General features: G+C 34.4%; 4 protein-coding genes and 1 long non-coding RNA gene across 5 annotated transcripts; 4 read left to right on the top strand and 1 right to left on the bottom strand.

Moving 5' to 3' along the window:
- Positions 1 to 36,627: 36,627 nt before the first annotated feature.
- On the bottom strand, positions 36,628 to 45,485 carry LOC128239351 (charged multivesicular body protein 1b-like). Its single transcript, XM_052955970.1, has 7 exons — positions 45,328 to 45,485; positions 43,993 to 44,090; positions 42,859 to 43,005; positions 42,489 to 42,557; positions 39,935 to 40,086; positions 39,388 to 39,466; positions 36,628 to 38,358 (listed from the first exon to the last, which is right to left on the bottom strand). Exons 1-7 carry the CDS (start codon positions 45,353 to 45,355, stop codon positions 38,317 to 38,319), a joined length of 615 nt encoding a protein of 204 aa, XP_052811930.1. The 5' UTR covers positions 45,356 to 45,485; the 3' UTR covers positions 36,628 to 38,316.
- An 11,638-nt stretch (positions 45,486 to 57,123) lies between these two features.
- On the top strand, positions 57,124 to 59,009 carry LOC128236807 (uncharacterized). The gene is made up of 3 exons (XR_008261438.1): positions 57,124 to 57,236; positions 57,762 to 57,827; positions 58,907 to 59,009. It is a non-coding gene; the product is annotated as an uncharacterized LOC128236807 (long non-coding RNA).
- A 15,676-nt stretch (positions 59,010 to 74,685) lies between these two features.
- LOC128238887 (uncharacterized) lies at positions 74,686 to 79,674 on the top strand. Its single transcript, XM_052955194.1, has 5 exons — positions 74,686 to 74,840; positions 75,378 to 75,443; positions 76,523 to 76,744; positions 77,572 to 77,820; positions 78,330 to 79,674. Exons 1-5 carry the CDS (start codon positions 74,838 to 74,840, stop codon positions 78,432 to 78,434), a joined length of 645 nt encoding a protein of 214 aa, XP_052811154.1. The 5' UTR covers positions 74,686 to 74,837; the 3' UTR covers positions 78,435 to 79,674.
- A 5,887-nt stretch (positions 79,675 to 85,561) lies between these two features.
- Positions 85,562 to 104,343, top strand: LOC128236663 (coiled-coil alpha-helical rod protein 1-like). Its single transcript, XM_052951674.1, has 21 exons — positions 85,562 to 85,640; positions 89,257 to 89,386; positions 89,913 to 89,967; positions 90,369 to 90,554; positions 91,242 to 91,316; positions 92,397 to 92,584; positions 93,326 to 93,461; positions 94,019 to 94,126; positions 94,920 to 94,969; positions 95,476 to 95,563; positions 96,361 to 96,471; positions 96,829 to 96,935; positions 97,496 to 97,608; positions 98,503 to 98,611; positions 99,276 to 99,400; positions 99,566 to 99,636; positions 100,571 to 100,688; positions 101,867 to 101,968; positions 102,305 to 102,456; positions 103,281 to 103,482; positions 103,886 to 104,343. Exons 1-21 carry the CDS (start codon positions 85,589 to 85,591, stop codon positions 103,990 to 103,992), a joined length of 2,385 nt encoding a protein of 794 aa, XP_052807634.1. The 5' UTR covers positions 85,562 to 85,588; the 3' UTR covers positions 103,993 to 104,343.
- A 1,106-nt stretch (positions 104,344 to 105,449) lies between these two features.
- LOC128238122 (zinc finger C3H1 domain-containing protein-like) lies at positions 105,450 to 143,291 on the top strand. Its single transcript, XM_052953694.1, has 36 exons — positions 105,450 to 105,754; positions 108,025 to 108,122; positions 108,709 to 108,820; positions 109,454 to 109,509; positions 109,999 to 110,335; positions 110,707 to 111,062; positions 111,650 to 111,731; positions 112,767 to 112,834; positions 113,946 to 114,839; positions 115,981 to 116,109; positions 116,646 to 116,789; positions 117,407 to 117,510; positions 117,838 to 118,012; positions 118,608 to 118,817; positions 119,718 to 120,335; positions 122,466 to 122,564; positions 123,397 to 123,503; positions 125,243 to 125,374; positions 125,800 to 125,921; positions 126,583 to 126,684; positions 127,132 to 127,245; positions 127,834 to 128,011; positions 128,589 to 128,775; positions 130,316 to 130,507; positions 131,897 to 132,061; positions 132,626 to 132,807; positions 134,483 to 134,603; positions 135,045 to 135,122; positions 136,177 to 136,268; positions 136,386 to 136,496; positions 137,148 to 137,252; positions 137,671 to 137,937; positions 139,139 to 139,240; positions 141,270 to 141,309; positions 142,327 to 142,389; positions 143,146 to 143,291. Exons 1-36 carry the CDS (start codon positions 105,505 to 105,507, stop codon positions 143,272 to 143,274), a joined length of 6,321 nt encoding a protein of 2,106 aa, XP_052809654.1. The 5' UTR covers positions 105,450 to 105,504; the 3' UTR covers positions 143,275 to 143,291.
- The last annotated feature ends 888 nt before the right edge of the window (positions 143,292 to 144,179 follow it).

Raw genomic sequence — 144,179 nt, 5'->3', positions numbered from 1 at the left:
GGTGACATCTGAACTGTTGCCTGAAGCCGATAGGCTGAATGTCATACCCGACACCAAACTACCATGAACTATCGGTAAGTCTTATTACTTCGTAAAAAGTTTATCAAAACAAAAAAGGAGATAACTGTTTTACAAGCTGATCAAATTCTTATTAAAGAAGTGTTAACAAAAAAAAACATAAATGAGATGCTGTTATAAAATAAGATTCGGAAGGTCCAATGACGTGTTAGGGCAAGAGGAAAATGGCTCATACTGTTGATTTAGGAAGAGTCCAATTCAAGCCAAATTAATCATTTTTATGTAAAGCAAAATGTTACTTATTTGTATTTATATACTGAATCATGTACCGGTAATAAAACAAAAATCATGCAAGTATTTTTGACCAGGTGGGGAATGACTTGACTAGTTATAATACAAGAGCTGTCACAGAGACAGCGCGCTCGACTATTCTGCCCCTTTTCAGTGTATGGATTGAAAAGTTTTGGCGAAACATGCATGGATCACTGTAAGATTAGATTTCAGTGCAATACATGATGTGCTGAGATATTTACATAAATTGAATTGGAAAATATTTGAGGTGGTAAGCACACTTTAACGTAAATTCTAAGTCGAAAAAGGGGCATAATTCTGTCAAAATGCTTGATACAGTGACCTCCTCCTGTGTACAGGTTGGGGGCATGATGGTGAACAAGCGTGCGAAGTTTCAAAGCCAGATGTCAATGGACTTTGAAAATATTTGAGGTGGTATGCACACTTTAACGTAAATTCTAAGTAGAAAAAGGGGCATAATTTTATCAAAATGCTTGATAGAGTTACCTCCTCCTGTGTACAGGTTAGGGGCATGATGTTGAACAAGCATGCAAAGTTTCAAAGCCAGATGTCAATGGACTTTGAAAATATTTGAGGTGGTACGCTAACTTTAACATAAATTCTAAGTAGAAAAAAGGGCATAATTTTTTCAAAATGCTTGATAGAGTTAATGGACTTTGAAAATATTTGAGGTGGTATGCAAACTTTAACGTAAATTTTTAGTTGAAAAAGGGGCATAATTTGTCAAAATGCTTGATAGAGATACCTCCTCCTGTGTACAGGTTTGGGGCATGATGTTGAACAAGCATGCAAAGTTTCAAAGCCAGATGTCAATGGACTTTGAAAATATTTGAGGTGGTACGCTAACTTTAATGTAAATTCTAAGTAGAAAAAAGGGCATAATTTTTTCAAAATGCTTGATAGAGTTAATGGACTTTGAAAATATTTGAGGTGGTACGCAAACTTTAACATAAGTGGTTACGCCAACGCCTATGCTCGATGACTAGGATAGCTCTCCTTATTCTTCGAATAGTCGAGCTTAAAATGATGTTAAACAGAGTATATTCATTTAACATTCTTGGGAAATTGAAGTCTAATATTGAATGCTTATAAATGTAAGCTTAAAGAAATGGTGATATGACATATTGTATGTGTTCATACCTTCAAGTACAAGATGGTGTTACTTTGAGATGTTTTTCAATAGCTTGAAAAACAGCTGTATAAGGTATTGTTTCCGATGGAAGAGCTCAACTGGTTTTCAGGCATCATGCAGCTACAAGTTGGAAAATGTTATGGCCACACCTTGATGAGCTGGTCACAGTCGCAGCCACTTCTCCTAATATCTCAGCATTTCATTTTCCATCTGAAATCGTAGGAGGGTTTGGCTATTTTGTTCATTTCAAGAATTAAACTAACACAAAAAATACTTAAAACACAGTTACAGTTCTTGCATAATTCCTCTGACAACATGTCAACAAAATTGTATTCAAATAATTTCAACAGTATTTAAGTTATGGCCAAGGTTAGTTTTCTACAAGACACTAACAACAACAACAACACCAAGGCTAAAACAAAAGTAAATACTTTTCAAAATCTTAAGCTAAAGTCTTTTAGGGAATTATTCAGTAAGTATTACTATTAACCTACTATGGACTGAAGTGCCCCAGTGCAGACCCAGGTGGAACTTTGTATTTCCTGCTATCATTGCATTTGGAACTTCTCGGCCATTTTCAAATAACCATGATGTTTGCCAGTACATCTGTAGAAGTAGTTCGTAAACAATTTAGATAATAGTTTAAATGGATTGTAATGTTTTAATGTGTATTTTGTACATCTACTTTGTTTTAATTGATTGAAGTGCATTATTGCATACAAAAATAATGATACCCATAAGAAATGTCATAAAATTTAACTGCTAAATTGAAAATTTAAATTACTGTGCAATCTTATTGCAGCGTAGTTAAATGTAAAGATATCTGACCTTGTAAACCGTCCATAAATATCTGAGGTTGTTTTCGATGGAAAATGGCCAAGGAGCTCCCAATGGCTATCCTAGATATCTCAATCCGCATATGTAGTCCTACAACAGATACATGTGCATGTAAATTAAAAAAATGATAATAAAATGCTACTACATTAACATAATGACATTGACCTATGTTACTGTACTGTGAATAAAATGTTTTTACTTTAACATTACGACATACATCTATTGAACTGTACTGTGTAGCAATTGATAAATTAATTTCTTGACTCATTTCTTCCAGTCTCTTTTAGATAGAAATGTTTTGAATTTACCAGTATGTGCCAGGGTGACTTATCTGTACATTTATAGACCGCATAGAACTAGTAGATTTAACTTTTGGATACCTGTATGGAATTTAGATGAAGGAATGCTCAATTTAAACCTGTCATTCTTCTCCAAAGAGAACATACCAAAGAATGATATGATTTTTATTTTGCTGGCATAATGATCGAAACAATTTTTCATGGTACTTGAAGTAGTAACGCACCAATCTCACAGCTGTCTCTGCTCAGGACCTTCCCCGGCAACTCTGTCACATCCAACAAATAAAACACCTGCTCTCCTGTAACATTTAGTATACATCTGTATTTCATACCGGTTGGGATTTTTTCAATAGAATTGCATGATTTCAACATAAAATATGTATTACACAATGTGTTTTCCACTTCTTTATAACACCGTAGTCTAGTGCGCACCCACAAATCCACCTCTGCCATACTATGGGAAAGAAGTGGGTCACATATAGTCCTATTTAACCTCTTTTATAAAGAAAATTATTGTAATTTCTATTTTAAAGATACTTAAAGGGCATAAAATTAAACACAGTACATGTACTATGTTAGTTGCTTTATCTGTGGGATTGCATCACTTCTCATTGCTTGTGTTAAGACATATGGACTTATATATGAGAGCAACTTAAAGTGTTACAACCCCAAAGACCAACCGGCTAACATAATATTCACCATGTATACATGTACTTCATCTCAATCTAGGAACAACAGGAATTAAGTAAAAAAAATACACAAAGTAAATGAAAAAGTTGGAAAAAATCACGGTGGGGTCAGCCATAATGCAGCCAGCGGGTGCAGACAGACCTCAAAACTGACCTTGATAAACTAACATAAACAATGCTGTTATTTTTCAAGAGTTGTCATCATAAAAATTGTCCCCAAAACAGCTGCCTTCACTTCAAATATCAGTTTGAATTTGTGTAACACCTCTTTTTTAGCTTCATTGCGTTTCTGTGTACTTAATTTACTGTGATTAATAAAATGTTATCTTGAGTGCACAACGTATGTGCTTTGTAATTATGGATGGATGGAGGCGAAGACGAGGATGCGAACATACGAAGGCCAAGATCATCATACCCTAATCATATAACCTGGGTTTTTTCCGAAGCATGATTAAAAAGAACAATTGGCCATGAGTTTTTGTACACTACTCTAGTCCAAGATAACCCTGCCAACAACATGCATCATTAGGCCTTATACAATAAAGTCCAGATTTGGCCAAAGGTTTTGGACATGAAAACCTTGCTGATGGAAGGCACCACTTGGCTCATTTTTATAAACGGTGCATGGCCCAAAAATACATGGTGCAGACTTTTACATATGGCGCAGTGCTGATTAAAAAAAAACTTCACGGCAAAGTCATTAAGACAAATAATGCAAAGTTTGTTATATGTGGCCAGTTTTAGAGATAATAATCAAAGAAAACATGTTTTTTTCATGTCTTTATATATTTTGTAGTTATATAATTATATCAAACACAAAATAACATAATCTAAGTGGTGACAAATTTCTAGTAATATCATGATGGTACTTTCATTGATTTTAACAATGTTACCATTGCAATACTTTCATTGATATTAACAATGACAATAAAATGCAATACATTATGCAACACATCAGGGATCAAACTAGAGGTCTTAAAAAACTACTTAACAAAAATAAAGGCATTAAAAAATACTTGAATTACAAACATGATTGCACCAATTTCTCGAAACTTCTTAAGTCCCTTATAACAGGACTAAGCTAAGCTCATTATTTTTGTTTTTCAATAATTTGCATTATATTTACTTCTTTTGAGTATTGTTATACTTTATATAGGAATTGTCAATTACAATAAACCATTTTTCATGTATCAAAATCCAATTAAAGTATGCATTTTGGCTAACTGAAATAAGCTACTTAAAGGGACTGTACTCCATATGATAAAACAGCGGGGAAAAAAAAGAAATTTTTCAAAACTGACATAAACTTGGTATCAATGTGTACAATGCATTGGAAATTACCAACTGAAGTTAATAGTTCGAACCCGGTCTCCGCCTCGAATTTTTTTTTACATTTTGGTTATTTTATTTTCAATTTTGATATCAAAGAGTAAAACATTTAATTAAATAATTGTCCTGAGATTCGTTACAGAAAAAAACTTTTTGGTGTACAGTCCCTTTAAGTATGTTATGATTAAGAATTTCGAGAAATTGGGACTAGCTAGGCATTAAAAAATCTACTCAAATGACTCAAGTATAGGCACTCTAAAATCTACTCAAATGACAAAGGTAATGGCATTTAAAAAACACTCAAATTACATTTTTTTCACCAAAGTAAAATAACAATACACTTAACACCTTTCCCGATTACCGTACTCAGTTCTCAATTTTCAACCATTTTAAAGACAAATATAGAAAATCAAATTAATTAAATGATAAAGATGGTAATTTTATTTCACTGATAAATCTCTTTCAACTATAGGAAAGCTTATAATAAACAAAAGATACAAAATTACAGTAAATAATAATTTTGATAAAGAAAACAAACTCAGGAAATGTTACCATGACAAAACTAAATACACATTTAAAAACATTATATGTTTTGTTTTGACATTGCAGTTCAGCCTTCTTATAAACCTGGTCAAACATTGGATTTCAAATTGATGATTCAGGCAGACATTAAAAGTTAACAGAAATTACTTAAAAGTGACACTCTTAATCAAATTCAAATCATACACATGAATAACCTATGTAAATTTTGAGTGATTAACTACTTTATACTACATAATGCATTTATGAAAAATATTAATTACTGATAACATGATTATGACCATGTATTAATAGCTGAAAAAGAAAAGCAAAAATATTAAATTACTGGTGAGTGCTAAAAGATTGTGATCTACTATCCACTGTAATGTATAAATCATGTTTTCTGCACGTTTCCTTAAAATTTCACTGTGTATCCTTCATAAGAACTATTGTTTTTGACATGTTTTTGTCCTTTATGGACTATATAAAAACATTTGTATTAATTGTGGTACATCTTATTTGGGAGTAAGAGAGCATCTTTAAAGTAAAGCTATCAAGGGAATTTTGTAAAAAGTTCACAGGCGAATAATACAATGAATGTCAATTGTTGGTTACAATAGACAACCTTCAATAGAGAACACATATTATACATGTAGTTGAAAACATATTTCACCCTACCATACATCAGTTGTATGATAAATATATCAAAACAAATTGTAAGAAGAAAAGGTTACAGTGTGTTCATTGCTTTGGTTGAGATGGTCTAGGGTAGCATTTGTCTCTTATAATGTCAATTCTGAAGTATTTCCTTATCTTCTCATGTAAATATCACTGTTGTTCAAGATCCAGCCCTTGGTGCAGGTTTCGCATGGGAGTTTAGCAATGAAGCATTAGTTGTACTCCACAGCATCTGATTCAGCAATCTCTCTGCACTGCACAAATCTGGGTCCATCTGCTGAAATTATGGATTGATAAAACATATTTAAAACCGAAAAAATCCACCAAAAAAAAACAAAAGCTATTGTTCAGTATACAGTAATTTCATGTTTATTTGGATAACAGTCAAAACTGTTGTCCCGAGGTGAAGGGGGTGACATCTGAACTGTTGCCTGAAGCCGATAGGCTGAATGTCATACCCGACACCAAACTACCATGAACTATCGGTAAGTCTTATTACTTCGTAAAAAGTTTATCAAAACAAAAAAGGAGATAACTGTTTTACAAGCTGATCAAATTCTTATTAAAGAAGTGTTAACAAAAAAAAACATAAATGAGATGCTGTTATAAAATAAGATTCGGAAGGTCCAATGACGTGTTAGGGCAAGAGGAAAATGGCTCATACTGTTGATTTAGGAAGAGTCCAATTCAAGCCAAATTAATCATTTTTATGTAAAGCAAAATGTTACTTATTTGTATTTATACACTGAATCATGTACCGGTAATAAAACAAAAATCATGCAAGTATTTTTGACCAGGTGGGGAATGACTTGACTAGTTATAATACAAGAGCTGTCACAGAGACAGCGCGCTCGACTATTCTGCCCCTTTTCAGTGTATGGATTGAAAAGTTTTGGCGAAACATGCATGGATCACTGTAAGATTAGATTTCAGTGCAATACATAATGTGCTGAGATATTTACATAAATTGAATTGGAAAATATTTGAGGTGGTAAGCACACTTTAACGTAAATTCTAAGTCGAAAAAGGGGCATAATTCTGTCAAAATGCTTGATACAGTGACCTCCTCCTGTGTACAGGTTGGGGGCATGATGGTGAACAAGCGTGCGAAGTTTCAAAGCCAGATGTCAATGGACTTTGAAAATATTTGAGGTGGTATGCACACTTTAACGTAAATTCTAAGTAGAAAAAGGGGCATAATTTTATCAAAATGCTTGATAGAGTTACCTCCTCCTGTGTACAGGTTAGGGGCATGATGTTGAACAAGCATGCAAAGTTTCAAAGCCAGATGTCAATGGACTTTGAAAATATTTGAGGTGGTACGCTAACTTTAACATAAATTCTAAGTAGAAAAAAGGGCATAATTTTTTCAAAATGCTTGATAGAGTTAATGGACTTTGAAAATATTTGAGGTGGTATGCAAACTTTAACGTAAATTTTTAGTTGAAAAAGGGGCATAATTTGTCAAAATGCTTGATAGAGATACCTCCTCCTGTGTACAGGTTTGGGGCATGATGTTGAACAAGCATGCAAAGTTTCAAAGCCAGATGTCAATGGACTTTGAAAATATTTGAGGTGGTACGCTAACTTTAATGTAAATTCTAAGTAGAAAAAAGGGCATAATTTTTTCAAAATGCTTGATAGAGTTAATGGACTTTGAAAATATTTGAGGTGGTACGCAAACTTTAACATAAGTGGTTACGCCAACGCCTATGCTCGATGACTAGGATAGCTCTCCTTATTCTTCGAATAGTCGAGCTTAAAATGATGTTAAACAGAGTATATTCATTTAACATTCTTGGGAAATTGAAGTCTAATATTGAATGCTTATAAATGTAAGCTTAAAGAAATGGTGATATGACATATTGTATGTGTTCATACCTTCAAGTACAAGATGGTGTTACTTTGAGATGTTTTTCAATAGCTTGAAAAACAGCTGTATAAGGTATTGTTTCCGATGGAAGAGCTCAACTGGTTTTCAGGCATCATGCAGCTACAAGTTGGAAAATGTTATGGCCACACCTTGATGAGCTGGTCACAGTCGCAGCCACTTCTCCTAATATCTCAGCATTTCATTTTCCATCTGAAATCGTAGGAGGGTTTGGCTATTTTGTTCATTTCAAGAATTAAACTAACACAAAAAATACTTAAAACACAGTTACAGTTCTTGCATAATTCCTCTGACAACATGTCAACAAAATTGTATTCAAATAATTTCAACAGTATTTAAGTTATGGCCAAGGTTAGTTTTCTACAAGACACTAACAACAACAACAACACCAAGGCTAAAACAAAAGTAAATACTTTTCAAAATCTTAAGCTAAAGTCTTTTAGGGAATTATTCAGTAAGTATTACTATTAACCTACTATGGACTGCAGTGCCCCAGTGCAGACCCAGGTGGAACTTTGTATTTCCTGCTATCATTGCATTTGGAACTTCTCGGCCATTTTCAAATAACCATGATGTTTGCCAGTACATCTGTAGAAGTAGTTCGTAAACAATTTAGATAATAGTTTAAATGGATTGTAATGTTTTAATGTGTATTTTGTACATCTACTTTGTTTTAATTGATTGAAGTGCATTATTGCATACAAAAATAATGATACCCATAAGAAATGTCATAAAATTTAACTGCTAAATTGAAAATTTAAATTACTGTGCAATCTTATTGCAGCGTAGTTAAATGTAAAGATATCTGACCTTGTAAACCGTCCATAAATATCTGAGGTTGTTTTCGATGGAAAATGGCCAAGGAGCTCCCAATGGCTATCCTAGATATCTCAATCCGCATATGTAGTCCTACAACAGATACATGTGCATGTAAATTAAAAAAATGATAATAAAATGCTACTACATTAACATAATGACATTGACCTATGGTACTGACTGTGAATAAAATGTAAGTACTTTAACATTACAACATTCATCTATTGAACTGTACTGTGTAGCAAAAGATAAATTAATTTCTTGACTCATTTCTTCCAGGCTCTTGTAAATAGAAATGTTTTGAATTTTCCAGTATTTGCCAGGGTGACTTATCTGTACATTTATAGACAGCATAGAACTAGTAGACTTAACTTTTGGATACATGTATGCAATTTAGATGAAGGAATGCTTAATTTAAACCTGTCATTCTTCTCCAAAGAGAACATACCAAAGAATGATATGATTTTTATTTTGCTTGCGTAATGATCGAAACAATCATTCATGGTACTTGAAGTAATAACGCACCATTAGCTCACAGCTGTCTGTGCTCAAGACCTTCCCTCGGCAACTCTGTCACATCCAACAAATAAAACACCTGCATTCCTGTAACATTTAGTATACATCTATATTTCATACCTGTTAAAAAAAATCAATAGAATTGCATGATTTCAACATAAAATATGTATTACACAATGTGTTTTCCAATTCCCTATAACACCGTAGTCTAATGCGCACCCACAAATCCACCTCTGCAATAATATGGGAAAGAAGTAGGACACATATAGTCCTATCTAACCTCTTTTATAAAGAAAATTATTGTAATTTCTATTCGAAAGATATTTAAAAGGCATGAAATTAAAATTAGTTGCTTTATCTGTGGGATTGCATCACTTCTCATTGCTTGTGTTAAGACATATGGACTTATATATGAGAGCAACTTAAAGTGTTACAACCCCAAAGACCAACCGGCTAACATAATATTCACCATGTATACATGTATTTCATCTCAATCTAGGAACAACAGGAATTAAGTAAAAAAAATACACAAAGTAAATGAAAAAGTTGGAAAAAATGTCTATTTACACAGTTGAATAATACATGAACACAGTTTTTAAGATCTACAATGTGTACCTGAGCCTTATGCACATACTCCGAAGGCAGCCAATTTCCAGGCAGCACATTTCTGTGGAGTATCGAAAATATTTGGACCAGTCTGCTGGGCATGATGGGGGAGAAGAGCTGCTGGGTCAAGTCCCCAACTGTAATGGAGTGTGTGGAATTCAAAAATGCATTATGCATTAAAAATTTACATATTCCATATTCATACAACAGATGATGCATTCTGATATTCTTAAAAAAATATATCAGTTTAAGGCAACGGTTGAGATCAGACATAAAACATAACACAGAAAACGGTAGACCATCATCATCATTATCATCATCATCACCATCATCACCAGGCATTGCCACATATGATGTTTTTTTCAAAGAGGTACTGTTACAGACCTAAAAATCAAATCTTACTAGGCGAGTTGTCCATCAGTCTGGTTCCTTCTCTCGGATAAGCTGGTCCACATACCGCTCCTCCATCTTTTCCCTCCAGGTTTCACAAGCTCGTGGCGTAGATGACTCCCGGTTGTATTGCTGTGCGAAAAACATTTGTATGATTGGTATGGTGAGTGGTTGTGGTATAGTCTTTAATACAATGGAACATATTTACTGAACAGTGCCATGTCCCCAATACAATATCAAAATGATTGTAATTCACATGCAGGACAACTAGAGATTTCCATTAATTTGGGTAAATACAGAGCAAAAGTTTTCTATGAAAATATTATGTAAGTATCATCATTAACCTACTTTTCCATAGACAGAAGTGCTAATGTTCATCAGCCGGTTCCACCTCTTGGATGACCTTGTCCACTTCCTGCTCCTCCAGCAGTAAATTCTAAATGTTGGATGATTATAAATTTTGTAAAAATAAGATGAAAAAATCAGATTGTTAAAATTTGACTTTAATGCATGATTTCTAAAAACATTCACATTTACTTTTGTAAAATATCAAGTATTCCATCCGAAACTGTAAGAACAAAATATTTGAGAAATACAAATGACTAGTCATACACTAAAAGTGATATCTGCCGTTCCTCATATATGTACCTGGAACGCTTCCACGAGGTTGTCCTCAATAATCACAGGCAATTGATGGAACAACATCTCTACCAAGTCCGCTTCCGTCACACATCCAATATCTGCACAAGGAAATGGGATATATGAACAACTGTTTATAACTTCAATATTTGTCATAAAGAGTGCAATGCAAGCAATAAACAAACTATTGGGAATGTACTGCATCTTCAATTAATATTCTTTGTTTTTCGTTCCAAAGGCCCTTTTGAGGGCTCTCCTGGTTTCAAATTTGGATAAAATTAGTTTGTCAAGACTAAAGAATCAACAGAAGGCTACCAGTCAAATAAAAATAAAAGTTTTTTTCAAATGGCTAAAGACTCTCTGGCGCGAGACTATAAACACTTTTGCTATCGATACTTCGTCAGGCATGGTCATTTGTAACAATCAAAGCTACCACCAGACATACCAGTTTTCTTGGTTTTCTCTAAATCAGTGTATGGCTCGGAGCCCATAGATGGGTTATCTGGACTTGCATCCAGCAGATTCAGCCAGTGTTGACTTTTCTGAAAATCATGAAATGGAGATGCACATAAAAATGAAACAATACAATTACATGTCAGTGACCAAAGGGTGAAATCTAAATACCTGAACTATTGAGCATTTAATAGTAAAGACTGAACAAGTCCTGCCTTAAGTTAAAGTTTGACAGCCTAAGCAATTCTAGAATGAGGACACAACAGGAACCTCTTTACAAAAAATTACCAACACACACAAGTTAAAACACACACCATATTTTCAATCCATAGTTCAAGGGCAGCACCACAAGCACTGCAACATATGAAAACAAAAACATGATCATAAACAACACCCACCACCAACAAGACATAGTGATAAATAAACAACAGTTAGAAAACAAAATGTTGTGTTCTTGTTTACATAATAACCCAAGCATATTATGTAAACATAAACACAACCATAAACAACACCCATCACCAACAAGACATGATTATAAATAAACAACAGTTAGAAAACAAAAGGTCGTGTTCATGTTTACATAATAACCCAAGCATATTATGTAAACATAAACACAACCATTAACAACACCCATCACCAACTAGACATGATTATAAATAAACAACAGTTAGAAAACAAAAGGTTGTGTTCTTGTTTACATAATAACCCAAGCATATTATGTAAACATAAACACAACCATAAACAACACCCATCACCAACTAGACATGATTATAAATAAACAACAGTTAGAAAACAAAAGGTTGTGTTCTTGTTTACATAATAACCCAAGCATATTATGTAAACATAAACACAACCATAAACAACACCCATCACCAACTAGACATGATTATAAATAAACAACAGTTAGAAAACAAAAGGTTGTGTTCTTGTTTACATAATAACCCAAGCATATTATGTAAACAAAAACAAAACCATAAACAACACCCATAACCAACAAGACATAATTATAAATAAAGAACAGTTAGAAAACAAAAGGTTGTGTTCTTGTTTACATAATATGCTTTGGTTCTTGTTTACATAATACCCCAAGCAAATTATGTAAACATAAACACAACCATTAACATATTACATAAATAAAAACAAAACTAAGCAACAGCAAACCAATACAGGCACATTCTGTCAACATAAAAATACATGGTTATAGGTGAACAACACTAAGTAACAACATCACAGCCAAGGCACATTCTGTAAACATAACAATACATGGTTATAGGTGAACAACACTAAGTAACAACATCACAGCCAAGGCACATTCTGTAAACATAACAATACATGGTTATAAGTGAACAACACAAAGTAACAACATCACAGCCAAGGCACATTCTGTAAACATAACAATACATGGCTATAAGTGAACAACACAAAGTAACAACATCACAGCCAAGGCACATTCTGTAAACATAACAATACATGGCTATAAGTGAACAACACTAAGTAAAAACATCACAGCCAAGGCACATTCTGTCAACATAACAATACATGGCTATAAGTGAACAACACAAAGTAACAACATCACAGCCAAGGCACATTCTGTCAACATAACAATACATGGCTATAAGTGAACAACACAAAGTAACAACATCACAGCCAAGGCACATTCTGTCAACATAACAATACATGGCTATAAGTGAACAACACTAAGTAAAAACATCACAGCCAAGGCACATTCTGTCAACATAACAATACATGGCTATAAGTGAACAACACTAAGTAAAAACATCACAGCCAAGGCACATTCTGTAAACATAACAATACATGGTTATAAGTGAACAACACTAAGTAAAAACATCACAGCCAAGGCACATTCTGTAAACATAACAATACATGGTTATAGGTGAACAACACTAAGTAAAAACATCACAGCCAAGGCACATTCTGTAAACATAACAATACATGGTTATAAGTGAACAACACTAAGTAAAAACATCACAGCCAAGGCACATTCTGTAAACATAACAATACATGGTTATAAGTGAACAACACTAAGTAAAAACATCACAGCCAAGGCACATTCTGTAAACATAACAATACATGGTTATAGGTGAACAACACTAAGTAAAAACATCACAGCCAAGGCACATTCTGTAAACATAACAATACATGGCTATAAGTGAACAACACTAAGTAACAACATCACAGCCAAGGCACATTCTGTAAACATAACAATACATGGTTATAAGTGAACAACACTAAGTAAAAACATCACAGCCAAGGCACATTCTGTAAACATAACAATACATGGTTATAGGTGAACAACACTAAGTAAAAACATCACAGCCAAGGCACATTCTGTAAACATAACAATACATGGCTATAAGTGAACAACACTAAGTAACAACATCACAGCCAAGGCACATTCTGTAAACATAACAATACATGGTTATAAGTGAACAACACTAAGTAAAAACATCACAGCCAAGGCACATTCTGTCAACATAACAATACATGGCTATAAGTGAACAACACTAAGTAACAACATCACAGCCAAGGCACATTCTGTAAACATAACAATACATGGTTATAAGTGAACAACACTAAGTAAAAACATCACAGCCAAGGCACATTCTGTAAACATAACAATACATGGTTATAAGTGAACAACACTAAGTAACAACATCACAGCCAAGGCACATTCTGTAAACATAACAATACATGGTTATAGGTGAACAACACTAAGTAACAACATCACAGCCAAGGCACATTCTGTAAACATAACAATACATGGTTATAGGTGAACAACACTAAGTAACAACATCACAGCCAAGGCACATTCTGTAAACATAACAATACATGGTTATAGGTGAACAACACTAAGTAACAACATCACAGCCAAGGCACATTCTGTAAACATAACAATACATGGTTATAGGTGAACAACACTAAGTAACAACATCACAGCCAAGGCACATTCTGTAAACATAACAATACATGGTTATAAGTGAACAACACTAAGTAAAAACATCACAGCCAAGGCACATTCTGTAAACATAACAATACATGGTTATAAGTGAACAACACAAAGTAACAACATCACAGCCAAGGCACATTCTATAAACATAAAAATACATGGTTATAAGTGAACAACACTAAGTAAAAACATCACAGCCAAGGCACATTCTGTAAACATAACAATACATGGTTATAAGTGAACAACACTAAGTAAAAACATCACAGCCAAGGCACATTCTGTAAACATAACAATACATGGTTATAAGTGAACAACACTAAGTAAAAACATCACAGCCAAGGCACATTCTGTAAACATAACAATACATGGTTATAAGTGAACAACACTAAGTAAAAACAGCACAGCCAAGGCACATTCTGTAAACATAACAATACATGGTTATAAGTGAACAACACTAAGTAAAAACATCACAGCCAAGGCACATTCTGTAAACATAACAATACATGGTTATAAGTGAACAACACTAAGTAAAAACATCACAGCCAAGGCACATTCTGTAAACATAACAATACATGGTTATAAGTGAACAACACTAAGTAAAAACATCACAGCCAAGGCACATTCTGTAAACATAACAATACATGGTTATAAGTGAACAACACTAAGTAAAAACATCACAGCCAAGGCACATTCTGTAAACATAACAATACATGGTTATAAGTGAACAACACTAAGTAAAAACATCACAGCCAAGGCACATTCTGTAAACATAACAATACATGGTTATAAGTGAACAACACTAAGTAAAAACATCACAGCCAAGGCACATTCTGTAAACATAACAAAACATGGCTATAAGTGAACAACACAAAGTAACAACATCACAGCCAAGGCACATTCTGTAAACATAACAATACATGGTTATAAGTGAACAACACTAAGTAAAAACATCACAGCCAAGGCACATTCTGTAAACATAACAATACATGGTTATAAGTGAACAACACTAAGTAAAAACATCACAGCCAAGGCACATTCTGTAAACATAACAATACATGGTTATAGGTGAACAACACTAAGTAACAACATCACAGCCAAGGCACATTCTGTAAACATAACAATACATGGTTATAAGTGAACAACACTAAGTAAAAACATCACAGCCAAGGCACATTCTGTAAACATAACAATACATGGTTATAAGTGAACAACACTAAGTAACAACATCACAGCCAAGGCACATTCTGTAAACATAACAATACATGGTTATAGGTGAACAACACTAAGTAACAACATCACAGCCAAGGCACATTCTGTAAACATAACAATACATGGTTATAGGTGAACAACACTAAACGATAAAACCCCAGCCAAGGCACATTCTGTCAACAAAAAAACAATACATGGTTATAAGTGCACAAAACTAAGTAACAACATCCCAGCCAAAGCACATTTTGTAAACAAAACAATACATGGTTAAAAGTGAAAAACACTAATCTATAAACCCCGTCCCTGAAGCACATTCTGTAAACATAACAATACATGGTTATAAGTGAACAACACTAAACAATAAAACCCCGGCCCAGGCACATTCTGTAAACATAACAATACATGGATATAAGTGAAAAATACTAAGTAAAAACACCCTGGCCAAGGCACATTCTGTAAACATAACAATACATGGTTAAAAGTGAATAACACTAAACAATAAAACCCGGGCAAAGGCACATTCTGTAAACATGACATTACATGGTTAAAAGTAAACAACACTAAATAATAAAACCGTGGCACAAGCACATTCTGTAAACATAACAATACATGGTTACAAGTGAACAACATAAAACAATAAAACCCCAGCCCAGGCACATTCTGTAAACATAACAATACATGAACATAAGTGAACAATACTAAGTTAAAACACCCTGGCCCAGGCATTCTGTAAACATAACAATATGTGGATATAAGTAAACAATACTAAGGAACAATACCACCAACAGGCACATTCAGAAAACATAATAATACAAAATAAAAAGTGAACAACACTAAACAATAAAACTCCGCTTAGGCACATGCTGTAAACATAACATTACATGATTAAAAGTGAACAACACTAAATGATAAAACCCAAGCCCAGGCACATTCTGTAAACATAACAATACAAAGGTTAAAAGTGAAAAACACTAAACTACAGAACCCCATCCCAAGCACATTCTGTAAACATTACAATACATGGATATAAGTGAACAACACTAAATAATAAAAACCCCGTCCAAGACACAATCTGTATACATAAAAATACATGGATATAAGTGAACAATACTAAGTAACAACACCCTGATACAGGCACATTCTGTAAACATAACAATACATGGTTAAAAGTGAAAAACATTAAACTATAAAACCAGGTCCCAAGCACATTCTGTAAACATTACAATACATGGATATAAGTGAACAACACTAAATAAAAAAACAGTCCCAGGAACATTCTGTAAACATAACAATACAAAGGTTAAAAGTGAAAAACACTAAACTATAGAACCCCGTCCCAAGCACATTCTGTAAACATTACAATACATGGATATAAGTGAACAACAATAAATAATAAAACCCTGTAGCTGGAACATTCTTTAAACATAACAATACGAAGGTTAAAAGTGAAAAACACTAAACAATAGAACCCAGTCCCAAGCACATTCTGTATACATAAAAATACATGGATATAAGTGAACAACACTAAATAATAAAACCCTGTCGCTGGAACATTCTATAAACATAACTAAGCCGTCCCAGGAACATTCTGTAAACATAACAATACATGGATATAAGTGAACAATACTAAGTAAAAACATCCCAGCCCAGGTACATTCTGTAAACATAACAATACATGGTTATAAGTAAAAACATTAAACAATAAAACCCCAGCCCAGGCACATTCTATAAACATAACAATACATGGATATAAGTGAACAATACTAAGTTAAAACACCCCAGCCCAGGCACATTCTGTAAACATAACAATACATGGATAAAAGTAAACAACACTAAATAATAAAACCCTGGCACAGGCACATACTGTAAACATTACAATACATGGATATAAGTACACAATACTAAGTTAAAACACCACGGTCCAGGCACATTCTGTAAACATAACAATACATGGTTACAAGTGAATAACACTAAACAATAAAACCCGGGCAAAGGCACATTCTGTTAACATAACAATACATGGTTATATGTGAACAACACTAAATAATAAAACCCTGTCGCTGGAACATTCTGTAAACATAACAATACATGGTTATAAGTGAACAACATTAAACAATAAAACCCCGTCCCAGGCACATTCTGTAAACATAACAATACATGGATATAAGTGAACAACTCAATAAAAAAACAGTCCCAGGAACATTCTGTAAACATAACAATACATGGATATAAGTGAACAATACTAAGTAAAAACATCCCAGCCTAGGCATATTCTGTGAATAACACTTAACAATAAAACCCGGGCAAAGGAGCATTCTGTAAACATAACAATAGATGGTTAAAAGTGAACAACACTAAATAATAAACCCTGTCCTAGGCACATTCTGTAAACATTACAATATATGGATATAAGTGAACAACACTAAATATTAAAACCTGTCGCTGGAACATTCTGTTAACATAACAATACATGGATATAAGTGAACAATACTAAGTAAAAACACCCCGGCCCAGGCACATTCTGTAAACATAACAATACATGGATATAAGTGAACAACACTAAATAATAAAACCCCAGCCCAGGCACATTCTGTAAACATAACAATACATGGATATAAGTGAAAATTTCTAAGTAAAAACACCCCTGCCAAGGCACATTCTGTAAACATAACAATACATGGTTATAAGTGAACAACATTAAACAATAAAACCCCATCCCAGGCACATTCTGTAAACATAACAATACATGGTTATAAGTAAACAACATTAAACAATAAAACCCCGGCCCAGGCACATTCTGTAAACATAACAATACATGGTTAAAAGTGAACAACACTAAATAATAAAAGCCATGCCCAGGCACATTCTGTAAACATAACAATACATGGATATTAGTGAACAATACTAAGTAAAAACACCCCGCCAAGGAACATTCTGTAAACATAACAATACATGGCCAAAGTAAACAACACTAAACAATAAAACCCCGGCACAGGAACATTCTGTAAACATAACAATACATGGATATAAGTGAACAATACTATGTTAAAACACCCCGGCCCAGGCACATTCTGTAAACATAACAATACATGGTTACAAGTGAACAACACTAAATAATAAAACCCCCTCCTAGGCACATTCTGTAAACATAACAATACATGGCCAAAGTAAACAACACTAAACAATAAAACCCGGACACAGGCACATTCTGTAAACATAACAATACATGGATATAAGTGAACAATACTAAGTAATAAAACCCCCTCCTAGGCACATTCTGTAAACATAACAATACATGGATATAAGTGAACAACATGAAATAAAAAAACATAATAATACATGGTTATAAGTAAACAACACTTAATAATAAAACCCTGGCACAGGCACATTCTATAAACATATTACATGGTTACAAGTGAACAACACTAAATAATAAAACCCCGGCCCAGGCACATTCTGTAAACATAACAATAGATGGTTATAAGTGAACAACACTAAATAATAAAACCCCAGCCCAGGCACATTCTGTAAACATAACAATACATGGATATAAGTGAACAACATGAAATAAAAAAACATAATAATACATGGTTATAAGTAAACAACACTTAATAATAAAACCCTGGCACAGGCACATTCTGTAAACATAATACATGGTTACAAGTGAACAACACTAAATAATAAAACCCCGGCCCAGGCACATTCTGTAAACATAACAATACATGGATATAAGTGAACAATACTAAGTTAAAACACCCCGGCCCAGGCACATTCTGTAAACATAACAATACATGGTTACAAGTGAACAACACTAAACAATAAAACCATGGCCAAGGCACATTCTGTAAACATAACAATACATGGTTATAAGTGAACAACATTAAACAATAAAACCCCAGCCCAGGCACATTCTGTAAACATAACAATACATGGATATAAGTGAACAATACTGAGTTAAAACACCCCGGCAAAGGCACATTCTGTAAACATAACAATACATGGTTACAAGTGAACAACACTAAACAATAAAACCCCGGCCAAGGCACATTCTGTAAACAAAACAATACATGGTTATATAACAACACTATATAATAAAACCCCGGCCGAGGCACATTCTGTAAACATAACAATACATGGTTAAAAGTGAACAACACTAAATAAAAACAACCCGTCCCAGTTACATTCTGTAAACATAACAATACATGGATATAAGTAAAAACAACCCCGGCCCAGGCACATTCTGTAAACATAACAATACATGGATATAAGTGAACAATACTAAGTTAAAACACCCCAGCCCAGGCACATTCTGTAAACATAACAATACATGGATATAAGTAAACAACACTAAATAATAAAACCCTGGCACAGGCACATTCTATAAACATAACAATACATGGATATAAGTGAACAACACTAAATAATAAAACCCCGTCGCTGGAACATTCTGTTAACATGACATTACATGGCTAAAAGTAGTAAACAACACTTAATAATAAAACCCTGGCACTGGCACATTCTGTAAACATAACAATACATGGATATAAGTGAACAACACTAAATAATAAAACCCCGTCGCTGGAACATCCTGTAAACATAACAATACATGGTTAAAAGTGAACAACACTAAATACTAAAACCCCGGCACAGGCACATTCTGTAATCATTACAATACATGGATAAAAGTAAACAACACTAAATAATAAAACCCCCGACACAGGCATATTCTGTAAACATAACAATAGATGGTTAAAAGTGAACAACACTAAATAATAAACCCTGTCCTAGGCACATTCTGTAAACATAACAATACATGGATATAAGTGAACAACATTAAGCAATAAAACCCCAGCCCAGGCACATTCTGTAAACATAACAATACATGGATATAAGTGAACAATACTAAGTAAAAACACCCCGGCCCAGGCACATTCTGTAAACATAACAATACATGGATATAAGTGAACAATACTAAGTTAAAACAACCCGGCCCAGGCACATTCTGTAAACATAACAATACATGGATATAAGTGAACAATACTAAGTTAAAACAACCCGGCCCAGGCACATTCTGTAAACATAACAATACATGGATATAAGTGAACAACATTAAATAAAAAAAAAACGTCCAAGGCACATTCTGTAAACATAACAATACATGGTTATAAGTGAACAACATTAAACACTAAAACCCCATCCCAGGCACATTCTGTAAACATAACAATACATGGATATAAGTGAACAATACTAAGTTAAAACACCCCAGCCCAGGCACATTCTGTAAACATAACAATACATGGATATAAGTAAACAACACTAAACAATAAAACCCCGACCCAGGCACATTCTGTAAACATAACAATACATTGATATAAGTGAATAATACTAAGTAAAAACAACCTGGCCCAGGCACATTCTGTAAACATAACAATACATGGATATAAGTAAACAATACTAAGTAAAAACAACCCGGCCCAGGCACATTCTGTAAACATAACAATACATGGATATAAGTGAACAATACTAAGTTAAAACAACCCGGCCCAGGCACATTCTGTAAACATAACAATACATGGATATAAGTGAACAACACTAAGTTAAAATAACCCGGCCCAGGCACATTCTGTAAACATAACAATACATGGATATAAGTGAACAATACTAAGTTAAAACAACCCGGCCCAGGCACATTCTGTAAACATAACAATACATGGTTATATAGCAACACTATATAATAAAACCCCGGCCCAGGCACATTCTGTAAACATAACAATACATGGTTAAAAGTGAACAAAAGTAAACAATAAAACCCCAGCCCAGGCACATTCTATAAACATAACAATACATGGATATAAGTGAACAATATTAAGTTAAAACACCCCAGCCCAGGCACATTCTGTAAACATAACAATACATGGATAAAAGTAAACAACACTAAATAATAAAACCACGGCACAGGCACATTCTGTAAACATAACAATAGATGGCTGAAAATGAACAACACTAAATAATAAAACCCTGTTCTAGGCACATTCTGTAAACATAACAATACATGGATTTAAGTGAACAACACTAAATAATGTAACCCTGTCGCTGGAACATTCTGTAAACATAAAAATACATGGATATAAGTGAAAAATACTAAGTAAAAACATCCCAGCCCAGGTACATTCTGTAAACATAACAATACATGGTTATAAGTAAAAACATTAAACAGTAAAACCCCAGCCCGGGCACATTCTATAAACATAACAAATCACGGATATAAGTAAACAATACTAAGTAAAAACACCCCAGCCCAGGCAAGTTCTGTTAACATAACAAAATATGGATAAAAGTAAACAACACTAAATAATAAAACCGCGACACAGGCATATTCTGTAAACATAACAAAAGATGGTTAAAAGTGAACAACACTAAATAATAAAACCCCGTCTTAGGCTAATTCTGTAAACATAATTATACATGGTTATAAGTAAACAACACTAAATAATAAAACCCTGGCACAGGCACATTCTATAAACATAACAATACATGGATATAAGTGAACAATACTAAGTTTAAACATCCCAGCCCAGACACATTCTGTACACATAACAATACATGGTAAAAGTGAACAATACTAAGTTAAAAAAAAACCCGGCCCAGGCACATTCTGTAAATATTACAATACATGGATATAAGTGAACAACACTAAATAATAAAACCCCGGCACAGGCACATTCTGTAAACATAACAATACATGGATAAAAGTGAACAACACTAAATAATAAAACCCCAGCCCAGGCACATTCTGTAAACATAACAATACATGGATATAAGTGAACAATACTAAGTAAAAACACCCCGGCCAAGGCACATTCTGTAAACATAACAATACATGGTTATAAGTGAACAACATTAAACACTTAAACCCCATCCCAGGCACATTCTGTAAACATAACAATACATGGTTCTAAAGTGTACAACACTAAATAATAAAAGCCCGGCCCAGGCACATTCTGTAAACATAACAATACATGGTTATAAGTGAACAACACTAAATAATAAAACCCCAGCCCAGGCACATTCTGTAAACATAACAATACATGGATATAAGTGAACAATACTAAGTAAAAACATCCCAGCCCAGGAACATTCTGTAAACATAACAATACATGGATATAAGTGAACAATACTAAGTAAAAACACCCCGGCCCAGGCACATTCTATAAACATAACAATACATGGTTATAAGTAAACAACACTAAACAATAAAAGCCCGGCCCAGGCACATTCTGTAAACATAACAATACATGGTTCTAAAGTGTACAACACTAAATAATAAAACCCCAGCCCAGGCACATTCTGTAAACATAAAAAAACATGGTTATAAGTAAACAACATTAAACAATAAAAGCCCGGCCCAGGCACATTCTGTAAACATAACAATACATGGATATAAGTGAACAACACTAAATAATAAAACCCCAGCCCAGGCACATTCTGTAAACATAACAATACATGGATATAAGTGAACAATACTAAGTAAAAACACCCCGGCCAAGGCATATTCTGTAAACATAAAAATACATGGTTATAAGTGAACAACATTAAACACTAAAACCCCATCCCAGGCACATTCTGTAAACATAACAATACATGGATATAAGTGAACAATACTAAGTAAAAACACCCCGGCCCAGGCACATTCTGTAAACATAACAATACATGGTTATAAGTAAACAACATTAAACAATAAAAGCCCGGCCCAGGCACATTCTGTAAACATAACAATACATGGATATAAGTGAACAATACTAAGTAAAAACACCCCAGCCCAGGCACATTCTGTAAACATAACAATACATGGATATAAGTGAACAATACTAAGTAAAAACACCCCGGCCCAGGCACATTCTGTAAACATAACAATACATGGTTCTAAAGTGTACAACACTAAATAATAAAAGCCCGGCCCAGGCACATTCTGTAAACATAACAATACATGGATATAAGTGAACAATTCTATGTTAAAACACCCCGGCCCAGGCACATTCTGTAAACATAACAATAGATGGTTATAAGTGAACAACACTAAATAATAAAACCCCGGCACAGGCACATTCTGTAAACATAACAATACATGGATAAAAGTGAACAATTCTATGTTAAAACCCCCCGGCCCAGGCTAATTCTGTAAACATAACAATAGATGGTTATAAGTGAACAACACTAAATAATAAAACCCTGGCCCAGGCATATTCTGTAAACATAACAATAGATGGTTAAAAGTGAACAACACTAAATAATAAACCCCCCTCCTAGGCACATTCTGTAAACATAACAATACATGGATATAAGTGAACAACATAAAATAAAAAATAAAACAGCCAAGGCTCATTCTGTAAAAATAACAATACATGGTTAAAACTGATAATAAAACCCCGTCCCAGGCACATTCTGTAAACATAACAATACATGGATATAAGTGAAAAATACTAAGTAAAAACACCCCGGCCCAGGCACATTCTGTAAACATAACAATACATGGTTATAAGTGAACAACATTAAACAATAAAACCCCATCCCAGGCACATTCTGTAAACATAACAATACATGGATATAAGTGAACAATACTAAGTAAAAACACCCCGGCCAAGGCACATTCTGTAAACATAACAATACATGGTTACTAGTGAACAACACTAAACAATAAAACCCCAGCCCAGGCACATTCTGTAAACATAACAATACATGGTTATATGTGAACAACACTAAATAAGAAAACCCTGTCGCTGGAACATTCTGTAAACATAACAATACATGGATATAAGTGAACAATACTAAGTAAAAACACCCCGGCCAAGGCACATTCTGTAAACATAACAATACATGGTTATAAGTGAACAACATTAAACAATAAAACCCCATCCCAGGCACATTCTGTAAACATAACAATACATGGATATAAGTGAACAATACTAAGTAAAAACACCCCGGCCCAGGCACATTCTGTAAACATAACAATACATGGTTATAAGTGAACAACACTAAATAATAAAACCCTGGCACAGGCACATTCTGTAAACATAACAATACATGGTTATAAGTAAACAACACTAAATAATAAAACCCTGGCACAGCCACATTCTGTAAACATAACAATACATGGATATAAGTGAACAATACTAAGTTTAAACATCCCAGCCCAGACACATTCTGTAAACATAACAATACATGATTATAAGTGAACAACATTAAACACTAAAACCCCAGCCCAGGCACATTCTGTAAACATAACAATACATGGATATAAGTGAACAATACTAAGTTAAAACACCCCGGCCCAGGCACATTCTGTAAACATAACAATACATGGTTATAAGTAAACAACACTAAATAATAAAACCCTGGCACAGGCACATTCTGTAAACATAACAATACATGGTTATATGTGAACAACACTAAATAAGAAAACCCTGTCGCTGGAACATTCTGTAAACATAACAATACATGGATATAAGTGAACAACACTAAATAATAAAACCCCGGCACAGGCACATTCTGTAAACATAACAATACATGGTTAAAAGTGAACAACACTAAATAATAAAACCCCAGCCCAGGCACATTCTGTAAACATAACAATACATGGATATAAGTGAACAACATTAAACAATAAAACCCCGGCACAGGCACATTCTGTAAACATAACAATAGATGGTTAAAAGTGAACAATACTAAATAATAAAACCCCAGCCCAGGCACATTCTGTAAACATAACAATACATGGATATAAGTGAACAATACTAAGTTAAAACACCCCGGCCAAGGCACATTCTGTAAACATAACAATACATGGATATAAGTGAACAATACTAAGTTAAAACACCCCGGCCCAGGCACATTCTGTAAACATAACAATACATGGTTATAAGTAAACAACACTAAACAATAAAACCCTGGCACAGGCACATTCTGTAAACATAACAATACTTAGTTAAAAGTGAACAACACTAAATAATAAAACCCCGTCCCAGGCACATTCTGTAAACATAACAATACATGGATAAAAGCGCTCACTATTCACTATGTAAATTTAAAACCTCTAATACATCAAGTTGATTGTCAGTATTAGTATTACAATTCATATTATAATTCACATAACACAAGTATTATGTTCCTATTTGCACTTTATAATGGGGTTTTACCTCAATTAGCAAATTAATCGAAAACTTCCATTTCATTGATATGCAACAGTTTTTTCAAACTTCCAACATCCAATTCAAACAGACACTATTAAAACTGCCAGCTGCAATCACTAAATTACTTTCTAAACCTTTTATACATCAAGTTTTTTTGTTGACTACAACTGGTACCACAATTAAATTTAATTGATGTAAATTCCAGACCTCTAAAACATCAAGTTGTTTGTCAGTATAAGTTATTCAATCTATAATACAGATAACACAAGTAATATGTTCCTTTTTGCACTCAATAATGGTGTTTTAACTCAGTTGGCAAAAGTAATCAATAATTTCCACTTCATTGATATATACCATAACAGTTTTTTCAAACTTCCAACTCCCAATATAAGCAGAAACTGTTAAAACTGCCGTCCGCAATCACTAAATCACTATGTTAATTCCAAACCTCTTATAAATGAAGTTCTTTGTCAGTATTTTAGTACCACAATTCAATTTAAAATACACATATCATAAATATTATGTTCCTATTTGCACTCAATAATGGGGTTTTAACTCAATTAGCAAAAAAAAATCAACAACTTCCATTTCATTGATATACAACAGTTTTTTCAAACTTCCAACATCCAATAAAAGCAGAAACTATTAAAACTGCTGTCAGCAATCACTTAATTCCCAACCTCTTATACATCAAGTTGTTTGCCAGTATAAGTACCACAATTCAATTTATAATACACAGCACACTGATTATATTGTTCCCAATCATACTCAATTCTCAATCATGGGTTTTTAACCCAAATAAGCAAAAGGAATCAACAACTTCCACTTCATTGATACAATAACATTTTTTTTCAAACTTTAAACTCCCATTATAAGCAGAAACTATTAAAACTTCCATCCACAATCACTACATCACTATGTCAATTCCAAACCTGACTTATACATCAAGTTGTTTGTCAGTATAAGTACCACAATTTAATTTATTAAACTACAATTTTATAACACAAGTATTATGTTCCTATTTTTACTAAATAATGGGTTTTAACTCATTTAGCAATAGTAATCAACAACTTCCATCTAATTGATATAAAACAGTTTTGTCCAACTCCCAATATAAGCAGAAACTATTAGAACTGCTGTCCACAATCACTAAATCACTATGTAAATTCAAAACCTGATTTATACATCAAGTTGTTTGTCAGTATAAGTACCACAATTGAATAAATAATAGACATTAAACAAGTATTATGTTCCTATTTGTACTAAATAATGGGGTTTTAACTCATTTAGCAATAGTAATCAACAACTTCCATCTAATTGATATAAAACAGTTTTTTCCAACTCCCAATATAAGCAGAAACTGTTAAAACTGCCGTCTGCAATCACTAAATCACTATGTAAATTCCAAACCTCTTATACATGAAGTTGTTTGTCAGTATTCTCAAGTACCACAATTCAATTTATAATACACATAACACAAATATTATGTTCCTATTTGTTCACAATAATGGGGTTTTACCTCAATTAGCAAAATAATCAACAACTTCCATTTCATTGATACCGAACAGTTTTTAAAACTTCCAACTCCCAATATAAGTAGAAACTGTTAAAACTGCCGTCTGCAATCACTAAATCACTATGTAAATTCCAAACCTTTTATACATCAAGTTTTTTATTAGTAAAAGTAGCACAATTCAATTTACAATACACATAACACAAGTATTATGTTCCTTCTTGTACACACTAATGGGGTTTTAACTCAATAAGCAAAAGTAATCGACAACTTCCACTTCATTGATATATAGCAGTTTTTTCCAACTTCCAACTCCCAATATAAGCAGAAACTGTTAAAACTGCCGTCTGCAATCACTCCAAACCTCTTATACATCAAGTTGTTTGTAAGTATTATTAAGTATCACAATTCAATTTATAATACACCTAACACAAGTATTATGTTCCTTTTTGTACTCAATAATGAGGTTTTAACTCAATTAGCAAAAAGTTATCAATAATTTCCACTTTATTGTTATATTCTGTAACAGTTTTTTCAAACTTCCAGCTCTCAATATAAGCAGAAACTGTTAAACCTGCTGTCCGCAATCACTAAATCACTATGTAAATTCAAAACCTCTTATACATCAAGTTGTCTGCCAGTATATTAAATACCACAATGCAATTCATAATACACAGCACATTGAGTATACTGTTCTCAATAATGGGTTTTTAACTCAATCAACAAAAGTAATCAACAACTTTCACCTAATTGATATATACCGTAACAGTTTTTTCCAACTTCCAATTCCCATTATAAGCAGAAACTATTAAAACTGCCGTCCGCAATCACTAAATCACTATGTAAATTCCAAACCTGACTTATACATCAAGTTGTTTGTCAGTATTCTAGTACCACAATTCAATTTATAATACAGATAACACAAGTATTATGTTCCTTTTTGTACTCAATAATGGGGTTTTAACTCATTTAGCAAAAGTCATCAACAACTTCCACTTTATTGATACATAACAGTTTTTTCAAACTTCAAACTGCCAATACAAGCAGAAACTATTAAAACTGCTGTTGGCAATCACTAAATCACTATGTTAAAATTCTAAACCTGACTTATACATTAAGTTGTTTGTCAGTATATTTTAGTACCACAATTCAATTTATAATACACATAACACAAGTATTATGATCCTATTTATACTCAATAATGAGGTTTTAACTCATTTAGCAAAAGTCATCAACAACTTCCACCTAATTGACACATAACAGTTTTTTTTTATGTTCCTATTTGTACTCAATAATGGGGTTTTAACTAAAATAGCAAAAAAATCAACAACTTCCATTTCATTGATATGCAACAGTTTTTTCAAACTTCCAACATCCAATACAAGCAGGAACTATTAAAACTGCCACCCGCAATCACTAAATCACTATATGTATATGAATTCCAAACCTCTTATACATCATTTTTTTGGTCAGTATAAGTACCACAATTCAATTTATAATACACATTACACAAGTATTCCTATTTGTACTCAATAATGGGGTTTTAACTCAATTAGCAAAAGTAATCATCAACAATTGTGACTTCATTGACAAATGTATATAATTACAATAAAGTATAATATGGAGTTATCTAACCTCATTGTGTGATGGGCCTGAACAACTGTGTGAAGTATTCAGTGATTTAAATAAAGGGTATTGGAGTAATAAGTTAAAATCCCAACTTGTCCTTAAACTTTAACTGGACGCCAACACAGACGCTGGGGCAAGTAGTATAGCCCTCCTTCTTTAAATAGTTGAGCTAAAATGTAATTAACAACAACTTTGATTTCATTAATACAAAATAGTTTTTTTTCAAACTCCGTCATCTGGATAAAATCAGAAACTATTAAAACTGCAAATTCCCATCATAAAATAAGTTGCAGGTCTGAGCTTTTCTAAATATTTTAAAATTCAAAATATAAACATAAATGTTTTAGGCCTTTGCAATCATCAATTGCAAATAAAATATTGTCAAAAAAATCCTTGAAATTACATGTATACAAAGCAGAGTCGTATAATGCACCAGTCAATTGTAACCACAGCCCCCCAGGTCCGGGGAATAGCAGGGACTTTGACTTTCGGTCCAGCCAACCCCGGGTAAATTCCAAACCTGCGGGGACGAACAGATGGTAAAATCCCTGCCAAATGCCCCTGCACCCCAGGGACCCTAGGTAAGGCCAATTCCCCACTATATTTTTCGCGAAGACAAACCACCGCATTCACCCGGCACTGCGGGGTCACCTGAAAGGTGAAAACACAGCCCATTTCCCTGGTATACCCCCGGACCTGGGGGGGGGGGGGGGCTTGGTTACAATGGACTGGTGCATAATAGTGCAGAAAGAGAATAGTGCAGAAAGAGAATAGTGCAAGAAAAACACTTGGTGTTTCAAATACAGAGACGCCTTATTTTGGATTTATGTAAAATGGCGACTGACAAAACTCATTAACAAAAAGTTTAAAAGTACAAGAAAATGGATAAAATCAAAATTTCAATCCAAGCCCAATCAACAACCCCCATGGATTGTTTTATTTGAAAATGAACAAGCCATTAAATCTGCACTCTCACAGATTTACCGTTTTGTCAACTTGTTATTTTTTTGTCTTAGAATGAGCCATTTTTGCGTAAATATCTGCAAACCATTGTTATAAGACTGCTGAGAAAAGATCAGATCCTAGATTTTCATATTTCCGTTCGAAAATTAAATGTTTTATGGCTAAAAGCGTTTCTAGCGGTTTGAGAAAAATGCATAAAACATTATTTTTTTACTTATTTACAACAAAAATGACACCACAAAATATGTTACAAATATCACTCTGATAATGGTCCTTTATGTTTGTATACCAATATATAATTTTCTATGTGAACTTACCGGTTTATCTTTGTGTTCTTGCTTATTATTTGTGTGTGTCTTTTTCCCCCAGACTGAGTTACAACTTCTAAGGGGCATAACTGTTAAAGGCTACAGTACACTTACTTCGTGAGTACTGTACTGTATATATAGTTTACATTTGAAAATGGCAAATAGACTGCTCCACTACCCGGAAGTCAAGTAAGTTTATATACTTCTACCAGTGAAAAAAACAACAACATGTAATTGTAAATTTTTTCCTTTTTATGGACGATATCCTGAAATTCTGTAATGAATATCTCACCGTCGTCCGTGTACAAATGATAGAAAACTGCAGTTATCTAAAAACTCAAATTGAAAAACTAGCAAAGCTAAAATAACAAAAAAGGTAACTACAATTTCTTAATGAGTAACAAACAAACAAAGGGTATTTCTGCTCACGTATCCGTTGAAAATGTACTCGCACCTGTATCTCTCCGGCATGGTTACCATGGTAATCCGTCGGTCGAACGTCCGCACAACGAGCCCGGGTTCGAATCTAGTGATCACTTTAATTGCGATATGGTCAAAATGGCAGTCTCTGTATAGCATAACCAACAGGATAGTTATAACAAATGGAACTTTCCACCAACTTAAAATCCATTTTCATTTGCCAAGTCCTTACACAATAAGTCACTGTGTTTTTCTCAGTTTCTGTCACAAATGCATATAAACCCAAAGTCTTGCGAGTGAGTCTCTAATGGTATCCACTTTGGCATCGACACCATGACAACACAAGGTGCATACGTCCGTACAACGATCCCGGGTGTGAACCTGGTGCTGACTGGTTAAAGCAAATAAAATGTCCCACCACTTCAACATCGAAAACTAAAGTGAGCCTATCAGAGTACCTACACCAGTACAAAACACATACATATGTGAATATAGGTCTTCCTGAAATGTTTATTACACGTATTATTAAATAAATAGTCATATTCGTCTTTCTGAAAAAATCCTGCATATCTCAAATAAGATCAACATTCATGTACAAATGATAAAACAAAACTGCATGTACTTCAAGAACAAAATTGACACAAGGAAATAAAATAAATTTTAAAGATGACTGCAATTTCTGAATCGCAATCAATTATAAAAGGCTGTTTACTCACATATCTGTTGAAGACTGTTTATCTATAACACGCAAGAACATTTCACTGGACGCCAGACGTCACTGTGTTTACTCTGCTACCGTCAACGTGTCCCTTGTGCAGAAATACCTAGCTCTTCTGAAAAAGATAAATGATGACAATACTACTTAGTAATTTAAACCAGACCTTCAACATTACAATATACCACAGATTATACTCATGAACATGTATGTTTAAACTAAAATCTGCTAAATGCACATAAGATTCACATCAATGCGATTAAAAATAATGGCATAAATGAATAAAAAACAAACACTGACTTTCTGACGATTGAATAAAGCAAGTAAGATAGTCTTTAATCTGAACACTTGCTTTCAATTTAAATTTTCCCCTCTAAAAATGACCGAACACCTTGAAACACGTGACTGATTTAAAGCTCGCGAAAGTAATTATAAGATTACCAGGTAACCTTACCAAAAGAAACAAATTAGAACAGAACAGAACAGAACTCCCTTCTACACAAAAATATACACCAATCCGCCAGCGTTTTAATGCAATGCATGATCATTTGATTGACTAAGTAAAATAGTGAATAGAACCCTTGATCAACTTTCAAAGGGTCATTTTTCACGCAACGAATGAACATTGAATAATTAACGGCCGGGGTCAGTTCTACACAACGACGAATTTCTAATTGGCCATCTAGTTTTTATCATATTTAAGGAAACGCATTCGGATAAAATACAAATAACCAAATATATATATAAGGTTAATACGATGTATTCATAATACGTAAAACAAAACGTCATTGAAATATGATCTAGGGAACAGGGAGAGAGGGTTAACATTGACACTCTTAAAACAAAAACTGAAAAATCAAATCACGTCGTATTTGATTTTGTTTTAATAATTTGTATGCCCATTGCTATGCCGATTACAGCGTGGCACATTGTCCTCATTGCTATAATGTATCTGTGAAGATACTGTTCGGAATGGCTGCCCAAATCTGATGAATAACACGCGCGAGCACTCTGAGATTTGGTTGCATCGACTGGCCACGCACCTTGCGCTTCAAAAGGTCCCACACGTGCTCGATCGAATTCAAATCTGGACTTTTTGCAGGCCATTGGAGTGGTTGCACGTTGTTTGCTACAAGCATAACTTGTGTGCTTTCAACCGCGTTATCCTGTGCCAACATCATACCGCGATTGGCACAGATATGAGGTCGAAGAACCGGCCGAATGACGTCATTCTGATACCCCATCGCGTTCATGTTGCCTTGAATGGGTACAATTTGAGTTTTCAATCCAATCAGTTTCAACTCGTGGAATTGTTTACGACTGTCTTTACGTAAATAAGAATCACGTACAGATTGATATAAACAAACATGTTTCTGTCAATATTTTGCACTAAATAACAAAATATAACACATATTGCAACTTTTATAACGACATACCTGTCTGGTGGAGATGCCGGCACGAACCATTCCGGCGGCTTGCGCGCGTTCTGCAATGCTCATTCTCGCCATATTTAATGTTTTTCATAAAAGACGATCCACGGAGAATTCATTCCCACCATATTCGAAAACTACCATGCCATGCACGAGAAACTCGTATACAAGTCTATTTTCGCACATACCGTTCCGCATGTATGATTTTATACATGAGTACGTGTTTTCTTTGAGTAAATCGATAGATTGGTGTGTACAATACAAAAATTACCAAACATTAGGTTTATTGATGAAAAATGTCACATAGCATCATATTTTATATGGTGGCCAATTAGAAATTCGTCGAAGTGCATTCGTTAAATACTGACCCTTCAACACGTTGAACACGCGTTAACATAAACACACACTTAGATATGATGCATTGTGTAGTGTGTTTGAAGCTCTCTTTCTATTGACGTTTTGACAAAAGAGTTGCACTATAATTATAAATGAAAACATTGAATCGTTTCAATAATCTCATGAATATGTCAAGGGTTGTTATAGTTCACACTTTTTAAACCTTTTGTAAAAGACGGTTCTATACAGTTAAACCCCTCCCAAGGTGGCTTGGCTATCTTCGCTTCTTCTTAAGTTGTTCAGAACCGGGGTTGATATTTCTCTATTTAAAATATTAAAATCGATATTGAAAATAGTTTCAGTTGTGTCAAAACCAACGGATTTTCGTCTGAATTTTTCCCGATCATACAAGGCACTCGCCAAGGCCAATGCTGTAGTCCGCAATTTTATACCCTCGTTTTTAATGATTTACTACATAAGATTGACGCCTGCAACAGCAGCTTTAAGATACATAACATGGTGTGCGCATGCCCTACGTCAGCTGACGATATGGTCATTATTTCTAATGTATAAAGGGGTCTCGACGAACTTTTAGATGTCTGTTTTCACCATGCCGGAAAGGAAAGATATTATTATAATCCATCAAAATGTAAAGTTTTAGTATTTAATGGAAATAAAAAGAGCCCTAGCTAGGACATGGAAACTTGGCGATTCACTTCTTCACTTTTTAATATATTTTTTTATCCGGAATCCGATTCATATCACCAGTGAACCTTGGAATACTTTGTAATAAACAATTAAATATCAAGGAAATCATTACAGAAAGCTGCCATAAGCTTCGACAAACGTTCTTTCAGTGTGACAAACTGCGGAATCGGTAAAAACGGACGAAACCCAATCACCTGAAAACGCATTTACGAAACGAAAGTTCTCTCAGCCGCTCTATACGGGAGCGAACTCTGGAGCGGTGTCACTTCGAACCAGTTGCTCCCCTTGGAACGAATACACCGGCAATGCATTAAGTGGATCCATTAAGAGCACACACTTTGTACTCAGTTGTCTTGAAATCCAACCAATTCAAAATATCATTGATTCGAAAAAAACAGCATTCTTATGTCAATTATGTCACGCTGATCCAAATATGAAATTTAAAAATGTTTTTGTCAACAGACTTTTATCGTTTATATCACAAACTATAAAAGCTCAGGGATTAATCCCGGATATATATATTTTTTAGTATTCTAGTCGGTAAATACGAACTTACCTCATACTTAACAAAATTTTCTAAGTCTTCCGTGTTTCCAAACAAATTCGTTGCTATCATTGTGATGCAACAACTAATGAAATTAAATTTTGTTCTGCATAAGGTGTTCTTTTGTCCATAATGAAATGAAATGAACGATGCCGGCTATGGTCCAAACTTATAAACCTCTTAGTTGAAGAACAATTTAGACGCTGGATTTTATTAAATCTGAACCATCAACTTGTTGATATGTTAAGAGGATTTACCGATCTCGACATCACTGACGAATGTCGATTCCAGTGCTTTTATTGTTGTGTCAAATTTTGCAAGAAATATAAATTGACAATAAATGCCATTGTAACCACAGCACAATGTTTTTGTTTGCATTGATGTTATTTTATATGTCTATATTTTGTATTGTATTGTATATATTTGTGTATGAGTATAAGTTACATAAGCTCTACTTCTCCTCACATTTTGGAGGATAAACAGAATAAACTAAACTAAACTAACGCACACGCACACACACATGAACCTACGTATACGCTCAAACACACGTACACAAAGTTTATCTTCGATCATGACTTTTTCTCAAACGGTCATTTATTACTCTATCACTCGACCAATGTGCGTTCAAACTATACAAATCAGTCAGGTTGTCTAAGTGTATGGCATGTACATGTTCTTATATCAGAAACTCTAAAGAGCAATAGACAAATGCCCAAAATCATAAAAAAAGGCAACACCGATCCCAGGGACCACAGTATATGCCAGACAGGGCCCTGTACTCGTGGCCGCATTCCGAGACCACGGAAGACGGAAGCCGGTGCGGCCAGAGAGGTCAACGGTAAGCCAGATGTGGTCCGGTATTACAATACACACATGGGCGGCGTAGATCAGGGTGACATGCTCATGAGTTTTTACAACGCTGGACGAAAAACAATTATATATTAAATATTTCACCTTTAAACATCACCAATGATTCCGTAAACAACGTTGTTAACTTAACGTTGTTAAGGGCTGCACTCCGTATGCTAATATAGCGGGAAAAAGAAAGAAAATTATCGAACACTGACATAAACTTGGTATCGATATGTACAATGCATTGAACTTACTAACTGAAGTACCACATAGTTTACAATTTATTTATTTTCGCATTTTTTTCGTGTTTTTTTTTTCCATTTAAAAAGATTACTAGGTATGTCTACCTAGTAGAATTCATTCCTTATGCGTGATTGGCTAGTCGATGTCATCATGTGATATTACCAAGTAGTGTGAATAGCTTAAATCCAATCGTTTAGGATAAGCTTTTGTTCTGACCCGATTTTTTTTACAGTTTGGTATATTTTTACAATTATGATATCAAAGAGTAAAACATTTTATTAAATAATTGTCCTGAGATTCGTTACCGAATTTTTTTATTGCCAATCTGGCGTATAGTCCCTTTAAGTTCTGAACGATGGGCCCTAGCTATTGGGTAGCCAAATTAGTTATTTTTCAATACAACAAATTCAGAGCAATACATGTACACACGATCTCGAACTAGACGCCAAATGGCGGCATGTCGAGCCCGTTCAAAGAGTCTTTGACACATACTGAATGCTCTACCATGCAATTTTAACACAGAATAATGCACCAGTCATTTGTAACCACGCCCCCCCCCCCCAGGTCCGGGGAATTGCGGGGACTTTGACTTTCGGTCCAACCAAGCCCGGCCAAAATCTCCACCCTGCGGGGACGATCTGCTGGCAAAACCCCCGCCATATGCCCCCGTACCCAAGGGACCCTAGATAATGTCAATTTCCCGCTATATTTGGCGTGAAGACAAAACCACCGCAGTCACCGGCACTGCGGGGCCACCTGGAAGGTAAAAACACGGCCCATTTCCCCGGCTATCCACGGTATACCCCCGGACCTGGGGGCGGGGGGAGGGGCGTGGTTACAATTGACTGGTGCATAACATTGAGTTAAAAAATACGTGTATATGCGAAACTACGCCTCAGCATGTTGAACCTGCATGGAAAGTGTGTGTTTTTAAAAAAACAACCTATAATGCATGGTAAAGATACAGCCCGAACAGGGCTCAGTTCCAGACCAGCCCTATCAACAGTACTTATTTTGACGATAATTACTTCTGGGTGGAACAGACCTGCGTCTTGTGCGTGGCACGCTGCATCCCCATGGTGAACTTTCATGTCATTTTCTTTTGAAAAATCCAATAATGCATGGTCAAGATACAGCCCAGACAAATTCAGTCCGGACGGACGCACTCACTCACGCACGCACGCACGCACGCACACACGCACGCACATACACAGAACCGCCATTGAGACAACAGTTAAGCTCACTGCACTTGGGTTTCACATTTAAATGAAAGCTTACATGCATAAATAGAAAGTCAAGTCAGAACATCATTTTGAAAATAGTATGCGATGTTTTCATGATGCTGTAACTGACAGTTTTGAAATTATTGCGAAACTTTATGTGGCTTGACATGTTTGGGTACTATTATATATTTTTCATGACAATTAATCTATAAAGCTGAGGTTTGCTCATTTGGAAATAATTCAGTAAATATAAAATTACAACATATCATCATTTATTCATTACTTTCAGATACAAAAAATCATATAAACCAGTTTCACTATTCACAAGTTACAACAAAACAATATATCAACAATCACATATTGAAAGTTATTCAAGAGAAGTCAAGAATTATGGACAATGTACACATATATCATTTATAAGTATCACTACTAATTATTGTACAATTGTATCAACATTTTGATATTGACTATGTACCTAGGTATTCCAAGACCAACATGTATATTTTGTACAAAAAGACCACCTTAAAATCTGACAAAAATTCACACAATTAATGCACAGGTCAACATGTACACAAAGTCATCATCTTATTTTTGTTCAAATACAAAAAGCATTGGCTGGTCCTTTAAAATAGAACTGAATCATATTTGAAACCTAATTATTGCATAATGATAATAAAGATCAATAATTTTTAAGTGTTGTACAATATATTATTAAAAATAAATCAGTTTCATATGCTGGTAATCTTGTTACAAACTAGTCTCTGGTCGGCATTTTCCGAAACACACGACTGACTTGCTTCCCTTGGTATCGCTATCCGCACTGTAGTTGCTTCCCTTGGTATTGCATGTTGTTGCCATGTTTGAATGATGCATGAACATGAACATATAATTAAACTTAACCAATTATTTTTAGTAATTTTTGCAACTTCTTTAATGGCAATGATTCTATTCTATATGGCCTTAGCCAAATCAAATGATGACATTGTCAATTAACTTTTTAATGGCATTTAAAGGCAGCCAAGCTCATTTATAAAGATATAAAAGAATTTAATAAAGCAAATAGATAATGACAGAAAAAGCATATATTGGCATAATTCCCTCAAAATAATAAGTAAAGAAATGGCGGGTCAATTTCTGGCTAGAATCAAAATGATCTTTTTTTTAGATATATTTGGTACTATTTTTTTACGGTTTATGTAGAATTTCCATTCTAAAATTAGAACTGGGCATATAGAGTTAGACTTTTCACAAGAGGTGTTTCCTTTTTGTTGTCATTTTGCAACTTTAGCACTGATAATGTTATCAAATCCAAATGATGAGCAATGTATAATTTACTTTTATATGCTTGGCTGCCTTTAAACCATATTTTTCATAACATGAATATATTAGAAACAATATTGCATTCATTTATACCAGTATAACGGCTTTGGTATTAGAATAGCATTACAGTTTGATAGATAAAAAAGTCAATGATATAATTCAAATATTGTTAAAAAACATATACTAGACTCTTAACAGTATATGAAGAATTGATACCACACTATTAATGGTATTCTTACCATAATAGTAGTAACTAAATTGTTAATGCATTGTATGTACAATATCTATATATTCCAGAGTGAAAATTTCCACTTCTATAAGAGTATAGAAAAATCATTCACTGATAAAAACTGTGATCGAACTTAGCACAAGTCCTGCAAATTTTGGCAGAGCTTGTTCAAGTCCTGATTTTTACATAGCACGGTTAGTTTCATTTTTTATGCCAAGAAGTAAAGTATGATTTTGGGATGGTCCATCAAAAAGACGATTTCGGTGACTGTAGTAGGTTTAAATGCTAGGTTTAAAGAGTAAGTTTGATGCGACACAATTTGTTTTGTTTTTCTGATCTACAGTGCTCTTGCACATATTGAAATCTCGACACTGATTGTCCCATTTGTTCATGAATCACATCTGTCGAAGCTTGGCCAATCTCTGTGACAACTCATCCTGAGAAAAGAAAATCATACAGTGGTTATGAATTAATATAGAGGATAATTGTTTGTTTCTAAAGATCGTAATATATTTCACAGAGTTAGCACCAAAATTTGTATTTCCCCAAAATTGACTTTCGATGTTCATGAGGTGAAATATATTGCTATCTTACACTGAAACGAAAAATTATCTTTTTATTATAAGCATAAAATTGGAAATAAAATTCATTTAGAAAAACATGCCACACTATATGTGCACGTAACGTCATTTCGGAAATAAATTTGTTGAAATTGTGTCCTTGCCTTGTTCATGCTGATGTTTGATTTATAACTGAGAGCAGGCTTAAATTTCAAAACAGTGAAAAATATCAAATTAACTTTTTTATGTTTGAAACAGTGAAATATCAATTTTATTTCACTGATAAATCTGTATAAACTACCGAAAAACACATATTAAATGTATTTCCTTTTATGCTCATTGGAAAAATATCATGTAATCCTTGCTTATAATTTCATTGCTTTTAGAAATTTCAGTTCCTGTGTTGCTTAATAAAAGCGTTCTTTACGATTTAGGGTTGAAAATTTGGAAATGACATCATCACAATGACTTTATGAGGTTATATATTTCTCATGCATTTTTTAAATACATACAAAAAAAATATTTTTAAATTTTAGAATAAAAAAAAGATCTTTTTCTTTAATCGGCATAGGATCAAAATTTATTTCTGACACTTGTGGTCTTAAGATATTAAGATACTTTTCACCCGTCTGTGCCACAAGTTATTGCTTTCTTTGATCAATTAGTGAAGTAAATATCGATCTAAAAGCAAAAAAAATTACAAAATTCTAAATACAGTCGAAACCCATTGGCTTAATACCCCAGGCACTGGCCAGAAAATTTCAATCCTCGTGAATATCGAGCCAGGTGGGAATATTAAAAAACTGTAAAACAATTCGATCCTTTACATTCAGTTTGAGCCAATGAGGAAATCGAGCCAAGCGATATCGAGGCAACAGGGCTCGACTGAATCCATCATATATTTACCTGTTCCCCTGATGCAGCCGCTGTGGACTGGCCAACAGTAGATGGCTCGGCAGATGGCAGATCCATGTTCAGCTCCAAACTGGAATAGCAAAACAAGTTATTTGAATATTTGTGTTTAGTAGTAAATGTTCTGCAACAATATTTAACACAAAATAAATGGTTAATACCATTTTTGTTCACGTACAGTCAGCTGTATTTTGTATTTTATATACTCATGAGAAATACACACAAGTCTTTTTAAAAATAAATATGTCTATACAAGTTTCACTGCAAAATAAAAATAAGGTAGATACAGATGTACATGTCGTGTTTTTTATTTCTCTAGGTACATTTATAAGACTTTTCTAACAGGACATTGAAAATTTATCCCAAAAGGAGAAAATATTAATACTCGAAAATATCTGTCTGCTGGCAATATTAATGGGGGGTAAGGTGCAAAAATCTACTAAAGGACAGAGACCTGACACAAACATTTTTTGTGACGCCTTAAGTTAATACGAAATAAGATAACCATCAAGAAATTCGGCAATGTATTTAATTTACTTACCCAGCCTCATCTGCAACTTCCTGCATGAGGCTGTCGACTTGACCTTGTGGTGTGGACAGCGTGGATGAGTTACACATTGTGTTCTCCATGACTTGTGACTGAACATCAAGGTTCTCAAATTGTGTCTCAAACCGGTCCATAAGTTGAGAGACCTGAAAAAAATATACATGTAAAGTTTTAATGTTTTAATTGTGAAAAAAATTGAGCAATTTATCAACTAAGAGACCTGAAAAAATATACATGTAAAGTTTTACTGTTATACTTGTGAAAAAATTGAGCAATTTATCAACTAAGAGACCTGAAAAAATATACATGTAAAGTTTTAATGTTATAATTGTGAAAAAAATTGAGCAATTTATCAACTAAGAGACCTGAAAAAATATACATGTAAAGTTTTAATGTTATAATTGTGAAAAAAATTGAGCAATTTATCAACTAAGAGACCTGAAAAAATATACATGTAAAGTTTTAATGTTATAATTGTGAAAAAAATTGAGCAATTTATCAACTAAGAGACCTGAAAAATATACATGTAAAGTTTTAATGTTATAATTGTGAAAAAAAATGAGCAATTTATCAACTAAGAGACCTGAAAAAATATACATGTAAAGTTTTACTGTTATACTTGTGAAAAAAATTGAGCAATTTATCAACTAAGAGACCTGAAAAAATATACATGTAAAGTTTTACTGTTATACTTGTGAAAAAAATTGAGCAATTTATCAACTAAGAGACCTGAAAAAATATACATGTAAAGTTTTAATGTTATAATTGTGAAAAAATTGAGCAATTTATCAACTAAGAGACCTGAAAAAATATACATGTAAAGTTTTACTGTTATACTTGTGAAAAAAATTGAGCAATTTATCAACTAAGAGACCTGAAAAATATACATGTAAAGTTTTACTGTTATACTTGTGAAAAAAATTGAGCAATTTATCAACTAAGAGACCTGAAAAAATATACATGTAAAGTTTTAATGTTATAATTGTGAAAAAAATGAGTAATTTATCAACTAAGAGACCTGAAAAAATATACATGTAAAGTTTTAATGTTATAATTGTGAAAAAATTGAGCAATTTATCAACTAAGAGACCTGAAAAAATATACATGTAAATTTTTAATGTTATAATTGTGAAAAAATTGAGCAATTTATCAACTAAGAGACCTGAAAAAATATACATGTAAAGTTTTAATGTTATACTTGTGAAAAAATTGAACAATTTATCAACTAAGAGACCTGAAAAAATATACATGTAAAGTTTTAATGTTATAATTGTGAAAAAATTGAACAATTTATCAACTAAGAGACCTGAAAAAATATACATGTAAAGTTTTAATGTTATAATTGTGAAAAAATTGAGCAATTTATCAACTAAGAGACCTGAAAAAATATACATGTAAAGTTTTAATGTTATAATTGTGAAAAAATTGAGCAATTTATCAACTAAGAGACCTGAAAAAATATACATGTAAAGTTTTACTGTTATACTTGTGAAAAAAATTGAGCAATTTATCAACTAAGAGACCTGAAAAAATATACATGTAAAGTTTTACTGTTATACTTGTGAAAAAATTGAGCAATTTATCAACTAAGAGACCTGAAAAAATATACATGTAAAGTTTTAATGTTATACTTGTGAAAAAATTGAACAATTTATCAACTAAGAGACCTGAAAAAATATACATGTAAAGTTTTAATGTTATACTTGTGAAAAAATTGAACAATTTATCAACTAAGAGACCTGAAAAAATATACATGTAAAGTTTTAATGTTATAACTGTGAAAAAATTGAGCAATTTATCAACTAAGAGACCTGAAAAAATATACATGTAAAGTTTTAATGTTATAATTGTGAAAAAATTGAGCAATTTATCAACTAAGAGACCTGAAAAAATATACATGTAAAGTTTTAATGTTATTATTGTGAAAAAACTTTGAGCAATTTATCAACTAAGAGACCTGAAAAAATATACTGTGAAGTAATCATCCTCATACAGGTGAAAAATTGTGACAAAAATTAGCAGTTTTTCAGATTAGAGGCTGACAAAATATACAATGAAGTAATCAGCTTTGTACAGGTAAAATGTTATAATTTTGAAGAAATTCTTGAGCAATATTTCATATGAGTAAATAATTTTGTTTGTAGAACTAAATGCTATTTAGATCAAGGCTAGAATTAAAGCTAGCATTTTTTACATTGAAAATCATTTTCTATAAAAAATTGTATTTATTGTGAACTCCACAATTCTGATTTCAACTTATGTTTTTTTTAAAAATCTCAAACACCGTACGTCCCAAAATCCCAAGGCATCTGCTTTAGAGTAAAAACGTAACAGAACTAATATCGCAATTAAACTAGGGTGCCATATAAGCCGTTTTAGGTATATTTTAAAAATTGACAAGCTTCTATGTGCCCTATTGGGGAAAAATGCTATGCCCTTTTTCAGTCCTGGAGGGAACTCTTATTAGGCTAGCATTAAACTGGCTAGCATTAAATTGTAAACTTGCTAGCATTAAACTGGCTAGCATTTAACTATCATAAAGGAATACCTTTTCAAGATTCATGGATTTCATTGCAGACTCCATAGATTTCACAACTCCTGCCATGGATCCTGTCACCTGAAACACAAAGAAGACAACAAGGTTAAGTTTATTTTGATATTGAGAAATAGTCTCACATCATTATAAACAACCCAACATACATGTTATATATGTAAAAAACATGGGATTGGAAAACAAGCGTCATAGATATATATGAATTCCTTTCCTGAGAGAGATTAACATGTTACTTAAAATTTAATTGCATGACATAATGATTGCATGATTCAATTAAAGTAAATAGACGTGAAAACTATTTTCAAAAAAGTATGCAGAGAGCTAGTATATACATTAATGTGTGTATAAAACATTATTTGTGTACCTGTTTCATGGTGAGGGCTGATTGCACTCTTGCACTGACTGCATCTATTCTTGCGCTCATGCGACGATAGTTCAGGGCCTGGTTTTTCTGTCGGATGGAGTTCTCTGCATGAATCTTAGCACCTTCCAGGTTACCTTTTTGAATAGCCTGTAAAATGGTTAATCATAACTACAATCAAATATCACAATCTTTTACTACCATACAATTATTACAGTAATCAAAACAGTGAAAATATTTACAACACATGTTAGGGTTATGGCCAGGTTTTAGACAGGACAGGGTACTGCAGAAGAGGGAGAGGATCCTAAGAATGAAAAGGGGACATTTTGTCACACAGTGAAGAACTACCTTAGGGACTGTGTTACATTGATGTTATACTGGCAAATGTGTGTATGTATTAATTATCTTGTGATAAGTTTAAATCAAAACAATAGCAATATTTGACAGTATTTTGTATTTAAATATCTGAAGGCAGAAGACTACCAATGCTATTATACCCATGACCAGAAAAGTGACCATGCTGGTCTCTATTAGAGCAGAAGGGTGTTACCAAAAAAAAACAGGGTGCACCAGGGTGATCAAATAAATCAAGCATATATGTATTTTCAAATCAATAAAATAACATATGGATTACATTCACTGTTTAAAATTTTGGCCCATTCTGCTATCCAAACAAAATGTAAGTACCGACTTACTATGTGCAAAATATTGACGATGTCACTTTCAAAATGACATTATGTCACCAATAAATTTGGCATGCTTTTCAGATAACAAACAGTAAATGTCATTTCAAATGAGTTAAAACATAGAAAAGTCATCGAAATTAAAACTTTTGATGAACAATCCAAATTCTTATACTTTTGCTTGGCATCAAATTTTTTAACAAGCCCTGCTATATAAAATTTGAATTTGAGCAAGCCCGGAAGACATTTTACAAGTGCAGGGCTTGCAGGCTTGTGTTAATTTTGACCACTGATAGAATAGAAATGCTCTGTTTCGAGTGAGAAATCAATTTTGTTTCATCTTTTGGCTGCACCACTCATGAAAATATCAATTTTGGTGTTCACAAGATGCCATAAAATTAATATCTCACTGAAAAACAATTTTTTTTTATACATATTCTATTTACCTTACCTTTTTTAACTTGACCTTTTCTTCTTTTTCTGACTTTTCTGATTTCTTGGCATTGCGCTCCAAATCTTTCGCAGCAAATTTCAAGTTGAACAAATGTTCTGATCACATGTTAAGGTACATTTTGCAGAATAATTAAATATCATTTATTAATTAAATCAAATACCATTTATAAATTATTGTGTATGTCTTAATATTTACATAATGATTCAATCAATTAACATATTGTTCCTTTAATTGTTGCATGTGAAATAGTTGAAAGGTGTCAGGTTAGCATAGATGTTAGCATTATCGTTTTTCACCAAGGCAAACCGGGTGTGATTTCTGGCCTCGGCAAGTGTGAGTGTGGCTGGTGGTCAACAAGTTGAACAAGTGTTTTTGCAAGTGTTTTTTCTCAAACTTCCCCCCTCCCCCCCAGCAACACAGAAATCTCATTCACACTCAACATCGTGCCAACAAGTGTGACTCAGAATAATTTCATATAGCTTTCTTCACAATTATTGTATATTAGATAAAGTATAAGTAAAGAGCTAATAATCCAAGACTACTAACTAACCCTGACCCTATCTGGTTATCTGGCTAGCACACTCGCTTCTCACCAAGGCGACCTGGGTTCGATTCCCGACCTGGGCTCCTGTGAGTTTGGTTAGTGGTCAAACATAGATCTGAATAAATGTGTATATTGAGTGTGTATACATGTACCTAGATCTACTTTGGCTTGTACATTTTGTTATTTATTAGTTTATTAGCAAGGCTTAGCATATTCCTGGAATAGGTCAACAACCGTACTTTGTCTGATAATAGAAATACAACAAAGATACACTGAAAATCTTACTTGCAAAGTTTTGAATTTTTTTTCCAATCTTTACAATGCCAAAGGCTGTTGAATGTAGAGTCAAGAAGTATACGTACCTTTCCTACACTCTTACAACTTTCTAACACTTAACCACAGTTTTGCCAGAACAAATCGTGAAATAAGTACAACCATCTTTAAAGAAGGGATTAGGAAAGGCAGATCCGTGATTGCCAAGGTATTTGTGTCATCTTAAAAGAGGAGTTTATTGTCAATGTACAGTAAATATATAAGGTGTGATAAACCAAACACTTTTTAAAACTGACCTCCAATAACTTGACTTTCATTTCTAGAACTGGAAACAAAATAATAGTCAAAATGAGATCATAGAAAAGCATACAACCAAGCCATAATTGGCTAGCATTTCACAACACTACTTCCTGAGTTCCTCTAGCCAAGTTCCTTTCACTTCTAAAATCAAATTGATCAAGCCTTTTTAACGAATTAAAAAACATTTTTGGAAGCGTAACACATTGAAAGGATACTTTCCATGTTGCCTCCGCCGGAAAACATCTTTATTTCTTGTGAATTGAGTGGGAAAATAGAAAATAAATATATACAAAGTATGACTGTTCCTCAAATGATTTTGACAGATGCGCTGAACGTCATCAATTTATGTGTATTTACAAAAGTCTGAATGTTCGAACCGCTTGATAGGTTGCGGTCAACAGTTATGAACACTCACCTAACAAACGTTCAATAAGTTAAAGTAAGTGTTAAGCCGGGGCAAAATCATTACCAGGGACCTATTATGGTTTATAAGTCCGTGTTATTTGGCGACAAACATTTTTTTTTTCAAATATGTTATGTTCAAATGATTGAGAACCATCTATCATTCCTTGGTGATAATCTGTACTAACCGACAAAGGTACGAGTCAGTATTCAATCCAGGACACTCAATTTGGCCTTTGCCAAATATAAGACAGGTAGGAACATCCAGGTTTAAAAGAAAACTAAACTTTGCAATTACGACATGCTTTCACGTCTTTATATCCTTACCGCTAGCGGATCCATGAAGGCCGGGTTCCATACGGTTCGCACCGAACTCAAAATTGTCCAAGAGAAATTAAATGTTATTATGTTGCGAACTGTTAGCATATAATAAAGCAGAATGTACCATTGTTTAAGACTAAATTAGCCAATATTTTCTTCGGAGAAAGTCACCATAAACCTTCAATGCAACGGTTAATTAGAGCTTATTATAGTATATGTATTCTTATCGGATGTTAGGCCGGAGGGGTAGCACGTGCAAAGGCGCCCTCCATTCGAACGTAAACTCCTACAGAAGACATTGTATACGCTTAAGAATGTCATTGAATGTCTATTTCTTGATAACTCGAGGATTTGTCATTGAAAATATGTATACATTTTGTTCAAACTTCAAATGTTGATCGTCTAGTACTTGCATAACTCTCTAGAGCTTATTGTTGTAATAATGTAAAAAGATACCATATATTCGTTTATCAATTCAGCCATCCGTTTGCATCACTACTATGAACCAATGATTTCGCTATCATGTACGTTCATTATTACTAAATACCCAGAGTGTGTATACCACGCAATAAATTGCGTCATATATGTTTCTTCGGAGGGCAACATTATGCTTCGAGGAAAGACTTTGAACAAAGATAAATTCACGTTTTTTTCACCATTTTAAATAAAACATACTGCCCGAAGCCCCCTTTTATGAACCAGCTAGTACAATATTCGGCTTAATCCTTATTTAGTATATCCTTTAATCTTGTCATACAATAATGCCGCTGTGTACCCATCTAGTGCCGGCGTTCGCGCGTTGTGCGAAGATACAGACGGTGTAATTACTAGTTCTGTGCGTTACGTAGTATAGCGCAGAACTTTTGTCTTAACATTTTGGCGTGCAAATATTAGTGCGCGGTTTAATCGGGTGTAAAAGTCAGGTGACCAATGGCTATTGGTTGGCGGTTTTTCAAGCAACTTACTAAATAATCTTTTATTTTGACCACCCAAGTAGGTTTTGAAGATATAACAGTTTTGTCCTCTCTTAGCTTCTTTTGAGTTTCACTATTTTTATGAAATCGGTAAAGGATTCACACAATTTCTTTATCAAATAACCTCATACTTTTAAGGTGATGATGTATCGTTTACATTTCATTAAATCAACCCTACAGAAATGTTAAGATGTGTTCGATCTTATTGTAATGAAAACGTGAATGTTTTTTATTATTTATTTTTGAAAGAATTAACAAATAAATCACAATATATACAACGCATTTGGCACAAACGACCTGATTTATGAATTGTAAAAACATAAAATGTATAAACATATAAAACAGGTGTATATCAAAACACAGCTATTTGATTGAAAACAAAAAGCATATCTCCTGACTTCTGGTTATATTATGGTTATCTGTACCAATTCTCATTTGAATATCCTTAATGTTTTTGAGTATGTAAGCTTAAACAAGATAATAACATATATGTATGAAAATGAGTAAATTATAAATCACAATTTGGTCTTGTTAAATTTTAAAATATTGTATTAATGGAATGAAGTAGCTATACATTGACTAAGGTTACACAAAAATAAGTAAAATATAAATCACAGTGTACGATAGCATAAGGCTTTATATCTCTGATATGAAGTTAAAAAAAATCAAAAGTATATACATAACATGAAAATAAGAAAAATATAAATCACAGTGTACAATAGCATTAGGCTTTATCTCCCTGATATGAAGTTAAAAAAAATCAACATGAAAATAAGTAAAGTATAAATCACAATGTACAATAGCATTAGGCTTTATCTCCCTGATATGAAGTAAACAACAAAAAATAAAAAGTATATGGGGAATATCTCTGTGGAGGTTTCCCTCGTCTTCCCGATCTTCTCAAAGCTTGGGCTGAGGGAGGTGGTGGAGGCGGTGGTGGAGTAGCTGAGGGAGGTGATGGAGAAGGTGGTGACGGTAGTGGTTGTGCAGGTACAGAAAACGTTATCATATTGATAACAACACACTTGCATCTATAATAAAAGTCACCCGTATACAATTATTTGGATACGTATGAGGTGTCAGTTTGGGTCAAAGTCCTCAATAGTTAGATCTATGCTAGAGAACACAAAGTGTTCTTTGTTTCTTTTGAGTAGCGTAATGTAAAGAGAAATATCAATAGAGCGGAGGTAAACTGTACCCAAAATTCTCTCATAGCGTTATTATTGGCTAATAAGGTATTAAGAACAAAGCATCGTGATGACAGCTCCAGCCATCATCCCACCCTACACAGTCCATAGGTCAAAATGATCGCCCCCTTGCTGATGCTTTTCAACAATCCTATAAATTCCCTCATCTCTTCACATCATCATTCATTTTTGTCAAAATGGCACCAGTTCGTCAAGAAAACAAATTTATGATGAATGTGGGACAGGGGAAGAAAATGGCGGCTACCTCCTTTAGGGGGGTAACCTATGTTCATATTAGTGATACTCGTAAAAATAAATCTGTGTCCTTAGCTCTTCATGAGCTAAGGAAAATGGTGGATGCTTTTGCATCCGTAGAGGAATTTGACAAGGAGATGCATCCGGTAAGTTTTTATTACATTTCTTTTCATATACTTTAATTATTTAAGGTATTCTATTGAACAACCTAATGTCTACTTGAAAGAGATGAACTTAGAGCTCACTTATGATGCTTGTTTATCAGAAATATTTTACTTGGTATCTTTTCTGCAATTATTCATTTATTTTATTTCTGTATATTACCACACACACCATCACACCATCACACTAAGAACATATATGTATATATTGCAGTCACCTGCTCCCACGTATGAGGATATTTCCCCGGCAAAGGGGGTAAGATTTCTTATCATAACCATGTTGTTGTTGTTTTTTGTGGCAACCCCTACTGTAAATGATCATGAGTCTGTTTAATAGGTTACTGTATCGAATGTATTGGCATATCATCAATTTAATTGATGTTTGAAGGATAAACGATTTCTCGCAATTGAGTACAATTTACTAAACTGTCAAATATTATTCTCCTTTTTTTATACTCCAAGTCAGGTGGGGGTGCCTCCCTCAAGCCAGGTGGTAGGAGCGTCCGCTTCAAACCAGGTGGGGATGCCTCCTCCAAGCCAGGTGGTAGGAGCGTCCGCTTCAAACCAGGTGGGGGTGCCTCCTCCAAGCCTGGTGGGGATGTCTCCCTCAAACCAGGTGGTGAAGGCGTCCGCCTCAAGTCAGATGGTGTCCCCTCCAGAGATGGTACGTAATTATCCATTTGTTCCTTTTTTAATTGAAGTTTACAATTACTTTATCTAGCACATTTATGATATGAACATCACTATATAGACTGTTGTTTTTTTGTTTTGTTTTCTGATTACATTAAACATCACCTGCTTTGCAGCGAACAATCAACCTGGAGTCTGAGGAGATACAATTCGTGGCTGTAAGTGTCTTTAATAGATATATTTTTTTATTTTAATGTACAGCATGATATATTGTTAGTCTTTTTATAAATTTTTATCTCACTTTACAACACCAATAAACAACCTCATTAATTTATTTTATTTATTATTATTATTAATTTTTTTTTGGCAGGTTGAGGACATGTCTGACGAGCTATTTTATACCATTCCGGTATGTTGTATCAATAACTAAAATATCAGACAAGATTTCAATATTTATTTTCTTATAAGTACAATACAACGCAAATGCAAATAAAGTTGATTATAATTGAATTCAAACAATTTGTTTAACATACCCGGTAGATCTTACATTTTTATTTTTATTTTTTTATTTATTTTAGGTTACATTTCAACAGTAGAGCAGTAGATAACATCACACGAAATTACATGAAATTAGATGTAATTTGGTATAAAACATAGAAATTATATGTCTTGTATCTTATAATGTCCATAAGCATATGATTTAATTCCATCTTCTAATAAAAATCTCTTGTCATCAAAACTGGATAATCGTACTTTGCTGATTGTTTCCAGATAAATTTTATGGAACTATGACTTCTTAATGAATGCATTGTTGAGTGCATTTGAGAATTATTAAATAATACATGTTTATAATCATTAAGAGTCAATGATTTTTTAACAACCGCTTTTGATAATCCTTTTGCTCTTTTCTCGTCTATATCATCACACTTAAATGCATACATTTTCGATCGCAAACCGCAATATTCACTAATACATTTCTCATTTGTTTCACTTTTCATTTTTCCCATTACTTTTTTGTTGAAGTCACTATATGAAAAATGATCTTTAGGGAAATCTGATGTGTCAAACAAATGTGAATAGGCCATTATGTCTTGGAAAATGTCCGGTGTTGTACATGATACTAAAAATGAATCTGTGTCCGTTAATTCTAGCTCAACGTTGCTACCATACACATTTTTCAAATGATTATAATAAAAATCGTACATGGTATATTTTGACAAATCAATTAAGGATACTCCAACAAAAATTGGTTTATTTAATTTATTTTTTTGCGACTTAATATAACACCAACAAGGTCTTCAGAAAAAAACCGGTGCATCTTATAAGTGGGTTTGGATGACACCTTCTGTAGTCGTTTTTCTGTATGAACAAGTTCTACGGACCGATGCTTCCGAAGATTTTCCATGGTCAGACATGTCCTCAACCTGCCAAAAAAAATAAATAATAATAATAAATAAAATAAATTAATGAGGTTGTTTATTGGTGTTGTAAAGTGAGATAAAAATTATAAAAAGACTAACAATATATCATGCTGTACATTAAAATAAAAATATATCTATTAAAGACACTTACAGCCACGAATTGTATCTCCTCAGACTCCAGGTTGATTGTTCGCTGCAAAGCAGGTGATGTTTAATGTAATCAGAAAACAAAACAAAAAACAACAGTCTATATAGTGATGTTCATATCATAAATGTGCTAGATAAAGTAATTGTAATTAAAAAAGAAACAAATGGATAATTACGTACCATCTCTGGAGGGGACACCATCTGACTTGAGGCGGACGCCTTCACCACCTGGTTTGAGGGAGACATCCTCACCAGGCTTGGAGAAGGCACCCCCACCTGGTTTGAAGCGGACGCTCCTACCACCTGGCTTGGAGGAGGCATCCCCACCTGGTTTGAAGCGGACGCTCCTACCACCTGGCTTGAGGGAGGCACCCCACCTGACTTGGAGTATAAAAAAGGAGAATAATATTTGACAGTTTAGTAAATTGTACTCAATTGAGAGAAATCGTTTATCCTTCAAACATCAATTAAATTGATGATATGCCAATACATTCGATACAGTAACCTATTAAACAGACTCATGATCATTCACAGTAGGGGTTGCCACAAAAAACAACAACAACATGGTTATGATAAGAAATCTTACCCCCTTTGCCGGGGAAATATCCTCATACGTGGGAGCAGGTGACTGCAATATATACATATATATTCATAGTGTGATGGTGTGATGGTGTGTGTGGTAATATACAGAAATAAAATAAATGAATAATTGCAGAAAAGATACCAAGTAAAATATTTCTGATAAACAAGCATCATAAGTGAGCTCTAAGTTCATCTCTATCAAGTAGACATTAGGTTGTTCAATAGAATACCTTAAATAATTAAAGTATATGAAAAGAAATGTAAAAAAAACTTACCGGATGCATCTCCTTGTCAAATTCCTCTACGGATGCAAAAGCATCCACCATTTCCCTTAGCTCATGAAGAGCTAAGGACACAGATTTATTTTTACGAGCATCACTAATATGAACATAGGTTACCCCCCTAAAGGAGGTAGCCGCCATTTTCTTCCCCTGTCCCACATTCATCATTAATTTGTTTTCTTGACGAACTGGTGCCATTTTGACAAAAATGAATGATGATGTGAAGAGATGAGGGTATTTATAGGATTGTTGAAAAGCATCAGCAAGGGGGTGATCATTTTGACCTATGGACTGTGTAGGGTGGGATGATGGCTGGAGCTGTCATCACGATGCTTTGTTCTTAATACCTTATTAGCCAATAATAACGCTATGAGAGAATTTTGGGTACAGTTTACCTCCGCTCTATTGATATTTCTCTTTACATTACGCTACTCAAAAGAAACAAAGAACACTTTGTGTTCTCTAGCATAGATCTAACTATTGAGGACTTTGACCCAAACTGACACCTCATACGTATCCAAATAATTGTATACGGGTGACTTTTATTATAGATGCAAGTGTGTTGTTATCAATATGATAACGTTTTCTGTACCTGCACAACCACTACCGTCACCACCTTCTCCATCACCTCCCTCAGCTACTCCACCACCGCCTCCACCACCTCCCTCAGCCCAAGCTTTGAGAAGATCGGGAAGACGAGGGAAACCTCCACAGAGATATTCCCCATATACTTTTTATTTTTTGTTGTTTACTTCATATCAGGGAGACAAAGCCTAATGCTATTGTACATTGTGATTTATACTTTACTTATTTTCATGTTGATTTTGTTTTCTTAACTTCATATCAGAGAGATAAAGCCTAATGCTATTGTACACTGTGATTTATATTTTTCTTATTTTCATGTTATGTATATACTTTTGATTTTTTTTTAACTTCATATCAGGGATATAAAGCTTTATGCTATTGTACACTGTGATTTATATTTTACTTATTTGTGTGTAACCTTAGTCAATGTATAGCTACTTCATTCCATTAATACAATATTTTAAAATTTAACAAGACCAAATTGTGATTTATAATTTACTCATTTTCATACATATATGTTATTATCTTGTTTAAGCTTACATACTCAAAAACTTTAAGGATATTCAAATGAAAATTGGTACAGATAACCATAATATAACCAGAAGTCAGGAGATATGCTTTTTGTTTTCAATCAAATAGCTGTGTTTTGATATACACCTGTTTTATATGTTTATACATTTTATGTTTTTACAATTCATAAATCAGGTCGTTTGTGCCAAATGCGTTGTATATATTGTGATTTATTTGTTAATTCTTTCAAAAATAAATAATAAAAAACATTCACGTTTTCATTACAATAAGATCGAACACATCTTAACATTTCTGTAGGGTTGATTTAATGAAATGTAAACGATACATCATCACCTTAAAAGTATGAGGTTATTTGATAAAGAAATTGTGTGAATCCTTTACCGATTTCATAAAAATAGTGAAACTCAAAAGAAGCTAAGAGAGGACAAAACTGTTATATCTTCAAAACCTACTTGGGTGGTCTTCAAAACCTACTTGGGTGGTCAAAATAAAAGATTATTTAGTAAGTTGTTTGAAAAACGTTCATGTCATTGTAAGGTTCAACGAAGGTGTCCATAATGATAAACAGAGTCCAGTGAATCGAGCGCTGGCATTTGACAATGGTTTAATAAGTGATTTATTGTGATAGCTCACCACAATGTAAGAGCTTTAGTCACCCTGAATGATAAACTAGATATATGATAACGACAATCTCGTCTTTTGAGCTGTCAGCAGCTCATTTAACTGTCTTCACTTTTAAGTTATTACAATGGGTACGTTGGAGAGTAATTGGGTGGCTATTAGATATGGTGTTGTTGTACGAATTGACACTAAACGGTCAGGCTTTAGTCTTTAAATTCCCTGAAATCACTTTCGATAACGCGATGGCTGGGTTCTGAAGAACTTTTGTTTGTCAATGACCTGTGATCTTACATATAAAAGAATCCGAAGTTTGATCACTTATAAAAATGGTGGAGGTTATAATAAGTCCATCGTCTGATGAGGGAAAACAATAACCATTAAATAGATCCTAGGTCGATGACCCTATGTTAAAAACTTTGGAAGCGTTGTCCTTTGACATACAATACACTGATCTGATTAGTGTGACAATGCTGTTGTTTATATCCCTTCTATTGAAATGAACACTGTCAATCAATGGAGACCCAGTTAAACAATGACCCTTTGTCTTGGATTTCGAACAATGGTTAAACATTACCGCTAAGAGCGGGAAATCGCTAAATATGGCCGCTTACGCGCGATAAACCGTCAAATATGCCGCTAACGCGGGAAATCGCCAAACATGGCCGCTAACGCGGGAAATTGCCAAACATGGCCGCAAGAGTCCCATTTTACCCTACTTCTATTGTTGGGGCGAAGTTTATCTCTGGTTTTTAATCTGACCCATGATATCTTTTCATATAGTTTGTTGTTTAACAGAATGCTACAATTGAAAACAAATATTTCGTAGAAAACGGTTTTGATCAGATGTATATTATTGTAACGATGATGTACGTACTTTACCAGTGAACTGCTCACGCTGTTTCAAGCAATAAATCGCATGTCCTGCCCCGGCAAAGGTGTTTGTTATTTGTAAAAGAAGTGTTCAGACAATATAGGTCATATTCTAAGTAATAGTTAGATAGGGTTTCAACTTTTAAAATCCGCCTATGATATGTATATACTCCTAGCGTAAGGTTTTGCGTTGACAATGTATCAGCCAATAAGGTTGTATTCTAAGTCAGCTAGATGACCTGAAGTTATATATAGTCCCAATGATTAAGAATTTAATAAATGTCATCTAACTATTAAAATATATTTTCAAATGAAGTTTAAGGTAGTCTTATTTGCTTTACATACATGTATATCTACATGTATAACACATCCCCGATAATTGCTTTAAATATAATACAGTATCATCAAGTCATTTGTTGGTGGTTGAGGTCACGTTTTTTTTCCGAATAATAAACCAAATATTTACAAATAAATATTTAAGACTCAGGCCCCAATTTCTCGAAACTTCTTAAGTCCCTTATATCAAGATTAAGCTAAACCCACTATTTTTGTTGTTCTATAATACGCGTTATATTTACTTCTTTAAAAGTTTTTATAAATTATATCAGAAAAATCTGTATGCTAATTAGAAGACACCATTTTTATTTATCAAAAACCATTATTAGTATTTATTTAGGCTAATTGAAATAAGCGACTTAAGCCTGTTTAGCTTAAGAAGTTTCGAGACATTGGGGCCAGGCGCGTAGCAAACTAGGGCCAATTTGGGATTAAGCAGATCGAAATAAGTTCATTGGCGGACAGCATATTATCCCCCTCACCCCCTACCCCCTTTCGGTTTTCATTTTAAATTTGGGGTTTTTGTGTAACAAAAACTTAAACCTGTCAAAATTTTATTACACAGCTGCGTATTTGCGTACACACAGCTACCCTCCTGTAAGTGGCCTAAAAGCTGAGTATGAGTGTAATATTTCAATGGCAATGCTAAAAATACATATCCTTCGTAAACTTCTTTAACAGGGTTTCCGATATTTTAAATTAAGGAAAACTTTCTCAAAATTTGTTAATGGTCATTATAATCTCATATCAAAGTACAATAGTAGTCTTAAATCGCTCATTGCTGATAGTATTGCTCATCCCGATTTTTATGGTGATGTTTTAAAGAAAATTCGTAAAATTAAAATGTTTCCAGGTAGTTCGGCAGATAGACTTAATGAATTACTTGGATTTTATTTAAACCGTGGATAAAAAGGCAATATTTTGAAGAGCACTTGCCTTCTTGGTTTTAAAGATGAATACCTGAAACAAAATATTGGGTTGAATATAGCTAAAGAACGTCAGCGAACACGTTATATATTACCTTTTTGGATGTGTTCGCTGAAGAGAACGCCGTATCCAAACCCTACCAGAATTCGTGACATTTTTATGTCACGCTGTTATTTCACTTGTATGCATTGTACAGACAAAATAACTGTATCCTCAGGTAAATGAAGTAAAATGTAGTTCACAAACACATTTTCAAAACCAAAAAACGCTTTAAAGATAGTTGATTTAGCATTTTAATAAATCCTATTACAAGCATTCCTAATCTAGGTCATAGTTGTGTTCAAATTTAATCACGTGACACCAAGATTTTTAGAATATACCCATGTGACCTAGTGTTTATTTTGCTGTTATTTTTTCTATTTCGAATAATTAATAAATAACTAATAACAAATTTGGAATAAATAAATTGTTTTTACTTATCAAAAGGTATTTACAGCCTTACTGCAATTGGATTCAACTAAATAAACAATGTGAATCCGATGCTATAAATAGAATCCATCGACGTCATCATGGTCATGTGATTGCATTGCATCATCACACTCAATTGATTCTGGTTGACTTTACTATGGGGGTTACGCCATAACTTTAATGTGTTGTAAACATCAAAAAAATAAATATCAACATTAAAGTTATGGAAGCCAGAACGAGGTTGAATATAGCATCCTTTCATAACTAACATTCAGTGCTTTGATTTTTATGAAGAATTTGCTAATTCATGTTATCTTTAAACCGTTTTTGGCGGACACGTGTTGACTGACTCCGAGTGTTTTGGCTGTGACTTAACTTTCTTCAAATATTTTACGTTTTCAAATCATTTGGAAGGAGAGAATAGCATACATACAAGTCGCTTTTATTTTTAATAATGTTTTGCTTTATTTGTTCCCAGTTTTAGTACAATGATGCTTTTTATTATGAAACTCTATGATCACACAGTTTTAAACCTTTTGTTTTATAAGGCAGACTGTGTGTGATGTTTTTGGTTTCTAACGATGACTGCATCGTATCTTTGAAAAGTATTGGCATTAGGTGCTCTGAATTGTTTCCCTCCGTCTGCAGATAGAGTTGGGATCTCTAATCATTGAAGTACTTGGGGTTTACCTTTTCGTTTTTTATTATTATTTGTTTTATTGATAAGTTTCCTCAAGTTAATGCATACTTTGATAAGATTTACCTTTTGCGTTTTATCTTTATTAAGAATTGTTGGGATAAGAGTGAGGTTTGTGCACATAAACTGGTTTAAACCCCCAGTAAATTTACATTTAACTGACCGTTCCAAGGCGGTACCTAACAATTCTTGATTAACATACCAAATATTTATATATAGTATTATGCACTGTGCTGTTTGTAGAGTTTTGTGCTGTTATATGTTTCTTGTTTGTGAATTTGTGTTCTATGTCTTTGGCGTTTGCCCATTGCCACTAAACCGGGTTTATGTTTTAAGTTTTGCTACTGAGCATGTTTCTGTAGCTTTTTGCAAATATATTGTGATGACTAAGTTTTGAATGACGAAGTCGATGCAGGGTTATTTACAAAACCAATAAAGTACCCGTTCACTAATCTCACGATATTTATGTATACCGAAGATGGTCAAAATAGACCTGATTGTTAAAGCTTTGTCGCTTGATAAGAGATCGTGAGACGGGCGTCACGATTTGCGTGTGTATGGGGTGTAGGGTGGGTATTAATGGGCGCTGTTCTCCGAGACCTACGTCAATACCTTCAACAGTCTTTCTACTTGCCTGCTGGTCGGGACCTACAAGGAATATATCACCAAGAAGGGAATCAATTTGAGTGCTTGCATTTATTTTAGAAGTTCAGGAACCAAGGAAAATGGTACGTTACATTTGCTTTATTTTAGGTTGAAGGTTTTTTTTTTTTTTTTTTTTAAGTTGCACTGTTTCATTTATACTTATGTATTGCCGCATAAAATGAATATATTTTAAATCAAACATTTTAGCTCGGTTATATTCTAAAACCTTGCATAATTACTTGTAAAACATTTTACTTAGATATTTGACCAAATGGGTTCATTTACCAAGGTTTAGTGTATGATGTTCTTGAAAGAGTCTTTTGAGACGCAGAAACCAGGCACAACATCTTTTTAATGTATTTTTACTCATGCTAAATAGTAAATATTAAGTCAAAATTAGAGTAAAATGTATTAAAAAGATTCAGGTTAAAACTCCTGAGGTCGGAAATAAATTCAACGGATTTTCATTGTGACAAAAAAACATGATTCTGCTGGTGCAGCCGAGTTTTAATCTCTATCCTCGCTGGATGGGTCTGGCCCGAAGACGAGGATAAATCTCCTCCCCACTTCCACGACTCATTCTCATTATTTCTTCTTGAATATTTCAGATGAAGACAATCGTAGTAGTGGTTGCCGTGTTGGCCCTGTGTCTCTTTGTTGCCGAGGCCAGACCAGTAAGTGCCTTAACTCACATGTTTATATGTAAATATATATATATATATATATATTATTTAAGACCGGTATTTACAAAAAATCTCAAGTCATTTCAAAACGAAAGATACTCTCGTACAGATATCATGTTGGCGACATTTCTTTATGTTCGAGTAAAATGTCTTTTTATTTTTAATTGCGTTGCTTGATCTAAACCAGTCAATTCGGATCATTACTAATATTTTTTTAAAACACTTGTTTCATGTAAAAACAATCAAAATCAATTGAGTAAGGGACGTACCTCCATTTTATATATAATTATGGACTGGCTATAAAATTGAGAAAGGGTTTGCCCCAGCATATGTTTTATATATCCAAATATTGCCAAAGTAAGCAAAGCAATGGGTTAGTACAGTATATGACCCCCGGGAGTCGAACTATAGGCAATTTGACACGGACATATCGCAATTAATTGTGAGACGCTTCTACTTTCATACTTGATTAATTCACACATTCATAAATGAAATGGCGTAGGATTCTCCTTTTGGAGGTTTTATCCACCCAGATATGATCTCTCGGTAAAAACTATATGTATATAATTGTCTTATAAAACTTCTGTGGTATTTTGAATAAACGCCTTTTTACATTGAATCTACGTGTTTGTTTTTCCTTTTATCCGTACTAGTTCGCCTTACACTGTATTCGGAACTCCCCGGCCATTTTTATCGAAAACAACCTCGGATGAATTTGGACGGTTAACATACTAAAATACATCCGAAAAAGACCGAGGAGCTCCGAATGCTTACACCGATTTCGTTCTATCTATCTTTGGTCAATATATATATAAAGAGGCACGCACGGAAAATGAAGTGATATAATTAAGTATTAAGTATATTATTGCGTGACGCAATGAACCAGTCACCAATGTAATTATTGCGACATGTCAAGATGGAAGGTTTACCAGTCAATCCATTGGATAATGCAACCATGTGCTTATATGTTTTTAAAAAATATATTATCATTTTATTGATCAACTGAGTGTCGTCATTTTGCGACCGCCTTCACATATCTATAAACATATACCATGATTTCATTATTTTAGCCAAAGGGACCTGGCAGTGGTGAATCCCGGAAGGGAGGTGATAGAAAGCATGGGGACAGGCCATTAAAACAGGGGGTGAAGTTCTGCGAAGCCTTTGACAACGTTTTCTCAGTTGTGAACACCACGTGTGTCGAATTGCTAGAATACCTGGCTCAGAATGACAGCGCACCGGAAGATACCACTCAGGTATGTAGCAATCACATAATCGCTACTAACCGTTTAAGAAAAATGCATAAAACATCATTTTTTGAACTTCAATAGAAAAATCTGCGATCTAATTTTTGTCAGTAGCCTTATATACTAGTAACTGGTTTCCATGGATTTACGCAAAAGTTGGCTCGTTCCAAGACAAAAAATAAAAAGTTGTCTAAACGTTCAATGTGTGAGAGTGCAGCTTTAAACCTCAGTGTCGGTGTGATCAAACAATATGCAATATCAAAATCAATGTTCAAATAAAATTAAGGACGTTAAAAGGTGACATATCTTCACAACGAAAATACAAAACATTTTTGACAATCCACTGGTGTTTTAGTCATAATAAATTGTCTGTTCTGTTTTATTAGTGGTATAGAAGCCCCCCCCCCCTCCCCTCTCACCCAAGAGGCTGTGGATCGATCCCCACCATGGTGAGAGTGGTAAAAGTGCCCCACTTTCACCCAAAAGGTTGTGGATCGATCCTCACGAGGGTGAGAATGTTAAAGGTGTCTCCCTCTAACTCCAGAGGTTGTGGATCGATTCCCAATAGGTCTAGATCTATTTTCTCATGAACTCTCACTACCAGATCTGCTTACTACTCAAGAGACATACTAAATACTACATTATATTATATTCACAATCTAGGTAAAATGAAAGTGTATACATAAACTTATACAACGCTTATAAAACACATCATGCTGTATCTATTCAGCGTACCAAACGCAGGTTTAGACCCAATCTCATTAAAATCATATCGTGACGTTCACTTCATTTCATTACGTTATGTACGATCTGAGAACATGACGTTAGAGGTCACCTCAAGTTAACCTTTATAATTTGCATACTCATAAGCAGGTGCACTAAATCATAACCAATGATAACGTTCGTAACGTATCGGGTTTGGTTGAAACTTTAAATGGCGTCGTTGGTGACGCTGCTGACCCGGGATCTCCCTGCCCGCTTTAACAATTTCTTTCCGAAAATTAGTGACTGTTAGCCTTTGATAAATTAACGAAGCGTGAAATAAATTATAAGGTCAAGGATGACAGTTCAATTCAATCGGAAAACGACAATATAAACTTAACTGGATTAAAGAAAGTTATATAATGCTTTTAAACGAGAGCATATCGTGTAAATGGATAAATAAAATTATTAATTAGACTCATAGATGATACACCAACAAACTAGTCATTCTAAAATGCCGTCCAGGCTTTTTTTTAATGATGGTTAGCCTGGAACGTCATTCATAACAAAATTCGGAAACATGTAAAAACTGTCTATGAAATGAAATGGTCTTCATTTGTATTCTGTTGCTTAAGACTGCCAATAAATACATTAATTCTTATCAATAACCATATCCATTTTGCAAATTCACAAGCTATTCCTTCAAAAAAGTAATTTAAATACCTGATTTCAGTTGACAGGAGCTTTCTTACTGCCAAAAAGAAAAAAGGTTACACACAACTATACTTTAAGGTTTCAATCTGAAGTAGTATTTTTAGTATGGATTACCTGCCCCTAACACTATCATTATCAGTTACCACACTTTTGTACTTAAAGAATTTTAAAAACATTTATCGTCACATACAGGATTCAAGATGTATTTACAAACTATTCTATGGGCAATGTGGACAATGCATACTATTATACACATGTTTTTAAAATAAGACTAAATATTAAAAAAAAAACATTTATATCAACGGCATTGTTACACTAAGTGAATCAAAATCTTTTATTGTGTAACCTATTAATCAAAATTTGACTTCAACACGACAATCCAAGTTTACAATTATCAGAGATTTTGCTGACTTATCAATTTATTATGTGTATATATATAGTTTGGCTAGAACATATGTTTCATGATGATATTTATATTAACAAATACCTTATTCCTCACATCAGAAAACCTATACAAAACTCAACTAAAGGGAATCTTCAGGAAATTACTATTTTTAAAGGAATTGATAGAAAAACATAATTACAGAACATTGTTGTTTGCTTTTTTTCCGACTAGAGTGCGTTTTATCGTCAAGCTTATAGGAAAACAACTAGAGTTAGAATTGTTGTGTTTGTTTTTAAAAGAACTATATTGGTAAACAGAAGTAACACTTATGTGTTTAAGGGGTTAAAACATGACAAAGCCGGGACTCTGCGTGAGAATTGGCCTTCATGCTCTTATAGAATATACCTCGGGTTGTTATGGGACACTTGTGCAATCTTCGCCGACTTTACATTTAAAATGTCATCTTATAGAAGGTCATATGCCCAGTTTGTGACATGAACGCGCCAGCGGTTCAAAGAGACGCTATAAAATTTAACAAAGCTTATAAAGGCAAACCGGTAATTTTACCCAGTATTCTAATTTCTGTCATACAAAGTAAAAGCACACATATAGTATTTATAATGTATGGTCGTTTTTAGACGGGAGGCTAGGTGCGTGTGGGAAAGGGGAAAGAAATGTTTTTATGTCAAAAGATGGCAATCAAAAACCTCCAAATAATTGCAGAATTTCAAACCGTCATGGCAGATTTTTGTCAACATACATACAAATGGTCGTTCACTCGGGAACACCAGAAAACTTACTCGCCCACTGGTAGGAAAAAGGTAGGGAGGAGAGAGCTCGTACAATCACCAGTTGGTACCTGAGGTTGCTCTTACCACAAGTTTGTGACAAGTAGTACTTAAAAAAGTTTTTTTGTTGTGTGTCAGAATCTGGATGCTTTAAAGAAACCAAACAAAGGAATATTAAGCATACAAAAGTTCAAAGACATCCAAGTGAGCGCAAATGAGGGGTAAATTACAAGAATAGAAAATAATGATACGAACTGAAAAAAATGCCATGCATGCAAATGAAAATTCTTCCCATACTTTGCATGATAACATTCCACAAACTTAATGATATTGCTATTTGATTCATTTTGCAAAAACTAAATGTCCTTGTTCCAATATGCTAACAAAAGTAATAAATGTTTGTAAACACTTCATTCTTAATTTATTTTGAATAATTTACAGGTTTACAATATGTTGCCTTAACAAAACTACTGCCAATGACACTACAGCTCGTACTAAGCTGTACTAAAGTAACTAATAGTCATGTGTAACCTTAAGCAGAGAAAAGAAAATGCATTTGGATATTCTCGGCTACATTCGTTAACAAAAACAATGGTGTTTGGTGAATTTTGATGGTGTTTGAAAATGTATGTTGTTTTAACAATTCGGTACGTGATTATTTTATAATATATAGTGCAATTGATGTAAAAAGGATTAGTTTTAACAGGTAAAATGTTCTTTTTTTGTTTTAATTGACTAAATTGGAATAATTTCAATAAATTTGCGACCAAATTCTGATCGGCATTTTGAACATGTTTACGAATTTTATTATGAATGACGTCCAGGCTAACCATCATTAAAAAAAAGCCTGGACGGCATTTTAGAATGACTACACTACAAACCTGATGTGATTTTTTGAATTTGACAATGTAATACAAATTCGCGAGCACGAGCAACATCATTTTCTAGATTCCTGGACCTGAACTTCGTTCTTAGACGTTAATCACGGTGATTGACCAGTTAAATGCTGAAAGTTAGTCATTATTTGCCCATATCTATGCTTACAAGTGTTCATATTGATACATTGTTAATGTTATATGTAAACACCTAAGTATAGCATGTGTAAACTATCATCTATGCTAATAGCATGAACCATTGATTTTTTAAATATTGCAATATTTTAATGAAATTTTGCACACCTATTATTCAATTTAAGAGAAGTTCAGAACAGTTTAAATTTTCAAATTTAACCAAAATTTGATTTTTTTATGATTTTTTAAAAATCGTTACCAACACTCTAACAAAAAAAAGCCTTATTTTTCAACCCGAAAAGTGGTAAATTGGCCTAAAACAGCTGTAAGAGGTTGTTTACCAGCTGTAAAACTGTTTTCTGTAACTCTTTTATGTAATCATGGTAGTAAAAATTCTGTTTAACCATCTTTGGAAAAAACAATTGGAAGGTATTTGTGTATGAAAAGCATTAAATGATACATTTTATATATAGAGAATATTGGTGAATTGTCAACTTGGAAATGAAAGTTACATGTAATTGCAGCTTGCATGGACTTTGCACTTTTCAATTTTGATCTTAAATCTTACTATATCTTTAACAAGACAGAAACAAACAAAAAAGTATTTGAATCACATAATTATTTAATTTTCTGCTTGTAGTATGATTATAAAATGATATATGTCATTTTGAAATCTTAGCCACAATATAAGTATTACTTTACTAACCAAACACTTCCTTTAAATACATTAAATGTTGATACCAGAATGATGCAATGAATAACACTTGTTGAAAGTTAAAGCATTAATGTTTAAGTTCCATTAATCTAAAATATTACCATATTTAGTTTTATTTTACTGAATTAGAATACCCGTTCTCTTACAAAAAAATCATTAAATATCCATAAACTAAAAACGTCATACATAATTATAGTTTTAATATAAAGCTTTTCATTATTTCACTTACAATTTATTACAAAAAATAAAACAGTTTCAAATTAAATCAAAACAAAGTAAATAAATTGAAACACTTTAAGCAAACTTTTAAATATTTGTCCGAAATAGTTGACGTCCGAAATATATACACACTTGAATTTTCAGGTTTAATTGATATAGAGCATTTCTGCAGTAAAGAAACCAAAATAAGCACTTTTCACAAAAATATGCAAACTATAACACTAAAAAACTTATTATACACAAAAATATTTACTAATATGCCTAAAGTCAATGGTTTCTTCTATCCCAATGCATCCAAAGAGGTTTATATAATGGTAAAATTTTAATATTTTACAGCAAATTGATGTGGATTTTTTGCATTTCTTTAAAGAATGGATATGCAACTATACTTCTATTATGTTTTTGCATTGGTGCAGAATCTTTAACCCATTTTTAACAAAATCTAAAATTTTCAAAAAAATAATTTTCCAGTATATTTTGCAATTTTTTATTTTAGGATAGCATGCACCACAAGATTAAAGTATCAACTTTAATCATCAGTCGTTTGTTTTGCTTCAAACTAATGTTTAAACACCTTAAAATGGCGTAGATGGAACCGACTAAAATCCCTCCATTTTGTTACCAGTTTCTGGACAGTGAAAATAGTGTCAATTTGAGTTGTCCCCCTTGTGGTTCATGCTAATGCTAATCATGTTGCACAGTAAATGTTACTGTAAGCCAGGTAAGTTTTAACTTGACTTGTATTTAATTGTGTAAAGCTCAGTCGGGTTTTTTCGTTATTTTTACGAGGGAAACCCCTGTGGTATAAACCTTTTGTTCTGCATTGCAGCTGCAATATTTAGGAACTTAGAAGAGTGAGGTTCATTTTATAAATAATAAGATTTTTTTTTATATTATCTTTTATTAGGAGAAGGATGTATCATCAAACAGGTTTTAAGATAATGTGAAAAACCCAGGAGGCTGGGACCCTCTGCATTGGAGTAAAAAAAATATTCATAGCGTAACGTCGTGAAGCGTGTATTGGGGATTCGATTTTAATGAGATTGGGTTAGACGTGGACGTAAAGCCCACCCCGGAAAAAAGGATAGCTCTGACAGTGATGAGAGCAAGTCGATTGAGAGTGTCGAGAGCGAGTCAAGTGGAAGTGAGGACAGCGAGTCACGCGAGGGACGCCAGGGCGAGGAACAGACGTCGGTAGAGAAGCTGCTGCACTTCTTTGGTGGAGTCGGGAAATTCGTGCCCACGGTACGTAGATGGTGCTGTAGTTGTTGTTGTTATTATTGTTGTTGTATAATCGTCGTCGTCAACGTCGACGTTGTTGTCATTGTTGTTGTTGTTGTTATTATTGTTGTTAGTGATGTTGTTTCGTCAGTAAAGTACTGACCTAATAAATATTAGTTTAATGTGGAGGCTTGTCGATGGATTCAATATTTAATCACTGTTTTAGCCTTTTCCTGGTTAAATTCCTGTATCAACTTTATCATATGTTGTCGACTATATAAAGCAAAAGAAAATGTAACAATGGAAAAACTATTATTTATTTATATATGACAAATAAAACAATAATAATAATACAATACTGGTGTCGACTGTGATAAACGATGACAAACATTGAATTAATACAAATATAATCTGTATTAACATGTACAAAAAACTGTACCTCAACTTTGGTCAGTAGCTTATCTGCGGCCAGGTACTGTTCATATGTAAACAGTTATGTACATTACTGTTTCATTATCATTTCAGGGAACGTCTCCAGACCTTGAAGTTATTTTGGACAAATTCGTGCCACCATGCACAACTGCGTGCACACTTGCTGAGGGCGTTGATTGTGCCGAAGAGGGGGCCTAAACTGAGACTGTCCAGAACTAAAATGTGCAATGTGTTAGCGCATTAAAGGGATACTCCGTCAGTTCATAAACAATTTGTCAAATAATAAAGAATATATTCATCCGGGTTTCAAAACGAAGTTCCGATGAATTCAGTCACTAATTAATTATAATTTTCCTGGATGACATTGTATACGCACGTCTTAAATACACAACATGTGGACGAATCAACGGAGTGTCCTTTAATGTGACTGACTTGTGTAGCCTTAGTGACCATTCTGTGTGGTTTTCTTGTCTAGATATTTGTACTAACTATATATGTAAAAAGGCATTATCATAACTAAACGAAACAACGCCTGTTAATACCCAGGGGCTGTATTTAATATTGGTCTTAATTTGATCTAAGTTTGATGTAGCGTATCGGATTGCGTGATATAAATGACCAACCAATATTGTGAATGAAATCTGATAACCATAAGATTAACTTCAGCTGCATATTGAATACCACACAGGGGTTCTACTTTATTGTTTTCTAAATGTATATAAAATCTAAGTTCAATTTCATGAATCTAAAAATTAGAGAATAAAGTCTTTATATCTAAAAGTGGACCAGAAAATTGCTAGGTATTATAACATACCTTTCCCTGCAGTTACTGGACCCAGAATACTTGCAAAGCAGCCTTAAATACTACCAAATGGCCGAAGGCATGATTTTTTCATGGAGTCAAACATTATTAAAAAAGGGTTCTATCGAAATTTTACGGTGTCTACTGAATAGAATGAAACTTATTAATTTATATACATGAAGTAGATAAACTATGACAGTGACAATAATTTGAAGAAGAACGACCCTTTTATAGTCATTGACAGATTAAGAATTTCTCCAAAACTATCCTCATGCCATTGTATAAGATTACCCAAACAAGGCGGTATACTGAATACTGTTTATAATTAAAACGGTGAAAGTGATTATTACCGGATCAAAATTATAATCGTCCAATATTTCTTTTAATGACACTATCGGAGAGAAATAGTAAAAAAAAGCTCAAATTGCACTACTTTTGAATAGTAATTTTGAAAAAGAAATCGGCGGAGAACCCACAAATCCCCCTGCCAACTTTTTTAAAATATCTAAATTTCGATTCTGAGGGAGGGGCACATGTGTAAAGGTCGTTCCCCTAACTAACGTCCCTTCTAACGTCATTTCCTTGGTCCGCTCCTGTTGATATACACATTATATGTTTATATGAATATTGATGTTGAAGTTATTACTTCTTAATAGCTCGATCTATGTTTAAATATTGTTATATATTATCCGTGTAAATTGCATAAAAAGCATGAACTTATTTTTTACAACAAAAATATAATTCCTGTTACATCCATTTAAAGGTTATAGATGCGGGACATCTATAATTCATGTTATAAAACAGTATTACAGGAAATACTCATTTATTGTTATTTTAATGTGAAATTGTTATTCCATTATGACTGTTCATTACAATTTTGTATCAGTATTGAAATAAAAGGAGAAAAAAGACCGCCATATTGTTTATCTTTTATTATTCCAGGAAAATCTCTCTCAGTGTCACATATATTATACGCATATGGTCGGAAATAAAGTGAACGCGTTTTCATTGTGACAAAAAACAACGCGAGAATTAATCACCTCCCCAATCCAACGCCTCATTCTCACTATGATTTTGCTGGGGCAGTCGAGTCTCCATCTCTAATCTCATTAAATGGGTCCGACCCGAAGTCTCCACTCGCACGCCTCATTTTCACTATTTATTCGTGTATGTTTCAGTTAATGACAATCGTAGTAGTGGTTGCCGTGTTGGCTCTGTGCATCATTGTTGCCGAGGCCAGACCAGTAAGTGCCTCCATTTAAAATGCATTTTCAGTTCACGTACGGTTTTAAAATTAAGAAAGGGTTTGTCCCACCATAAAATTTATATATCAAAATGTTGCCTTAGTAAGCAAAGCATTGGGCTAGTACAGTATATGGCCCTCGGGATTCGAACTATAGGATTTATTGCTTGATATATCAATGTAAGAACTCTTGGTGTAACATGAACGTCCTGCAATACGGCAAATTCAATGAACGCAATATTTTTTCAGTCTGATATTATCTGTCAACTTAAGAGATATGCAAATCAAACGAAATGATCACACAAGAATATATTGAAATATCCACACTTTTATTATTTTAACGCCACTATTATTATGCTTTGACAAATATTAATACGATGTCCGCCGGGAACCATGCGACGGCGTGGAATCATTTAAGGCAATCGGACTCTTTGCGTTGAATCATTTAAGGCAATCGGACTCTCCATAAACAGTCAAACAACCATTTCACAAGATTTATATGATACTTTGGCAAGAACATACAACATAACATAAACACATTACATATAACATAAAAACGTTTGAGTTGACTAAAGCAATAAAACTTTGTCCGCAGAAAACACGATCTAGAAAAATACATATTCCATTTTAAGGCTTAAGCTTTTACAAAGTAGCCTTCAGAAATCAAGCATCACCGTGAATACAATGAATACACAACTGTTCGTTGTGCTATTGCATGTTATGGAGCTTAGTCGAAAATAGTGTAAACAATGAAAACTTCTTTGTTTGTTGATGTTTTCATTATCCACATGGAATGGTCATGTCAGCAAGTGCACGTTTCGTACGTTCCTGCCGTTCACTTAAAATTTAGAAAAACAATAGTAATTGAACTACATTTACTCATTATTTACTCACCTCTTGTATGTATTTTCCAGATATGTTAAGGTTATAACTAAGGGAAATTACTGTTCAGTTTTATACTAGATGCAACTAATTATTCAATCTTGACAGGTGGAAGACATTATATATCCGAGTATATTACCATATAATTATACTCAACAATTTATTCTAGACCCTGTAAGACTACCTACCATTCGTACACGTACTTCAGTGAACATAAGTTATTAACCGCAGTGAAGTGCTTATTCCCTCAACATCGTCAATGAGTTGAAAGTGGCTGTGGGGTCCTCCAACACGAACAATTTATCTTTGGTCAGTTTAAAATGGTGTATTTTAGAATATTAAATGTTGCTAAAATATTACGCAAGTGTATCTGGTGGGTAATTTTGCATAACAAATACGCGTTATTTTCTTATTGGGTATTTGTTTTCTTTTATTAATAATATTAACATGTGTAACAGCTCATGACTTAATTACACTTATTAAAGCACGCATATTCTGATTCTGCTTCACACAAAAACTGCATAAAACTTTGTCGCCCAACATAAAAGGTGTTTTAACATAAAATAATCGGCCGTATAAAAAACACAGAAAACACAGTTTGAAGTCACGCAATTTTCTATTTTCATTTTGTAAACAATTAATCGCTCAGCTTATACATTCACTTTTTTGTTAAGGTTAAGGCCTCTAGAAACAAAAGTTAAAAAAACGAGAGACGCTTACACATGTGGTCTCCGGGTAGGCGTATTTATATTGCGAGAATGGTGATGTAACTTACTTACAAGGTGAAAATACCTACCTGAAACACCGAAATTCCTTCAAACGCCGCCATTTGATTCGGCTTCACACAATTTCCCTCACTTAAAATTCGGCTAACACAAATCACGTTGGACCCCCTGCAATACAAACATAATACATACCAGCATTAAAAGAAACTATACCACAAGTTTGGTCATTTATATATCTGTGGCCAGGTTGTGTCATTTATTGTTTAATTATCATTGCAGAGAACGTCTCCAGAACTTGAAGTTATTGTGGACAAATTCATGCCACCATGCACAACAGCACACGAACTTGCTGGGGGCGTTGGTTGTGCTGCTCCAGTTAATGATTGAGACGAGGAGGAGACCTTAACTGAAGGCTGTCCAAAACAAAAATATGCAATGCATTTAAGGGACTATCCGTCAGTTCATTAACACATTTTGTCAAAGAATCCAGATTTTTTCATCACCGTTTCAAAACGAGGTTTAGACGAAATATTTCAATAATTAAGTACATGTATTTATTCCTGGAAGACCATGCATACGCACGTCTTAAATTCGCAACATGGAAACAAACCAACGGAGTGTCCTTTTAATGTGACTGACTTGTTTTGCCTTAGTGGCCATACTGTGTGATTTTCATGTCTAGATATGTATTTGTATTAACTTTCTTTGTAACAGAACTTACTTATAAATAAGCAACGCCTATTCGTTTATAATAAAATAACTGCTTCTTAATAGAAAAGATACTGCTCGATCTATGTTTAAAATATGTGTAAATTGCATAAAAAGCAAGAACTCATTGCGACAATTTACGTTTCCTTTTACAAACATATATGAATATAAAAGTTATAGATGCGGGACATCTATCATTCACGTTATAAAACAGTATTACGTGAAATACTCATTAATTGTTAAAATATGGAAATGGTATTCCATTCTGACTGCTCATTACAATTTTGTATCAGTATTGAAATAAAATGAGAGAAAAAATCGTCATATTTCGTTGCTTTTATTATTCCATAAATAAACACAGTAAGGGCCCTGCCGGGGCTAGTATTCTTGTTTCTCGTGTAATATTTGACGGAGCTAAACACAGCCTGGTCCCTGTCACTGCTCAGAGTATTGTAACTCGTGAAATATAGTGTACTGTGCTTAACACAGCCAAGGCTCCTGTCGTTGCCATGGTGATTTGATGGGAATTAACTCCTGCGTTGGTGTCAACTGACCTGTACAAAATTTAGTGACATTAACCTAAAGTATTTTTTTCTCAGTCAGATTTATCAAAGGGGTCACTCCTACCAACTATCTAGTATAAAATAACTATGAATTAGTGCAGTTTAACAATGTCAGAAAAAAATCGAAATGCCTAAATAGAGCATAGTTTTTGAAGTGGTACACTCTATTTAAAAAAGAGTTTTATACAAAACGCGTAAGTTACAGTGTATACTTAAAATGCTTTTCACTTATAACACACGCTATATATTGAACGTTGTTCTGAATATTTTGTAAATGGCCAAAAGCAAATGATGTCGATTGCTAATAAACTTTGAAACTTAAAAGCATGGTACAAAGCAGTTTCGCAACCCTCGTGCTAACAATCGGGTGATACTATTAAGATTCTCAGTCCCCGCTACATTTGTTTGTTTTTTTGCATCTCGTTTCAATTGTTTTTGTGAAATAAATAATATTTGAAAAAACAACAACAAACATTTGACTAATGCAATTTTGTTACTGTTGATAATCATTAAAACTTTTTTAAGACAGGCAAATTAAATTTGAACTTGGCTATTTACCATTGTAATTAGTTGAAAAATACTTTATTTAAAATGCAATTTTGACACAGGTTATATCAAAGGAAACAATCAAGTCGCCTTCGTGTTGTTAGTTTGGAAAAAAAGAAGTGAAATCTATTCTGTAGCTAAATAATTTATTTGAAACTTCACAGGAATTGGTACAGCGAGTATCATTGTAAGATATTCAGTATCAATATAGAACATATAGTCATAGCTCCCAAAGAAAACATTTTTATAATGTTGATAACTAAACAAAAATTAAACCTATAAGTTAACCAAATGATTTTAAATAGTCTTCGCGTTTGAAGTGTATTCCTAAAATGTGTCTGATTTTTCTGCTATGTTATTCTTAACAACTGTTCTACCGTTGTTTTAACGTCTTTTACGGCTCCCCGACCACCTTAAATCAAGAACTATGAAGAATCCTAATTATAACTTGCTTGTAAATTGATCATTTAGGCAAATTTGATTCTCGATGACAGTTCTTCTAGTTTATTTACTACGACGCAGAGATTGGTGGTAGAGCATTCATTTCTCGTGCGGAAGGTCGGCGGTTCAAACCTGGCCAAGTCAACCCGAAAGATTTTAAAACATGCCTAGAGCTCGACATTTATAGGGTAGTATTTGGAAATAATGAAATACTACGTGATTTAGTGGTAACACCTGACTGGTCGCAGGCTCGATATCCCGCCGCAGCACTAGAACACGTCTTTATATCCTTACCGCTAGCGGAGACCGGGTTCCTAACGGTTCGCGCCCAACCCAAAATTGTCCAAGTGAAATTTAATGTCCTTATGGTAGGAACAGTTTGCATATAATGAAGCATAATGCACCATTGTTAATGTCACCATAAGTGTGTGTATACCACTTGATAAATTATTACATATATGCTACGTCAGAAGGCAACATTTTGCTTAAAATGAACACTTAAAACAAATATAACTTTTCTTTTACTACACCACTTTAAATAAAACAAAAGGCAGTAGATACTTCTATGCCGCTTAAGGGGCCCCGCCTTCGTTTTATTACCGGAGTTTGATAAGGTGATTTGTTTTATCAAACACAACCTGTTTCCAAAATAATTTTTTGACAGTGCTCCGTCAGATGGCCGTATTGAGAAAAGGTTTGTCGAAGTGTTTTAAGAAACTATTAAGTTAACCTCTCATTCAAATTCTAGTAAAAGACCGAATGCGGGGCTCCGTAAGTGGCGTAGACTGCGCAATGTTTCATTTAAAATGGTTAAGAAATATTGAAGTTATCTTTGTTTAAAGTCTTCATTTGAAGCAAAATATTACATTTCCTTGTAGCATTTATGACGCAATTTATCACGTGGTGTACACACACTGACCATAAACCTTCCATGCAACGGTTAATTAGAGCTTATAGTATTTATTTATCCGGTGTTGGAGAGGGGTCGGATGGGCAAAGGCGCCCTCCTCTCTAATGTTAACTCCTACGGCAGACATTGTATACGCTTAAGAATGTCATTTAATATTTTTTCATGATAACTCGAGGATTTGTCATTGAAAATATGTATATATTTCCTTTGTTCAAACTTCAAATTATGATCGTCTAGAACTTGCATAACTTTCTAGAGCTTATTGTTGTAATAACGTAAAAATACCAAATATTTGTTTATCAATTTAGCCATCCGTTTCCATCCCTACTATGAACCAACGATTTCGCTATCATGTACGTATATTATTACTAAATACTATAAATTATTTGTTTTCTCTGGTAGAACAGGGTTGGGTCAAGAATTTGACGTTAGGGGGCGTAGCTTAGGGGCGTAACCTTTTGACTTACCCCCTTCGCCCCAAAACGAAATTGATTTGGTTTAAAGCTGCACTCTCACAGATTGAACGTTTTGACAACTTTTTTTTTATTTTTTGTCTTGGAACGAGCCAATTTTTGCGAAAATCCACGGAAACCAGTTACATAAGACTGCGGACAAAAATTAGAGCACAGATTTTTTTCTATTTAAGTTCAAAAAATGATGTTTTATGTATTTGTCTTAAACCGTTAACGGTTTAATCCATAAAACATTAATTTTCGAACGAAAATATGAAAATCTACGATCTGATTTTTTGTCAGCAATCTTATATCATTGGTTTGCAGATATCTACGCAAAAAATTTCTCTTTCCAAGAACAAAAATAAATAAAAGTTGTAAAAAACGTTCGATTTGGATAAATATGCGTCTTACTCAACGAGTTTTTAACGGTAGGAATGATATTTTAAGCTTCTCTTTGTAATGCATACGGAAAGTTTGCATGTCAGTCTGTTTTTAACGTGTTTTATGGGGGGGGGGATCCGTTGTTTTTCAACCTCCCGGTTCTATCGTAATGGCAAATTTCAGCTTCTTGTCGGTGCATTTTGTTTGAATATGCCGTAAAGGTCAATCTTACTAGCATAAAAGTTATATTTTTCTTATGGGAATCTTACCTTATCAGAACAGTAAAAATTATTAGATCATCTCAATTATTTTAGGAACTATGCTCTATTGATAAGGTCCGTTTGGAATTGATGATTGTTTTGCACATGTTTACCTTATATTTATTTATATATTATACTAATTTTCTTTCATGAAAAATTATGGAATAATTTTTTAAATGACGTACATTCACTATCTTGATCGAAATAAATAAATAATTAAAAAAAGAAAAAAGAAAATATGAAATAAGTATGTACTATTACTGTATCCAGGCAATGTGAAGAGCACCTGTGCCCGCGAACGTTCAAATTCTTATTAATTAAGCCTAGTGCCTATCTGGAAATACATTGCTTGTAGATCTAGATGTAGGTTGTATTCTAAAGATTATTTTTTCTACCATAAGAATACAACCTACATTTTTAGCCAATGAAAAATTAAGAGATAGACTTAATCATTAAGAATTTAAACTTTCGCGGGTGTTTCAAAGTCCGCCTACTGTCACCCATGCGATATGTATACACTCCTAGCATAATGTTTTGCGTTGACAATGTCCTGTATCAACCATAAGGTTGTATTCTAAGTCAACTAGATGACCTGAAGTTATAATTTCAATGATTAAGAATTTAATTCATGTCATCTAACTATTACACAACATTTTCAAATGAAGTTTGAAGTAGTCTTATTTGCTTTATCGCCAACTATTAAAAATATTTTCAAATGAAGTTTGAGATCGTCTTATTTGTTTTATATACTTGTATAACTATAATACTTGTACAACCTCAATTATTACTTTAAATATAATACAGTATCATTAAGTCAAGTTTTGGTGGTTGAGGTCACGTTTTTTTTTTAATAATATACCTAATATTTACAAATAAATATTTAAGACTCACGCGCGTAGCTAGGGCCATATTTGGGATTACGCCGCGCGTAGCTGGGGCCATATTTGGGATTACGCCGCGCGTAGCTAGGGCCATTTGGGATTACGCCGCGCGTAGCTAGGGCCATTTGGGATTACGCCGCGCGTAGCTAGGGCCATTTGGGATTACGCCGCGCGTAGCTAGGGCCATATTTTGGATTACGCCGCGCGTAGCTAGGGCCATTTGGTATTACGCAGATCGAAATAAGTCCATCGACGGACAGCATATTATTCCCCTCAACCCCTGCCCCCTTTCGGTTTTTTATTTCAAATTTCGGGATTTGGGTATGACAAAAACTTAAACCTACGTGCCTGTAAGTGGCCTCAAAGCTGAGTACGAGTGTAGTATTTCAATGGCAATGCTAAAAATAAATATCCTTCGTGTGACTTGTGATGACTCAGTTTTGAATGACGGAGTCGATGCAGTGTTATTAACAAAACCAATAAACTACCCATTCATAAATCTCACGATATTTATGTATACCGAATATGGTAAAAATAGACTTGATTGTTAAGCCGTGCCGCTTAAGAGGAGATCGTGAGACGGGCGTCACGATTTGCGTGTGTATGGGGTGTCGGGTGGGTATAAATGGGCGCTGCGCTCCGAGCCCTACATCAATACCTTCAACAGTCTTTCTACTTGCCTGCTGGTCGGGACCTACAAGGAATATATCACCAAGGAGGGAATCATTTTGAGTGCTTGCATTTATTTTAGAAGTTCAGGAACCAAGAAAAATGGTACGTTACATTTGCTTTATTTTAGGTTGAAGTTTATTTTATTATTTTTTCTAAGTTGAACTGTTTCATATATACATGTACTTATGTATTGCCGCATAAAATGAATATATTTTAAATCAAACATTTTAACTCGGTTATATTCTAATACCATGTATAATTACTTATAAAACATTTTACTTAAATATTTGACCAAATGGGTACATTTACCAAAGGTTTAGTGTATTATGTTCTTGACAAGAGTCTTCTGAGACGCAGAAACCTGCCACAATATCTTTTTAATGTATTTTTGCTTATACAAAATGGTAAATATTAAGTCAAAGTTAGAGTAAAATGCATTAAACAGATTCAGAGTTTAAACTCCTGTGGTGCGAAAAAAGTGAACAGATTTTCATTGTGACAAAAAACAACAACATGATTTTGCTTGTGCAGTCGAGTTTTAATCTCTATTCTCGCTGGATGGGTCTGGCCCGAAGACGAGGATAAATCTCCTCCCCACTTCCACGCCTCATTCTCATTATTTCCTCTTGAATATTTCAGATGAAGACAATCGTAGTAGTGGTTGCCGTGTTGGCCCTGTGCATCATTGTTTCCGAAGCCAGACCAGTAAGTGCCTTAACTCACATGTTTATGTATATAGGTAAATATATATCTATAATTTAGTACCGATATTTACAAAAAATGTCAAGTCATTTCAAAACGAAAGATACTCTCGTACAGATACCATATGTTGGCGACATTTCTTTATGTTCGAGTAAGATGTCTTTTTATTTCTAATTGCGTTGCTTGATCTAAACCAGTCAATTCGGATCATTACTAATATTTTTTTAACTTGAAACACTTGTTTCATGTAAAAACAATCAAAATCAATTGAGTAAGGGACGTACCTCCATTTTATATAATTATGGACTGGCTATAAAATGGAGAAAGGGTTTGCCCCAGCATATGTTTTATAGATCCAAATATTGCCAAAGTAAGCAAAGCAATGGGCTAGTACAGTATATGACCCCCGGGAGTCGAACTATAGGCAATTTGACACGGACATATCGCAATTAATTGTGAGACGCTTCTACTTTCATACTTGATTAATTCACACATTCATAAATGAAATGGCGTAGGATTCTCCTTTTGGAGGTTTTATCCACCCAGATATGATCTCTCGGTAAAAACTATATGTATATAATTGTCTTATAAAACTTCTGTGGTATTTTGAATAAGCGCCTTTTTACATTGAATCTACGTGTTTGTTTTTCCTTTTATCCGTACTAGTTCGCCTTACACTGCATTCGGAACTCCCCGGCCATTTTTATCGAAAACAACCTCGGATGAATTTGGACGGTTAACGTACTAAAATACATCCGAAAATGACCGAGGAGCTTCGAATGCTTACACTGATTTCGTTCTATCTATCTTTGGTCAATATATATAAATAAAGAGGCACGCACGGAAAATGAAGTGATATAATTAAGTATTAAGTATATTATTGCGTGACGCAATGAACCAGTCACCAATGTAATTATTGCGACATGTCGAGATGAAAGGTTTACCAGTCAATCCATTGGATAATGCAACCATGTGCTTATATGTTTTTTACAAAATAGTATCCTTTTATTGATCAACTGAGTGTCGTCAATTTGCGACTACCTTCACATACCTATAAACTTACCATGATTTCATTTTTTTAGCCAAAGGGACCTGGCAGTGGTGAATCACGGAAGGGAGGTGATAGAAAACATGGGGACAGGCCCTTAAAACACGGGGTGAAGTTCTGCAAAGCCCTCGTCAACGGAAACATCACCAACGATAACCAAACATTTGACAACGTTTTCTCAGTTGTGAACACCACGTGTGTCGAATTGCTGGAATACCTGGCACAGAATTACAGCGCACCGGAAAATACCACTGAGGTATGTAACAATCACATAATCGTTACTACCCGTTTAAGAAAAATGCATAAAACATCAATTTTTGAACTTCATTAGAAAAATCTGCGATCTAATTTTTGTCAGTAATCTTATATAACTGGTTTCCATGGATTTACGCAAAAATTGGCTGGTTCCAAGATTAAAAATAAAAAAGTTGTCAAAACGTTCAATGTGTGAGAGTGCAGCTTTAAATCTCAGTGTCGGTGTGATCAAACAATATGCAATAACAAAATCAAATGTTTAAATAAAATTAAGGACGTTAAAAGGTGACATATCTTCACAACGAAAATACACAACCTTTTTGACGATCCACTAGTCTTTATGTCATAATAAATTGTCTGTTCTGTTTTGTTCTATTAGTGGTATAGATGCCCGCCTCTCACCCAAAAGGCTGTGGATCGATCCCCAACAGGGTGAGAGTGGTAAAGGTGCACCCCTCTCACCCAAAAGGTTGTGGGTTGATCCTCACCAGGGTGAGAGTGGTAAAAGTGCCCCCCTTTCACCCAAAAGGTTGTGTATCGATCCTCACCAGGTTGAGAATGTTAAAGGTGTCACCTTTTAACTCCAGAGGTTGTGGATCGATTCCCACTTGATCTGTTTTCTCATGACCTCTCACTACCCATCTTCGGCACCCCAGCGTATCATAACCTATATGATATAGGTTATGATACGCTTGGGTGCCGAGGATGTCACTACCAGACCTGCTTACTACCCAAGAGACGTACTAAATACTACATTATATATTCAAAATCTAGGTAAATTAAAACTAATGCAACGCTTATAAAACACGTCATGCTGTATCTATTCAGCGTACCAAACGCAGGGCTAAATCTGGACGTAAAGGTCCCCGTGGAAAAAAGAACAGCTCTGACAGTGATGAGAGCGAGTCGATTGAGAGTGCCGAGAGCGAGTCGATTGAGGGTGCCGAGAGCGAGTCAAGTGGGAGTGAGGGCAGCCAGTCACGCGAGGGACGCCAGGGCGATGGTGAGAGCGAGGAACAGACGTCGATAGAAAATCTGCTGCACTTCTGTGGTGGAGTTGGGAAATCCGTGCCCACGGTACGTAGATGATGATGTTGTTGTTGTTGTTGTTGTTGTTGTTATTATTGTTGTTGTTTTATCATCGTCGTCAACGTCGACGTTGTTGTCATTGTTATTACTGTTGTTAGTGATGTTGTTTCTTCAGTAAAGTAAAAACCTTATTAATTTTAGTTTAATGTGAAGGAGGCTTGTCGATGGATTCAATATTTAATCACTGTTTTAGCCTTTTCCTGGTTAAAATCCTGTATCAACTTTATCATATGTTGTCGACTATATAAAGCAAAAGAAAATGTAACAATGCAAAAACCATTAATTATTTATATATGACAAATAAAACAATAATAATACAATACTTGTGTCGACTGTGTTAAGCGATGACAAACATTGAACTAATATAAATACATGCATAATCTGTATCAACATGTACAAAAAAACTGTACCTCAACTTTGGTCAGTAGCTTATCTGCGGCCAGGTACTGTTTATATGTAAAACAGTTATGTAAATTGCTGTTTCATTATCATTTCAGGGAACGTCTCCAGACCTTGAAGTTATTTTGGACAAATTCGTGCCACCATGCACAACCGCGTGCGTACTTGCTGAGGGCGTTGATTGTGCCGATGAGGAGGCCTAAACTGAGACTGTCCAGAACTTAAATGTGCAATGTGTTAGCGTATTAAAGGGATACTCCGTCAGTTAATAAACAATTTGTCAAATAATCCAGAATAGTTTCATACGGGTTTCAAAACGAAGTTCCGTCGAATTCAGTCGATAATTAATTATAATTTTCCTTAACGACATTGTATACGCACGTCTTAAATACACAACATATGGGGACGAACCAACGGAGTGTTCTTTTAATGTGACTGACTTGTGTAGCCTTAGTGACCATACTGCGTGATTTTCATGTCTAGTTATTTGTTCTAACTATGCACGTAAAAGGGCATTATTAATACAATAAACCGACACAACGCCTGTTTATACCCATGGGCTGTTTTCAAAATTGGTATTAATTTCGTCTAAAATTGATGTAGCGTATCGGATTGCTTGATTTAAATGACCAATCAATAGTGTGAATGAAGTCTTATTACCATAAGATTGATTTCAGCTGCATATTGAATATTGCCCAGGAGTTCTACTTTATAAATGTATATAAAACACTTAGTTCATTTTCATGTGTCTTAAACTTAAAGAACAAAGTCTTTATATCTTAAAGAAGACCAGATAATGGCATTATAACATACCTTTCCTTACAGTTATTGGGCCCGGAATACCAGGAAAGGCAGCCTTAAGTACTTAAATTTATCATTAAAACAGTGACAGTGATCAGTACCGGATCAACACTATAATCGTCCAATTTTTATTTCAATATCAGAGAGAATAGTAAAAAGTACGTTCAAATTTCACCGTATTTTACAAGAAGTTTTTATTAATTTTCTCGGTGAAGAACCCCCAATTCACCCTGCCAACATTTTGAAATTATTAAATTTCGATTCTGAGGTAGGGGCACATGTTAAAAGGTTGTTAAGTTACATCCCTTCTAACGTCATTTCATGGGTCCACTCCTGTTGATATATAAATTATATGTTTATATATATTGATGTTGAAGATATTTTACTACTCGATCTTTGTTTAAATTTCGTGATATATTCTTCATGTAAATTGCATAAAAAGCATGAACTTATCACAACAAAAATATAATATCTGTTAAATCCATATAAAGATTATAGATGCGGGACATCTATCATTCATGTTATAAAACAGTATTACGTGAAATACTCATGAATTGTTTAAATGTGAAATTGTTATTCCTTTCTGACTGCTCATTACATTTTTGTATCAGTATTGAAATAAAAAGAGAGAAGAAAAAAATCGCCATATTGTTTATCTTTCATTATTCCAGGAATATCTCTCTCAGTGTCCCCTATATCAGATGTGGGGGCCATTGATCTAGTCAATAGCTTGAGATACGCATGTGGTCGGAAATAAAGTGAACGCATTTTCATTGTGACAAAAAACAACATGATTTTGCTGGGGCAGTCGAGCCTCGACCTCTAATCTCACTAAATGGGTCTAGCCCAAAGGCGATGATAAATATCTCCACCACCCCCCAATCCGACGCCTCATTGTGTAATAAAAAAGCATGATTTTGCTGGTGGCGGCGAGTATCGATCTCTCATAAATGGGTCTGGTCCAAATGCGAGGATAAATGTCCTCCCGAATCCCACGCCTCAAATTGTGACAAAATACCTGAGTTTGCTGGTGGAGTCGAGTCTCGATCTCTAATCTCACTGAATGGGTCTGGCCCAAGGCGAGGATAAATATCTCCACCCCACCCCCAATCCGAGGCCTCATTGTGTAACAAAAAAGCATAATTTTGCTGGTGGAGTCGAGTCTCGATCTCTATTCAATCTCTAATCTCACCAAGGCGAGGATAAATCACCTTTCCACTCGCACGCCTCATTTTCACTATTTATTCGTGTATGTTTCGGTTAAAGACAATCGTAGTAGTGGTTGCCGTGTTGGCCCTGTGCATCATTGTTGCCGAGGCCAGACCAGTAAGTGACTTCATTTAAAATTCACTTACAGTTCACGTACGGTTTTAAAATTAAGAAAGGGTTTGTCCCGGCATAAAATTTTATAAATCAAAATGTTGCCTAAGTAAGCAAAGCATTGGGCTAGTACAATATATTGCCCTCGGGAGACCAACTCAAGGCTTTTTACTTTATGTACTCACACATTCTTATAAAAATGGCTGGTAGTTTATACTTTTTGAAAACTGTCGTGTGCTTCTACTAAGGTCTTCACATTAAAGAAAATGAATTGATTTCATTTACTAAATAGGGGTGTGATGAAAAGTATCTGTCGCCATAGTAATTACTGCGACATGTCGAGATTGAAGGTTTACCAGTCAATCCATTGGATAATGCAACCATGTGCGTTTATGTATTTACAAAATAGTATCCTATTATTGGTCAACTAAATTGTTTAAATTACAATTGGCGACTGGTCAATTCGGTGCACCTTCACAGTCATAGTCATAAACTTACCATATTTTCATACTTTCAGCGAAAGAGACATGGTAGTGGTAAATCCCGGAAGGGAGGTGGTAGAAAGCAGCGGGAAATGCCCTTAAAACACTGGATGAAGTGCCCCCGTGAACGCAAACATAACCATCGATAACCAAACATATGACAACGTTTCCATAGTTTTGAACACCACCTGTATCGAATTGCTTGACATACTTGCACAAAATGAAATTGCGCTGGAAGATACTGCTGAGGTATAAAGCAATCGCATAATCGCGTTACGTTTCATACGCGGTATACTCTAGTGGGGTGGGGGAGGGCCTAACCGCCCCCCCCTCCCGATTTAAGGTGGGGAGGGGTGGCTGTTATGCGGCATTTTACATTTAATAAACATTACAGTATCATTTGTTACTATGTACTCGGGTAGGGATAGAAGCGGGAGATGGTTACAACCTCCTAAATACTTCCACTAAAGCTTATATGTTGATATGTGTTAAAACAGCTAATTATTGTCATTTTACCGCAGTGTCGCTGGATCAGGCAAAACTTTAGGTATTTGTTAAAATACTAAAATGAAATTTAGGACGCAAAGAGGTGACATGTTCATAACGAAAATAAGCAAATCTTTAGATGATACACTGGTATTTAAGTCTTAATAGACTGTCTGTTCTGTAATGTTTTGTTCTATTAAAGAAAAATGTTGAAATGTGTCCCTTGTGAAATCAAGAAATAAGGATGAGTGCTCTTGTTTGTATTTTAATGACATTCCAGGCTGTATCTTTTAATTCCATTTTATTTACTAGCATTACCATATATAAGATGGATGTATAATAGCAGCACAGCTTAGGGTAGCCATATAATTGGAGATACCGAATTAGCTGCTGCACTTCTGTGGTGCAGTCGGGAAATCGGGTGCCTACGGTATGTAGATGCTGATATTGTTGTCGTTGTTGTCGTTGTCGTTGTCGTCGTCGTTGTTGTATTTGTTTTCGTTGCTGTTATTGTTGTCGTTGTCGTCGTCGTCGTTTTGTTGTTGTTGGTGCAGGTGGTAGTTGTGTCGTTGTAGTCGCCGTAGTTATTGCTGTTGTTGTTGTGATTGCTGTTGTCAGTTAAGCTGATCGATGAATTCAATATTTTTATCACGGTTTTCGCCTTTTCCTGGATAGAATCCTGAATCATTTGTAGCATATGTTGTCGACTATACCAAGCAAATATAAAAGATGGAACAGTGCAAATACTATGATAATAACTGTATGCATTTAATAAATAAAACTAGAAATGTGTCCATAGGACACGCATGCCCCCACTTTGATTTTTTGTCACAGAAAATAAGCCATAATGATTATTCAGGATAATCTGCACATATAGGATAAGTTGAGTTGAGTTGGGTTTTACGGCATCGCAAGACTGTATAGGTTATATGGCGCCATTCAGGCAGGAAAAAACTTGTTGGATCCACATCTCATTTACATCGAGATGATATTTTTTAAGTATTGTTGGGAAATAAAGGGCCCTAACTCCTAAATGATTAAAGCGATTTCCATGGCTATCGAACTTGATCAAGATATTATGGTCACAATCATGTATGTAAAGTTTGGTGAGGATTGGACACATACTTTTCAAGAATTAGATTGGAAACATATATTTTTGAAGTATTTTTGGCAAAAAAGGGCCGTAACTCCTAAATGACTAAAGCGATTTCCATGACTATCGAACTTGATCAAGATATTATGGTCACAAACATGTGTTTAAAGTTTGGTGAGGAATGGACAAACGGTTTTCAAGAATTAGATCGGAAACATATTTTTGAAGTATTTTTGGCAAAAAAGGGCCGTAACTCCTAAATGACTAAAGCGATTTCCATGACTATCGAACTTGATCAAGATATTATGGTCACAAACATGTGTTTAAAGTTTGGTGAGGATTGGACAAACGGTTTTCAAGAATTAGATCGGAAACAATCTTCGGGACGTACGTACGTACAGACAGACAGACAGACGGACAGACGTACGTACGGACAAGGGCAACCCTATATGCCGCCACTTTGTGGGGGCATAACAATAATGAAACAATTCTGCTGTGGACTGTGTTATGCGATAACCAACATGGTAATTATACAAGCATAATATATATTAACAGAAACTGTACCTCAACTTTGGTCATTTACATATCTGCGGCCAGGTTGTGTCATTTATTATTCAATTATAATTACAGGGAGCGTCTCTGGACCTTAAAATTGTTGTGGACAAATTCATGCCACCATGCACAACAGCGTGTGAACTTGCTGGGAGCATTGATTGTGTCGATCCAGTTGATGCTGGAGACGAGGAGAAGGCCTAAACTGAGGCTGTCAGTAACTGAAATGTGCAATGTGTTAGCGTATTAAAGGGATTATCCGTCAGTTCATTACCAATCTGTCGACGAATACAGAATAGTTCCACCACTGTTTCAAAATAAGATTAAGAGAATTTAGTCAATAATAATTTATTTATTCCTGGAAGACCATGCATACGTACGTCTTAAATACACAACATCGAAACAAACCAACGGGGTGTTTTTAATGTGACTGACTTATGTAACCTTAGTGGCCATACTGTGTGATTTTCATGTCTAGATATGTATTTGTATTAACTTTCTTTGTAACAGAACTTACTTATAAATAAGCAACAAAACGCCTGTTCGTTTATGATAAAATAACTGCTTCTTAAATAGAAAAGCATACTGCTCGATCTATGTTTATAATAATTATGTGTAAATTGCAAAAAAAGCAAGAACTTATTGCGACAAAATAAATTTCCTTTTACAAACATGTATACATATATAAAAGTTATAGATGCGGGACATCTATCGTTCATGTTTTAAACATTATTACGTGAAATACTCATGAATTGTTAAAATGTTAAATTGTTATTCTATTTATATGACTGCTCATTACAATTTTGTATAAGTATTGAAATAAAAAGAGGGACAAAACAATCGCCATATTGTGTTGCTTTTATTATTCCATGAATAAACACAGTAAGGGCCCTGCCGGGGCAAGTATTATTGTTACTCATGTACTATTGGACGGAGCTAAACACAGCAAGGTCCCTGTCATTGCTCGTAGTATTGTAACTCATGTAATATAAATATATATCATGTGTTTCCGGTACGGATAGAAAAATCCGACCCGAGGGCACGCGCGTAAGCCGGTAACGAGGCTTGCCGAGTTTGACCGGCCACGCAGCATGCCCGAGGGTCGGATTTTCAGACATAAACACTATTCAATGGATGGCATTTAAAGAGTTTTATGAATCTGATGTACAACATGTAGATAATGTTAAGTAACATTTGGTCTTATGAATGTCTTAGAATAAAGTGGTGTTTTTAAACCGCATAACACTGTACGCCCCATTGTGTAACCCCGGCGCATTAATTCTTTTAACAGGTCATTAATGTCAATAAGTACATCTGACGAAACCTTATTTCGATTTGCGGTACTATAATAATAAGTCCGTAGACCTGCGGCAATATTTAAGTTACGACTAAAATTCGTTTTGAAATGTAAGCCCTACCGACGTTTTATTAAAAAATTGCCTCCGTAGGCCTCCCACATGCACAACTTTTATTGACATAATATTACGTCGTTAAAATAAGAACTTTGTTTTGCTATAATTCGTAAAGTAGGCTAGAGTTTGTGAGCGTTGTGGTGCCAATAAAAAGATTGTGGTGTCAATATTTTCGTACCGTCCCATTTCATCTCACAACATTGTTTTCGAACTTTAATGGCAGACAGGAACTAGGCATAGTTTAGGTTTTTGTAGAGTTGACCATGAAATATCTTGTTGTTTGATTACTTGACTCGTGTGCTATCACAATAAAATACAACCTACATGTGCAGCCATAAAATTGCAGATTGAAATCTTTTTTATAAAAATACTTTTATAAGACTCTTTATGATATTGACGAGTTTTAGGCAGGTAGATTGTCTTTTAAGTTACATTTAAAATTATTTAAGCATTCAGGTTTTTGTGAACAGTCTGAGTAACATTTTGTTCGGAGATAGAAAATAAGTAAAGAAAAAGTTGATATTTGAAAAACGTATTCCTCTATCCAACCTTTTTAAACAAGATGCATTTTTGAAGGGGTAAACTCTATTTAAAAAAAGTTTTTTTTTTTTTAAAAAACGCACTTTTTAAGGTACTTTGTATACTGACAGCTTCAAGTGTGTTTAATTATACAGGAAGATAAGTAAAGTTAACAGGCAGAAAGAATAAGGATGAAAGGAGAATTGATAGGAACGTAGATAAGGAGGAGAAAGAGAGAGCTGAGAAGAGATATGACGGACGGTGCGTATCCATATCGGTACCCTCTTTGCGAAATCTACTGAAACGGTACCTTTTTTGCACTTGCACCGGTCATTCTCTGCTGAAAAAAAATCGGCGATGGACAACAATCCAGGTAATGTTCATTCTACTGATGAAAGGAGGTATGTCATGTGCAAAAGAAGTATACCACGGAACTTTGAATTCGCTGGGAGTGTGATGATCGCAGAGGAAAATAAAACTGTTGTCTGCATTCTTATTGAACTAAATGGAACGTTACGTGCGAATCTATTAGGTTAGATATGATTTTTATGGTTTGAATTGCAATGATTGTGTTTGTTTCCATTTTTTCAGTTTATTTCATTATTATGTTATTTATTTTAAAAACACGCCATTCTTAACACTTGAAATCATGTAAAGCTAGCACGCTTGAAGCCGCCAATTGAATAAACAAGATGGCGGAAAATTTGAGTGTTCCGGCCGAATTTGAAAAACCGAAACCGAAAGGTGCGTCCCTCTTATAGAATACGACTTAGCCGTATCTTTTTGAAATCAAATTCTGTAATTGTTCAAATTGTATGTATTAAATTCGCTTCTGTTCCTCGTTTTGATAAATAAAATCCGTTTATGAAAAACTTCGGAAGGAAAACAAGTCCAGCCTTGCAAATGCAAGAAAATTGATGTTGCAGCCAAGTTAAGTTTGAGTGGATCGTCAAAATATTTCAGTGGATCGTCAAAATATTTTCGGTCTTTGTCAACCTATTATTCAAATGTTATTAAAGGGACCTGTTGATGGCTTGTAAAATGCACTTAAATGTTGTTATTTTTATTATAAAGTTTTGTGTTAAAGTAAAGTACTAAACCTGGGAAGAAAATTGGCCCAGTGTGGGGCTTGACAAACGACGACTGGAACACTAGCACCATGCTCTAACAAACTGAGCTAACCAGGCTGCTGGTTCTAACCCACACTCACTACACTTCTCTCCCTATTAACTGTTTAGGCCAAAGGAGGCACTCACAGACCTGCCATTTACCGCTGCCACCATTAAAGTAAACCTGGGATTCAGTGTGCCCAATGTGGTGGTCAAACTCATGACCGCAAGAACACTAGCCCGGAGCTCTAACCAACAAAGTTAACCATGCAGCTGGTGCAAACCCTCACACACTACAGTGTGTCAAATTAATAAAGTGTTAAAACTAAGATACTTATGACTGGAATCATTCATGATTCAACAAATGTTTACATGCTCAATTATTGCCTTTGGATTCCACAATTTTTAATAACGTTACTAACGCAATTTAACAGAATCCTGTTGCATAATTGGTTGATTGACATTATCACTAGGCCAAAATTATTTGTTTTTAGTTAGGGTTACATCCATTTCAAAAAAAGGTTGTGTAGGTATTTTTTTTTATAGGCTTTATATAAGAACATTATTTTTTCATTGGAGATTGGTGTTAAAGTAATATTCTGTATATAGTGTTAAAAATTTAAAACTACCGTAATTCACCTAAGAGTTCGGACACCTTAAAATAATTATTTTTTTCGCTGTCCGAATACATAGAAAATTACCATTTTTACATTTTATTTACATTTTTGTTTAACCTGCTTTTTTTTCTTCATGTTTGCATTTTACCATTTATTAATTTATCCGTAGTAATCAATGGTCATAAAGTTATTTATTACGCCTATAAGTGTAAATCCTTCATCAAGTTAATTAAAACACCATTTTATACATGCATTGAACTGAATAAACACATTCTATCGGCTTCAGATCAAAGAGTCACACTGTGTGACGTCACATAACTTACAGTTATACCCACGAGGATCTCGTGGAGAGCATGGACATTGCTATGCAGATTAATGTATAACTGTACGATTATTGATTCTTACAGTCTATAAGTGAGGTACAAGTTTGAAAGTTTATTGGCAGATCGTTTTACAAACATGTCATGTCTATGTTTTCTTAATCCCTTGATTGCCCTTGTTGTTTCTTTAATCCTCCAATAAATATATCACACTTCCTTTTCAACAGGCAACAAATCGTTTAGGATGGGTAGTAACTAATTAACTTGTCACAGTGGTGTATACGGTTAGGTAATCTAGCCAGGCATTGTAAAGATAAAAATCAATAATCTTCGTCTGTGAAACTTGGTAACTGTGAAAGTTATGATTGAAGTCCTTTGGGTGTCCGAAAATTAGGTACGCAAAATAAATTATTTTGAAAAATAATTATGGGTGTCCGAATATTTAGAGTGTCCGAACTCTTAGGTGAATTACGGTACATCAACAAACTAAAAAAAACTATTTTTTTACCAACTGACTTTAAAAACAGTAGGGGGCACCTATTTTGTCGGTGGGGTAGAGTAACCCAAACCAAATGTATTTTTTTAAGGCCCTAGCAGTGTTTTCATTTAACCATCACATTTCCAACAGTCTAGTTTGAGTACTGTATGAGTACTTGTGATCCAGTGGATGAACTATCGGTTTTTCTAAAATGAATCTTTAAGGCCAAATAAAAAAAATGTCTTGTTTCTGGTCACCCGACCGACCCTACTTTTTACCCCCCGACCGTTTTTTTTTTTATAGCGTAAAGACCGTTTTTTATAATTAGCGTAAAGTGAGCCGGGATTCCCGGTCCCGGCGCCGAAGAGTAAACCGCGCTATCCGACAGTAATACTATATTCGTGACGTGTTTTTTATACGGCCGTGTCGAAGATGGCCGGCCCTGCGCAGACGACGTCTGTTACGCATTTGATAGCCATAAAAATAGACAAATGTTCGCACTTCGACGGTTGTAGTGTCATTAAAGTTGCCCATTCGCAAACAACAATAAAAAGTCTTTTCATCGATTTACATGGCGAGCGAGAAAATGTCCGACTTGAAGCTAAATGTTCGGTAAGTTGTATGGTTGTTTAGATATCGTAAAAGGGCCATCGTAAAACAAATAATGCCTAGACCGAGAATGACAGTTTTGGCACCGACATTTTCGTAATTCAAAAGACTACATTATTGTAGTCTTTTGAATTACGAAAATGTCGGTGCCAAAACTGTACAAAACCGGTACAATGTATCTATACACATATACAAGGTTTATTTGAATCGGACGAATTAAGGCAAAATAATGCCGACGAAGCGTGAATCATTATGCTGAGTGAATGGATTTAAATACTTCGTCTCTCTCAAATACCGAACGTCATATTAAAACGTTTCATTTTTGGACCTTCGTTTTTAATGTTTTAAAGGATTAAAATTAATTTTCTGTATGAAGAACCATTGACATTACACTTAGTTAGATTTTGTCTCTGTGATGTTTAAATACCCAGTATTACGGTTTCTTCCATCCATGTTTATATTTGTTTTCTGACAAAGAATGACAATTGTTTCTTGAGATTATTTCAAATTCTAGTCTTGGACTTGTTGCTTCTTGTCATGTAATAGTGCTGTTGTTGTTCTGTTAAACTAATAAATACATAAATATGGTTATAAACTTGTGTCCAGTTTCCTTTAAGCCATATTTGATGGTGTTGTATTGGCAGACAATATTTCATCATTTTTCAAACGCTATACTATTTCATTCCAAAGGTTTGAATTAAAAAAAAAAAAAAAAAAAAAAAAAAAAAAAAAAAACCTACCTACCGACCCTGTTTTTTTTGAGGCATGTGACCAGAAACAAGACATTTTTTTTTTTTGGCCTAAAGTACGGGCACGGGGTTGCGTTCCAATTTGTTGTTTTCAGTGATTTTGGTATGAAAGAGTAAAATAATGATAAATCATAACATAAATGTTTAAGATGGGAAAATTGTTTTAAGCACCAAATTATGAGCAAAGCTCTTCAATGTTTAATTAAATGTTTTTACAATGTAAGTCTAACTGCATTGAGTTTGTATCATTTACTCGGTATTCATTCACCAGAAACTAATGTAGGGTGCATACTGCATGTCCCCAGTTTCACCCCCTGTATTTTCAGATCCTGAAATCACTACTGTTTTGCCAGTGATTTTTCATGGTTTGTACTAGTATTGTCTCAACATTTGTCAGTTCATTTCGGGAGGGAAAAGATGAACAACCAAAACTTTTGACATATGTGTCTGGACATAAATGATTAATGTATTTTTACAGTGGTAGGACTGAACATGAACCTCTTGCCGCCCTCTGCCTTCCAAGGAAAGACCTCACCCACACCTGACCCCTGGAAAGAACAGACACAGGGAGAAATTGAAAAATTGAAGCAGGAAAATGCAAAACTTAGGTAAATTGTTTTGTTTAGGTACATAAATTCAATGATAAGAAACTAAGACAGCAGGTGTGCTTAAACCTTCATTTTGGCAAAAAATCCTTCAAGATGTTCAAATGTTAAGTTTAAACATGTTGTAGGTTGTCAATGTCTGATAAATTCTAGCTCACTTGGTAATAAGCCAAGATTTGTTTCATGGTAGTTCATTTTTAGATGATAGGTGTTTGTCCTTATTCTTTTAGTTTTCAACCGGTACATTTTTATTAGTAATGGCCCTCTTGTGTTTGTTTTTTTGAGAGCTCAGTGAAGTGCCTTTTAATTCCCCAGACATGTGAAACAAACTAATTGTAAACCTTCAGAATGAACCACTGTTTAATAATATTAAATTGATTATAGATAATTTTCTGATGCATTTTGAACATCAACATGAAATACATATATTTTTTGTTGAAATTTAAATACCAAACCCGAGTGCACATATGCATGTATGGATTAATTAATGACAACACCAAAGTCATTGAACAAAAATTGATATTTTCAGGGAAGCTCAGTCACAACTGGAAGCAAAAGAAAAGGAAAGAAAGTCATTTGCTCAGGTATTTATCATTTTGATTACTAAGCATATGTTTCTTTAACATTTTAAAGAATGATGACTAAATTTAATCACTTATCTTTAGTTAATGAATCAATGCAGTAACTGTTCTGAAATAAAAGAAGCACAATATAGTTTGATGCAAAATAGGCCAATTACACCCAAGTATTTTGTGCCCTGTATTACGATTATTGGCATACATGCCATTGAGTAAGGTTATTTATCAGGCTGTGATGTCACACTGAATGATCTACTTATCAGAGACAAACTATAATCTAGAAACAGTTCACATATTTCAATTGAAACAAACTTATACCATTGATTGCTTTCACTTCCAAGGAATAAAGTTGTTTAATATGTAGACTTTAATATCTTTCTCAGTATTATGACTTGCTTTCTTTTCAGGAACGTCAAACAATAACTGTACCAGAAGTGTGCAAGTATTCCACTAAGAAAGATGATTTCAAATATGTGGATGAGCTGATAAATAAACAAGCCTGTGAAATCACAGAGCTTAAAAATGAGCTTAGGTCTATAAAGTGTACCCATAGAGATGAACTTGCGGACATGGAACGCCAGTTGACAATAAAAGTAAGATTATTTATTTGTTCAGATCTTGTACTGTATATTCCTAATTTATCAGAAAAAAATATTGATTAAGTATATTTTCCTTTAAACAGTCATCAAAATTTGAATCTACAATTAGGTATTTCGCGAGGTTTTAAACAGATTTGTGAGGGTTTTAATATTTGATTATACACCAATCAATCAGGTAGCAAATTTGAAACTTTTTTGTATATTAAATGTTTACCAATGTGTATATGTTTTAAGTTTAAACATTTTACAACAATTGTGAAACAAGCTTTTACAGCATTTTTTTAATCAATCTCATTGGCACAATGTTACGCTAGTGTGTGGTCTTGTGTGGTGGGGGAAACTGGAGTACCCGGAAGAAACCCACATGTCTGGTTTGTGACCACAAGATTGACATAGAATTAGAAACAAGCTACACTATTATGACATTAGCACAAACAAGAATTCCATGATTTATGAAAAAACAACACCTTTTTATATTTTTGTAGATAATCTTTGGTTAAATAAGATGTTAAACTGTCTATAGATTGGGAAAAAGTATACTCATTTTCAATTAGAAAGTAGCTGAAATTCAGCCTCTGCCAAAGAAGGTTAGAAGAACCTGAATATTTACTGATAGAATATACATAATGTTACTCTTTAGCTGATCAAACTATACTACTATGATTTCTTTATTTGTTTAAGGAGCGTGAAGGATCCCACTCAGTAGCTTCCCTTGAAATGGAACTGAAGGCAGCGGAAGACAGATATGACAAACAGGTGGATATTTTTCCTACTGTTGGGAATCGGTTCCAATTTTACAATCGATAATCGGTCCCACTCAAGTTACCGATTATTGATAGTACAATCGTTTTTTTTAAATACTAGATAAAACCTAAAGTGAAGTTTTATTCATGCACATTATTAAACTCTTAATCATTATATGCATATACGTTATGTCTATGATTGAAGTAATTAAGTGTAATATAAAAAATAGTTCATTTTTACTTGCTCATTGTGGCTTTCATCTGCCATTTTGTTAAAGATAACATCTGAACAGTTGCTTATATTTTTTTTTTCAATGATCGATTATAACCAAATACAATCGATAGTCGCCGATTTCAGGCCGACCAATCGATTTTCGATTATAATCGATCATCGGAACATCACTAATTTTTCCATTTCCTTAGATTTTATGCTTTTAAGAGTTCCTCATTTTTCATTACTGGATATTGCAATGTACCTTGAAATTGAACAATGTTTGATAATTTGCCATTCATTTATAAGCTTGTCTGGTTTTTGAAGGAAAAATTGTCAGGTATTTTGGTAGCCTTGGTGTTTACGTTTCAACTTCCAAATATGTAAAGTTTGTACGTATTTGTATTAAATCATATTTGCAGTATAAGGTTAAAAGTGACACACTTATTCAAAATCAATACATACACATGTAAAACAAACATCAATTTTGACTGATACACCCTCAACTACTTACTAAATAATGCATTTATGGCAAATATTAATTACTATTAATAATATCATAACCGTGTATTTAATAGCTGAAAACACAAAACATATGAAATGATTGGTGAATGCTAAAAGATTTACTGCTAATTACTATGGTCTTAATAAGGTAGCAATACCGTGTTTTCTGCACATTTCGTTGAAATTAAACTCGGTATCCTTCATAAGCATCATTGTTTTCGACATATGTTCATCCTTTTTGGTATATTAAAACAATTGTATTAATTGTGTTAAATCTTATTTTGGAATAAGGGTGCATCTTTAATCAAAACACTAGGCATTTAATTCTATGAAGGCAGAAGGGTGCCCATGCTCGTCTCAATGATGATTAATTAACAGGTTGATCGTTTGAGCCGAGAGCATGAGCGTGAAACAGATGAACTGCAACAGATCGTTGATCAGCTTCAAGAAGAGCTTGCCGCTGTGCGATCAGGGGCGAGTAACCATGTAGATAAACTTACAACTAAATATGATCAGTTGAGGACTGAAAGTGAACAGACGATCGAACGGCTAGCTCACAATCTCAGGTACCTATAGAGGTTGCGAATGATTGCAAGATTTTATACACTGAAAACTATTTTTTCTTTCATTTAAATATTTAATTCTTGGTGGATCGTAAAATAGATTCATTATTCAGCAGTCAGTTGTGCTGGTGGGTAAAAACGCATTTGAGCAAGATCATGGTTGTAAGTTTAAGTTTAATTAATCTGGTTATATCATAGGAACGCTTACTAAAATCAGGCGTCATATCAGGGGGAATGATTTTGATTATTCTCCAACCCAGGCCTCTTCCATTTCTTCCTCAGATTGATGTATCATGTTTCATTTTCACCAAATTAATTGTTTAAACTTAATTTTACATAATAAGATGTAGTTTATCCCGATTATCTTAAAAATAATTTCTTTGAAAAATCTACAAACCATTAAAATTGAGAAATTACATAGATGATACAGAAGCAAAAAAATTATGAGCTTAGCTCGATGCTGTTATAAGAGACTTGAACTTGTTTGAGAAGTTAGGGCCATGTCAACATAATTTTTGTTTGTACATTTCAAACATTTTTAAAGAGATTAATGATTGCAAATTCAAAGTTAAATTGTCTCTCTTTTTGTGGTGACTACGTAATAATCCCTCAGGTTTTTTTAAAACAAGACCACTCTCTCACTTAACATTGTACCAAAGAGAGTGATTAATATAATTTTGTTGTAACTTGTTTCATAATTGTCATAAAATAAATAGGCTTAAACTAATATTTTTTTTATCCTAGAGAAAAAGAAGTATTACTGGACAAGCAGGCATCCCAGATAACTCAATTAAAGACATACATCGGGGAAACAGAGAACCTGCCGAAACCATCCGATATTACCAGACGCGAAAATGAATCCTTGTCAACTAAAGTTAAGGTAAGAACAGATTCTTCTCTAATATGTAATTCAGAAATGATCACTTAAATTTCACCTTTTATATGCAGATACATATAATGTTGTTGTTAAGGGTGTGTGTGCGTGCGTGCGTGCGTGCGTGCGTGCGTGCGTGCGTGCGTGCGTGCGTGCGTGCGTGCGTGCGTGCGTGTGTGTTTTGTCTTTAAAAATTGTAAAATTGAATTAGTATGAGTATAGATACATGTACATTTTTGTGCATCTTGGACCAATTTTCATCAAAGAATTATCATTAAGCTTAACAGTTTAACCTTATGCTTTTTAATACAGAATTGCATGTATTAATGTCATAATACATGTATATTCAGTCAAACATAGCTTATCAGGATTTGCACTATTGAACCACATGCAAATTGTATGATGCCATTGAAAATAAAAATTCTCATTTATTTTTCAGTGTTCAAAACAATCTGAATACACTAATTTTTAGTTAACTAAGGCAAGATAACAATTCTTGGCTTTTCTGAAAGGTATTTTTTTGCACACACATACACATGTACAACTTTCCCTGTATTTTTCAGGCTTACGAGTCACAGGTTGAAAAATTGCAGTCCTCAGTTCAGCTGTTAAACATTCGTCTTAACTCGACCAATGAAATACTGAAACTACAAGAAAAAGACATCAGTAAGGTATGCTTAAATATGTTTAAACTAGCTTATTTTTAGCGTAATTGTAAAGAAATCTGGGTCAATATTCACAAATGTCGTAAGTCTAAGTTTGAGACTCAAGCACAGAAAACTACCAGTAATATTGTAATCGTTTCAAAATATCTATAATACAACAATTTTTACCAAAGATGTTTGTTTGATCGTAGAACAGATAATTTGTAACAGTTAAGACAATCTTTACCATCTTTGCTCCTGTAATAGCATTTTTACAACCAAAATTAAGATTTTGCTTTTCTGAGTCTGAGTCTTAAATCTAGACTCAAGATGTTTGTGAATATGGTCGCTGTACACCGTTTTGGGTCAAGCTTGAATTGGTCTCTTGGGGCGAAACCCGCACTCACTTCTAGTGTGTGTTTTGAGCCAAGTGAATAAGCCTCTGGTTATGCTTGAACCAGCAACCTCATGGGTGAGAGATGGACACCTATACGGAAGGAACACTCCCACTTTTGACTTGCGTTTGATTAAAGAAACTTAAATATCTTCTGTTTGTTCATTGATCAAGTGTCTTAGTCTTTAATTATTAAAGGATAATCATTTTGTACTTTCTTCTTGTACCATAGCTATAGTCAATTTTGCTCAGGGGGAGGGATTTACATAAATTTGCCAAGCTTGTTTTTTTATCCCTGATAAATTATTGTACTTGTTGTTTACCGGTATATGTGAATTTACCCAAATAAATATGTTTAAACTAAATATCTTAGTTGAATTTCTCTGCTATGAATTATTTCAACTTAATTGAACCGTATATTTTCAGTCCTCTTCAGAAGGTGACAACAAGAAATCAGAAAGTCTTCTTTTAACTAGGTAGGTACTCACATAAGAATTTGCTGTTGAATAGGTATTGAATGTTTTTAGAAACCCATTCTCATATTTTGAGTCTCCAAGGGAGAAATATTTTTACTGATACATTATTTTTTGCTATTGTTTATATATTTTAGTAACTGGGTATATGAGATAAAAAACCTGATAGCCTGGTATGTTGAAACTTCCACACACATTGGCTTTAATTTCCCTTTCTGGTTTCAAACTGATTCTTTATTAAAAAAAAAGGACAGCACCTTATGCAGTGACCTTTCCTTGGTTGACTGTAATTTTATGTGTTGATGTCTCATGACGATTGATGAGGTGGTAGAATACAATTTGACAGAGTTTATAAAAGGATGTTAATTCTTTTAAAAATGGTTTTGTTGAAGAAATATTCAACCACTAAATTCTATTATCTCAACTGGATGAATGCATTGAAACAGTTCTAAGCTGTCGGCTGTGGGGAGAACTGTTTATCTGTTTAAACAGTGTTTTTTATATCAAAGGTGGCGTGAAAAAGTGTTTGCCTTGATGGTTCAACAGAAATCTACAGATATTGTCAGACAGAATGATGAAAACAATTGGAACTCTAAGGTAAGACAGATATTAGTGTTTAATATATATATTATCAATACTCAGTCACAAATTCAGTTTTCCTTAGAGATATTATACAAATTTAACATGTTGCCTAATTAATTTAAAGGACAAAAAAAAAAATCAATAGCCTTTGTACAAAGTTTTAAGTGGCAGCAGTGCAGAATAATGCAAAAACCTTAACATTGGTCATAACAAAGACACCTTTTATGATACTACTGTTTGCAAATGGACTTAGCATTTCAAGTGTTTAATGCATTGAAAAATCGAGGATTTTAGTCAGCCTAAATCTGTTAAAGAAATTCTAATTCAAGTACAACATCTTTGGCGTATGGATTGACTCTCACATCAAAAGGAAAGCGACTGCAGCCATCAGCAATTTGGCATATGCTTTGACATATCATCGTGAACTTACTATTCAAGTGGTGGGTTTATAACCCCTGCAAACCATCCATACATGTACAGGTTGCAATATCATGACAATTGACCAATTAAATTGTAACGTCCAACCACGGCATGATCAAGACCTAAACTCTTTGAAGTGCCGAAAAAAATATACTGTGTACCCATTTTGGGATGGTACAAATTGTGTTTTTTTTCTTTGCAAAATGTCATAGACATCATGCTTTTATTCACTGATCGATGAGTATGATTTGCTAAGTTAGTTTGCGACCATTAGTACTACAGTGACATGAAACTATATACCTTTTAATTGTACACAATGAACTTGCAATAAAAAATATGGAGTGCAAAGCTTACCACTAGATTTTTGTCAAAACATTTGAGGAATATTGCAGCTCAAAGACTTGGAGGGTCAGCTTAGTTCTGCCAAAAACCGTATAGAACAGCTGGGACACAGTCTTCAGGATAAAGAAGCCCAGCTTAACATGCAGACGACTCATGCACAGGTTAGATTATACCATTTTTTCACCCTTGCTAAATTATATGTTGAACTTTATTGATAAAAGGGTAAATATAAGCATTGTTGTTGTTCTTCTGGCTGGGTTCCAGTGTTAAAGCTCGCTCTAATAAGTTGTACATAAAGGAAATTATGGTTTCAAAGCGATGAAGTGATCAAAAGCATGTTTTTTTCTTTATCTGTCACAGCAAATGCAAGAAAGGGTAAAGTTAGGCTGTGTTGTTGCTCTTCTGGCTGAGTTCCAGTGTTATAGCTGGCTCTGATATGTTTTACGTTAAGGAAATCATGGTTTCAAAGCAATGAAGTGATGAATAGCGTGTTATTTTTCTTCTATTTTCTGTCACAGCAACTACAGGGTGAGTTATGTGGAGCCCAGCAGATCGCCCTGTGTCTTGATGATCATGTGCAGGAGAATGTAAACAATGCCAGTCTCCTACAGCAGTTTGCTGCAAGGTTTGTTGTATGCCCCCACTGTGTTTTTTTTTCCATTTCGGCTCCATTCCCTATGCTAAACATACTTTTTTTTCCCCAATGTGGATTTTTATTTCCATATTTAATGAAAAAATTGGACCCCGAACCAAATCAGACTTCATCACCTACTTTAATCTCTTCTGTCTATTCATGCATTCTAGACAAAAATAGAAATCTCAATGTCAAAAATGACACATTTTTCCAATGCAGAAAGGCCCCGACCCCATTCCCAGAATGGTGACAAAAAACACTGGCCTCATTGTTCTGGATCCCTTTGTCTTAACATAAATCTGAGAAAATAATTTCATGCCTTCATGCCCGTAGTATTGCTTGACAAGGGGAAAGTCAGCGTTTATAGATTTACAATTTTCATAATAAAAAGTTTAATGTGGTATAGTTATTAACTTGTAGCATACTAAGTATGTCAATCCTAAGAAATTATAGTTACTTGTGTGATTTGTTTCTTGGTGGGTGTTTTTAAATTCCTTAGAATAACCTCCTGTGTATGTTTTAGTTCTACAATTCCACTTAATATATTGCAGCATTGGGTCCAAATTTGATGAGAATATGGAGGCAATGACAACATGTATGTCAACATTGAAGAGTTACGGTCAAAGAGTCAGCTTTGCCAGTGGGAGAGTCGAAATGCTACAAGGTACAGTCTTGATGATTTCATTAGCTTATCTATTTTTCAAAGAAATAAATTCAATCATTTTCATAGCCTTGGTGTTGTTGGCCTTGTCAGCATTGTTGTCCTAGTGCAAAAAATAATTATTAAACACTTTAGCCAAAAGCCCATTAATACTCAAAAAACATTAAAGATATTCAAATGAAACATGGTACATGAATTGCCAGAGACAATACACACATGTAACTCTGGCTTTAATTATTGTCAAGTTATGCCCCTTGTTTGGCTGAAAAACACAATAGACGATCGTTGATGTTTGCTCCGTGGCGCTTTTGAAGATATGTATGTCTTTCGATATTTTGTATACACCACACATGTATTAATTTTGCTTCGTTTTAGTAATTAGAACTGATAAATGTATATGGTGATAAAAATTACTTACAATTTATGGGCTTCATTTGAAAGCTTTTTAGACGTCTACATTGTTGTAGTATATTGTTTTTGAAATTTATTGAACATTTTTTTTTTTATGTAAAATTGTGAAAATTTTATGCTGAACTTCACTGTCCTTTTGTTCACCTAATTGACATGACATCAAACCACCATGATTTGCATATTCATAACTTTCAAATCAATTGAAAGACTCACTTGTCGTGTGATAACCGCAGACAAATGTAATCTCTTAAACTTGGATTCAAACGTCATCTTGTTTAACAAAGTTGTTCGTTATCGAAGGCAGTCATAATCCCATGAAGCAACATGCTAATTTATTCTTCAGATTCTATAAAAAGTCATACAATTACTTATTAGTGTCTACAAGTTAAAACTTGAAATGAGAATACATCAATAAACCAGTAGTATGTTTTTTTTTGTTTTTCCCCTTTTACTCAAAGCCATCATGAATGATATTTTGTGTTTCAGGACTGTTTGCCAGGCGTGAGGCCATGGTAAGACTACAGAATGAACGCGGGGATGTACCCGAAAAAGACATTACAGAATCAGTTGTGCACCAGGAGAGTTATCAAAACAGGTACAACCATGTACTAGTTACCTAGATCTTTCAGGTGTCAAAAATGTGCACTGATTAACATGTACACTAATAACTGGCAACAAATAAGTTTGATTTTAAAGCTGCGCTCTCACCGATGGACTGTTTTGAAAACTGTTTTACTTTTTGTCTTAGAATGAGCCTATTATGTGACTCAGACTATTTTGTGATATAAGACTGCTGACAAAGGATCAGATTGCAGTTGCTCATGTTTATGTTCGAAAACTGATGTTTTATGCAGGACTCATTTTTCTTAAAGCGTTAGTAACGCTGTTAGCCACAAAACTTCAAATTTGGATTTTAAATTTAAAAAAAACTGCAATCAGACATTTTGTCAACAGTCTTATATCACTGATTTCCAAATATTTATGCAAAAATTGGTTCATTCGAAGACAAAAAATGAAAAAGTTGTCAAACAGTCAATCTGTGAGAGTGCAGCTTTAATAGCCATAACTCCGAAACTGTTCAAAATACTTGTCAGAGGCAATATGCACATGTTTAGCAACCCAAAACTCTGGCATTGAACGAAAGCAGATGAGCATTTGTTTTTGCTCTGTGGTGCTCTTATGTGTATTTTATAATCAGTATTTCATGACTTTTTTGATTCACTTATCTTTTCAAGGTGTGTTAATTATTTTTTCAACAGAGAGGAGTGTGCGGTTTTACGAGGAGAGTTAGAGCGAGTGACGAGGGAGAGAGATAGTCTATCAGCGCAGATCAAAAAAGACTGTAACACCTGGGACTCCAAGATAGCAAATATCAGAGCAGAGGGTAGGTGCTTCAAATAGAAGGAAAGCATAGTAAGAGTTCATATTGAATTTATATGTGCTTCAATTCAGATGCTGTCTTGAGAATAAAACTTCAAATAATAGTTCTGTAATATATGTGATCTATTATGTAACACAATCAATATTTAAATGTTTTATTCTTGTCTAGTTGCGGATGAAGTGGAGACATTGGAGCAGACAAAGACCGACCTAGAATCAATAGTGCAGGACAAAAATAGGGTAAACAATACATGTCACTTAATGAACTGCAACAAGCAGATTAAGGTCCTTTATATCTTGAATATGATGTAAACAAAAGATATGATGTCATACATTCTTGAGACTGAAAAAAGAATCGCATCACTTAAAGTGTGATGTGATTTAAAGTGGTTTTAAAGGACATCTCCTTTAATGTCATTTATGTTTCCTTTCTATTGTAAAATGATAAAAAAAAAAATGAAATTATGCTAAAACTTTAGATCTTCTTTGAATATGACATAAACAAGAAAAATGACATCATAGATTTTTGTGACTGAAAAATCAATGACATCACCGATGGTGTTTGTGTGTTTTTAAGGTCATTGGTACTTTTTATGTATGGTGATTTATGCTTTTTTTCTTTGTTAAAGTATGAACATTTCAAATTATGCTCAAAAGTTTTAGCATCCAGTTTAGTGCCTATCCTTGAAATGATGACTTAAAAATACATCATTTTTTTGGCTTCTCGTTGCATTGATATGATTTTAGTCAGAAGATATTTTTTGGATTTGTGTTAATCTTCATGGGAAAAAAAACCTTGGGGTACAATACCCTTTGACCAAAACCTGATCTGGAGGTCAGAGCCCCAATTTCCCAAAAAGTCCCTAATAACAGGATTAAACATAGCTCACTATTTTTGTTTTTCATTAATTTGTGTTATATTTAATTTGTAGGGATTTTTTTTATACTTAAGATAGGAATTATCTTTATGATAATCGCAATAATAATCGCAATAAACCATTTCTTGTTTATCAAAATTCAATTTAAGTATTTATTTTGGCCTATTGAAATAAGCTACTTAAGCCTGTTAAGATTATTAAGTTTTGAGAAAATGGGGCTTCAGCACATGATGCTCTTACTGTCAGTGTATTTTACATAGTTTGTTAATAGCAGTAAGGATTGTGTTACATTTCAGAAACTTACCGAGTTGTCAGACCAGCTGGAGTGTTGCCAGAGTGACCTTGACTTTGCCAACCAGAGTATAGAAGAGCTGAAGGCTACACTCGCCAAGCAAGAGATGAATATGAATGAAGGTAAGTGTGGATTTAGTCAAAATAATTCGGTTTGTTTATCAGTTCTTCAATAACTCCAAATGGAGAGGGCTGTGTTAAACCAGTGTGGCACTGTGTGTACACCACGTGACAAATTGTGTCATAAATGCTTCGTCAGAAGGCAATATTTTGCTTCGAATGAAGACTTCAAACAAAGATTACTTTACTATTTCAATATAATGATATAGCAGGCTATTTTTATAGTCCAATGCTATTTTCGCAAAAATAGGCTAGTGGTCAGAAATAGGCTGTTTTTAAAACATCTTTCAAACTCACTAAAAAAAAATTAAAAAATCATCATCAAAGCATTTTTCTATAATGTTCCATTCAAATATAAATATATATTATATAAATAAATTTCTGGTTTATTTCAATATAATGATATAGCAGGCTATTTTCGTAGTCCAATGCTATTTTTCGCGAAAATAGGCTAATGGTCAGAAATAGGTTATTTTTAAAAACATCTTTCAAACTCGCTAAAAAAGAAAAAAAATCATCGTAAAATATCTGGTTTATTTCAATATCATGACATACATGTAGCAGGCTATTTTCGTAGACAAATTCTATTTTCGTGTAAATAGGCTATTTTCGCTATCTAGCTGTACCCATTCTTCACCATCTTAAATAAAACATAGCACTGTCAACACTGCTTACAGAGCCCGCCTTTGGTCTTTTATCAGAGTTTGAGAGTTTAGTTTCTTAAACACTTTGACAAACCTTTTCTTAAATCTGTTGCCTGATGGAGCTTTGTCTGAACATTATTTTGGAAACAGTTTTGTTTCGAATCTTAAATTTAAGTTCAATCTAAGTTGCTTCAGGCCCTATTTTTTCAAACAATTTTAAGCCCATTATAACAGGATCAAGTTAAGCACACAGTTTTTGTTAAGATATAAATGTGTAATATTTTAGTTTTTTTCGTAGATTTGAGACAAATCTTAATTGAAAAAATAATTATCTTTACGATAAAGTAATTTCATTTTGTAACATCCTTTTTATGTAATTCATTATTGTAGATGAACTGAAGTAAAACAAGTTTGTAATGCTAAGTAATTTTTCGAGAAATTTAAACCAGATCTCCTTTAGAAGCAGGACGAGGAGAGCTGGAATCACTGTTCATGTTTGTATTTTCTATTCACTGGAATGGTGTACCTTATTTGCAGCACTTGAAGAGCAAAAAAAGGAAGTTGAAGGTCATATGTCAGACAGACTGGCGGATCTGGACCGACAGTTGAATGATGCAAAGAGAGAACACACAAAGGCTGGTATGTAAAGTTAGGGGTAGGGGTAGGGAGGGGGGGTGGGGGAGGGGTTGAGGGATATGTTTCTTTGAAGAAATGTTTTGATTTCATTTCATGAAGTACCAATAAGACTTTTGTAATCTTGAACCCTTAAAAATGAAAATCATAAAGTGATAACTCAGCTTTATATATGTAAATCATCAATAATATAATAGTAACATACATCATGCATCTTGCATTTTATACTTTCAGAGATAATATAAATACATCTATTGCATTGCAACTCTTTTTTGCCTAACCTTTTTTATATACTTTTTGAATGTTGTCTTTGATAAAGCTGCAATTGTTTTTAATTTCTAGTTGTATCACTGCGTCAGCTAGAGCGACAGAGTGGTCGGGAACGAGACCGAGCGAAAGAGCAGCTAGCCACGATGGAAGAACATTACACTAGACAGATAGCTCTCCTTACTGACCGACTAAGGGCAACGGAGAGTGAAAGAAATCTTATGATGGTAAATTATGGCATTAACTTCACTTCTTATACATTTATTCAAATCTGAGGTCTATCTATGAAGAATATTACACCAGATATATAGCTCTTCTTACTGACCGACTCAAAGGCAGTGGTGTTTGTAAGGAAACTCTTGATGATTAGTTCATGGTGTTGGTCACTGGTGAATTTCTAGAGTATTGCAATTATGGCCGATGGCCCTGTTTCAATAAAGATCTTAAGGCTTAAGATGGGAAATTTCCTGCTTACTTCCGGTTTTTGGAGTAAACTGTGTTACCAGTATATGACCCCTATTGATTTTAGGGGTCATTAGGTCAAAGGACACAGTGAACTTGAACGCAAAATACTTGTCTGAATGATAACTCGACAATGCCTGCATCCATGGCCCTCAAACTTGACATTAAGGTTAGGAGTGACCAGTAGATAACCCCTATGGATATAAAGGTCATAGAGTCAAAGGTCAGTTACAACTCATATTGGTGTTTAAAATTTATGCATATTTATTTTTTCTTGCTGGTAAGAGGATATATGTTTACCTGCAAATATCTGTCATCATCTGTACATGATTAAAAACTCAGAGGCATCCAATGTCAATGACAAATCAGCCATTTTGGTCCATGCATATTACATTCAATTGTCCAAATTTTCCTGACAACATGGCTCTTAATGGAGGCAATATGTTTGCCAAACATCCTTATTTAAGCATATAATGATTGTGTTAAGTCGGCAGGCAGACCCTTTCAGACACTTAAGAGTGGTGGTTCTTGATTTGTATGTTATTGTTTATCAAGTGGAGTGCATAACATTTTATTATTTATATTTCAGGCAACTCTGCGTCAAGAAGGCCTCATTGGGAAGTTAAAAAGTGACAGACTTGAACCAGTCAGAACGGACTGGAGTATCACTGAACCAGTCCAGGAACATACAGAGTCAGAAGTTGGGGAGAGAGCAGTGTTTTCTCATTCAGAAATGGGCAAGATGGGAGAAGCGATTGATGTATTTCAAACTAGGCCAGATCAAGATAGTGGTATGTAAAAGGGATCCTGTACTCGGTGTTTTCATTCGAAGTTTTACTCTAGGTAACTTAGAATGTTTCTTTGTCAATTATAAGTTCCAGTTAGTCATAAATGTTGAATTCAACGCATGTCTTAATGAGAACACTGTCTGCTAAATAAGAACCGTTTTTACCCAGAATCATTCCCACAAAAAGATCCCGGCGGGTTTATTATGGCATTTACGTTTATAGGACATTTACTGTAGTTAAAAAGAAGCAATTAAGTTTGAAAGCTATGCCTTTCAAAAAACTAGAATTAAAGATATGAATATTAATTATGTTGTTGAATCACATAGATGAACATGTTCATGTAGGTTATTTTGATGTATTGTGTAGTGTATTACTTGAATTTACTTGACTTTGTTCATGTTTTCAGAATCTACAGAAGAGAACATCACTTCAGTCCTAGATGACTTGAAATCACTAACAGATGCTGTGTTAAAAGATGGGGACTCTGAATCTGGATCCGACTTAGATGTCTGAAATACCTAACTGACGCTGTGTTAAAAGATGGGACTCGAAATCTGGATCTGACTTAGATGTGTAAAAATCCCTAACCGATGCTGTGTTAAAAGATTTGGAATCAGAATCTGCATCTGACTAAGATGTCTGAAATCCCTTACTGATGCTGTGTTAAAAGATGAGGACTCAGAATCTGGATCGGACTTAGATGTGTGAAATCCTCTACTAATGCTGTGACTCGGAATCTGGATCAGACTTAGATGTGTGAATTACCTAACTGATGCTGTGTTAAAAGATGTTGACTCAGAATCTGGATCGGACTTAGATGTGTGAATTACCTAACTGATGCTGTGTTATAAGATGGGGACTCGGAATCTGGATCAGACTTAGATGTATGAAATACCAAACTGATGCTGTGTTAAAAGATGGTGACTCGAAATCTGACTGACTGAGACTGCACTGGACTACCGTAAACCCTCAATTAAACCCTAGTAAAAGACCAAAGGCGGGCAGAATAGACTGTGCTATGTTTTATTTAAAATTCTGAATAAAAAGTGAAGTTACCTTTGTATAAAGTCTTCATTTGAAGCAATATATTGCCTGTCAAGTTTATCGTCTTAAAAATGTATCAAGACTGTTCTGTGATAAGAGAAGTGTTATATGTTTTACTTTAAATAGTTATAAAATCTTTGTTATGTTTAACTATAAAATACATGTATAATGCATTTAAGTATAATACCTTTGTTAGTTAAAAATATTTTAATTACTAGTGCTATTAAGGAAATTATATTAAATATGTGTCAATTACACATCTGTAGAAAAGATGAAAATAAATGGAAAAAACAAAACAGTATGTGTTTCTGGTTTTAGCTCAACTATTTGAAAGAAAGGAGAGCTTTCAGTCTATGCACTGATGTTGGTGTTGGAGTTACACTTTGGAAAATTTTACAGCTCTTGTAAAGATTTGTTACAACATTTGAATACTTCGGTACACCCTCCTGAGTTTTTTTTAATTGAACTATTAAAAAATGAAATGTAGCTTCATAATACTTTTTAAGACACCAAAGTTTTCATTCATGTTATGCACAAATAGCTGATAAAAGAATATAATTTACTTTGAAAGAAATGTCTATAAACATGTTATAAGACTGAATTGTAAGTCTTAAAGATAATATAAGTAATTTCATAAGGGCTGGTTGAACTATTTTTGAAAACCAAATGGCAGACCCATCATCAGTATTGTGACAGGGATGGAGGTCACTGACTCCCTCCCCCTACTTCTAAACTTAACCTTTTTCTGAATTTATTAAAGAACTGTTAGAACAGTTGATAGTTTAGTAATAAAATATGCTTTTAAATGTTAAAAATCTGAATTATGTACAGACCAGTCATTTCAAAACTGTAAAACAAGTAATAGTAGCTGTTAACCATTTATCTTAGGGCATAGGAAATTTGCAAATTTCATGAACAAAAAATATTTCAATTTGAGTCACGAAATTTTTGGAAATTTTACTTTGTTTTAAAACAGAAAAGATGAATGATTCAGCAAAAGAAGAAGGCGAATTATCAGACGACGAGGAAGTTAAACCTCCTTTAAACTATGAGTTTAATAATAGGCCATCAGCAAAACAATATTTTCATCACCCAACTCGAAGAAATTTCATACCCCGTGTCGGAAGTTCCAAGTTTCTGGGTAACACAAACGCACGGAGAATGCCTGTACCTTCTAGTATTACTGCTCCTAAACCTGCTCAAACATTAAGACAACATACACCCAACAAGGGTATCCTTTAATACTGACTGTAATGGCACAGTAGCATTTGAAAGTTTTGTTTTTATTATGCACCAGTCAATTGTATCCCTCCCAGGTCCTGGGGATAGCCAGGGAAATGGGCCATGTTTTTACTTTCCAGGTGGCCCTGCAATGCCGGGTGAATGTGGTGGTTTTGACTTCAAGCCAAAAGTAGTGGGAAATGGGCCTTGCCTAGTGTCCCTGGGGTGTGGGGGCATTTGGAGGGGATTTCATCCTCGCAGGGCGGGGATCTTACCCAAGCCAGGTTGACTCGCATTGAAACTGTGAAACTGTTTCGTTTAAATTCTGGACATGTGTCACTCAATATTGATGGATATGTAACTATGAAGTCTCATTTTAGTTATAATTATTGTAAATTTCTTATAGTCTGCTGCTAGTCCTTATAATTGGATGTCATGATTTATTTGACAATTTTTGATATGGCACGCCTTTTTCAGGGTAAAATAATGTTTATTATTGAGATTAAAGTTGGTGCTAAAGCAGCTGCAAAACATACTAAAATCTTTTGCTTTGACAGCCAATTAAAATTTAATATAATTTATTAGTGTTACTTATTGCCGGCTTTAATTTCCTAAAACTTAAATTTGACTAGAACCTCACATTTTCATACACATGCCCATTTATTAGAATGACAATTTGACTAAATCCAATATGTTTAAAAAAAATGGTCATAATCCCATACATTCTTCTGTCTTCCCGAAACTGTAAAAAAAACAGGTTAGAAGTTTTAGCATGTCCGAGGACATATTTGCATGTTGGGACAAACATGACGAAGCCGAAGCATATTGAGTGCTGACAATTTCGATTGTGCCTTATTGCAAACCAAGAACCAATAAAAAAAGTTGTAATAAAATGCTCGTTTATCTCAGCTCAACATGGATCCCTATCAGAAATGGCTGACTTTTTTCGATGTTTTTTGACACCAAATATCAATTTAGGATCAACTTACTACCATTCAGGCAATAATCAGTGAAAAGACAAACGTTTTTGCAAACATTTCGCTACACCAATACAGAATTTGCTGGACATGTCTGGCGGACCTGCACATTTCAAGAAGACTAGTTCTTCATTATTTTAATCATGCCAAAAGCCGTACTACACTAGTGCTTCAATTACATAAGAAACTGTCAACAAGTCCACCTTTACAAACTCCCAAATTTCAGTAAATGCTAAAAGCATTTTACCAGAGCAGGTCTTGCAGCCTAGTGCTTATTTCGACCACTGCACTAAAACATTTTTTACTCCCCCACAAATTTCAGTGGATATATTTGAATGAGCTTGTCAGTTGGTTGGTCTTTTGATGTTGTCAATTTTGCCAAAAATACAGAGTCCTAACAATAAATCATAGAAGAGTTGACATACTTTAAAAATGATTGTTACACATGAAAAACACAAAGAAATACAGTTTATGGTTGACCTAAGTTACAACTCACAAAGTTTTGGCCCTTTTCAATTTAGAATTTTCCAAAATACGGTGTCTGAACACTAAGATAACTTGTGAAAGGGTAAGCAAATTAAAAAAAACACTACAGGTACTCATGTTTAACACCATAAAATAGATGTTAAATATGACTTTGGTTACAAGCTTCTATTTTTTTATAAAAAACTCTTCTTTGCATTATGTCTACAGGTGAATTTGACCCATTTATCTTGTCTACTTTCATTTTCATATTTTCAAAAAATCTGCTTATTATTGCAATGAAAATGTATTTTAACTTTTATTTTTCCTTTTATCACAATCTTATTTAAATGCTGAGTACAATTAATACTTGACCATGTCACCAATTGATATTGCCGTCTTCAAAGTCAATTTAGCTTTGAAAGGAAGAGAAATAGATTTTATTCACATTGTCTACAGGAAGTTACTAATAGGTGATCAAACATAACTCTTGAGGACTTTCTACAATGGATGAAACTCGTAACAGGTTTGGGGCCCTTTTCAAAAAGGATTTTAGATGAAACTTGTATACCTAGAGTAGTCTTAATTCTGTATAAATGTAAAAATTGGCAACAGATTTTTTTTTTATTTACGACTAAAATCAGCTAAGATCTTTATTAAACTGGCCACCAGAGTGAGTTTCATGAGATGTTCAAACCATTATCTTATCACCAATTCTTAAGGCGATAACAATCATGATTGTGACACAACAATTACGATGTAATCAATTCACCTGAAATAGTGTCGTTTTAACATTAAATGTACAGCACTGCGTTGTTTAGCTTTCCTTAACAACTGTCAGTACGGGCCAATTCTGAGTCACAGAAATACAATGGGAAGGCAGAAAAGAAAGAAAATGATGACTATGAAGCCTTGCTGAAGCAGTACAAGCACATACAGGTATTATTTCTCATTCATTTGGCTAGACCTAAAAAAGTACTTCTGTTAAGGGCAATCTAACCCTACCTGGCCATGCCCCTCGACCCTTTTTTGACCCTAGATAAAAGAAATATCCTATTTTTAGTTGTTGACCATTTGTGTTGATTACATTTGAAAAAACCCAAAGAAGCTTACTATTAATACTGAAACATTATGGTCAGCTTTCCTGACCTACAATGCTGTTTTGACTGGACTTAAAAAAATAAGCTTTGTTCTTCATACCTGCCATATCCTCCAGCGGGGGAAAAGTCCCCCAGAATTTTAATCCTTCTCCTGAATTAAAAAAAATCATTCAAAAATATGGTAATGTATGGTTCCTACCCTACCTGCAGCTGCATTGAAAGGCGTGTTATGCAAAGCAATCATGCTCTGGCTTCAAAGGTCAAGGTCCCAATTAAAGCCAAAAGTAAAGTTGTTGCGTAATAGCTCTTTTTGCGTGACAGCTCTTGTTGCTTTGGATAAAAGGAAACCTCCTATCTTTTTTAAATATTTTTGATTAACTTCTGAATGCTCTTTTTCTCTACATCTCATGGTTCTAAACTTTCAGGGTCAGCTAGCAAGCATTCGACAGGAAGAGGAAGAAAACTTACAAAAGACAGCAAATAAGACGGGAACAGACCAGACTGCTGATTCCAACATGGCGGTGATGATTGATTTGTGTAAGGGAATTGTCGAGTCTTTTCATGCTTTTATACTCTTGCCTTTATGCTTGGATCAATTTTGAACTGAAAATATCTGGATTTAGAGGCGCCAGGTGCGAGATTGATCAATGTTAATAAGGTGATTTTTTTGTGGGGGTAAGGGGGTTTGGGGGGTGTATCTTAAAAGGTCTGTTATGCCAAAATATGTTGCAGTAGTGCATTTCAGAAGGTCTCTGAAATGCCCAAAACTATTTTGCCCCCTTTGTCCCGCAACAGGGATTCTGAGCTTTGACCCTGACCGACCCCCGGCTTCTTTCATGATTGACAATAATTAGCTGTAAGAACCTCTGGGTGATAGCCTTGGTGGGATTGATTTATTTCAACCTTGGCTATTATTGCCTATAATTAATAATAATCAAGCTATTTTACTGAAACTTAGTTAACCTGTTGCCTGAAACAATACACGCAAGTGTAGCAAGTCCCATAACTCTGTTGTTTTATAACTGTTGAGTTATGTCCCTTTTTGACAGACATGTCATGGAATCTGCATGCATTTCTGATGCTAGGTATTAGATTTTCCAAAGCATCAGGCAAAAATTTGCACATTTTAGTGATCCTGTTTTTCTACACATCCTGTATATTCTTTTTCAGCTGTCTCATCAGTTAGTAATGAATCACTTCCCCTTGCGATTGCTTCGCCAAGCACGGTAAGGTTTCATTTTTTTAACCAAAAAAGACTGAGGAGTCTTTCTCTATGAAAAATGTGTTTGCTTAACAACACTTGTTGGAAATATACACATTACCATTTATAGAATTGTTTAGAAATCAAATTCATGTTTTATTTCAGCTCATTCATTATGATGATTATCTTTACTAAATTAAAGAGTATAATATTTTGTCAGATGGGAGCACAATAGACTGAAAATAGACTGGAATTGATTCCAAAAGAATAATTTTATTTTATTGCATTATCATGTTTGATTCATTTGACTTTAATCATTAAAAGAATAAAAAGAGTATGATTAGAATAGAGATAAAAAGTGTGATAAATATTTTGGCATTTATTTTAATTAGGGACTTTGTGGCAACATAGCCATTAATAAAAAAACAACAACATTTATAAAGGCTAATACTTTTTGCATCGACCTATGTTGTGGGCCTTTATTGCATTGAAGAAATTCAAACATACTTTACAGACCACTGAAGCTGAAGATGATGAACTGGATGAGTTGGAGTTACGACGGTTAGCGCTCGCTTCGGCTGCTCAAAACATGCTCCGTTCCCAAACTCCGCCCTCAGACACGCCCCCATTTAGCCCCGCCTACTTAACCTCCAATCAGTCAAATAATGATAGTTTTAACTCTGTATTCTCTGAAGGTCTAAACGACAATCATAGTTCACGTGGTCATCAGACTAATATAACAAATGGTTTGAAGTGTGGCGAAAATAGCCAATCTGGGATATACAAGAAAACCATTACTGGCAGGAACTCCAGACAAGAAGCAAGAAAAGAGAGGCCGATTCAAATGAAAGGTACAGTGTACTTGAATATTTGTTTAATCAATTAAATGTTTACTAAGTTATATGAAAGATGTAAGAAGACCCAAAACATTGCCAAGGTTTGTTTGTTTTCTTATTGATTAGTAAACTATGAAACTCTCAGAATCTTTAGGCAGTACACATTGTAAACAAGAAATGCATGTATCACAGAAAAATACTTGATTTAGAAAGCAAAATTAATAAATGGTTATTTTGACATTACATTACCATCTCTTAATAACTGCTGCATGAAAGTTTATTTTAGCTACTGCTGTAGTTTTTTTTCAAAGACTTGGCAGTCAAACCCCTGAGTTACTAGCTTAGAGAAATGCTTCATTATAGTCATTTAATGCTAATCTATTCAGATAATTCAAGACTACGCAGTCGAACCCCTGCATTACGAGCACAGAGAAATGTTTCATCATGGTCAGGTGTTGCTAAACCAAACCGATGGCCTGACGCAACGAACAGAAAGACCAGATCTCGATCGACCAGGACCCCATATCGAAGTCTCGGGGCAACACAAAAGTATACAACTGGACGGGTTGATCGTCAATATCCGCCGCAAAAAGCGATGCCTAAAAAGCAGGATGGTTCTGATAAAACTAGAGAAATACAGAAGATACTTACTCTGGACGATCCGAAAGAACAAGTGGCGAGGTTTCTGTCGCTTATTAAGGGGAACGGAATGCCGACAGGAATACCATTGATAAGCGGTGCTGTGAGTAAATGCTTCAACTTGTCCACGGATTTCCGTGGGTCTTGTGATTCCAGGGATCAACAATTTTTTTTTTAATGATGAAAAAAAATTAAGTGGTTGTTTTTGGTGGCAACCATTACTTCATTTGTTTGTAAGTATTGATACTCAAAGTTCAGGAGAGCCTTTCCTCAAAAGGGCTTCTAAAGAGTTGGTTTTGCATATGCGCCGGTGTGCTTTACCCCCCTTTGACCCCATTTGGGGCCTAAAGCTTCCCACAATCCCATTGTCAAATTTAGCCCTTCAGCTGCTAGGGCAATCACATCGCTGACTTATCATACTTTTTAACTACATGCAGTCATGTTTGTTATTATGGAACAAATTTTAACTTTAGTTTTTTTAAGTTTTGTTAAAGTAGATGTTAAAAAGTAAAAAAAATGTTTCCAATACACATGATTCCTTTTGTGTTATTTATATATATATATATATATATATATTTCGACTTGAGAAACAAAACAACCTTGTTCAGTCAGAGAATCTCTTCACTGTTCAAAGATATTGATTTTTTTCATTTGATATTGTTTTTAATGGAATGTTTTCTATAAACACAGGGTGTTGAATTACCAGAGAGGCCAGGGGGAGATAACTATGAGGAGGTGGAGATGGACATCGACAGTGAACCATCCTCACCAGGTAAGTACTGTAGGTTCTGTATCTTTGATTTTTTTTTTATTTTGGCCAAATACTGAGGTTCCAAATTCATGATGCCAATTTTAAGCTGGACTATTAGAAAAAGTAGAGCTATACTACTCGCCCAAGTGCTTGCGTTGTCTTCACATCTTGGTTAAGGTTTTGCATGTAAGTCAATATGTCACAAAACACATCATGCATAGCATTACAGGCCTGTTGCAATCCATCCAACTTTCTTAATTTATCGAGTATGATAACTCTATCTGGCATATATATTGCAAATTATGGCTCTAAGGTTTTGTATGTTAACACACATATGCTAATATCTCATTAACTACTAGGTCAGATAACTCTATCTTTCATATAATGCAAATTATGGCCATTGATTATTTGACTTAGAAATTCTGGTTAAGATTTTGCATGTTTAACAGTTAGCTAATCAGTGTTAACAGTGATCCATGCATGTTTCACCAAATTTTTGCAATCCTTTAAATTGAAAGTGACAGAATAGTCGAGCGGGCTGTCTCTGTGACAGATCTTGTTAATCAAATAAAAGCATCAATGAGTTAAAAAAAATTGCTGGGTCTTAAATTTGCAACATGATCGATTGACATGAAAATCACATTGGATTTAACATTCACAAAACATTCTTCAGTACCATAGTTTATTCATATTTGAAATTAAAGAGTCAACAGCTAGCGTTTAAAATGATTGTCCGGCAATTAGTTAAGGCATGGTATTACATGTAAAACCCTGAAGCTGTTTATTGAATTAGTTATGTTTGTAGAACAAATGTTTGCTTGTTTGACTTTATAGTATGTTTACAAAATTATATGATGAATGAATTTTATGAACATGAAAATGTATATTTTGGAAATTGTATAAATAACATACGTAATGATGAATGATTTTTATGCACTCCGCACAAAAATATATATGTTATCAACATTTTATTATTATATATATAACACAAGACAATCAGAAAATTTTATTTATATTTTATTTTATTTATAGAAGATTTATTTTTCAAATTTACAGCGGTGAATGCGGTAGAAGAACTACAGTTTGAGCCGGATTTCTACAACGCAATGCAGCCAATGTACATGGTAAGATGTTGCGACAAAATATCTTGTAAATTCATTATTTTTTCTGACCAATGTCAGGCTGAAGTTTGTCCCATTCCCATGCTAAAACACATACTGTTTTCTCAAAAAATCTCATAATCTGTTTTTTAAAATATAATAAATATTTGTTCATTAATTTATCTTATCAAAATATGGATACCAAACCAGTAGAAGAATAAGGCTACACATTTAAAGAAACCAAATTTATCAAATCTTCTCCATCAGTTTTTTAAGCATTCTTGTTCATTTCTAGGCAAAATTGTAATTCCAAATTTTAGTCAGAATGACATATTTTTCTCCAATCAGAAGTAGTTTAAAAAGTTTTATACTGAAAATTACTGATATACTGATTACTTAAATGACATTACCCAATGATGACGATAGCGTTCTTACATAAAGCCTTGAATAAAAAAGGTCCCAACTAACTTTAATACCAGTTTTTTTGTAAGAACAATGTTAATGTTTTAAAATACAGCTACTTGAAATAAATGAAAATCTTCCAGATCATATTTACAGGGTTCGAATTTAGACTCGCATACTCGCAAAATGCGAGCGACATTTGGAAATTGCGAGTGACTTTTATTCAAGCTCGCAAAATTCTGCGAGTGGCTTTTTCTAGACTTGCTTTTTTATTTTAAATTTATTATTTTATTGTTTTTAATACTTATAGACTTAATGAAATCTGTAGCGTGCTTGTCGAATGGGTATTAAATTACCCGATGGCGAGGGTAAATATACAAAGTGAACAATGTCAAATTATTGGACAGCTTTGTTATCAAAAAGCTGCCAGCATCAGACGAGTCTTTCCATAACCCCCAAATAGAATAAGCCATCAACAAGTTCTAGTAGTCAAGTCACTCAAGATTGATACTTTTTAATATTCATAATATGTCTTAGGTGTTAATTTCTACTTTAATTAGACAATATTATAAGGGAATAAAGCAAATAATAAAATTGCAAGTTGATTTGTCATTTTGCGAGTTGCCTCAAAATGCACTCGCAAAATTTTGCGAGTGCTCCTCAAAGTTAAATTCGAACCCTGATTTAGTTATAGATTAACATGAAACTGTATCCATGATTTTTATTTTTGCAGAACCAGCCAGGAATACATGAGTGGCCATACTGCGGACATGGAAGTGTGCCCTACCCCATTGAAAACCCCCATAGTGCCTTGAGTGGGACACAAATGGGGCTACCGATTGCTCCACAGATGATTCATGATGTAATGCCCTACCCTGGGGCTGGAGGACCAGGGGGGCTGGGGAGCTTAGGGTTGTTCATGGGTGGGACTCTAGAGCCTGCACCCCCTCCTCCACCGCCACTCCCCTGTGAACCCCCACCGCAGCCTCCATTACCCCCGCCGGACCCCCCACTACCGCAAGACGCCCCACCACTGCCACCACCCCTACCAGGGACAATAGCTGCGCATCGATCAATCAGTGAACCACATATTACCATAAGTGATAAAAGAGTGATTAAGAATGATAGGGGATTTACAATGGAGCTAATGTATGCATCTGATTCAGACTCTGTTTTAAACTCCAGTCCTTTACAATCGCACGCCGAACAGTTTACCCCACCCACTAGTTCTGTTCCTGCATACAGTGATATTAGTGTTATTTCCCAACGAAGACATGATGTGACTCCATCGAATCAAGATTTCCCGTCTTCCGAACACCATTTCCTTCCTGAGGGTCAGTCTTACGCAATAACCTCACAGGGATATAGTAACTTTATGGAAACCGAAAACTTGCTCAACAAACCTTATAATAGTAATATCAGTGTTCCAGCCATTTTCAATGATGACAATCAAATTCCATCGTTTAGCGCATCAAGTGAGTCCGAGGCTCTTTCTTCATCCAAGGAGGAGAGTCCAGTAAAACCAATCTGCACCAGTGCAACCGATACGAACCTTGAAGAAGAAGCTATGTTGCGTGCACTGTTGATCAAGTCATTGGAGAATCGGAAGAAGCAGAAACTGATCTCAGTAAGTTATTCACAAAGATTATATCTATTGATCAATTCTTATGTGGAATTCTAAAGCTGCACTCGCACAAATTGACAACTCATACCCACAGTACTTCAATTAAACACAATTCCTTACATTTTCTGTGAAACAGCCCAATACAATCGGGGCTTCCATTAAGAATTTGAAAGTGGAAGTATAAACTTCCTGTCCATCATTATTGGAATTTTTTCACTGTAATATGGAAGTTTAAGTCTCCGGAATACAATAATTTTTGCAACTATTTTCAAACTAGTATGTTAAAATTCAAATAATTTGCAGCTATATCATGCCAAATTCACAGATTTATATTATAACAATTCAAAGTCTGATTGAAATTTCGACCATAAGTAATATCGACACCAGATTTTGATATTTTGAATTTCCAAGCTTTCATCTTTTGAAGTTTTCTTCAAAATTATTGAAGTTTTTGTACTTCCAAGGAATTACTTTAGGAAGTTTTTACCCTTTTCTAGGGAGTAATATTCTTCCAAACTTCCTTTAATGTATTTCATTAGAAGCAAAATATTGCCTTCCGACGTAGCATTTATGACGCAATTTATCATGTTGTATACACACACTGTTGTTAGAAACGCCGCAGAACTTGATGAGATCCTCGTTTGAATTAAACTTGTATCAATGACTATCCGAATCGGCTATGCTGGCTCTAGAGCCCTCTTACGAATTGCCAAATCGCAAAAAAATATTGACAGAAAAGACGTCGCGAAAATGTATGACATTTCTATAAAATCAGACTATTGAACAGGTCTTTCTGTTTTTTGAGGGGGGGGGGTCGTCGCCGGGTCCGGACCGATTGAGGTTCCAAAGTTTTAGAAGCCCTGATTATATCCATTGATAAATTCATATGTGAAATTATAAAGCTGCACTCGCACAAATTGACAAATTCATACCCACAGTACTTCAATTAAATTCCTTACATTTTCTGTGAAACAGCTCAATACAATGTGCCCATTTTACCTTTACAACCCTGTCACTTTTCAGCAGCACCATGTCCTTTTTAAAAGCCTGGCTATAACCCTACGTTCATGTAAGTCCATCATAAGTGTGTATATGTAGAAGCACATGATTGCTTACTATATGGCATGGCATGTCTACATTTCAGAACCTGTCAAAAAGTGAGGCTGCACCACAGAAGGAGAGAACTGTCAGATCAGCGAGCCCCCTACCTGCTACAAGCATACCAGTCTACCAACCTAGAATGACCAAGTCACATTCTCATCTTAATCTCGCTGTAAGTACAGAGAATAAACACTTAAACAGGCTTTCTTAACTCATAAGATTTATAGGGCTTAAGCACTGGTAAAGTTCTGCCTTTTAATGGCTAAAGCACTTGACTGTAAAGTTTTGCCTTTTAATGGCTAAAGCACTTGAGTGTAAAGTTTTGCCTTTTAATGGCTCAAGCACTTGACTGTAAAGTTCTGCATTTAAATGGCTAAAACACTTAAACAGTTTTGCGTTTAAATGGCTTCAATATTTGTAAAGTTCTGCATTTAAATGGCTAAAACACTGATAAAGTTAAGCATTTAAATGGCTTTAACACATGTACAATTCTGTGTTTAATTGACTAAAACATGATATCTTTGTAGTAGTGTCAATATGGTGTTATTTAAAAATGTAATCCATGAAGAATTAAATAATGGTGAAGTAATAAAATTAATAAATAAAGAGGCTTTCTTGATGTTGATATCTAAAATGCACTAAAACATCTTTGCACCCTACCTTAAAAACAACAACTCAAAATTGTCAAAAAATCTATCCGTCTTGCAGGGCCTGCCAGTACAAGAACCTGTGATTATCCGCCTTGGCGAGGACTCTTCAGACGAGGATGAGGAGGTAGCTCCACCCCCGCCTGTCAACAACTTCCTGGGTGGGCTCGATTCATTCCTGAAAGAAGCACGAAAGTCAACAGAGGTAAATGTGATAGGGAGCAAAATATAAGGTGGCATCAACAAACAAAAAAAGAGACTTTTTTGGGGGTGGGTTGGATTCATTTCTTTAAAGCTGCACTCTCACGGATAAACAGTTTTGAAATATCTTTTTTTGTTGTTGTCTTTTAATCAGCTAATTTTGCTATCAATGCCTTTAATTCAGTCATATATTAAGATGATTCACAATAGAACAGTTTGAAAAACTGTTGAAAAACTCATTTATTTAATGCGTTAGTAACGCTTTTAGCCATAAATACCAATTTCCGAACATCCATGTGAAAAACTGCAATCTGATCTTTTGTCAGCAGACTTGTATCACTTGTTTTCAGACAATTACACAAAGATTGGCTCATTTAAAGATAAAAAAAAGAAATAAAAAAAAGACGTGCATCTACAAAATATGTAGAGCATTTGTTGTTGTTTTTTGTAGAAATATTTGCTAGTGTCCAATTTTTTACTTGGAACCTGCAAAAACAGATAAAAAATGAATCCCATATTGCATACTCAGTTGTGACTAATGCTACGTTCAAAATGTGAAAATTGTAGTTCACAAAGTTTTAAGACATTCCTGATGTTAATTGTATGGTTTGTTTTTTCTAGGTGTCTCCAAAAGTTCCGAAAAACAGCAGGACTGAGGCAGCGGCAAAGCGTATTGTCCTCGAAGAAACGGTCAGGCAGCAGGAAATTACTCTCATGCAACACAGGTACACTACTTGTTTCTTGCTAGTTGACCATTTTTTGTACCGGTAAATCAATCAGGAAATGAGACTAATAATCCAAAATGGCTGCTAGTTTTTAGATCACACAAATAACTATACAGTCTTTGTAAACCACATAGCTCAAGGACTAACCAAATTAAAACCACACTGGATGCCATTCAACCATTCAATTGACAAATGATGGGTTTGCACTTGTTAGATATAAATAGTAGCATGCAGTTGTATAACCTAATGGATTACTTTGCCACTCTTGTTTGAACATCTTTGCATGAGTGCTTTGACAGTCACACATTTCCTTTATATTCATTGCAGTGAGAACATTTCTCGCCAACAACTTACTTTAAAGCGTCTGCTAACAACAGCCACAAAGTACTTCAACAATGTCCGCCTTTCTGAGACGAAGGTTAAGCAACTAACGGAGCAGCTTGCTGCAGCCACAACTGTCGCTAACGCTAATAAAAATGCCCTGGAAACAGCTAAAAAACAGGTTTGTGCTGAGGATTTGTTCAAATGTGCTGGGATGTGATTTGTCCGCGGATTTCCACAGATAAAATGGCTCCAGGGACCAAAAAAAATAAATGTATGATTCTTTTTTTTTTTAATTTTGACTGTTGTTGTTAGTATTGAAACTCCAGTTTGCATAATTTTTGAAGTCAGGATAGCCCTTTAAAGAGCTTTTAAGTTTCAGCCTTTCAGCTGCCAGATCATTCATAACCCTGAATATGAGGTTTAGTAAAAAAACAAAAACAGTTATAGTTTTGCTTATGCAGCAGGGTGCTTCAACCCCTTTGTCCCCTATTGGGGGCCCTAAAGCTCCCCCCAAACCCATTGCTCCTGTTTCAGCTCTTCAACTGCCTGATCAATCACATCCTTTGGAAATTATATGTAGCTGTGGGGTCCTTTGGAAATTGGCTTGACGCTAAGCTGCCTTATAACTTTTCACATTATTAAACAGTGAAAAAGGACAAACAAGTACACATGAACCATGAACTTTCAGTTTATGTTTAAAAAAAAGTTCATGAACATATAAGTAAAATAGACACCTGTCTAATCGCCTTGGTAATATCTCTTATTTTCTATAGGCTAGAATGGTGAAAGACCGCTTGCTGCGGAGGAAAACAGAATACGAAGTTCTTCAGAAGGACATACAGGAGAAGAAGGTGGAGATTTCACTTCTGGACACCCATGTGGCTTTACATAAAGGGGTGCAGTCAAATCCTAGCTCAGGCTCTGTCTCTCCTGTCAAACGACAAGTGATCCCGCCCACTGCCAACATTAAGCCCCTCCCAAAGGTTAGTAATTGGCTGATTGGCAGGCTGCATTTTACCAATAGTTAAGAATGTGTCCGGTTCTTCCTCTCTGTTTAAAAGAATTGAGACACCCACCACAAAATTATAGGCTCTTGACACATAGGAGAAAAGTTTTCTGAAAGGTTACAGTATACCATTAGTTGAAAAAATGGACTCTGACCTGTCTTCTACCTTTCCTTTCAAAAGACTTATGAGACAGGCTACACAGGGTCAGCAGCAAGTAATTTGTAAATTCGCTGGTTATGTTATACCATAAGTGCATGCTAGGGGTTTAAACTTCCTTTAGCATTGACTTTTGTGCCAGACATGCATGCTTTCTTAGACTAGGAGATTGATCTTGAAAATTTGCTTTAAATTTCAAAGAATAAGGAAATAATGGTTAACATTTCTTTTTTATTCAAAAGAAGTCCTAACATATTCCAAATTTATTTATTATCAGGGATGAATTTTAGCTTAATCTTTGAGCTTAAAGTTAGAATTAATTCCGAGCTTTTAATTTCACCCAGAACTTTCAATTTGACACTATCATACATTTTTTTTTGCAAGATAATTGTTTTCAACTTACTAACGATGTAGGCACCGACCCTACTATTTTTATAGGACGTCAGGTGTAAAAACACTAACAAGTATTTAAAAAAAATGTGTGGTTTAATATGTAGTTAAATAAGCTGTATACTGAAGATTACTTTTAAGCCATTCCCCTTAAATGACAAATACTTTTTAACATAAAGCCTAATAAAAAAATGAAAAAAAAAAAATCCTACCTTCCCTGTCAGTTTTTTGGACAAGATGTAACCTTAACCATGCAACTTTTCTTCATCTTTTTGTTGGGCCTCATCATCCATGCTCATTCAGTATAATTATATCCTATTTTTCTTTCAGAAAAGTATTGGACATCATCATCACAAGAACTTCACAGTCACCATTAAAAACCAGGCGCCTGTTCCTACCTCACAAAAACCTGACCAAGTTCCTAAGACACATCTTAGTAAAGTTAAGCCCCAAGTAGTGAAGAAATCCTCAGCTAAAAACATGACATATGCAGAAAAAATGAAGGAAAAAATGAGACTCCAAAAATTAGCAACAGAAGTTGAAAACAAGTTAAGAAAAATGAAATCCCTCCAAAGTAGTTTGACGCAGAGTAGTGTGATGGAAACTGCAGGAAGTATACTTCATAAAACATTGACTCCTAGAAAAGTCCGAAATTCATTGAGCAATGAAGAGGGACCAAGTAAAACAGTTCTAAGTCTTCAGAAAATAGAGCTTCCAGTGGACTCAGATCAATGTGCAAATGATGGGGAGGATGAAAAAGTGCGCGGGGCTAGACGTCGCTCATTGCTGGAGGTGAATCCTAGCCCCACCCCGAAAATTGACCCACCCTCTTTGGCAAACACATCTGGGTCTCGGACAGGAGGTCTTAAAGATGTAGTGGAAAAGTCTGAAAAAGATGATGTCCAGATACCGGAAGGGAAGAGTTTGGCACGGATACTTAAATTACAGGTATGATGGAAGAGGGTGTTTTTGGCATTTTCATAGGGCCTAAAAAAACACACATTTGGATTGGGTTACCAGCGTTCGACACTAACGGGAGTCCGGTAGTCCGAGATTCCTAAAATTGGCTCGGACTACCGGATTTTCCGTCTAGGCAGTCCGTCGGACTCCTTCATTTCAAAACTCAATTGTACACAAATCGTATCCGAAGGTTAAAAGTGTCCGAAATCTCGTATGTAATTATTTTGCGACTCGTCAAATCGTTATCATTAGACGCTCTTAAAAGTAGTAAGTGACGTCATAGACCTTTTAATGTTTTTAATATGGTAACTAAATCGATAAAACCCGTCAAACGGTGTTTACAAAAAATATTCCTCGTTGATTTTAGATGTAAACAATGTTTATGTCAACGGTAAAATGGATTTTGCCACCGGCAGCGAAAAATAAAAGAACTGAAAAAGAAAAAAAAACATAAAAGAGTTTGTAATTTATAGAGAAAGGAAATTCAGCAAGCATGGTTAAAACGTCTTGGCTGATATTTGAACTGACATATGTATATACATGACTATAGGGAGCTTTGTCACTGCGCTCTCTAACGTGCGATTGAAAGCCATCAAAAAACTTTTAAGGGCCATGTTAATATTATAAGCTAAGAAAATGCAAAAAAAGGAAAAATAATTAAGTTAATCACCAGCTGGCTGGATGGATGCTGAACATTATTCAGAAATAAGGACAGTCCTACACAGACTATGTCACCATGTACAAAGCTTATATTGCAAAGTCTGTTAGCATTGGCACAACATATAAGGCATGTCAGTGTCTCATTGCACTGATTGCAGATGAATGTTCCAATTAAACAAAATTCAGTATTTGATAATGCCCCGTTCAATTCCCTTATATCTGATGGCTCCACAGCCGCTTCACAAGAGGCCATGGTTCTATATGCTAGATCGTCAGTTCATGGCATTTTTTTCAAGTCATATTAGAATCTATTAGATAAATAGTTTCAGTCATGTTCATGTTATTTGAATAAAACAATTAAACTATAACTTAAATGTGCTCTCAGAATACAAATCTCTAGTTTGCCCATCAGAAATGAAATACCAAAGGCTCTGTGAAATCATTGAATAAATAGTCATCATTGCTCCAGCCAGGGGGTAGGTCAGAAATGACAATTTTGATGTGGATTAAATTAGCCTTTATGGGCCTGTACTCAACTTTTTATGTAATGTGATGTTACTTCTTTCAATACTTACAATTTGTTACCTCAGCTGTTAACTTTAAGTTAATGTCAAAAGTATGTACATTTATAACTAATTTCTGGACATTGACTGGCAAACAAAAGGGCACAGCAGGGTGTAGTAAAATGGCAGCCGGGTACTTGAAAAGGGCAGCGGGTGTCCCAACCTGTTATTTAGAGCTAGCTGGAGCATTGAGTCAATAAATTTGAATAAATGTTCTAATTATCCTGGACTCCTTAATTTTATGCCGGACTCCTTGATTTTGGAATTAAGGAGTCCGGTGGACTCCTTCTCTAAAAGTCTTAGTGTCAAACACTGGTTACCCGACCCTGCCTATGAAATAGCCGCTGAGCCTATTGTGTTTTGATAGTAAGTTGGAAAAAAGCATATATTTTGTTTAGGTATGTTTTATTATGAAGTTTAAAACCTGTAACACTTTATACAGAATATTACTTTAACCATTCTCCAATGATGGAAATAAAGTTCTTATATAAAACCCAAAAAAAAGCCTACCTGGCTACTTGATCTATTTTTATAAAGGATGTAACCCTAGCCAAACCAGGGGGGGGGGGGGACTAACCCTGAGTCCTGAACAAAAAAAAAATGGAAGTTCCATGCATAGTTTTGTACAAACATTTCTTTTGAAAAATCATGAGTTTTCAGGATAAAATATGTTATGGTTTAAGATTGTTAGTATGTAATAACTTGACCAGCCACTGTTTATATCTACTGCTTCACCTGATTAAAGTCAAAAGGGTTGACTGCTTTTTTACTGAATTAATTATATTGGAAAACATGTTATGTTGACCACTAAGCTCTGAAATGGTCTGCTATATGAATCACTAATCAATGAATATCTTAACTTGGAGGTGATGGTATAAATTATATGTTATTACAGAAACAGAGAGTGGACGAAGCGTTGAAGATGTTCTGTCAGCAATGCTCACTGAAGAATGAAGACAATCAGCTGAAAGCTATCTCGGCAAAAGTCCCACAGGTCGGTTCTCCGCCTTTCGTGTGTGTCTTAGAGTCAATGAAAGTCTGCCAGTGCCCTTAAGCTGCATGACGGCTGAATCTACCATGAAGCCATCACATCTTTTTATAGTGTTTGGAAATGCTTTAACAGGGATGTGATTTATCTGTGGACCAAAAAAAAAGAAAATGATTTTTTGAATTATATATTTTTTTAACTGAATTTACAAAGTCAACTGTTTGTTTAAATGCCTTAACAGAAATGTGATTTAGCTGCAGACCAAAAAATAAATGAAAATGGATTTTTAGATTATATATTTTTTAACTGGTTTAACAAGTTAACTGGTTGTTATTGGTTGTTACTTTATTTGTTGTTAGTATTGACACTCCAGCTTGCTTCGTTTGAAGACAGGATGACCCTCGAAAGGGCTTCTAAAATTCTAAAAAGTTTTGCTTCTGCAGTAGGGTACTTCACCCCATTAGAGGCCCCTTCCAGAAATGGTTACAGCCCTTCAGCTGCCAAGTCCATCACATCCCCGAAATGTCATTAAAATTGTGTCCATTTATATATGACTATCATGTTCACACATGATACATTTTAAAATTGTTCAGCCTTTTTGCATGCTCTTATACATAACTCAAGTGGTTATTGCTTCAATCCCCGCCTGGTGTACTTTCTCACGGCCTCTTAAAATGGACACCAGTACTCCAGGTTTCTGCCCAGGAAACGTACTCGAGATTGAATCTTTAAACTATTATGAGCATTTAAACTCACTCTTGCCCGACAGTTTTAAACATACGTTCATTTTAAATGTTATATTAGAATCAGTTACTATATGACATTTTTAATTTGACAGCTGGCTCAATTGGAAGCCTATCGATCAGCAATCAAGCCAGGAACAGATGAGGGACCTCCCATAACGTGTAACTACAGGAGTCCCCTGCTTCACTTCAGATCTTACAGGTATGTTAGATTAATATTGTTCTTTTTGTTTCATACTGAGCAATACAATGTCATTTAAACCATTTCCATTAAAATGCTTATACAGTTTAAAAGTGACTCGCTAATATTTTTGTAAAATGCATTTTTTTTTGTATGAGGCTATAAGGTGTGGCAAATCTTTGAAAGTGTTAAAACTAAGATACTGATGGCTGGAACCCTTCAACAAATGTTGATACATGCTCAAATATTATCTTTGAAGTCCACAATTTTGAATTGTGTTGGTATCGTGATTCAACAAAAAACTTAAAGATCAAGAGATCCTTATGTGTGTGTATGAGTCCTTGTGGGCGTGAGTTTTGTTGTCAATTTTCTAATTTTTCCTTGACTATACTGGCATGGATTTGCACCCCACTAAAACCGGAATATTTTATACAACATCTCCTTAGCCGCTTCAATAACTTTGATGAAACTTCAGAGGGATGTTCCTTGGGTGGTGCCGTTTCAAAACTGTTCAAAAAATTCAATTTCATGAAGAACTCCATGGCAACCAAAAGGAAAAACTTTTTTTTTTACTTACGGCTATTTTTTCCAGATTTGTTGTGTAACATTGTCTAGTGATCTACAGCCAAGACAGTGAGAGGGTGACTCCTAGGGTCAAAACTAGTCACGCCCTTGGGGTCACCTGTTTTACTTAAAGATATAGGGAAGTAAATCCCTACTTGTCTGAAACCGCTTAGCCAATACCCTTGATATTTTGTGCGTAGCATTATGTAGTAGTCCTATATCAAGTTTGTTCAAAATATGCCCCTGGGGTCAAAACTGGACATGTCCTGTGGTCACAAGTGTATTATACACTTTTTTGGGGGAAATCTTTGAAACCCTTGATATTTTGTGTGTAGCATCATATAGAAGTCCTATATCAAGTTTGTTCAAAATATGCCCCTGGGGTCAAAACTGGACATGTCCTGTGGTCACAAGTGTATTATACACTTTTTTGGGGGAAATCTTTGAAACCCTTGATATTTTGTGTGTAGCATCATATAGAAGTCCTATATCAAGTTTGTTCAAAATATGCCCCTGGGGTCAAAACTGGACATGTCCTGTGGTCACAAGTGTATTATACACTTTTTTGGGGGAAATCTTTGAAACCCTTGATATTTTGTGTGTAGCATCATATAGAAGTCCTATATCAAGTTTGTTCAAAATATGCCCCTGGGGTCAAAACTGGACATGTCCTGTGGTCACAAGTGTATTATATACTTTTTAAGGGGAAATCTTTGAAACCCTTGATATTTTGTGTGTAGCATCATATAGAAGTCCTATATCAAGTTTGTTCAAAATATGCCCCTGGGGTCAAAACTGGACATGTCCTGTGGTCACAAGTGTATTATATACTTTTTGGGGGGAAATCTTTGAAACCCTTGATATTTTGTGTGTAGCATCATATAGAAGTCCTTTATCAAGTTTGTTCAAAATATGCCCCTGGGGTCAAAACTGGACATGTCCTGTGGTCACAAGTGTATTATACACTTTTTTGGGGGAAATCTTTGAAACCCTTGATATTTTGTGTGTAGCATCATATAGTAGTCTTATATATATACCCCTGAGGTCAAAGCTAGAAATGCCTTGGGGGTAACAAGTTTTCTTTAGACTTATTAAGCCTGGAAATTTATGATATTTAGACTCATTGCCTTTATTGAAAAGGGACTGTGTAGCATAAGACATCACTCTTTTTTCTTCAGTACACTTAACTATTGCAGGTTCAGCCCTTATTATCGCACAAAGGCCGGGCGTCAGGTGACATCTCGGAGTATATGTCACAAAATCCTGCCCAGGAGCTCACTGTGCCAGTATGATGTTCTGGGAAGGTGTAATGATGATACATGTAAAAGGTGAGAGTTCCTGAGGATTGAAGGTTACGGAGACTAAATAGAAAAAAGTCTGTTTTTTTACTGGTTGCTTTAGTCAATTGTTACTTAATTTGTTGTTGGTATTGACACTCAAGTTTGCTTCAAATTTTAGCTCTTAAAATAGCTACTTCAATAATATTTTTAACAAAACAGGAACTACTGAAGGCAGGAAGGTGCACATGCAGTCCGACTTAGGAATGATTTTATTATCTCAACCATTTAATTCTAAAAATGCTGAATGGTGCAAATGCGTTCTGCATGAGGGCAGGAGGGTGCTGCCACAAAAGGGCACCGTGCAGCCTCCTATAACTCTTTCACTAAAACCCTAAATATGATTGGTCAGTTTTCAAAAACTCAAAAAGTGTACATGTACAATTATAAAAACCTTGTTCTTTTTACGCTTTCAGACAACACGAGAGTCATTATGTAACAACAGACAGGGAGGCATTATGGGACGTCGTGGCATATTGTCCAGCATTAGTGGGGGTTACAAATGGTACTCCAGCCAAAAAAGTCCCAAAACTCTTAGGTTTGTAACCATTCTATTCAAGATTTATGTATGACAGAGTTATCCATTCTGATAATTGACCTAGGGCCAATCCAACTCCAGGGAAGAGATTTGTCTGCAGAATCACAGATTTCCGTGGATTTTATGCCTCCAGGCACCATAAAAGAAAGATTTTTTTTATAATTATTATTACTGATTAAAAAAGGTTTAAGTGTTTGCTTTTGCTTGTTACTTTTTTTGTATTAACACTTTAGTTTGCTTCAAATTTGTTGTCAGGTGAGCCCCTGAAGGGCATCTAGAAAGTTGGGTTAATTTCTGCATAAGGTTGCCTCACCCCCATTGACCCCCATATATATGGTAGCCTATAGCTGGCATATTGACATCTGGAGTAAAATACTAATGATAACTTCCTTTTAAATATATTCTTTTATAAAGATATATGAATAAGAAGTTTCCAACCAAATTTTATTAATAAAACATATGGGTATTGTTGTGATAAAACTTCACTTCAAACTGATTTTTGAATTGTGACTCAGTGGTTGAAATATCAGTAGTATATGAATTCAGGCGTGTTCATCCAAAAGACTAATTTTGATGACTGGTGACGATTAAAGTTTATAATTAAATGTAGTCGGAGTAAATTGCTTGTACATAGAGCCATTCTTATATTTCTTTTTCACAGGTGACTATGTGGACAAACTGATGAAACAGAACCAGGGTCGTCTCTCCCTTGACCAGATGGGACTTCTGCTGGTGTCTAGAGTGAATGACTATGCCAAACATGGTACGCATGAGGGTGATAGCAGTCTAGTGGTTTAGGTGTCTGCCGTGATCCCCATCAGGAGTTATTTGTTACGGTCTCTCAAAAAGGGACACCAGTAATGGTTTCTACCAAAAGAGTGATTCATTTATGCTTTCAACTGACTTGACAATCAAGCTTGGATATAATTTTAGAAACTAAATTTGGTATGCTTTTTTGCTTGCATTCTAAGTGGGAATTAATTGTACTTGACTGCCAACTTAAAGATCCAATAGAGAGATTTACTAGTCACATCATAATCTTAGGTAAACAGATGCATGTCAAGTTTGATTTAATACATTCTTTAATCTTACCTTTAACAAAGTTGCACACAATAGTCAGATTAAACGCCATATCAATTATTTCTGTAAATTGGGTGCAGGCCGAAATCTCCAGGGCATATATAAAAAATCATGGCTATTCTGTTTTCAGTACCACCTCACACAATGTTCTTTACCCAACGCTTGTTCCGACCAAAGCAAGAAGAAAGCACAGCCATAATCAAGACCGAGGGCCAGCCTGTACTGTCAAAGATCAACAAAGATGGTATATTTTAATTTCATTGCTCCAATCAGAGCCATATTTTGTGAAATCTATTTAGGTTTGTTGTTGTATTTGACTGTGTTAAGAGATATATTGAGCCAAGACATAGTGATAAATGAAAAATGCTACAAGTTTCAATAATTAGTTATAATCCTGTTGTAATTAATTTATTACTAATTGAACAAACCTTCTTATGGTTGCTATTGCACCTTTGCACAAATGAATTTGTTTCAATTTGTAATGCATTAATTATAACATATACATATCATATATGGCTGGTTATAAAAGCTTTAGCGTTGTCATTGGGTTTCTAAAACCAAATCACATAGGCAGGGCTCATAGCTCTGACTTTGATAAGTGTTTAGTTATACCCAGTTTTCAACACAAAATCACAACTGGCACCAACTTGCAGCACTCTTGGTTTATCAGTTAAAAAAAATGCATGGTTTTATGAAGGAATCTTCAGCTTGGGGTTTTGTGACTCGCATGGTTGACAAAATCTCATAATTATCTGGTAATTATACAGAGTCCTTATATAATTATAATGGCTTAACCATCCCTGGTTCTTAAACTTGTCTCATTTTCATACAGGTTTTGATATGAAACATACACATATCCCAACCAAGGAGGAGATAATCTGTGAAGGAGAGTCTCGCTACTTCATATCCGATGCAGAGTTACCTGCCCTTGAACAGGCTGTGTTAGAAACACCACAAGACACATTGAGATGGAGTAAATTGGCTGCTAGCAAGCTTAACAATACCACATTGTAAGTGAATCTAATTCATTCTGTATGATTATTGTGAGGTATGATACAAAATATGAAATGGTTGTTCCTGTTGCAATGATCATCCAATGCCTTAGCCCATGATTACGAACAGTCTCAAGTCCAAGTCTAAACTCATACAAAGAAAAGCACTTTTATTGAATAACAAAAAATCATTTTTATTCCATTTGTTTTACAAGCATCAAAACTGAAAAAGTTACAATGAACAGAAGATTTGCAGTTTTGCTACTTCAGTCTGAATTCAAACTTGAAATTGTTCGTTATCATGGCCTGAAAGTTGAGACAAATTTCAGATTGAAACTATTGGTATTACACCAGCTTTTGTACTAAAATTCTATTTTTCCTTTTTCGTTATCTGATTTTATATGGTAAAAAGGGAAAGGCCTCACCCTCGGCCCTAATTAATCTATATTTACATTGAGTGTAAACCATTACTTAATTACTGAATTTAAGACTTGTACATAATATATTCATGAAGCAGGCATTTTTGTCAGTTCCAAATTAGGTACCTTTGAGCTATTATAATTTCCATTTAAAGAATTTGTGTTTCCTATCTCAGAAATGCTGAAGACAGATTACGTGAGGGGCTGAGTGTTCTAGCCCGCGGATTAGAGGCAAATCCAAGCTGTAGTGATCTCTGGATGGATTATCTAAACTTGTACAGTCGACTGACGGACACTTGTGATTACGTACATTGGGCACGTCTGGCTACGCAGCATGCGCCAAGCTTTAAAACTTGGTGGAAGGTTAGAAAGACTTGTTTTCTTAAATATTAAGATATAGAAGTGGCAGGTTCAAATAAATTGGTACAGATCTTGTATATATGATGTGCTATGTTATTTCATCAGTGAGTAGTAAAAAAAATAAGATTGAAACAATTTGTAGTTAACTCACAGGTATTTGCCCTTCACTGACTACTGAATACTGAACTTACTGGCATGAACGAAGGAAAGTTTGCAAAATTGTCTGATGTATAAAAATATGGCATGCCTTGTTACGTAAGGAGTATAATATGAGAATTAAAGGTCCAATTTTTGCTTGGATCATGGATTAGGCCAAATTAAATTAATGGCTAGATTTTCATCCATTTTTTTCTAAAATTGGGGTGGGGGGTAACTGTTTTTATGCCCCCACAAAGTGGCGGCATATAGGGTTGCCCTTGTCCGTACGTACGTACGTATGTACGTACGTACGTCCCGAAGATTGTTTCCAATCTAATTCTTGAAAACCGTTTGTCCAATCCTCACCAAACTTTAAACACATGTTTGTGACCATAATATCTTGATCAAGTTCGATAGTCATGGAAATCGCTTAAGTCATTTAGGAGTTACGGCCCTTTTTTGCCAAAAATTCCCGAAGATTGTTTCCGATCTAATTCTTGAAAACCGTTTGTCCAATCCTCACCAAACTTTAAACACATGTTTGTGACCATAATATCTTGATCAAGTTCGATAGTCATGGAAATCGCTTTAGTCATTTAGGAGTTACGGCCCTTTTTGCCAAAAATACTTCAAAAATATATGTTTCCAATCTAATTCTTGAAAAGTATGTGTCCAATCCTCACCAAACTTTACATACATGATTGTGACCATAATATCTTGATCAAGTTCGATAGCCATGGAAATCGCTTTTGTCATTTAGGAGTTACGGCCCTTTATTTGCAAAAAAAGACTTGAAAAATACGTCCCGAAGATTGTTTCCGATCTAATTCTTGAAAACTGTTTGTCCAATCCTCACCAAACTTTTAACACATGTTTATGACCATAATATCTTGATCAAGTTCGATAGCCATGGAAATCGCTTTAATCATTTAGGAGTTAGGGCCCTCAGATTATCCTGAATAATCATTATGGCTTATTTTCTGTGACAAAAAATCGAAGTGGGGGCATCCGTGTCCTTTGGACACATTTCTAGTTTTTATCTTAGATGAATATTTCATTGATGAACATAGGTGTTAATGCTCTTTCATATTGCTTAAGGGACCATAAACATGTGTTTTTAGACAAACCTTAAACACCATTGTAACAAACTCTCCTTTTTACATGTGAATGTTTACATCAACACTGGCTGGTATAGAAGAACTGTTCCTGGACAATACGGGTCTGATACGAAATACAGACTCAAGTTCAACAATTTTATTTTCAGGTCAATAAAATTAAAGGGGCATTGAGAAAAGAAGGGGAGGCAGGAATGAAACACTAGCAATGTATTTATAGTCACCTTACCCAACCCACAAAAACCACGTAAATTAATGTCCCATGACATAATTGTCCTTATTCACTGCAGTATGTAGAGGTTACCGAGTCGTACTCAGAGCGAGAAGCCGGATGTCTTGGTATGATCAACTACCTTTGTCAAAGTCTCGAGGTCTCAGCAGGGGATGAGGAGCTCTCGCACCATCTACTGGAAACCATGGTGTTACGGTCACAGCTGGCAGTCGGTACAGGACATTTGGAGAAAGCTATTGACTTTATGCGGGTATTTTATTTTAAGTTTAAACTTTAAATTAGTTGGAGGGTTTGTTTTTTGCAACATCAATTTACTTAATTAGTTTTACTAGTCTGGTGTGATAAGAGATCCACATTAATGGAAAAAGTCATGAATTGTGGAGCCATCTACTTACCTTTTTTGAAATCGTATTTCTAAGTTGCTATGCTCTGGAAAATTATAATAACTTTATCGGTAAGTTATAGGGACTAGAAACCAGATGGTCCAAAAATCGGCATTGTCAATGAGATGAGATAGGAGCTAGTAGGATTTTTCATGATTTAAGGAAAAACAGCAACAATCATGTTGCTGTCTCATTTGAGTTTCCCTGTTTAAAATTAGTGCATAATGGTTTCCCAGTTATAATCATATCTGTTTATGAGTACAGATAAATATACCAATGCTATTTTCAAACTTACTCATAATTGGGATTCGCATGGTAGACAATCACAGTAATTTTCACATTGTAAAAAATGTGCAAAAACGGCAAAAGATGCATGTGTCGTAAGCAATGTGATACATCAGTTTGTAAGATTCAATTCATTGTACACAACGATGTCATTTTTATGGAAGTTTTTGACAATTTTCTTTTTTTTCTTGCTGTATCATTTGGTGTCTAGTCCCTTTAAGGCAATGTTAATTTGATTTTACAAGCTAAGCTTTTTGTTTTATTTGTAGTAATCACTTCATATTTTACCCAAATTCTTGATCTTACAATATTTGTTGTACACATGTACCCATTGATTGCCCAGTAGAGACTAAATCGGTCTAAATATGGTAAAAATACCTGAACTATTGTCTTGCAACAGTAATTATACCGAAATGTTATTTTTTTTCCCCCAATATTTCAAATTTTAGTATTTGTTAAAAGAGGTGTTTTCCATGTTTAAACAACCTTGCTGTGAGCGATTAAGCAGTTAAATTTAATGCTATGAAAGACTGGTGGTGCGATTACAAATCCAATATTTCACAATTTCCATTTTACTAAATTCAAGATTTCAACTTTATGAATTCATGATTTCATGATTTTAACTTCACAATTTAACTATTATAAATTTTACGAATTCATAATTTCAACTTCACAATTTCACAAATTCACGATTTCACAATTTTAAGTTCCTGATTTTAACCTTACAATTTCACAAATCTACAATTTCAACTTTATGAATTCACTTTTTAACTCTGAAGTGAAAGTGAAGTTGAAAATTGTGAATTAATGTAGTTGAAATCACGAATTCATTCAGATATATCATGAAATTATGAAGGGGAAATAATGAAATATTGAAATGTCACTTCCTGTCTTTCGTTAATCGCAGACATTGGTGATGTCCGTGCACGTCTATAGCTTGGTTCACTTATAATTCTATGGCTCAATTTCAGGGTTACTTTGTGAAAAGTGAAGGGGTCCCACCACGTCAAGACAAACTCGCTGTTAGTGACAGGGCGGTGCTATGGCTTACGTATATACATCTTATGTCCTGGGGACATTTTCCTGACATGTTGTATGACCAACATAACTGTACATCAGGACGTATTGTTAATAAGGTGAGGGATATTTGAGCATACAGTGTGTGTTTTTTTCTGACCCATTATAGATTTTAGTATGTATCATATGTTTCCGGTATGGATAGAAAAATCCGACCTGAGGGCACACGGACTGGAAAACATATTTCATATTTTTTCTTGCATATCTAAAACTATTAATTTGTGGAAAAACTGACGGACACACTTTTGTAGATTTCACCAAAAAGCGTGTGCGACGTTGTTTACTAACATTATAAAGTGCAGTAATTTAACTATTGATGCGAACAGTTCCACTAAAAATCAAGTTTTTACACTTATTTACAAATTACTTATATATTTGAGTGTGTTTTATTGAAACGGCATAATATACTTTTCATAAACTATACAATAAAAGAAATAAAGAGTGGCGCATTGTTGTGCGTGACTCATCTTACATTGGGGGTGAAAGACAGGTTTTTCCAGCACTGGCCACATGACCGTAAACACACGCCCAGAAGGCAAGAACATTTATTATGCATTAAATTTGGTCAAATGGAATACCTTAAATCTGCTGAATTGAAAATTTCACGAATACAATTGTTATAGAATATAAAACTCCCCTGGGGTCAGGCATTACACCCTGGGGTAACAGAGGACCAGCAAATGAACCTTTTACGAGAAGCAATCAACGTTTGTACGGGCAAGAAACCAGCATCGGGTCCAGGGAGTTTGAAGGATATTCTACCTCTGCATTTGAACATGATTCACTTGCTCTTAGCTCAGAACAAGTAAGTCATATTTAGTTAGTATGTGTTTTGAAGAGAAAAGTTCAAATATTGTCATAGCGATGATGACGTTGCCGTGCAGTGGTTTTAACCTTTGAAATAACACAAAAGCATTAATTAAAAGATATTTAGATAAAACTTCGTATATTTATTGCCAGGAACAGTACTCACGTGTATAGCCAGGCCTATGACTGGCTTATATATATGTCTGTTATTACTCTTTGTTTGACTATAAAAACATTGGCAGTGGGTCATTGTCCAGAGTTGTTACAATAAGACCAAAGCCTGGTTCTGACTGGTTTACTTTGGTTGATGTTTATGCCAATAAATAGTTGAGAATTAACTTGCGTTTCACCATACCTTGTAAGCTAGAGGAAGTTGTTGGTCATATTCTTATTACAACAAGACCATAGCCATACTGTGGACAATGTTGATGCTAATATATACCGTAGTACAGATTTTTCTAACGGTTACTCTCTTGCCTTGTAGGCTAGAGGAAGTTGTGGGTAATTGTCGAGGGTTGTTACAACAAGACTAAGGTCTTGTGTCTGTCTTGCCTACTGTGCCCGATGTTGATGCCAATCAATAGTACAGATTGCCCTCTTACCTTCTTGGCTAGAGAAGTTGTTGGCTATTGTTGAGGATGGTTATAACAAGACTAGAGCCTCTTATTTGAGGCTTATTGTGGCCAATATTTATGCCCTAAACCAGTACAGATTTTACCCAACTTGACTTTTTATTAGGAATGCAAACGAATGGCAAAATTGATATTCGAATATTCGGTAATTCTTTCGAACAAATATTCGAATATTCGATTACCAAAATACATCTTTTAAAAGTTGTAGTACACTTTTATAGTATTCGCTAAAGTAATAGCCATGGCATATAAGCCCTACTTTGTCGTAACCAATACGCGCAGCGGACCCTGAATTTCACCAAATGAGCCTATGAAATTCCTCATTTCAGAAAGACAAAAAGTAAAACATTATGAAAGTAAGTAAAGTAAAAAACTAAATCTTTTCATTTATATTCATGTGCCTTCATAATTGTAAACAACGTGAACTTAGATGGATTTCTGGTCAAATGACGTTATACGCCAATGGAGGGTCCGAAGAACGAGCAGCCTAGTTCTGGGATTGGCCTGTACTAAATAAACTTATAGAAAAAACAAACCAACTCGGGAACTAGTTTATTCCTTAATTGGAAAAGGCATTTACCGAAAATAATTGATGTTTGTTGTCACTTGTCTTATAGGCAGATATTGTTAAATTGCGGGGACTTTTTATAGTACCCGACGACATGTCCCTAAATGACACATGACGCATGTTTAGTGTATTGTCATCTCATTCACAACTCTGGCAGTATAGGCCAATCGTTGTAAATCATGACAAACGAACTTTATACACAACATCCGGGTTGCAGGCAAAAGGTTTATTGATATATTTATTCAACAAAAAAACATCGAATATTCGAATACCGATTTTGACATTCGAATACCAAACGTTTGATCGTTTGCATCCCTACTTTTTATCCATTCTAGACTAGAGGAAGTTGTGGGTCATTGTCGAGGGTTGTTACAACAAGACCAGAGCCTGGTGTTAGTCTGGCTAACTGTGGCCAATCTTTATGCTCTAAACCAGTACAGATTTTACCCAACTTTACTTTTAATCCATTCTAGGCTAGAGGAAGTTGTGGGTCATTGTCGAGGGTTGTTACAACAAGACCAGAGCCTGGTGTTAGTCTGGCTAACTGTGGCCAATCTTTATGCAAATAACCAGGACCTAGATGCTGCCAAGCAGGTATCTATAATGAAAACAACAACATTTGGTTCAATTTCTTTGCCATTTTTTGTAATTTATTCGTGACTAGCAGACATAGGTTTGTAATAAAACAAAATTTAATACAGACAAAACATTTTCATATTTTTTCTGTTGCAAAAAATAAAATGGCAGCGCCCATGGTGTAAGGGCTTTCATGAGTCTAATGGTATTTTGAATAATATGATATTATAGGGACTGATAATTTACAGTTCACAACAACTCCAATTTCTATTTGTCTCTGTTCTAAAGAGCTTTATGTCAAAACAACTAATTTTTGGACCGAATTAACAATTTGCATGCAAATACAAGTTTTTGTTTTACAAACAATAATATAAGTGTAAATATTTTTTAAACATAAACAATTCATATCTCTGTTGTGAATAAGCCATTTCTTGGCCTCAATTTCTCCTTGTGCTGCAGGTGTTCCGAGATGCCATGGAAGTGAACCCTCATTCTGCCTACTTGTTTAACTGTGCTGCTGAATTTGCCTTGAATCAGGTGGGACAAAATTTGATTTTAAAGTTTTATCTTTTAAAAATAATTCTGAAAAAAGATCTAAAAGCCAACTCAGCCTTTCCCCAATGCCATTTCACTGCTAGTGGTCACTGTGAATCAGTTTCAGGATTTTTACAGATTATTGTTTCTTAAGAGCATGATTTCCGAAGGTCTGTTACTCATGAAATGTGAAATGATCAAACTGTATTGCAAACATGATATATGACTATAAACTATGATATGATCATAAAACAAGACAAGAAGCACTTATTCCCTCTTTTGAGGTATAAGGTTCTGGCAATCCCATTTGAAGAAATTTCATTATTATTTTTTTTGCTGTGCTGCAACTAGTCAAAGATTTTTTTCTGTGATAAATTTATGAGGAAGTTTTTAACACACAAAATATTGTATACTGAAATTTCTTGATTTCAACTCTCAATTTTGTTATTGCAATGTTTATAAAATATTTGATTAAGACCTTCATATCCAAACAAACTTCATGATGATCCAAAAAATGATGAAAATTAAACCTTTTACTGACTTCAAAAGATTTTTCTATGATATGACTTTTGACATTGTTGTTCATCTTCCTAGATTTCATGAGCTAATCATTTTGAACAAGTTTGATGTAAGTCAGATGAAAATTATACCTTGGAGAATGTTATCAAATTATTTCTTTGATTTGACCTAGTGTCCTAGATTTTTGCCTTACATGACCCACATTAAACTTGACCTATATTTATTTAACACAATCATTTTGTGCAAGCTTTGTATTGTGTTGAAAAGATGTATACCTTTAGGTACATTCACAAGATATTTTGATGGTTTGACCTAGTGACCTAGTATTTGACCTGACATGACACTTATTCAATCTTGCTTGGATTTTATGATTTTAAAGCAAGTTTCATATTGATTTGACTATGTACTTAGGTGAGCTAATAATAGCTACCATCAGATGAAACAGTTAAACAATGAAGATTATTATTATTTATAAATTATTATGCTTTTACGAACAAGTTGCCTGTGGCTTGTTTGGAGAATATTATGAGTTTTTCAGGATGAAAGCTTTGCTTTGGAATGTCTGGAAGCTTGTCCAAAGGGTTACTTTACCCCAACCCCTTCTGCCTTAGATCCCTTAACATTGTACAGGTATGTGATTGTATTTGCTTAATGTCATTTATTAATAAAACACATGTTGCTTTTGAAAAAAAAAGAGAGAAAAGATTTTGATTTGTGATACATTTACTTGAAACCATTATTTTATAGATTACTGCTGAAACAGACATTATCTCTTGGTAACTCACAGCCAAGTATTAGACAAGACTTGGACACAGATTGTTTATCAGAAAACAAAGCTTACCTCTGGCTGAACTATTGGTAAGCCTTATGGAGATTGATAAAGTCCAAATAACATATCAATTCATGGTTTATCAGACTAAAAAATATAGTGAACCTTTTAGCTCTGATTTTGAAAAATGATAAAGTCCAAATAACATATTGATGGCCTCACTTCCAAAGGTTGAAGCTACAAAATCACATGTTTTCAGTAGCAAGGTTATTAGTATTAAATCCTGCTAATTTCATCACACTTTTTTTTTTTTACAAAATGCGAAAGTTACAATTTTTGTAGTTACAATTTCTGAAGGTTCGGCATTTTTGCTTCCCTGTGAGATGACCAATTATTGCTGGACATTTTGATCACATGATCAATCACCATTTACTCATTTGACCTTTTACTCGGCATGTTGCAGTTAGATTGCTGCTTGCCGTTATGTTTTTAGTGATGTAAAAATTCCAAAACAGAAAAAATGCAGCTTCAATATTTTGAGGCCATCAACATCAAATTTTGATTAATCTGACAAATAACTTTATAGCACAATATTTTTCTTAAACTTTGTTCCTTATTTTGTTATTGAAACTAAATGACAAACATCATCCTGTATTGAGTTTACAAAGGAACTTTTTTCCGTGATTAGACATTGCAGAATACCAATCAATACCAATGTTTGTTGAATTCATGTATTTAAGTTTATTGCTTGAGAAGCGTGGCCCTCTCTCAGAAGTTGAGGAGATGTACGAGGTTGCTCTCGGTGATGTGGTAGGGGCGGAACAAGTGGCGGCGGTCTGGAAAGGGTATGGTCTTCTAGTACATTAAAAACAGTTGTTTTTTCCACTTATCAAAATTGATGGAGTTGCGTGCTAAGGTAGTGAGTTCCCCATTAGATTTTCCTGTTTTTATTGAGTAAAGCTAAGCGTCTTTTTAGGTTTTCTGTTTGTTCAAAGAAAAATCTATATTTTGTCTGTGTGATTTTGTTGAAATGGTCATTATGCAATAACTTGAAACTTGACCATAAATTAAAAACCATTATCGATATTTAAATGAAACTTTGTACACATGTTTTCAGGGACTAAGCACACAGGTCTGTATGTATTTATGCAAAGTTCAAGATAAGGCCTTCAGTTTATTTTCACCAGTTTTGGTATTTTGTCAAACCATTGCAACTAGAAGTGATAATGATATAATCCAGAAGTCATAAAACTCCATTTTCAGCTACCTCTTCTTCAAGTGTCGTCAGCTTATAAAGGGACCCTGTGGTCCTATAGAACAGCGCCGTCTAAATTGGCTGCTACACAGATGTATTCAGACCACGCCCGTCCGTATGCCGGTCTGTCACTGGCCTGGTGTGACTTGGGTGGATTATCAGCCACTTAATTCAGTTCTTAAGGTGTATCTAAGATGTCTGCTGCCTGAACAACAGACGCGGGCTCTCGAGAGATTTGCAAACCAAATGTCGAATAATGTCCACCTTGTTACTAGGTGAACAATGTTTTTGATATGTAAATATTTTGTATCAATTATTTAATATTATTGAAGATTAATTTTGAACAATTTTCTTATATAATTGTTGTCATATTAGTGGCATGATAAACCCTGAAGAATATGATATTTTTCGCTTTGTAGGCCTATACAACATTACTACAATTCTTGAAATAGTGTTCATATAAACATACATGCCATATTTTCTGGAGACCATTCAGGGGGATTTGTTCAAAAGGCTAAAAATTCAGGGGGATTTTGGTTGTATTCAGGGGGATTTTTTTAGCAGGTCTAAGTTGGCGAAATTTTAAAGTATTTTTAGACGCAAGTATGAAAAAATGTATTCACATATAGTTTGCTTTGAAAACCTCTAAACTCTTTCATTATACAGAATTATTTTATGTCATGATTTATCATATTTTTATGATACACTGTCATGTCATACTGTAATGCACTTGCAGAACAAAATATGTCATTGGAAAAATATGTTTTCGAGACAATTAAATTAAATTTACCTTCCTCCAAAGTCTTTAAAAAAATTGTGCTTAATTCTATCAGCTTTGATGACTTTCAGACAATAAGAGAATAATAGAATAAATATTATTAATTTCTTCCTTCCAAAAGAGTAATATTTCTTTGCCTTTGATAATTACTACAAATTAATTGATCACTTGTTGTAAAAGTTTCCTTTTGGAGAGTTTCACTCACATACTGTGGTTTCACTTTGTCATTATTGCCTGATGTAAAATTTCAATTTTTTTTTTAAATTTTTAAATTCCGGGGGATTTTTATCTCCCGCCGGGAGACCGGGGGATGGATCGAAATTCCGGGGGATTTTCCCCCCGCCGGGGCATGATACTGCTTAAATTAAGGATCTTTTGTTCCAATTGGTGCTTACTCTGTAAGATCTGTAAGTGTCAAATGGGTTAAGTGTGAGATGAATTTGATATTTCATTGTCGCATTTGATATATGTGATATACTGCACCCACTACCAGAATTAATTGGAATTTTACACAAAGAGGTCCAAGTTTTGTATAATTTCAATCACGAAGGTAGTGTGTGCGGCATTTGTCATCATTGGAGAATTGTGGCAAAGTAATCTTCTGTATGAAGCTTTAAGGTTTTAAACATATTGAAACACACTTACTAGAACTGAAGAGGTCTCTTTATAATATTTTTTCTTGAAAAATGAATATTCAGGCTGTGTGGCGAATACCTCAAACAAGGGGATGACCAGAGGGCTCTGGGTCTTTGTAACCTTCTTACCTACCAGGGGACAAATAACCTGCATGTTTGGAAATTGTGAGTAAAACTTCGAGCCCCAGAAGGCTTTGGTCAATGATTGCCCTTTATTGAAATTTTAATCGTAGATATAGTTTATACATTACAAATGGAGGTCATCTTATATATGATCTTACGATATTATATCAGAAGAACAGGAAATTCAGTTGTATACTTAGCGAGTGTCAGAAATCAAATTATGGTTTGAATTTGTAAATTCGTACAAATATTGGGCCGATTGTTCAGAACTTTTTTAATGTTTCTTTGTTTTAACCAATATTTACTCATATGACAACACTGCATCAGCATATAACAAGTTTACAGGAAAAAATGACCCAAGAGAAATTAACAACACCGTTAACATTGTTTTTTGTTTTAAATTTGTTACTGGTCTGGAAGTTTAATGGATACAATTTTGATCTGCTGTATTTCTAGCAAGATTTGTTTCAGCTGTAGTTTTTCATTTTTGTAAGCACATCATCCAATATTTCATGTTTAAAAATTAACAACAATGTCGTTAATCATGTTGTTAACTTTCAAAAAGTTCTGAACAATCAGCACAATGTCTGATACTTCTAGTCTATTTATTCAATTTTTTTTTTCATAACCAACTTAATTAGGGTTTGAAAAATCAAACGTACAACATGTTTGGATGGCCCCCATTGTTTCTGCTAGGCTGATACTAAGTTTCTAATTGTATTACTTGGATAAGCCTATGAAGCAGCTGTTGATAAACTTAAATATAGGTCCGTAAGTTACATTCAATTCCCATTTTAACATCACAATTTGAATGTTTTTTTTGTTTTCAGATTAGATAGTGTGTTTAGTGTTTTACGATAAAATCTTTCTCCCCCCATATTTAGATTTTTATCAAAACATGTGGACTTTATAAAGATATGTTTTGGAAACATTTTCTATTTAGTATTGGAAGTTTGATTCATGACAGTACAAGTATTTAGTGTTTTTCCCTTGCATGTTTTAAGACTTAAAGCTGCACTCTCACTGATTGACAACTTTGTAATTTTTGTCTAGGAACGAGCAAATTTGTTCGTAAATGTTATATGACTGCTGACAAAAGATCAGATCACATAGTTTTTCATATTTACATTTGAAAATTGATGTTAAATGAAATTTTTGGCAGTTTTCCAAACTGTTTTGGCAGGTTTCTAAACAAACAGGTTTTGTAATATTGTGAGTTTTCGTTACGACTGAATTTTAAGCATTGAAGATAAATCAGCTGTTTTTGATACAAAATTTAAAAAATGGTCAGAACTGTCAATCCGTGAGAATGAAGCTTTAAATTATCACTGTAGACTTTATTGTCAACTGGGAAGGCGTTTACATTTTTTTGGACTTTTTCATGCATGAAATGGATTTTTTTCTTTTTTCTTAACTTCGCTAAAATTGTTCCTAAAATATGTTTTGTTTCATCAGTGTTTAAAAAAACAACCTTAAATGCAGTGATCGAAATTAACACAAGCCGGACACTGGTATAATGTCTGCAGGGCTTTTTTAGAATTCCAATTTCATATAATAGGGCTTGTTATAGATTCATAAGCCTAGTAGTGTAGTTAGAAGTCAGGCTTGTTGATTTTTGAGTCTCATTTCGATAACTGTAGATGTTGTTATATTTACCTGGGGGTCGTTTCATTAAAAATCTTACTCGATATTAATCTTGAATTAAAAATATTTTAGTGCCATACTTTTATTATTTTGCTACATATTTGTATGAATTAAACTTAAGCCAACATTGAAAACGAACGCAATTTTGAGGAGAAAGAAATCGATGTGTTACCATTTGTGACCTTTTTACCGATTGAAGATTTTTATAGCTAAGACTAAAATCCTTGATTGAAATGATCCCTTGCTTCATAGTATAAAATTCACCTTTATAAATTATATAACATCTAGTGTATATCAATCCCCACTTAATGTTAAATTTTATTTAAAAAAGAACTACCTTCATGCACGTGTAATTTCAATCTATTTATATCCAATGATGTTGTTCGTTATTTAAACAGTATTTCTTCCCTCACGTAAACTTTTACAGGGCAACGAGTTTATCAATACGACTGAGATCACAATACCAGGTAACTTACATAGTTCAGAAAATTAAAGGTATGAAGTTTATTTGGATTAGATATAGATTTGATGAAGAAAGTTTCAACCTAATTATCTTGCCTGTTGTTATAATGCTTAACCACTGCTCTTGAATATTGTCCTTGTACCTTTTCTGTTGTTGTTGGGTTTTCTTAAAGGGGGGCAGGGGTTGGGGTGGGGGGTCAAATAAAAAATCAAGCAAGCGTCATAGCCTGGATCAGGGCTTCCATTAAGAATTTGAAACTGGAAGTGTGCACTTCCTGTCAATCAATTTTGGAAGTTTTACACTGGAATGTGGAAGTTTAAGCCTCCTGAATACAATATCTTTTTCAACCATTTTTCAACAAGTATATTATTAAAAATGGAATGATTTGCAACTTTAACTTGCCAAATTCATAGACTTTTATTATAATAATTAATTTTACTTAAAAACAGTTCAACTACTGATTGACATAAAAGTAATAGTGACAAAAGGTTTTGATATTTCGAACTTCCAAGCTTTCAACTTTGGAAGTTTTCTTCAAAATAAGTTTTTATACTTTCAAAGAATGTTTTTTGGAAGTTTCAACCCATTTCTAGGGAGTAATATACTTCCAAACTTCCAAACACCCTTTAACGGAAGCCCTGCTGGATGCTGTTGATGGCTCCAAACAAAAAGTACAAGTTTGATAAAAAAAACAGAAGATGTTTACTAGAGTTTGGCGATCGCCATAGTTGCTTTGGACCATAATACAAATTATTATCTTATTATCAAAACATATCATATATAACTTTGGTACACAAGAATGTGCATGTTATAATGATCATAAAACTGTTTTACCATTGAATGCATCAGATGAATACTTTAATTTCCATGAAACTTTGTATACATCTTCATTATAGAACTAGCCAAATTTGGAACAAGTTGCGTAACCTAGGCTTATAAATGTGTGCCCTTGATTGACTCAGAATTTCGTCACTTGCAGTGTACTTGTTTACGAAAAAAAAGAAATTATGTTTCGTTGTAGACCGTGCGACTGTTCAGACGAGCCTTGCAGAAGAACCCTTTGTCGTTGGAGCTGTGGAAAAATGTATAATTTGTTTAGTTCTTATCAACATTCTCCCGTCTTATCAAGACTGTATGGTTATATTTTCTTTTATCTTTACTTGTCATTTGAGATTATTCTACAATTTAATTCTATTGGACAATTCAGTCAAGTGTTTGTTGACCCCCTGGGGCGGTATTCAATAAGCAACTTAGATTGAAGTGTTTTGATTGGCCTGTATATTAAGCTGACCAATAGGCTGAATGAAATCACTAAGGCATGTCTAAGGATAATGACAAGATGAATATTGAATACTGGCCCAGCTGGGGTGGTATTCAATATACAACTTGAGTTAATCTTATGATCATTCATCATTGACTTCATTCGCTCTATTGATCAGTTATTAATAATAACTTAAACAAGTAATCTGATTGGCTACATGGTTCCTACATTTTGTAAAAGACCAATTTTGAATACCAGTCCTGGGTCAGTATTCAGTATCATTCTTATCCTTGGATATGCCTCAGTGATTCCTTTCAGTCTATTGGCCTGTTATTTTTACCGTCCAATCAAAACACTCAGATTCTACTGTTAAGTTAGATCTAAGTTGGTTAATGAATACAGCACCTGAAGCTGTATTCATTAACCAGCTTGGATATAAATGAAATTTAAGAGTAGAATCTACTACTCTATAAACTGCAGTTTATTTCCAAGATATTTTTTTCATTTTAAACTTAAAGCGATTCATGTTGGTATGACAACAGGTCCGTTTTAAACCGCATTTAATGCCCATAATTTCAGTTCCTGACCTACTTGCTGACCCAGGGTGCCAATGCAAGGGAGGTTATCGCAGATGCCCTATCCAGATGTAGAGAGTTGGGTGTTAACATGAAGGAGTTACTGCCCTTGGTCAACAATCCAGTTGGATGAGACCAACTTGGAAGGGGGTTGGGGGGGGGGGGGGGGGGGGGTTAGTAGGTAACAGAATGGAATTTTTGAAGGGGGTGAGGAGGTGGGTGGCGGATGATTTGGCTTTCATGAGGGATTGGAGAAGGGATCGAAAAGGTTGGGTTGGGATTAGATAAGTCGGAGATTTTTTTGGTGGGGAATGGGGACAAATTTATTTTTGGGGGGAGGGGGGGGGGCAAGAGGATTAGACAATTTATTTACGGGAGGGATGGTAGGATAGGGGAGGAGTTATCAGCTGCATGTGACCTGTCAAGATTTATTACAATTATTCGATCATCAACAATAACTGTTGAATGACTGATACGAAAATGGATTCAGAATCATAATCTTGGCAGATGGGGTTATTTTGCACATTCCACTCGAGAATTATACACACTGATTGCAATAATTCCAATTGAACCTTAAAGACAACATCGTTTCTTGGGTGCAATGTGCATGTTTTATGTAACGATGGGTTAAATATCACCTACATTGTTTTGGTAAGTATACTTATGTAGACAGCTCAGAGATTGGTTCCGTTTTCTGAGTTGCCTTTGGCTTGCATTCACACAAAAATGATTAACACACAGAAGGAGTTATTAATAGAAAAATTGGAGTACTGATTCTTGATAAATTTTTCATATCATGTGAATGCTGCCATGTGTTATGTGTTGTGTTTGGGGACAATTGAAAACTGCCGGGATATATGAAAAGAAACCATCGTGTTGATTCCACGTCTTCCGGATGGCCCAGTATTATCAGATACTTCTGAAGTTTAATTTGTTTAATGTTTTATGGTGCTTTTCTGATTCAGATATTATCATGACTATTTTTGTATTAGGCCAGAGAAAAAAATATTCTTAGGTTCTCATCTCCGCCTTATTTTG

The sequence above is a fragment of the Mya arenaria genome, chromosome 6 (genome assembly GCF_026914265.1).
Source record: "Mya arenaria isolate MELC-2E11 chromosome 6, ASM2691426v1".
NCBI classification, from domain to species: domain Eukaryota; kingdom Metazoa; phylum Mollusca; class Bivalvia; order Myida; family Myidae; genus Mya; species Mya arenaria.
The sequence above is the reverse complement of the archived record's forward strand: the minus strand, read 5'-3'. Positions and strand labels throughout refer to the sequence as shown.

Bases quoted from the DNA above. Each gene is read 5' to 3' on its own strand.
- LOC128236663 (XM_052951674.1), top strand. From the start codon at position 85,589: ATGGCGGAAAATTTGAGTGTTCCGGCCGAATTTGAAAAACCGAAACCG. The intron at 90,555-91,241 runs GTAAGATTATTT...TATTTGTTTAAG, and splicing joins AACGCCAGTTGACAATAAAA to GAGCGTGAAGGATCCCACTC. The intron at 102,457-103,280 runs GTAAATTATGGC...TTTATATTTCAG, and splicing joins GTGAAAGAAATCTTATGATG to GCAACTCTGCGTCAAGAAGG.
- LOC128238887 (XM_052955194.1), top strand. The intron at 75,444-76,522 runs GTAAGTGCCTTA...TCATTTTTTTAG, and splicing joins TTGTTTCCGAAGCCAGACCA to CCAAAGGGACCTGGCAGTGG. The intron at 76,745-77,571 runs GTATGTAACAAT...GTATCTATTCAG, and splicing joins CACCGGAAAATACCACTGAG to CGTACCAAACGCAGGGCTAA.
- LOC128238122 (XM_052953694.1), top strand. From the start codon at position 105,505: ATGAATGATTCAGCAAAAGAAGAAGGCGAATTATCAGACGACGAGGAA. The intron at 105,755-108,024 runs GTATCCTTTAAT...AACAACTGTCAG, and splicing joins ACAACATACACCCAACAAGG to TACGGGCCAATTCTGAGTCA. The intron at 130,508-131,896 runs GTATTTTATTTT...GCTCAATTTCAG, and splicing joins AAGCTATTGACTTTATGCGG to GGTTACTTTGTGAAAAGTGA.
- LOC128239351 (XM_052955970.1), bottom strand. From the start codon at position 45,355: ATGTTTTCCGGCGGAGGCAACATGGAAA. The intron at 42,558-42,858 runs GTACACAAATAA...TTTGTGTTTCAG, and splicing joins CAGCCCTCACCATGAAACAG to GTGACAGGATCCATGGCAGG. The intron at 40,087-42,488 runs GTATTCCTTTAT...TATTTTTTTCAG, and splicing joins AATCCATGAATCTTGAAAAG to GTCTCTCAACTTATGGACCG.